Source organism: Amblyomma mixtum, chromosome 3 (assembly GCF_055824585.1).
Source record: "Amblyomma mixtum isolate Tamu chromosome 3, ASM5582458v1, whole genome shotgun sequence".
Lineage (NCBI taxonomy): Eukaryota > Metazoa > Arthropoda > Arachnida > Ixodida > Ixodidae > Amblyomma > Amblyomma mixtum.
The window spans coordinates 151,629,835-151,774,013 of NC_143014.1; the positions used below are offsets into that span (position 1 = coordinate 151,629,835).

The 144,179-nt window shown below is 46.4% G+C and overlaps 1 protein-coding gene and 1 pseudogene across 1 annotated transcript; both read right to left on the reverse strand.

Moving 5' to 3' along the window:
- Positions 1–13,626: 13,626 nt before the first annotated feature.
- Positions 13,627–93,607, reverse strand: LOC149352371 (uncharacterized). Its single transcript, XM_089577148.1, has 7 exons — positions 93,548–93,607; positions 92,619–92,727; positions 80,451–80,569; positions 73,950–74,133; positions 53,850–53,959; positions 32,433–32,656; positions 13,627–13,732 (listed from the first exon to the last, which is right to left on the reverse strand). Exons 1-7 carry the CDS (start codon positions 93,605–93,607, stop codon positions 13,627–13,629), a joined length of 912 nt encoding a protein of 303 aa, XP_089433274.1.
- LOC149352372 (uncharacterized) lies at positions 57,664–60,999 on the reverse strand (annotated as a pseudogene).
- Positions 93,608–144,179: the final 50,572 nt, after the last annotated feature.

Consider the following 144,179-nt stretch of genomic DNA (forward strand, 5'->3'; position numbering starts at 1 on the left):
CAGTAGGTGACGCACCCTTCATTGATAAGTTTTTTTTCTCCTTTTTCCTATCAGGTGTGGATTTTGACTGCTCACGGCTTACTCGCACATTCTTTGCCACCGCGATAATGGACACAATTGCGCCACTAACTTTCCTCTCTGCAATTAGCTTCCAGCCAAATATTCTTTTTGACCACGAAAATTGTTATAAAAAAGGTTCCCACACTACTCGCACTGCATGCATTGACGGTCGGCGGTTGAATTCCCCACTGGACCACACTGGAATGGCAGGCAGCGGACCCTATTCGTGGGAGACACTACGACAGTGTGGATTTGCGCGAGAGCTTGTCTGAAACTTGACTGACACCGCCTGTCCAAGCATTCGAAGGCATTAATATATATTGCCGCGTCTACAACAATAGCCGCTCGGCGGCTGTTCGGCACGCAGCTCGTGCGCCACGCGGTTCGCTGCTGAAGAAGACGAAGCTCGACGTTCCATCCTGGCCGTCTCGGTGTGCGCTGGCATCATCTCGGTGTTGGCGTTCCTCTGCCGTCTGGACGCGGCGCTACCTGTACCAACTGCTACGTGACACTGGTGGAGGTTGCGGGCTCGACGTCCCATGTCCAACACCTCTTCAGACAGCCGCTCATCGAGTCCTGACCAGCTACCCCTTGTCTGCACGCCCGTTCACCGCAGCAGCCGCCGCCTCCTGGGACTGGTCCCAGAGTTTGGTCTCCTCCCACAAGAGGCACGCACTCATCGACCTGGTGAGCATACCACCATGGCTCAGGCTAGCGCTTCACACTTGACGCTCCAGCAACCCCGCGTGCCAGCCAGCTTCCATGGCGTCACTTTCGAAGACGTTGAAGACTGGCTTGACCAGTTTGAGCGGGTTGCCGATTTCAACCAATGGAGCCCTGCGCAGAAGCTGCGGAACGTGTATTTCGCCCTCGAAGATGGAGCCAAGATTTGGTTCGAGAACAGGGAGGCCGATCTCCAAAGCTGGGATACCTTCCGCCAGCAGGTCCGGGACACCTTTGCTAGCACGGACCGCCGGGATCGTGCGCGGCGCCTCCTGGACGCTCGCGTCCAAAAGCCTAATGAGACAGTTGCCATGTTCGCCGAGGACGTGACCCGTCTTTGTCGGCGCGCTGACCCAGATATGGCGGAATCCGCGAAGCTCCGCCACCTGATGCAAGGTGTGAAGGACCAACTCTTCGCTGGTTTGGTCCGGAATCCCCCGCAGACGGTAGCCGACTTCATCAAAGAGGCGACCGCCATTGAGCGGGCCTTGCATCAACGCTACCGCCGAAATGACTCCTTGTGCGGTGAGCCAAGCGCCAGTGCGGCTTCTTTAAGCGTGTCCAGCGACAATGCGTCGCTGCGTGAGCTCATACGCGCCGTGGTCCGTGAAGAGCTGCAGAAACTGACCCTTGCCTCGTCTGACCCGACGGCTGCGGCTCTTACCGAGGTTGTGCGCGACGAGATTCGTCAAGCATTTTCACCGCCTCCTCCAGTCATGCCGGAGCCACGCCCCATGAGCTACGCCGCGGCTCTCCGTTCCGAGTTGCCACCTGTGCAACGCTTGCCGTACCACCCGCCGCCGCCAACCGCTCCGCCACCGTCATTCTACCAGCGGCCTCAGCGAGGACCTGCCATGCGCCCACCGGCCCGGAAGGCGGCTGTTTGGCGCACTTCTGATCAGCAGCCGCTCTGTTACCATTGCGGGGAGGCCGGCCACCTGTATCGCCGTTGCCCATACCGTGAAATCGGCCTCCGGGGTTTCCCACGTGACGCTCCTTGTCCCCGTTTCGGTGAGCGACCCCACGAAATAGAGGAGTACCTTACTGCCCATGACACCACCTCTAACCGCCGACCCCGATCTCCGTCTCCCGCACGCGTCACGTCGCCCAGCCGCCAGCCTTTCTCAGATGGACTGCGGGGCAGGTCTCCAAGCCCGCGCCGGGGAAACTGAAAGCGGCGACCTCAGGGGGGAAGGTTGCTGACAGCGGATATAACGAAGACCCCCGAACGCCGCCGGAGCGCGATGCCGAGATCCCGATGCCGCCGCAGCACGATTCTGTGAACCCGAGTTTCCCTGACACCGATGCAGTTAGCGCCGACCTCCGCATTCACGTTGACGGGCACCCAGTGACTGCTTTAGTCGATACAGGCGCGGACTTTTCGATCATAAGCAAGCACCTCGCGGATCGCCTCAGCAAGGTAAAGACAGCCTGGGATGGACCTCAAATTCGTACTGCTGGCGGTCACCTCATGACGCCTGTCGGAAGATGCACTGCTCGAGTCACCATTGCCAATTCTGCTTTTGTTGGCACTTTTGTTGTTCTGCCGCACTGCTGCAAAGACCTGATTCTCGGAATGGACTTCTTGCGTGAGCATGGTGCTATCATAAACCTTCCTGATCGTCTGGTAACATTTTCGACCCCTGGAACGATTCCAGCCGACACCGAACCACGCAGAGTGGCCCTGCGCATAATCGACGCCGATGTGACCGTCCCTCCGCGATCCTGTGCCCTCGTTACCGTCATTTGTGACGACCTGTGCAGTGCTGACGGCGTAGCAGAACAGAACACTGCGCTTGTGCTCTCCCATGGGGTCTGCATCGCCAGAGGTATCGTCACGCTACGGAACGGCCTAGCAGATGTCCTTCTAACGAATTTCGGGACCGAACGGCAACACATCGCCAAGGGCACTGCGGTCGCATACTTCGAGGGCATCGCCGAAATTAACGACTGCCTTGCCCTCCAGAGCGAAACGTCCAATTCTTGCACACCTCAGCTGATCCTCGATGTGAACTCAGGCTTAACCCCAGCCGATAGGGAGAGCCTAGTCGGCCTACTGCATCAGTTCCAAGACTGTTTCTCGTCTACGTCGGCAGTCAAACAGACGCCTCTCGCTAAGCACCGCATCATTACGGACTGCAGTACCCGACCAATTCGGCAAAACCCATACCGTGTCTCACTGCGGGAGCGTGAAGCCATAGCTGAACAAGTCAAAGAGATGCTGCAGGATGGTGTTATTCAGCCGTCGAGGAGCCCGTGGGCTTCGCCTGTGGTTTTGGTTAAGAAAAAGGATGGTAGTCTGCGATTTTGCGTTGACTACCGGAAGCTTAACCAGGTTACCAAGAAAGACGTCTACCCGTTACCACGCATTGACGACTCTCTTGACCGGTTGCGGCACGCGCGCTACTTTTCTTCGCTGGACTTAAAAAGTGGTTACTGGCAGATCGAAGTTGACGAGCGGGATCGCGAGAAGACAGCGTTCGTGACGCCGGATGGCCTTTATGAGTTCAAGGTCCTTCCTTTCGGTTTGTGTTCAGCTCCAGCAACATTTCAGAGAATGATGGACGCTGTTTTGTCGGGCCTGAAATGGCAGACGTGCTTGGTATACCTGGACGACGTTGTTGTATTTTCGCCAACGTTCGAAGAACACCTCCAGCGCCTCTTGACCGTGCTACAGGCTATACGATCTGCCGGCCTGACGTTGAAGCCCGAGAAATGCCACTTTGGTTATGAGGAGCTCCTTTTCCTGGGCCATGTCGTCAGCCATCGTGGAGTCCGGCCGGATCCTGCTAAAACAGCTGCCGTCGCCAACTTTCCCACTCCTTCGGACAAGAAAACGGTCCGGCGTTTTTTGGGCCTTTGCGCGTATTACCGGCGGTTCATTGCCAACTTTTCCCGACTTGCTGCACCGTTGACGCATCTTACAAGAGAGGACGTCCCATTCACGTGGACAGAACAGCAGCAGCAGGCATTTGATGAATTACGGCGACGCTTGCAAACCACGCCTGTCCTTGGTCATTTCGATTCTCGTGCGGAGACTCTCGTCCACACAGATGCCAGCAACGTGGGTATCGGTGCTGTACTCGTCCAGTGGCAGGACGGCGCTGAGCGCGTAATAGCATACGCCAGCCGCACTCTGTCTCGTGCCGAATCTAATTATTCCACGACCGAAAAAGAATGCCTTGCCGTGGTATGGGCTGTGACAAAATTTCGACCTTACCTGTACGGCCGGCATTTTCAAGTTGTAACCGACCACCACTCTCTTTGCTGGTTGACGAACTTACGGGATCCCTCTGGCCGCCTTGCGCGTTGGAGCTTACGCCTTCAGGAGTTTGACATGTCCATCGTTTATAAATCAGGGCGCCAGCACAACGATGCCGACTGCTTGTCCAGATATCCAGTCGAGGCTGCGCGCGACGACGACGAACCAGACTTTCCTCTCATCGCAGCCGTAGACGCAGCGACTATTTCCAGTCAGCAACGTGAGGACCCGGCGCTGAAACCTCTCATCGACTTCCTGGAAGCCCGTACCGAGGAGGTTCCCCAGCCCTTCGCAAGAACCCAGTCCTCCTTTTGTCTGCGCAACAACGTGCTGTACAAAGCCAACTTTTCTCCAACCGGAAGCGACTACCTCCTCGTCGTTCCAGCGAATCTCCGTGAAGAAATCTTGCAGGCGTGTCACGACGAGCCCACCGCAGGTCACCTCGGCTACGCCCGCACTCTGGCTCGGATCAAAAAGAGCTATTACTGGCCTAAGCTTGCGGCGACTGTACGACACTATGTGCGCACGTGCCGTAATTGTCAACGACGAAAAACACCCCCTGTCAAGCCAGCTGGACTTTTACATCCCGTTCAAGTGCCCAGACTCCCGTTTGAGCAAGTTGGCATGGACCTTCTCGGCCCTTTTCCAACTTCATCTTCGGGAAACCGGTGGATTATCGTCGCTACCGATTACCTTACGCGCTACGCTGAAACCAAGGCCCTCCAGCGCGGCACAGCAGCCGAGGCTGCGAAATTTTTCGTGGAACGCATCGTCCTCCGGCATGGCGCTCCAGCACTAATTATCACGGATAGAGGCACCGCTTTCACTGCCAAACTCTTGGAATCCCTCATGCGGCTGAGTGGCACTACTCACAGGAAAACAACCGCCTACCATCCCCAGACGAATGGCCTGACCGAGCGCCTCAACAAAACTCTCGTCGACATGCTGTCCATGTATGTTGACGTTGAGCATCGATCTTGGGACAATATCCTGCCATATATTACTTTCGCGTATAACACGGCTCAACAGGAAACCACGCGGAGGACGCCCTTCTGTCTGTTGTACGGCCGCGAAGTGTCGACAATGTTGGAAGCAATGCTGCCCCATGATGGCCGCGACCCCGACGTTGGCGCCGAGGAGTTCACGCTTCGCGCAGAAGAAGCTCGACAACTTGCAAGAGTGCGCATCCTGAACCAACAAGACCGTGACGCCCGACGTTACAACCGCCGCCACAGACTGATGACGTTCGCCCCGGACGACAAAGTGTGGGTATGGACCCCCATTCGACGCCGTGGCCTTTCCGAAAAACTGCTCACGCAGTATTTCGGCCCCTACCGAGTTCTCCGTCAGCTAAGCGACGTAACCTATGAAGTCCTCCCTGATGGGGCTTCCCGGACTACTCGCCGTCAGCAGAGACCAGAGATTGTTCATGTAGTGCGGATGAAGCCCTATTTTTCGCGAGACATTCAGTGACTAAGTGCTGTGCGTTACTCTGTTGTTTTTTTGCTTCTTTCTCCCTATTTTCTTGTTAACGCATCGGGCCGATGCTCTTTCCGAGAGGGAGGGTAATGCCGCGTCTACAACAATAGCCGCTCGGCGGCTGTTCGGCACGCAGCTCGTGCGCCACGCGGTTCGCTGCTGAAGAAGACGAAGCTCGACGTTCCATCCTGGCCGTCTCGGTGTGCGCTGGCATCATCTCGGTGTTGGCGTTCCTCTGCCGTCTGGACGCGGCGCTACCTGTACCAACTGCTACGTGACAATATGATTACAGAACTTCCTTAAAACGTAATGGCTGACTAGTTTGTCGAGTATATTTAAGGCTACAGCGCCTTACCAACACGGACAAGACAAAGAAAGCAGCGCCTATGTTTGCGTCCTTTTCTTGCCTTGTCCAAGAATCTGACTTGCAGCTTTTGTTGTAATCGTTAGTTTGTGTCTGTGTTGCGTCGGCACACTCAGAACGACAATTTTCTTTCCGCGTCCGTTCCCACGTCATATCTCTCTTCGATTTGTGAGTGGCTTCTGGTGCGTGTATCTTCTCATCATGCTGTTTTTCTTTTTCGTACCGTACGTAGGATGGGGCCTCCTCAGCGGCGAGACACCAAGTGTCGCGCATGGAGCTTCGAGGAGGCCTCACAGAGCATGCAGTTATATCTCCCTCGAAAACCTACTTCTGGTAAAAGCTTTAACAGGGCGGATAATTTTTTATTGTGGGGTGTTCTAATGATCGCTCTCCTAACAGTCAGAGTAACTCTACAGAAACCAAAAGAAGTGCAATGGAATCCAAAAGCTTGTACAATATAGTCCTCCCCACTGCCTAAATGTACAACGTACTCGGAGCACGTAGCCACAGCATGTTCGCAAAATGCTCGGCTTCTGCTAGAACCCACACCAGGCAACAGCTTAATTTTTTATCTGAATGAGGTCATGCTAATCGCCAAAACGAGGTTTGTCAAAAACTCGGGAACGTAGGATGTGTGTGTGTGTGTGTAAACAAGCCCGTAAGCCAATTTTTTTTTTATTGAAAACCTCTTGGGTATAGCACTTCAGCTAAAAAAAGATTAAAGCAACGAGGGGAATAGGCAGACGTTAAAGGGAAGCTGAAACGGTTTTTTGAGAATTCGAGGTTATTCAAGAATTCGAATCTATCGGGCTTCTAGATAAACCATGCAAAGTATTTTTGCACTAGCATTTAAACTGGTCACATAACCGTCAATTAAAACCCCCGACGATGTTTAGGCTTCTCCTCACTGCGTTGGAGGACTGCGAGGAAACTCGGCAGTGACGTCATTATCGCCGAAACTTCAGATGTCCGCTTCTTACGCCTGCATGTTACTGTGCGTCGTCAGATGGCGCCAAACCATGCATCGTGAGCTTCACCTTCGATGGCGTCGGCTTTCTTCCATGGAATAACCGTTTCCTCGTTGGAAACGTAGTGCCATCATACGTGACGTCATTATCGGGGCCTCTGCCTGTCGCTGTGCATTTCAGAAAAGCTGAACGCTGACGACGACTTTATTCGGCGATTACGCCACCATTTCGAATGCTAGAGCAAAACGATTTCGCAGGCTTTACCTGCACGTTTTGCACATTCGGCAACCTTAAATTCATCGAATTCTAAAACCGCTTCAGTTGCCCTTTAAATGGCCTCTCCCTGTATGACTGGACCAACAAGTACGCAAAACACAGGTAAACACCACTCGTATTCACACCACTTATATTGCAGCGGCGCACGGGGCGCTCAAAAGAGCGGCGGAAGCAATATGCGCGAAAGCCTTCGGTCCCGGGTCATACTTGGGCAAGGGACCCAAGCAATAGCTGGGAATTACTGCAGCATCTTTAAGTGAGTCTCGGGAAAAAAAGCGTTACACGTTTCAGACATTCTCGGCTAGTAGATAGACTGCAATTGCTCACGTTGAACAGGGAGCACGCTTTCAAAACCACCGAGGACGACATGACTGCATCAGTCGGTTTCGCGAAGCTTTCTTAGCAAAGCAGCGCTAGGCTAATAGATCGCGCTCTTACACAGCACGCACCAGTTTTTTCTTACCTTCTAATAGCTCAAAGATGTCTTGAAAGTCGTGAACTAAAAGTATGCTTGTTTAGCGAGCTGTCTTCCCGACCCCATATCGCAACGAAACTATATATTAGCGCCAGCCTGTGTAACTTTCCTGCTCGCAAACGCCTGTGTACAAGCTTATACCTCTGGCATTGACAGCGCAATGTCTGCAGAAGGCAAATGATGAAATCATTTGGCAGCTTTTGTGGTTGTGTCCTATATTTGCGAACTCATGCGTGATATATGTGCTACACCAGCAGCTCTAATCATAAATCGGCAGAAAAAGCCGCAATAAACATTGGAAGTACTGCACGGCAATTGTGTCCTTGACCCTATCAGGCGCCGCTCACCAGCCCACTTTAGAAAAGTTTGTTCTTCGCTTAAACAGTTTAAGCGAGCTTCAAGAAAGCCAAATAGTCAGGTTCTGAAAACTAAGAGCCATCGATTAATATTTTTACAGGCGTGGGCAGAATTTTGTACAAACCGTCACACTGGTAGACAGTTGTAAAATCGGAACGCAAGAATATGTCAAGAGGGTACTCGAGATATCAGGCGTCAGATTTTTTTTTTTCGAAGATCAAAAAATATCAGGTATTATAACCTTCTGCACCCGTCTGTCGAGGGGTGTTCTACCAAGCTCACAGTGTTAATTATTTAATTATTTATAATTTTATTTTTTCTATAATATTTTAAGATGCTGTTTATATTTACTGTAATTGATATTAATTCGTAACTATTTATTATTATTAACTATTATTAAGTAATATTTCAATTAATGATGCGAATGGCAACGAAAGGAATGAATTGCCTGTGCTTGGCGCTCTGTGCCTTGGGTTTTGCTGGTTGTTCTGGCGGGGGCTCTTCGGCTTGGGTGTGCTTTCAGGCTTTTGCGCCTGGACTTCACTCGATCCATAACGCGTAACAATATGTTATAACAATAGTTTGTTACTAACTACAGTTACTGCGCTTACAAGCGGACGTGAACAAGTGCCCCAGTTGCGACGTGAAGTCTGATAAATTTGTGTGAAGGCAAAAAAATCACTGCTAGCTGCACCATGCACACTCCCACAAAAAGCTGCCAATTCGCTTCAATACAGCGCTTGAAGGGGTTAAAAACCACCTTGACTCCACATGACAATGCCTATGTCGGTGTGAACACAAACTGACCCTTGCCACACACATATGGTTTTCTGTACATTAGAGGCGGATAATGGGACATGAAGCTAAATTTAGAGAAAACAGTATACATGACGATAACTAACAAAAAGGCTTCCTTCTCATTTCCTTACAATATTTCATCTCACCTTCTGACCGAAGTGAGCGAGTACAAGTATCTAGGAGTTACAATAACAAAAAACCTTAGCTGGAATAAACATGTATCAAACGTATGCTCCTCAGCATTTCGTAAACTCTGCTTTCTTAGACATAAACTAAAACTTGCCCCACCTGAACTTAAAAAATTAACCTACTTTTCGATAATAAGACCATCACTAGAATATGCGTGCACGGTCTGGGATCCCTACACTAAACGTAACATCGAGGCCCTTGAAATGATTCAACGCAAAGCCGTCCGTTTTATTTTTTCAAAGTATCGTGTAACTGACTCACCAACGACCCTCATGCGAACTCACGGTATTGAAACATTACAGCTGCGGCGGAAAATTCAAAGACTGAAACTACTTTTCTTACTAAAAAACCATAAACTGTCTATGAATGCAGACCCCTTCCTCAAACCTAACACTACGCGCCAAACACGAAATCATCATACACAATCATTAACCCCTTACAGTGCTAGGATTAACGCCTTTAAATACTCATTTTTTCCACGCACCATTGAGGAGTGGAACAGGTGTCCGCCAGATCTCTTAACCAGAGCTGATTCTTTTGACTCTATGTTTTCTTCACAGCATTTAATTTGAGAGCCATTTATTTCTACGTTTACTTTTTGTATTTTGCATCTCGAGCCTTGTATTTATTGCTGTATTTTGTGTTATAACTTGTATTTAACATTTTTCATTTTTGCTAAACCTGTTCTTTTTTGCATATATTATGTATTCGCCCCTCCTGCTTGGGCCTACTGTAGGCCTGCAGTATGTTATAAATAAATAAATAAAATAAATAATTACTCTCCGAATACATCTCTTAATGCGTTTTGTACCCAAATAAAGATTACAGTGAAAGTAGCGATGCATTCCCGTCGACGCTTTGTGCGTATAGAAGGAATGTTACATTAATTCAGTGCAATATTCACCATTGTGAAGATGATGAAAAAGTTAAACCTTGAAAAATTCGTATAGAACTGGTTCAATAATACAATCATATCGCCAAACAAAAACGCTGCTGTCAGAGTTGAAAGTCTCATGTAATTTAGCTTTCCGCTTTCTTAATCATTCCTACCCCTTCTGGGCATCAAATGGTGTTATTTGCTGGCCGCCAGTAGAGAACACCGCGTACCTTGTAATTTTAATAAAACTTTTGCGAGATTCTGCGCGAACGTGGCGATTATTATGACCCTCTCTTCCTTCTCCCGGCAAAATCTTACCTACAAAAGGGTTCGCCCTCGCGCCGACTAGTTCCGACGGACTTAAAAAAAAAAGTGGGATGCAACGAACATTCTATACGCCTCTATAATGCCTCTGGCCCTGAGGGTACACGAAATAAACAAAATTATTTTTGTTTGCCCAGATTTTCACGGCTTGTTTTTGTTGCGTCATGCTAGCCACTGAAAATTTCTATCGTGGTTCTTTTTAGATGCCCTTTATGCCCCAAGCCAGGAGAGCTTGTGAAGGTGACCGTCCACAGATAAAATATTCACATTTCTTACCGCGTTTTACGTGCAAACTATTGCGAAACCCACCACTTTAAATTCTAAGCTTACTTCAGTTATGAAAACCATTGCTTATCGACCACGGAACACAGCGTCTCCAAGCTACCGCCTCTGCGTTTTGCTTGGTTTAGTTCACTGGGCACTCCTCCGGTCATTAATCAGCTTTGCGTATTGCATTGCATGCTTGAGCTTTAGGGAAGCGGCACTATGATCAACATACATGTGACAATCAACATCATTGATTCAATTCATTTTTTTTATTCAGCACCATTACAAAGTTCTTGGTTCGGTTTGGTTTATTGGGGTTTAACGTCCCAAAGCGACTGAGGCTATGAGAGACGCCGTAGGAAAGGGCTCCGGAAATTTAGACCACCACCTGGGGTTCTTTAACGTGCACTGACATCGCACAGTACACGGGCCTCTAGAATTTCGCCTCCATCGAAATTCAGCCGCCGCGGCCGGGATCGAACCCGCGTTTTTCGGGCTAGCAGCCGAGCGCCGTAACCACTAAGCCACCGCGGCGGGGCCAAAGTTCTTGGAGCATGGCTGAAAAGCCAACAGAAGCATGGAAAGGTGGTTCGTAATTCAGTTTGTGAGAGGTTCAATGAGGTTCCTCGGAATTTCAAAATTTCAGTGGAGTTCGCTTAGGTTCGTTTTAACGAGACTTCAGAAAATGAGAGTCTCAACCGTCGGAGCAAGTTTTGAGTTCGTCACTACGTCAAGAGAAAAAAAAAAGGCCAGCCCCTTTCGAATGCGATGCGGGTGCTCTAACACAATGCCACAGCTTCGGTGCCTCAGTATGGCTGCCCCTACCAACGAGGCACTTTTCTAGGACGAACTTAGTCATTTTTCCAAAATTTAGGTTTCATAATGGCCAACCACCAGGGCGGGAGCGCACTTGTGCCTATTTTACCGCTCAGTGCCCGTTGACACCGAATTTCCTCCCAGGGTCGTTGCGGATGCTCAACGACCAGGCAATCTGAGGTTGGACTGGAGGGCTTGAAAACCCCCGCAGAAGGGCGCGTCATCAGCCCTCCTTACAAATGAGCCTCCAAAGTGGCCGAGCACCAGGCCGATGGACATGTGCACCCATTTATTCCGGTCGGTTCCCGCCGGTGGCACTTCGGGCCCTCCCAGAGACCGGGCCCGACGCTCAGAGAATTTATTTAGTTTTATTTATTTATTTATTTTACCCCCAGGGCAAAACACTACAGAGGAGAGTGGGTAATACATAATAACACTGAAAATACAAACAACAGCAGAGAACAATAAATTGCCGAAACATAGATAAGTTAGAATAAGTGATAAACATAATATATCATTCAATAGAAGCGGTAACAGCAGTCCGAAACTATACAGGGTCAGGAATTGTAGCAACTGAAGAAGCAAGGTGGTTCCAGTCATATGACGTGCGAGGAATAAAAGAATCCGAGAATGTTTTAGTTTTGCATGTAGAAATGCCTACCTTATGTGTGTGATCTGTGCGGCGTGAAATATATGAAGGGGAAGAAGTAATTCGTAGCGAATGGACTCATGATGAAATATTTTGTGTAAAAGGCACAGGCATGCAATTTTGCGTCGTGATGAAAGTGAAGTTAGGCCCAATGTAGCCTTCATAGCCGTTGCGCTTGACGTACGCCGGAAGTCAGAGGGAATAAAGCGCGCTGATTTGTGTTGCACCATCTCCAGTAGGTCGATCAAGCTCTTAACACCAGGGTCCCAGATTGATGACGCATATTCTAGTTGTGAACGTACGAGTGTGGTATAAAGTAGAAGTTTGATGTTAGTTGGGGCTGCGTGAAAGTTACGTCTCAGATATCCGAGCATGCGATTAGCTTTGTCAGTGATGTGCTCAATGTGCGCATGCCAGCTAAGGTAAGACGTAATATGAATTCCGAGGTACTTATATTTTGTAACTGAATCAAGTAACACACCATTAAGAGTATATACGGGAAGATCACAAATGACACGAGAAATGCGCATAAGTTTTCACTTTTCAGCATTCAAAGTGGTATTCCAAGTTTTGCACCATGTTGAGATAGCGTTAAGGCCAGATTGAATCATGTGCTGATCGTTATCATTTGTTATTTCCCGAAAAAGGACGCAGTCATCGGCAAAAAGATATACAGAAGAAGAAATATTGCTGGATAAGTCGTTGATAAATATAAGAAAAAGCAGGGGCCTCAAGACGGTACCTTTGGGAACACCGGAGAGAACAGGGTGAACGACGAAATTAACATTGTTGGCGGCAACAAATTGCTTTCCATGAGTAAGAAAAACTTTGAGCCATTTTAAAATGTTAGCATCTAATCCTACCATGTACAGTTTTAGTAACAAAAAATGATGGGAAACCTTATCAAATGCCTTCGCGAAATCTAGGATGATGCAGTCGGCGATCGAGCGACGGTCTAAAATTGCGTGAAGTTTGTGTGTGAATAAGAGTAGGTGTGTTTCGCAAGAATAGGACTTTCTAAAACCTTCCTGAGAAGGATGAAAAAACAAGTTTGATTCAAGGAAAGTGACAATATGACAATTGTGTCCCTCCCGTGGTGCGGTTTCTACTGCTATGACTAATCAACAAATATACGCGCTGGTAAAGACCTGTGTGCTCTAACCAAACCTAGTTTCAAAATAATGAAGCACAGTCTCATTCCAAAGCAGCCGCGTGTCGATGGCTTTACTATATCGCACTTCTCTTCTTTTAAGCACGCTTTGAATGACATATCCGCTGTGGTTGAGCCCTGTCCACTACGCTGCGCGATAACAGGTCTCTTCTGTGAAAATGCGAACCTCCCCCATGCTATTTTTCTATACCAATCCTTCTCTGTCATAGCTTACGAACAAGAGTACCAAATAAATATCCACCTGGTTTAATATCGCCTTCTCATGAGAATCTTTTATTAGCGTCAAGAGAACATAGCTGTATTATGATCTATATTACCAACTATGCAACAGAGAAAAATGAATGTAATCTGTAGATGAAGAAATAGTTTCTTTTATTTAAGATAAAAGCAAAATGCGTTGAATGAGGCACCAGAAATCAGCATGCGTGAAAACATGGCGTCGCATACAACTGTCGTCGAGAAGCACATATCATGAATCAAATTATAGAGTTAAGCGCATGTTATGCACTTGTGGAGCGATCTATGCTGGCATCGGCGGCAGGCATGGCCTCACCGTACAGCATGGGCCGCCTCAACGGGAGTTTGAGCCTTCTCCTCCTCTGGGCACAGCGCTTTCGTGATTGAATTTGTAGACAGCGTGCGCTTCCATCCAGGATTTCATACCGTCGTAGTAGATCCTGCAAAAAGTCGTCATGCTTCATGGTTCGCGGGCACTGCTAAAGCCTCCAAAAAAGAACGCAGATGGTAGTTTGCCAGTTTAAGCTCCTTAAAACTAGGTGATTAAAACCTTAGTATTGGGCATTTTCTGTAAATTCTAGGAATACTCGGCCGTGGGAGAATATACGTATATTGTGAAAGAAAGTAACCCCCGAGGTTCCCGAAGAGAAAGTACTGCACAGATTTTTACACACTTTTCATTATTCGGAATAATTGCGTCCCGAGCGTTAAGTCTGAACGGTACGTTTCACTACACTACACCGGTTAATCCTGATATTAATCTAGAAACACACTTAGCTCAAAAATCAGTTTTCTGGCCTTGTGTTGCATGGCGCCAGGAGACAAGACAAAGCTTCAGCTTATTATATCTATGACGCTTTAGGAAATTCTTTCTAATTATAAATAATGGTTCTCTTTAGGTTAAGTTTGTACTTGATTTCTTTTTTTTTGTCGCAAACTCTCAGTACAAGGCTCGCTAAAAGATGACATTGAGCCCACAGCTGCTGTGTGGCCGTGTTGTGGGTTCACAGGCGCCGCGGCAACACAGCGACTGCATAGAGGGGCAAATTAAGGAGTGGCTCTACACGGCGAAATTACAATCCGCATTTCATGCGCCTTCACTGCACATAGCCATGCAGTCTGCATTGTTTCTGTTCTGCTGTGAATCAGGGCCGAAGCCCAGGCGATCAGAAGAGGTGTCGGTAACTCCAGTGCAAAGGGCAACGCAATTAAATCAGGGAAGCGAGAAGAGCTGGCCTTTGCGCTCCTTCCAGCGCACAAGTCTACGGTGCGGATTTTTTTCTGCGTAGAGTCACGTTTGCCGAAGCTACCTGCAGAAGCTGCCGTATACACATCTTGGGCAAAGCGCATTTCAATAAGCCAACTGATATGTCACCTGAAAGGTATTAGAAAGCTGTAGCAAGGGCGAACTACAAATATTCTGTGAATAATAACAACATCCACCACCTAGATTCGAAAATTGAACGTTGAAAAATAAATTACGTATTATGGCACGAAACGAAACAAAAAACGCCTCCGTTCTCGCCGCACTACATGTGATGTGGTTTTCGTGTTTTTGAACATAGAGAACGGAGCCAGCGCCTGACTAAACTATTATAAAAACTTGCCGGATTTCTTAATCATATTCTTTGAGAAGAAATTGCCATATCATCAAGGTTGCCTGCTATGGTGTCTGCAATGAGTATCTAATGTTCTTCTTCCACTTTTCCCGCCAACGCTCTGGTTGGAACCGGTTCGACTCCCCTTACGTGGTATGCAGTAGTCATCATCTTCTAGATTGTTCGAGTACCTTCAACTGGATTATGTGAAATTATACTTATACAATCCACTAATCCACTCTAATCCATCTTAATCCATTTTCTGGCGTCGACCTAATTCTAAAATTTTTGGGGTCCTTAGGAACTTTGGGGGGTGGGCCAAATTAAAAATTTCGAAAGTCTTGAGATTTTCAAATTTCGTCCGGTGGTGGTCACGTGGTGTTGCCGTCACGACCCTCTCAGTGTCATTCAGTGGAGTCCTCCCACCACTACTGGCGCAGTGGTGCCGCAGTTAAGGAATGCGCCACTGCGTTGGCAGGTGGATGTTCCAAACACAGCCACCGATAGGCCTTGCAAGACAGATTGCTCCTCCCGAGCTCCCGTAAGGTTCTTGCGCACCGCCACGTTGGGCAGGTTGTGATGACGCCTGCCCAACGCCTGGTAGAAAATTAATTTACCTGTCACCTGCCACAGGGGGCAGGTTGTAATGGTGTCACAAGGTCACGGGACCTCTCGGGACAAATCATAAAATTTCTCGACAGAGAAACCGGAAACTTTTTTGAGCCGACAACCTAAGTCTAATCGCATTCACAAATGGTTTAGATCATAATCCCAAACGAAATAAATGAACATTGAAGACTTTACAGGCGCGCCGCTCGCTGTAATGTCATAATTGCACACCTTGTACGAAAGGCGACCAAAGCACACTCTTCCACCGTGCATAATCGATGTGCAGCAAATGCGATCAATAATTATGTGCCCGCTTTGATTTCTGCTACTACGATAAATCATAGCGTATGAGAAACATGTTCCGCGTTTCATAGCATGACAACTTGTTCCGAAGAATAGGATGTTAAAAGAAATCAAGAGGTTTTCTAAAGTCAAATAGTACTTGTCTAGAAAATATGTTTATTTTAATGTTATGTAGAATACCTTTTTCTAATGAAAAATAAAGCAGTTTCCAATGATAAAATTGTGAAGCAGTTTTCACTGAAAAACTTTGAAACGTAATCCTTTGAATTCGTACTCGACTAAGATAAAAGAAGTGTCAGACATAGGAAAAAGTCCTGAACAGAACACGTAGTTTTTGTTATTTGGTTTTTGAGGGAAAAGCTCCCTGCTAATAATCATAAAGTGAACAAGACAGGGAAGACCTCACGGTGTTTGCCAACATTTCGACAAGAGGAATTGTCTTCGTCGTCCCAGCGTATCGACAAGAAGAATTGTCTGTCGTCCCAGAAGAAGACAGGCCCTCTTGTCAAAACGTTGACAAGCACCCTGAGGCTTTGCCCTCCCTTGTTCACTTTGTGATTATCAAGAACCATCGGAGCAACCTCTCTCTACCATGGACTCACAGCTAATAAAAACCTTTTCATGGCAATAAATTTTTGTCACAGAATTTTCGTCACAATATTATCATTTATGAAACTTTACAACCCGTATTCTTACGTTATGTCGCAATGACGGCGATAAATTTCGGGAAATTCAGCTTGCTGCCTTATGCTACTGAATTTTTCAACATTGCTGCATACGAGCTAACAACCGCAGAAAACAGCAAGGGTTGTAAAAAACACCAAAAGGCACACTAGACCATACATAGAGTAGCCTATTCGAACATTTTCTGCAGTTGATTAATTATATTAAATAATTAAAAAATGTTCATGCTCTTTAAAAATACGAATTTCTTACGGCGTAGGGGTTGCACCTTGCTGTCAACACACTACGCAGCCGTCTGACCAAATACATATTATACGAATCGGTAAATTACTTATGACTCAAAGTCATTTAACCTTCTGAGATGCTTTTCTTCACTGTGACATTGTGGCGCGCCGGACAAAGTACTAAATGTACTTTTCCTGAAAGTAGTGCGTTTGCGAGCATGGTAGGCGAGCGCTTGAATACACCGTGAGCACTAAGTCCACGACAACTAAATGATAAGCCTAATTTTTATTCTGTGAAACATTAACTGTAGTATTAAAAGGCGAAAAATCAATTCAGGAAATACTTTCTTCTTTCCGCCTTTTTTTGACAAAGAGAAATAATTATTCCTTGCCGGCTTTGTACGGTAAGTACTTGTGAAACTTCTGTCTGAACAATACAGATTTTTCTCAGTCATAACCACGAAAATTATAAGTTTTTCTGAACCTTTTTTCTTCCCGCGATTAATGTTTTGTTTACTTTTGATTAATTACAATTACAGCATAGACCAGGAGTTATGCCAACAGCGCACTGAACGTCTTCTTTAGCCCCTTTACCATAATTTTAACGTGCTGAGACGCGCCCTAAATGGCTCTCAGATGACAACAAGCGGCTGGCGATAACGTATTTATTGGAGCCCTAGTTAAACTTTATCCTGGTGTTCGTAAAACACAGCGTCCACGATATACAAGGGCGAATTTCAGAAGCCTTGGAAGATTTAGATAAAACATGTTGTAAAAGCAGCAGTTGTGTTTCATACCCAGAAACTCACGCTAGTTTGTAGAGAAGAAAAAAGTCGGCAGGGGCACTTAAGAGGCTTACGTGTGAGAAAGCGTAAGCCCACCCGGTCACTTTGTCAACGCAGTCGCCGCGTGTTGCGGTGTGATGTAACCCGAGGCCACGCAGCTGGCACTTCTACCTCTGCATGGCTGAACGTAGCTGCCGCCGTAGCGTATGGCTTTTGAGGCATAGTCTGGCGGATACCGGAAAGCCAGTTAATTGTCTTTAGTAAGCTGGTTAACTAATTTCTGATAATTAACATTTCAACTATCGCAGCTAGGCAATTGATTGCAATTAGACATTATTAGCCGATCGTTATTAATAGCTATATAGCTATATCGGTTTTTAGAATTTAGAAAACGCGATTATGCTCAGCGCTGTGGATCGACAAAATTTGGCTACAGCGTGCCAAAACACATGAGTTTTTGAAAAGCATGCAGGTAAACCAACATTTCCAGTGCACGTAACTAGTCAAAAAAGCCTAATTTTGTCGAGCCACAGCGCCAAAGGTAATTGCGTTTTCTAAAACTGATAAGGCGATTACTAAGATCCGGCTACCAATCCCTAATTGCAACTAGGCGCCCAGCTCTTGGGCTCTAACAGTTAAAAAGTTAATTAAAATTTAGTTTGCAAGCTTGCTACGTGAAAAGATTCACCGGATTTCCGGTGTACGCCAAAACTAGTGATACTGGGCAGAAAAAGCCATATTTTTATTTGAAAAGACCTATTTTTGACAATAACCTAAGTCTTCCCTCAAACACCCTGTATATGCGGAGTTGGTCATTCTCGACTTCATATTCACAGATCCCTGGGAGTCCTCATACAACACCTGGTGCAGTGGTGCAGCGGTTAAGCGGTGCGACACTGCCCTGGGAGGGGATGTACTGCCACGGTGGGACTTGTGTGATCCAGGTTCTCCCGAGCAACCTCGCGCGAACAATTATTAATTCAGCCGCCATCTGCCGGGTTGCATGATGACGCCATCTTTTATGTGTACCATCGAGTTACCATGGGTACCGCACGTACACACACGCACGCACACGCACGCACACGCACGCACACGCACGCACACGCACGCACACGCACGCACGCACGCACGCACGCACACACACACACACACACACACACGCACGCACGCACACGCACGCACACACACACACACACACACACACACACACACACGTGTTTTCGCTCAATGGGGCAAGCAAGGCTTGCGTCCTAAGAAAGACGTGATCTCACCGTAAGCATAACCTATGAAGTGTGAAAACAAGCCCAAAAGCGGCTTTCCCTTCGGCGAAACATATCTTGGCAAACTCTGCAGCAGAGGCTTAAAATTCGCGTAATGAGTTTCCCTGGAAGAAATCAAAACGGTTCCGAGAGCTTGTGCAGCAACCCGAAAAGCATGCCGAGCGAGGACGCACTTTTAAATTCGCAGATGAAGCACAAGCAATCTCGAGGAGTGAAATTAAAATCAGAACACGCGCGTGCACCCGCACATAAGACGGGAAAGAACGAGTTTTCTAATCCCATGCCAGAGAGATGCTTCGTGTTGTATACGATAAAGAAATGGAGATAGGTGCGCATGCATCTCATCAACCTTCCTTCTGTCCTGATGAGAAAAAACGCGCGTTTTTTACTACGCGCATCCGCCAATGCAACGTCCTGCTCATTCGTCCAATGTGCGGAAAGTAAAGAGGCAAAAAGAAAGGAAGAAGACATCCCGTGTTAAGCCCAGTTTTTTTTGTTTTTTTTTATCTTTTACGGGTGAGGAAATTTCAATCGAATCCAATCAGGTGGGCTTGAGCCGACAGGGTCTGCCTCGCAGCACTTCCCACTACGAGGAACAGGCAGCAGCGCCGCAGCCTGCGCAAGGTGATCCGCAAAACGGCGCCCGGGAGCATACATGCTTTCCAAGGGAGGCATGCCAGTGAAATGGAGTCCAAGACTAGGAGGAGGTGACCATGCCCGCAATGTGTAACTGAGATGGAAGCGCGCGGCTCGCGTTGATCAAGGCTGATTAGTGAGGCGCCGTTCCTGCTCGGCCCATTTCCAATTGGGTAGGTCGATGATCCCGCCGGTGCCGTGTTTTATAAACAGCGGTGAGTAATTATTGCGGGCCCACCTTCGAGCCGCAAATTTCGCGTGCCGCAGCCGAGCCGTGGCGCCTAGATGTTCGCGGTAGGAGACATTCGCGGTTAGGCACGTGAAGCGCGCCCTGTTCCGCGGGTGTTAGACTTTTCACAGGTGCTTTTCTTGTTCGCGTAAGGAGACGCCGAAGGCGGCTTGCGCCCGTTCCCACAGCGTTCAAGCTTTACGTATACTATGTCGGACGCACAAGATGCCGATGCTTCCTGCCTTGGCATTAGCCCTTCCAGATATATAAACCTCCCTTTGCGCTCCCTCTAACACTGCATGATTTGAGAGGAGTAGAGCACGCGGTTGGAAAACTGGATATCAGCTGAAGTAGGGGCAGTTTCCTCGACACCTTGCAAGAAGAAGGTAGCCTGGGTAGACCTACCACTTGGCTACCTAGTACCAGGCGCTCACGTTATTAATGAAAGGATTCGATACCACAAAACATCTAATTAGATTGCATGGATACACCGAATAGATGTTAAACCGCTTTTCTGATCAGTGATAAAAATATGATACATATAATGACTTCGACCACGCAGGAAATAAAAAAAAATGGAGCACTTCTGCAGAACCCCAATACGTTTTCCGCCTTTACCAAAGCCAGAAACGCGCCCGAATGTTGGGCCAATGCAAAATACAGATTCAATCGCGCAATTCCACTTTCAGCTATGCTTCGCCTGATCACAGTAGTACGGTATAGCGCACGCTTTAGCGGCAGTCAGCTACTTGTGCGAGGACTAGTTTAATTAGAAAGTTTGGCATAGCCTATCACGCCACCGTTATCGTATTGCACCACCGCCAACCCGATGTGCATGCGCAGATGGTCCCTAGGCACGTCGGGACTATCTGCGCAACCGCTGTTGGCGGCCAGCGGTGGAGCTTTTTGTTAACCTTTCTGGCGTACAAAACGTTTTCATAGGCGGTCCCTGTAGCTACCGTATCGTTCGCCGATAAGCTCACGGGAATTCCCGCCCGCGATGCTGGGCGGTTTTGAGAATTGGCGGCTAGCGCTTGCGCTAAGCGATATTGGCAGGAGATAGGCTGAAACTGGTTTCAGCGTAGCGTTACTGCAAAGCGCATGAACGTGTGACTCCAACACGTCCCTTCCTCCAACTTCCCCGTCCCTGAAGCACTGTATTTATAGTAAAGGAAAAAAAAAGTAAGGCACATGTTCTCATAAGCCTGACATCATATGACAAAGTAAGTAAAATAGAAAAACTGATATGTCGTGTCCAATCACGACATTGGATGTCTTAGGTCGTGGCATTGTAATAGTGTTTCAGACCATTAGACCATTCGTGGATTGCAAAGTATTAAGATTTGGAAATCATGAAGGCTATTTCGCACCATAATCGGGCATAACGCTTCGAGCGAGCACTCTGGGGTAGCCAGGAAACTGCGACGGGGCAGCCTACGAGCTACTATTCCCTTTATGGTTTTTCTTCAAGATGGAAAAAAATGACGTAGAAAGTATATGAGCGAAAAAAAATTTTAGAATGTCAGTAAGAGCACATGTGCCTAATTTTCGCATTTGTCTGATTTTCGAAAGCCATAAATAAGACAGTCTCCCAATATAAAGCGTATGCATATTGTATATGCGAAGGAAGAAGATGAATACAGTCTCAGCGGAACTCCGAACATATTACAAGAATTATCTCCTTCGAGATCCACTAAATTGCCATCTTATGTGCCCCTTTTCCTGCACAGGATATCTAGCCACTGCCTGATGTTTACAAGACAAAGAAAAAGATACAGTAGGATAAAAACTCAGCTAGGATGATGAGCGTGGGATTCCGCGGCGATCAGCTCAGCCTCTTGTGACACCGTAGAAATTAGAGATGAAGGCAGTACGGCCAGTGTAAACAGGCGGCGTGAACCTCTTCAGCTGTTGTTTACTCCGACGTAATGACCTGCGGAGTCAGCTGTCATTCGCGTTAACTCTGCCTTCGGAAAAGAGTGAACCATTCTATGCACTGCCCTGGAGCACGAACGGAGGTACATGATTGGTCTACACGGTCAGGCCTGTGTGCGTTGCGCCTTTTCCTACAATTTTCCCCAACCGGCATCTCCCGCAAAACTCCGCGCCACTCACTGAATCCCCTGACTGTGGCGTTAGAGCCTTTCTGTCGAGCGGCAGGAAGAGTGCGCTGCATTCATTTCAGCGAAAGCTTGTATGATCGCCAACGAGCGAAACGTGATAATAGAGTGAAATACCACACGATCAGAATTCACGGGTCCTTAGAGAAATATTCGCTGCAGTGAAAGTCCGGCGAATTGAATTATGCATGCGACTCATTCTGATGAACCAATGCTTATAACAAGAATTCAAATGGTCCCTCAAAGAACTCATTTCAGATTCTTCAAAGTCCTCGCATTGTGTAAATACTTGCCACTTTTTATAAAGTGTAATACTTTAGGGCTCAACTTTTGTATTTATCACTGCAAACTTCGAAAACCCGGCTGGTTCGTTTGCGATTCCATGCTTCTTTTTGAGCACGAATTTGTGCTAGATGTCGAAGGTTCTCAGCTTCAATACACACATTAGTGCCCCTCGTGCGGAAAATCTCGTGGCGTATTTTCTGCGAAAACAGTCATTCCTTTACTTGCTCTCGAGAGTGAAAGAGGGGCAAATGCGCTCGCTAATATGTTCGGCCATTGCTCAACCTACAAACCAGGAGCACAGCCGCACAGATCTTACGAGATACAGAACCCCGAAGTTATGCTTGTGCAAGTACGGTTCTGCGAAGTTTCGCGGACGGAAATTGATGCACGTGTGTCGAAACAATGCATTCTGACTCTCAAGCAGCACCTTAGCGTTTTTTAAAATGTTCGCTGAAGTGAAAGTGGACGTGTGCTGGACTTAGTGCAACTACCTTCAGTGTATAGAAGAAAGTTCTGGGAACGGGATTTCGCAGAAATTAATCCAACTGGAAATTTCAATACAGGTTTGCTCAAGTAGTATTTCACTCTACTGCCGAGCGGTCTTGGGTGTCAGAATCGGAAGGTCGAGTCTGTTGGTCACAGTGTAAGGGTGTGTTTAGAGGCCTTTCGCTCAAAGATTGTTCCAAACGAATGGTGTGAGGGAGCCTGTGCTGTTCGCATATCACTGAGCATCTTCCCCGACATCACATCTCAGCGGGACGCAGAATATGCCGAGGAGCATGCGCCCAAATTAGCGCGTTTATTCGTTGGCGACTGTACTTGTGCCCGCAACCACGTTAGAAAAGCGGCTCAACTAGAGAGAAGAGGTCTATAAGCAGGTCACCTAGCTGAAGGGAAGCGCTGGCGCTAAAAAACAGCTAAAAGACAGTACACATTCCTGGATCCCTATAAGAAAAAGCTTTCATGCTATAGCCTCAATCTGGCGCTAATCAGGTGGATATGCGACCGCAAATGAAGCGGAACAAACACCTTGTTTTGTTTCGCAAAAACTGTTGACAGAACACCACAGCTCTTCTTGAAGAAGCGAACCAATGTCCACAAGTAATTTGATTTACAATTCCATTTTTTCTGCTGTGCGCATTTCATCAGGATTCCTTAATTCGCCAGGCTATATAAGTTCTCAAGTGTGCAGTGCGTGAAACACTGCACTGTTGAAAGCTGAATATCTCAAAATGCAGCGTAAACGTGATTAACTTTGCAGTGAGAGTGAAAATGTCGACATGATTACCCATCTTCTACGCCCCCAGGGAGGTTCGAGTCAACATGGAATATTACCGCGCTAAAATCACTTTCGTAGATTGGGCTGTTTTTATTTGTCGTGCGTCGCAAAATTTTTTTTTGTTTTCCTGTTATAATAAGACAGCACTTCCTTCGCCTATCGGGGAGTATTTTGATGCTGCAATTACTCCTTAACAGAAGGCGCTACTCTCTGGCTTAGCAGAAGTTTGGTAACTCTGCAATAAATGGTTTGAATGTGATACAAGTAGCTACTAGGTCTTACGGTACATACGTAGCTGGTTGTAATCAAATTTCTGGCAGCACGATGTGTTCAACAGAGCGAGTAGTGCGCGCATATTATAAATATCAGCCTAAATTCCTTGAGGTGAAGGCGCAAATTAACGTCATGCCAAAGATACGCGAGAAACGCTCTGGAAGTGTTTGGCTTCTTTATTTCGTAACAATTATGAATATTAAACTATAGGAACCAACGCAGCCTCTTCAAGGAAAGGTGAAATCCGAAATAACGTTATCATTTTAAAATTTTGCGACTGAGAGAAGATGAGTCGATACGCATTTAATTGTCGATATCGTGAACAAGAGGTCAGGACTACGAAGAATTGTTCGTGAGAGCGCTGCTCTCCATTCGAACAGTAAAGCTCCATTGCTTCCCCTATACAGACTCGGCGTAAGCATTTCCGTATTTCTCGTCGCGCTTTTCGGAACGAAAATGGCATCCACCGTAAGACAGATCCTAATTTCTTCTCCCGAAAACAGCGCAGTGGAATAAGTGCAACGAAGGTCGCCTTGTTTTATGTGCACGAGGAGCAGTTACCGTGTAGCAACCAGAGGAATGTCGACGCCGATATTCATAGCAATCTCAGATCGAACCCATTTTTATTGTCGCGAATTTTTTGCGCGCTCACAAACGGAATTAGCAGGGATCCCATGTGTGCGTATGCTGATTTGTCTGCAGTTTCATTGCGCCAACTGCGTAAGTGCAAAGCAACTTCTTCTGCCACTGCGCCAAAAAAAAAAAGTCGGCCGAACTCTAATTCAAGACAACGATTCAGCAATAAGAGTGGCGGAAATAGTCGAGCCGGTGACCTTAACCCTTCGGCTTTGCGGGACTGCTTTTTAAAGCCGTGCACACGAATGCACTTCTAAAACATTTATTCTTCTATAAACGCTGCATAGTAAGTTACTTGAACAGTAATGTAAATTAACGGCCACTTTTTTGCTTGTTAGACTCGGTAATTATAGTGCGAGGAAATCACTTTTAGTGCCAGTTCTTCGTAGTTCATTGTTTGCTTTTCAACAAGGCAGTTACTAGCGCAGTTATATCTCAAATATGCTTTAAAAATTGAGTGCTTGCTCGGTTTTGAAACATGATGGTTTATTTTCCGAAGAGAACATGTACAGAGGGCAAAACGCTTGTCTAGAACACGTTCTGGTCGTGTTTCGGGCTCAACACGCGATATACAGCGACAACATTTGATTATAAATGGTCTGGGTGTAAGCATGTGCTGTTAAACTCGTAGGACTTCATCGTCATTTTTTGCCTTCCTGGTCGTAGCGGCTTTGGGAGCTGCGGAACACACGGTTCGGTCATTCTAGACATGTGTTCTGCCCTCTACTTAGTAGCTATCTGGGCAATTGTTACAGAACAATTCTTTTCAAGCAATTTTGTTATATTTTAATCATCCACGAGGCGGTGCCAGTGGAGAAGGAGCGAAAGAGCGGCATTTGAATTAAGTGCAGCATTACCATGGCCCCGGTAGTGGCAGCTTCCTTAAACGGTACGAGCCGCACACGGAGAAGAGTTACGAGGAATCCGTTCTCGCAGAACCAAGGGAGCCTCAAAAACTCCTTCTGTTAATTAAGTTCTCATCATACCATCTTTTTGTTGCTGTAAAACTAAGTGCTCAAGTTCTGCTCAAACCCGGCGTCATAGTTTGCAGTGTACTTTCGTTTGATTACATGGGTTCCGAAACTTTTTTACATTCGTAAAACAGAAGGCCATCGCCATCAGCAGTAGAAGGAGAAAAACAGTACGATGAACTATCCATTTCTTGTGAGTGAGCTGAGTGCACTCTGTTCGCTTTTCAAGCTTGATACTAAAAGAATTTCCTTGGCCGGATGGCATCCCCAACGAATTTCTGAAAGGTTGCGCTCCTTGCGCATCCAAATATTTGCATATTTTATTCTCTAAATCTCTCTGCGCCAGCCAGAATCCGATCGACTGGGGGACAGCCGGACTCAGGTCTCTTCATAAGAATGACAACAGAGAGCATATTGTAAACTGTCGCTTTGTTTCATTATTTCCAACTTCTAGCAAGCAGCTTTAGCACACAATACGTAAACACATCTCTGAATTTCTTGATACGTTCATATATTTAATGTAGTGCCCAAAATGGATTTAGAAACGGCTTTTCTACATCTCCTCATTTAGTCTCTACTGTTCATGATTACACAGCCGCGTGAAAATCTGGTAAACAGGTCGATGCAATCTTTATGGACTCTGCAAAAGCCTTAGACAAAGTCTAGCACAAGAAGTCACTTTTTTAATTAAATGTCATTTTCAGCAACACGCAGCTCGTCAAGTGGATTTTAGCATAGTATGTTTCATTCCATAGCCCTGTTCCCGTAAAATTGCAGTGACCTTTGGCGATCCTCAGGGCTCTTTTGTTTTTATTTTTGGTATTGATATTTAATTAATGCTGATGTGAGATTAATTTTTATACCAGCGGTTGTATCATTTCCCTTAGCAAATACTAATACGTTTGGAATATACGGTGGACTATTTAAATTGTATTTTAAACATATTTTGTATTCATGAATGCACTAAAGATATGTAGGAAATACGTTCCTGAAATTTCATGCTGGATGTTCGAAATATATTCTTAAAATATGCCAAAAATACCTCACTTAAAGGATACTTCGAGCACTTTTCAAATACGTGAAAAAATATGTATGCAGTTTTAGCGTCTTGTCAATGTATTAAGAGTGTATTTTCGGAAATATGAAATTAATTCATCCGAAGTATACTTCAATCCTAAAGAACGGGCAGTCGTTGTAAACGTATTTGTGTGCGGTTTTAGCATCTTGTCAATGTATTAAAAGTGTACTTTCGTTAATATGAAATTAATTCATCCGAAGTATACTTCAATTCTAACAAACGGGAAGTCATTTTAAACGTATTTGCAGCACACTTCTAGCTGCCGTTGAACAGTCGAATGCTCGAAATCGCGCTTCGGGAAATGGCATTTGCGCGTTGTCAACGTATTTGAAGTGTACTTCCGTAAATACGCACTTAATTGGTCCAAAGAATACTTAAATTCTAGCAAATTGGCAGTCCGCCTTAGCATATTTGCAGCACACTTCGAGCTGCCTTTGAACAACCTAATGCTCGAAATCGAGTTTAGGGAAATCGCATTTTGGTGTTGGCAATGTTTTTAACGTGTACTTTCGTAAATACGCAATTAATGTGTCCAAGTATATTTCGATTCGAACAAATGGGTAGTCCGCGTATACATATTTCCATTACACTTCAAGCTACCGTGGAACAATCTAGAGCTCGAAATGACGTGTCAGGGAACAGTGAAAACTCTCCCTTTCCTGTCGTCCTTTCATTGCAACACAGTAATCATAGCGCGGGAATAACGCAGGACAAAGACGAGACGGGATGAGAACGCCTGCGTTGTTCCCGCGCTATTATTACTGTGTTGCAACGAATTACCAACCTGCCCAAGCCTTTTCTGTTCTGAAGTCCTTTCGTTTATGATAACTTCTAGCAGGAAGGTAATCACCACTTATTTATACTGCGTGCGGAGAACGTAATAGCATGATACCGGCAAAGGCGCCTTGGGTATTTCCGGGCCCGAATATGCCAGCGAAAAGGACCACGACCGGCAAGGTCGACCGGCTCCCTTAGACGCCCGTGTATCTGTTGGTTGACAGTTCGACTCCTGACCTATTTCTCGCGCAAGTTTCCACTAGCAATTCTGTTCTAGATCGCCTCCCGATTCGAACGCGACCAGTAGGGCACTTCTCAGATAATTTTTGGGACCACAGTCTTTGCGCAAAAAACGCCTCACCGGACAAGATAGTGCGTCGATCTCGGTGGGTATATATAAGGCAAGCCAAGTATGGCACTTGTCGGAGCATTTGTTGTTTGCTGCGGCACTTCCATCATGGTTTGCTGTGTAGGTATCTTTGCCGTTCCCATGCCGCCACGTGACCTTATAATCTCATGTAGTACATCGTGATTGATGATTCATGTAGTACATCGTGATTGATGACAATTTGTTCTGCAGTTGAAGCATTAACCCGTCGCATTCTGGGAAGCCGACCAGCAGACCTTTTTTAAGCCGAAGTGAATGTTTTTTAATGTATTAAATTTATATATTTAGTCTATTTCTAATTGAATCTAATGTATTTAATGTATATTTTTAGTATATTTTAAGGCATTATAAATATGCTAAGCGGGCAAAAATGTACTTTTCACATATTTTAAAGAACGCTCAAAATATTATTGGTAGTATACTTAGAAAGCATTCGTATTGCAGTTTAAGCATAGGGGCAAAAAATGTGAAATAAATATGAAATTAATACAGTATGTTTGAAATGCATTTTAAGCACATCCACTTTTTCGCTGAGGGTTTCTCTGAAGAAACAACACTAGTGGTCAATTACAGTTAAATTAGGCTTTTAAAATGTTGCCTCTTGGTATGAAATATTGAAAATGGCAGTGAATTTTGAAAAAGTTGTAATTATGAAAATTACTTCAAATAGGAATCCTTTTCATCTTATACATTCAGCTTGTAATATTATGGTATCGGAACTCGAGCACTGTAAGAATCTGGCGCTATGGATTGCACATCTATAGTGCACTAAATACATGTATCTTGTAACAAGCTTTCTTAATTAAAACTCTTTTCCGAGACGAGCTTTAAATTTCCCACATCTGCTGTTCGGCTAATCGCTAAGAAAACTATTATTCTAACCACATTTGGTTTTCGGCTTTTATATGGTACCGCTATCTTCATAAACACTAACCAGATTGAGAACATACAAAAAAGGCCGTTTTATTTATAACCTCTTTGGACGCACTTACATAATATCTCTTTTTGCAAAGACTAAACTGTCAGCGTAAACCGGCAAAAAATAGAACTTTACGCCTGAAGTTTGTTTCAGTTGATTAGCAGAGATTACAAAGTACATATTTCCCACATAATTCCTTTTTCTACAGGATATGCAACACGACAGAGGCGCCCCTTACCATAACTTCTTATTCCACTAGCCATAGCTACTTTAAGCCTTCTTCCTTCCCTAGGACTGTTGGTGAATAAAATAATGTGGACAGTTATACAGTTTTACTGACTGCTCTCAATGTTTTTTCCTCGAGCCTTAATCTGTGATCTTTAGCGTGACCTCATCACGTTCTAATCACAGTACCATATTTTTGTTTCACCTGGCGCTTTTTGTTGAGTTTTGTTTGCATGTTACTTTTTGGTATCTTTTTGTTGCCTATTAAATATCTGTAGCCATGTATTCCACACTGCCGAAATTCAGGTTTGCATTGGTGTATTTATAAATGAATAAAATGGCTTTTCTTAGATTTCAAGCTCAATGCTGCCAAAAATGATAGTAGTACCTTCTTATAGCCTTAGCTCTTCTAAAGCCGGACATCACTCACCCACCCAGCCGACTAATTCGACATACATGTTTATTTATGTGAAATGCACGAAGACCACATTTCTCAGAGCACACACTGGCAGCACTCATAGGGAACGTTTAATTTTTTAGCACAAAATTTTTTCGCCTCAACGGAAAGCTTGCTGTCTAAGGAGCCCAATTCTGCAATAGGTTTGTTAGAAATGGTGAAGAGTTTTACAAAGAATTGTTCCATCAGTGCGTGCTCTTGTTTTTGTGTATCTCGATGCTGGGGATCGACCATAGTCAACGATCGCGATGGTGATTGCACGTCGGAAAAAATGATGCACCAAAAACTAATACAACTCTCACCTGCCAAACAGCAATTATATTGTTTTGAGTAGGGCCAATTTCAGTCTCCACGCTCAAAGCTGTTACGGTACAGTAACATGCGACTCGTCGACGAAAGTTTCAGAGCACCGTAGTTACCGCTTTATCCAAGCAATGAAAAACACTGCGGCCCCGTCTAGTGACGAAATCTGAAAGCACACCATCGGCGTTGCGAAGGTAGCATTGATTTTGCCGAAAGGCGCACTGGAAAGAGCGTAAACTATAATGAAACAACACGAATACTCCTGAAAGAAAAATAAAGCAATGCACTAAAAACAAAATCAGTGATATTTTACCGAGATACGGTCACGCGGTGAGATACATCGATAATGTCAAGGTTTTACCGTAAGATGGCACTTCAATTTGTTTTATGCCATTTCAACGCCAGATCAAAATTATAAATCCTGGCTTTTTGGATACAGGAGTGCTAAAACCTTACACTATGAGGCAAGATCTTTTCATTTCCACCGTCACATCATGACACGTTTTTCTCAGTGATCGGAGCCTTTAAGAGCGGTAAGCGTGGCAACTGTAACAGGAAGTCGTTTCTGAAGTGCCTTAAAATACTTCCTCTTTCGAGCATGGCAAACGCTTTCCACCCAACTTCTTCAATTCGTCAGAGGGGCACTAGGAAACCAGTACAATTTGTTCTTGATGAAAACAGTTTCTCTGGCTCTTTGGGGCTGTGCTGATGGTGGTTGTTCGGCAGCAAATGACGCGCTTGTTATTGAGAAAATTATAATTTAAATTCTCTTCCCAGAACTCTATTCAAACTGCTGCCGACAGTAACAAAAAGGATTCCTGATTATCGCCTGGAAGTGAAATGGCTGCGCAGCCTAGCCTGAGAGACCCTCAACCAAGAAAAAAAAGGAAACGATGTCATCGCAGTTTGCCTGTGAAAACGACCACTGGCAGCGTTACTTGCAGCGATACTTGCGATACTAGCATTTTTTTTCTTTTCCAGCTAATAAAAGCTTCGTTTTCAGGGAGAGCAGCCTCTTTCTCACTAAAACGCGGTAATCTCTCAGTACAAGCCATCTTGCGTTTGTCGTCGGTGTTTCTTAGACGCACGCTTCATACTCTGTCCCAGATGCGAACGCATCTATGGCAGCGCTCATTTACTACTTTCATCTGCGTTAGGGAAAACTAGTACTGGTTATAATCTTTTAGACGCCAGAAGATTTAAATTGAGATGATGGAAACGGAAATCGCTCAGGACTGAGAACCAAGACAATGCTCTTACTACAGCTGCGAGGTCTTGGACAGTCATCGCTCGGGAACGAGTTACTTGCATAAACAGTTAGAGTTCTTGGTTCTAGCCGCCGCGGTGGCTCAGTGGTTATGGTGCTCGGCTGCTGACCCGAAAGACGCGGGTTCGATCCCGACCGCGGCGGTTGAATTTCTTTGGAGGAGAAATTCTAGAGGCCCGTGTACTGTGCGATGTCAGTGCACGTTAAAGAACCCCAGGTGGTCGAAATTTCCGGAGCCCTCCACTACGGCGTCTCTCATAGCCTTAGTCGCTTTGGGACGTTAAACCCCATAAACCATAAACCAACCAGTTCTTGGTTCTCTTAATGTTGGCACCACTGAGGTTAAATCACAGGCACGTAGTTACAAAACAGAAAGGATATTAACTTTAAATTACTTATAAAAAAATTATGCATACCGTGCTTGAATATACGCTACTTCTATCTAGAATCCTAGCTATACGCAATGTTACTACTATCGCTGGTTTGGTCCAGGATAAAACCATTTCTCTTAATATATATTTATGAGCATACGACCAGTGCAGTGTTAATGAAGGCAGGTTGATCTTCGTCTTGTTCGTCTCTGTGGATAAACATGATTCGCATTTGTTTGTTTCATAAAGCACATATAGTCTATGTCTACGCAACGACATCAGTGCAGAGTCTGCGTATCCTTCGTCGTGTTTCGATCATCACAATAAGGCAGGGTATAGTTTCCGGCGCACAAACAATTTGTGTATTCCTTTATTCCACGCAGAGGGGGCTAGTGGAATCAAATTCCCGCTCATATCGAATCTATATCTCATTGGCCGGTTTCCGCGGAAACACTATCGCTTTTTGTTGTTGTTCTTGTTGTGAGTCTGCGTACAAGAATATATCTGGGTCTCTTCTCTTTTGATGCGACTGCGTGCCCACGCGCGCTCTGGTATGTGTATGCGTGAGCGCACTGCCATGGTCAAGCTTTTTCACACCGCCATGGTTAAGCTTTTTCCCTCAACTTGGATTACAGAGCGTACCACTTTAGCATATTCGACCCGCCGCGGTGGCTTAGCGGCTATGGCGTTCGGTTGCTGTGGGCAAAGACGAAGGATTGAATCCCAGCCACGGTGGATTTCGATGGCTACGAAACGCACAAATTGCAGCGGGCGGCGCGATGTGTGTGCGCTTTATAGAATGCCAGGTGGTCGAAATGAATCCGGAACACTCCTCTACGGCGTCCCTCATGGCCTCATATTCGTCTTTGGGATGTTAAACCTCTCACACCACAGCATACCATCTCTCTAGTATCCTTGCTTTGCTTGATGCTTCTTACTACGAGTCCTTCCTGCAATACCTTGGTGAATGAGGCTGTATCGTACAGATGAGTTATGTAGCCAATCAGCTCCAGAGGAGCAAGTAATAGGCACTTACCCAGTAACGATGGCTGTCAAAAATTATGACTATAGACAGAGTAGCGAAGCGAACGGCTGCTTTATTTTGAGGATGCGAATGACTGGAACCCCTTCTGTCTTATCTGCGATTTAGATAAACTTGCGACCAGGGCAATTAGGTGCTCAGGTAATACAATCGTTTGTAGATCCATGAACCTTTTTCGTGCGCATACCGAGAATTCTCCGTTAGTCTGTTAACCTCGTGTTACATTTCATTAGCCACTTAAATTAAGAGCACAGCATTCCATTGCACGCCTGGTCTTTACTGACTCCGTAACTGTATGACCATGGCCCCCCCCCCCCCCCCAAAAAAAAAAAAAAGTAATGCCAATTGGCGCGGTGCAGTAACGCAAGCCGCACATGGCGAAATAAGCACTCAGCTCCTACCAGAAGCTGTACGCGGCGAATCCGAGCCAGGTGGAGGTCTGGAAGATCAGGTAGGGGGTGAGCACAAGCGCGATCAGCCAGTTGACCTGTGGAGCCACGGTGAAGAAGGCGTACGCCCAAGCCATGTACAGCACTGGCATCATCGTCAGCGACAGCATCACGGCCAGCACTAGCTCGAGCTGGTGCCTCCGCGTGCTTGGGTGCCGGAACCACGACCAAACAGACTGCACACCGAGTGCAGGCTGGTTGAGAAAAGTACAGCCCCATCTCATTCCCAACAGATGCAAACCGCAAAATGCCCCAGCGCAGAAGTGGCCGTAGTGTGTTAATATCTGCTTCAACAAAAGATGATGCAAAAGGTATTTGACTGAGAAGTCTGTGTAGCCTGTTGCCTGGCTTCGTCTAGATTCTCTCCGTGGAACTGAGTTGACACGTTCGAGCCTGTGAACGAATCGCACGTCTCTCAGCTGCACAAGCAGTTCACAATTATGCAGCCTAGTAGAGCTGGTGCGACTCTAAGCGCTTCAGCTTTGGGTGGGATGTAAATCTTGTTGTTCGCAACTATATTTAGAGGTCACACTTGATGTTGAACGAGGTGAACTGAGAGCTTTACCATTTCGAGCAGTCTTTTAAGCTATATGAAGAGGAATGTCAGATGAATTAAATATCTTGAAGTAGGAATTGCGGGTCACATTTACGACCCAAAGGAGACAGCCCTGTTCTGATCCTTCAAATAGGCGCATGATTTTACTCCTCTTATTGAGCGTTGGGGAAGTTTCTATTGCCGCACTAATTCTGCCTTCCCGCGTTTTGTTTGGGTGTGCGTGTGCATGCGCGCGCGCGTGTGTGTGCGTGTGCGCGTGTGCGCGTGTGCGCGTGTGCGCGTGTGCGCGTGTGCGCGTGTGTGCGTACATGTGCGTGCGTGCGTGCGTGTGCGCGTGTGCGTGCGTGTGTGCGCGCAGTGGAAAAAGACCCCGGTCAGTGAATTTTTCTTGAGGCGGAACTACTCTGCGGGGGCACGACTCCAGAATGGTGCGGTCAGCAGCCACCAGGAAAATACACTGACTGGGGTCTTGCTGCGTTGCATGCGCACGAACTTTCACACACCTTTGCGGACGCCAAACGTCGTGCAATAGGCCATTGGCCCTTGTACAGCTAGCGCCGTAATGCATGAGCTTCGATGACAGCTCACCACGCCAGTACAGGACTCAGCTCACCTGGACACCAGTGGAGCACTCGTGTATTTGCAAGCATAAATAATAGCATCCCTAATCCAGGAGTAGCGCGAATTAGCAAGCCTTTTCAGAGCTCTCGCCCGTTTGTTTCCCTGTCTATGAAAATGTGCCCAACACAGTTCCACTATAAAAGATGGAGTGGGTGCACCTTTCAAGAGAAACGCTGTAGTTGCTGCTGTAGTTAGTGTCGTAAAGAAGTGGTGGCAGACATTTTGGTGTCAGCCGCACTAAGCTAATCATTCGGTTTTGTAGAAACTTTGATCGATAAAAAATGGAGCCGCCTCCAGCGGCATGCTACTGGCAAAGTTCTTCCAGGTTCCTCTGTGGACATGGTTCACATTCTTCCTCACGTCAGTTGTCAATCCGAACACTCGGCAATATGTGGATACATAACTAAACCTTGCTTCAAAAATAATCAGCTGAATATGGTGAGCATGCTCACGACAGTAAATTAATCGCTGCGTAATTTTAACGCGATAGCGTTAAGGCTGCCGTTCAGCAGGAAATCTGGAGGCGTCGTCGGTGTGGCGATAAACTTTAATAAATATTGAGCCATATTTTAGACTATTCTTAAGTTGGCTCTTGGTCTCGTGAAGTCGTTGGCGTTGTGAGTGAAAAATCCCAGGAGAAAAAAACTTAGGTGGCCCACCTAGGTAGGTCACGTGACCTTGTGGCGTCATCACAACCTGCTCACTTCATTGTGAGCGAACTGACCACAGTGGCAGGCGGCAGTTAATGATTGGTCACGAGAGGTTGCCCGGGAAAAGCAACCTTGGTCGTGCAAGTGCCGCCGGTGGCAGCACCTGTTAACCCAGGGCAGTGACGCATTGCTTAAGCGCTGTGCCACTCCGTGAGAACTGGTATTAGGTCTCCCAGGGGTCTATGGATGTTAAGCAGAAAATGACGAATTCCGCATACATGGGCATTAGCCCATTAGCGCTGTCGTGTCATACTCTTAAGGCGAAGCTTAATTGTGTCCTTCAATTTTCAATATTGCAGTAACTACGGGGCGTTAAACTCAGTACATGTCTAGTATTTATCACGGTGTTTCCACATGTGTTCTGGTATAAATGCGGAGACGTTGGCGTGCTTTCAAAATATATCCACTTACATGATAAGTCTCACAATGAGCCTCGTGTTGAAGCGACTGTCTCCATGGTTACCAACAGGAGTGCTAAGCACTGGTAGTCCCAGTGTTCCGTTTTTTTTTTTTACTAAATATAAATGGGCTGTTTTCCCCTTTCTACGAGCATAGCCCGTGCTAAAGAGTTTTCGAGTGGCCAATGAAGGCCAATTGAAAGTATTCACATGGAAAGCGCGAATGTGCTCAGGTCCAGGATTCCTGGACATCGATTTTAATCGTGAGACACCTGTGAAACATTGTAAGGCACTGTTACGGAAATGTCGAAGGTAATGGTTCATTCTTCCGATGCGTAGCAAAATATTTCTTTAAGTTTGTCCACTGCTCGCGCCGACTAGCTCAGAATACCTTAGAAAACCAATGGGGAACGTTTTTGAGGATAGCAAAAAGGTTAATAGCAAAAAAAGTCAAGTCTGACGGGGGAAGATCTGTGGGTATGATGAGTGATACAGTGTAATGTTACGATATATGAACAAATAGCGTTAATAAACCACTTCTCGCTGAAAACTGCTTTTGTCCAGAATTTCTGGTGTTTTACTTAATGCGTCCCCAAGTATTCGCGTGAGGGAAGATTAGTGCACTCATTCTTTAAAGCAAGAAAAAAAAACAAAGAGTCATCTACCACAAATTCAGAGCTTGGTTCACTTGAAATCGGCATCGTCAGCTGCTCTGATCAACAGCGCAGTCGCAGCGTGGATGATGCAGCTGGTAATAAAATTTTGGCCAACTAATTTTTGATCACTCGAGACGTCATGAAAACCACCCCGACGTATTCTGGCTGTTGAGTTTTAAGAAACGCATAAAGAAAGCAGATTGAGCGTTGCAGTGAGCTCCACTGTACACTCGCTCTTTTCTTTAATTTTACGATGAAGGAAAAAAAACCTGTTTCTTTGCTTAATATAAGTCGTATTCCAGAGTGGGAAAAAATGCATTCTTCTAGACATACAGAGCCCACCATTTCTGTCTGGCAGCTGTCATTCCTGGTCTGAAACCAGAAATGGTTTTAAAGGAGGGGGACGGAGCAGGCCCTCCCTCCCCCAAGCGAGAAATTTTACATTAAAGCTATGCTGAAGCTCATTTTTTGCGACCAAAGGTGCAAGAAATACATTGTTCAAGTGGGATCGCCCCCCCCCCCCCCCCCCCTCCGCATATCGGCTCCTCCAAGAGTCACCCATAAAAAATAGGCTCCTATCTACACCATCTGTGTGTGCGCGCATGTGTATGCGCGTGTGCTCGCGCGATAGAGTGGACGCCACGTCGCATAAAGAGGAACTTCTACTCACTGGGCCTAATTTTCATTTCAGCAGTGCCCACGCAAATCAGCGTTTAAGAGAGCATGGCAAATCAGTTACATAGAAAGGTCGTTGCAGCTATGATAAAAACGTACTGCTTACGGTAACTTCAACCCACATCTTTGAATTCTGATGACACTAAATCAGTTTTAGAAGTTAAGAAGCAGTAGATTTCTGTGCACACAAACCTTTACTCTTCAGATAGAGTCGCCAAAGGACTACTAAGAGTATTTTTTATTAAAGTTTTAGCTTAGGTGCTATATCACGAAAGTAGTCCGAGAAATGCATACGCATCCTAAGCTGTTGTCACGCGTATATGCCGCCGGTATTTAGAGGTAAGGCCTGCAGACAAAAGACTGAGAATCCAGTAAAACTGACCGTTTTAAATTTCTCCTTGCACAAAAATCTGCACGCTGGAATGAGTGGTTGTGCGGTATGTTTCCTGCGTTTTTGCGTGTGTAGGTGTGTATGAGAGAGAAAGAAACAACATGAATACCGATAATAGTAGCAAGCTTGAACGAAGGCCAAGAGGTACAGGCGAAATGTCTCAGTTAATATGTAGATTTTCAAAGTTTTTAACAATTCAGCTTCGTAATACATTCAGACCAACAGAATTAGCGAAGTTACTATGCCTTCGGCATGTCTGGCTATATGCATCCGGGAGACTAGGCCAGCAGCTTTGAGCTGGCTGGCCAGACCGCGCAGCACCGGCCAACGGGACGCTAATCACAATTTCATGTTCTGCCATGGACTGGCTTTGAGGGCCTCCGAACTAAGTTCACTGTTTATGTGTGCGTTTAGAGGAATAATATTTCAGAGGAACGCGTCGTCATCCAGTGAGACCATTTATAAATCAGGCACTCAACGTGATGAGCCCATTGTCTGCACAGTCATTATGTCGAAATTCACTGGGCAGTTGCCGGTCCGTGCCGAGCGCAGCGAAAAGATGTGCACATTCCTGCTTTTTCATAGAACATATCTAACGGCAGGTAGGTAGCATATATGTTGCAAGACGACTACAATAAATGGCATGAGATAGTTCGTTACGGACCGTGGTGATAGCTGATAGAGTCGCCAGGTGTGTTTTCCGGTTTGTACATTCGACATAATTTAAAAGCTTTGGAGGTTAGTTGCTCTTCGAAACTGAGTGTAGTCTATAACATGCATGCAGTATAAAATTCACTCTAGTGCCCTTTTAAAGCCCATCGTTCGCGTCACATAGACGCCTGACACAGAAAATGAAAAGGTAAATTGATGCGAAGATTATTTTTAAGCACTTCTGGCCCTATACTAGATGCGAAATGGGCTCATTAGCCTGTTCAGAAGAGCCGAGGTAGCACGTACGGTCTTTGCCAAAAGTAAACAGAGTGCTTTGTTCGCTTCTCATTCATATAACGGAGCCCTCACGGCTCCCCTCAAGATCAAAAGGTCTTGAAAGAAGAGTACAAGGATTCTCCTTGCCTTGCAGAGGTTCAGAGATTGAGAGGTGGCATAAGCGCCTCACTTTACGACTGAGAAGCGAATTTTGCAGCCTCGGTACTACTGGCGATAGGCGTCACGTACGTACTCGACGACATGCATGACATACCGAGAACAATCATATCACGAGCGGAGACAATGCGTTGTTCGTGACCAGAATGGCCCACGCGATCATGACGTTATGACACAGAGCAAGGGTTCTGTCCTAAAAAAGCCGAAGCCGGAAAAATGGAACTAGAATAGGTATAACAAGTTGCCCTTTTTACGTGTAAACTTATGCTAGTGGCTGCGCTGCGATTGTTAGCTTGTCTTTGTCCAAAATAAAAGCACAACGAGCAGGTTTCAAATACCAAACTAATTCCCCGTGCGGCTCCGAGCAAGGCAGTCTCCTATGGCCACCAAAGAAAAGAAGAAATGAAGATATGGAGCATATGGCATCTATGGCCATTACCTACAGAATGTGCCACAAATGCGAATGTAATATCTTGCGGGAGACGCTTTGGCCCAGCACGCAGACGATATGCTCAGTCCTGGGTGCTTCCTGAGACGTAGGTTAGCGAGGGGATCGGGAAGGGTTGTGGGGAGGGGAGTTATTTTACCTTAGTTGTTGGTCTAACAGGGGGATATTCGATGCATCAGCCCCGCTGCAGCATTTAGGGGCAGTAAACGCACCCCAGAGCTCCCGATGCACTAGGTCGCCAGTTCTTAGTGTGCTCGTATACTTAGCAGCGATACTTTAACGACAACGGAATATCAGCGGTCACCGTTTTAAAGACCTCCCAAAACACCTATCGTATTTTATTTTATTTATTTATTCATACTGTTAACCCTCTGCATGAGGGTCATTACAGGGAGGGAAACATATACAGACACAAGTGCAATTCTCTTCGCTAAAAAAAAAAGAAACACTCAAATGCACAGAATTACAGATTTGCACAGCAATCTTCCAGGAACGCGTTCACACCTATCACAAATTTGTCTACATCTGTTTGGTCCACAACGTCACTTGGTAGTTGACTCCAAATTTCTACACAATCGGGAAAAAAGGAGTAGCGATAGACATCAGTACGTGTAATAATAGGCTGTAATACCTTACTGTGATTTTTCCGAGGGCAACGCTTCAGGGGAGGTGTAACATAGTGATGTTTATTAACTTTAACTTTATCATTCATTATCAGAAAAAAAAGTTTCAATTTCTGCTTTGTTCTTCTTACTTCTAGTGATTCTAACTGACACTCTTTTAGCATTTGCTGTTACTTGGTCGTCGCAGTTTGCATCCAGCGCTAAACTCTCTTTTTTTGTGCAGAAACTGTGATTCTTCTTCAGCTGCGTGATGCACACGTCTTCCGCGAAAGAATCTTTGTATCTACTAACCGCTTTTTAACAGTAGTAGCCATAGCGATTTAAAGCTATCTCGGACAGAAATGACGACCTAAACGCAAACTTGGCGTCAGTGGCCATGCGCCAAACAGACTGTACAATGGAGACGTAGTATTGACTTTTCGTTCATGATGTGTCCGTCTACTGACGGTTTTCGCGAGTGAAGACCCTCAGACATATCTGGCAGACAGCGACGAAATGCGACGAGAGCTGAAGATTTGAACATCCGGCTGGTTCTAATTTACGCTGTATTTATCTCCCACGTGACGCACCCACCCAAGGGAGTCGATAGGATGCAGTCCCAGGTCCCTTCTTTGCTCCTTTTTTGTTATTGAGACTGCGGTGTCATCCCTTTCCCACCACCGCCTCATAAATTGATCGTCGCTCTGGCGGTAATGATCTTTCTGCATGAGAAAACCCATTCTCGTTGCCGCGCTCGACGTGCGGCTGATATGCGTTCCAGCGGGAGCAGATGTAAAGCCTGCCACCTCACCTTCCTTCCGTTACAATAAGAAATTAATGTTCCTTACATTTTGTGTTTCCGAGAACCTTAAATTTGCACAGTAGAAGTTCTTCTGTCGGAGGTGTAGGTCCTTGAATGTCAGTTATTTTAGATTGGATCCACTACCGAAGCCTCCATATTGAAAAGATGCCTGGCTGTACGAGCTAGATCCAAAGGTCGGCACCATGTGTACTGAAAAATAATTTAGCCAATGCAATGACGCGTTGCCGTAACACCATTCTTGGGGGCAATTGTTAGAAACCAAGCATGCTGCCACCATAGATCACACGTTCTGTCTAGAGAGAGAGCAGCATGGTCAAATATTAATTAGTGCGCGAATAATGTGTACGGGAGCACGACGCCGTCATATGCAACCATCTAGCGGGCTTGCTTACAAGATCCCCGAAGGGTCAGTCGCACAGATAAAGACAGTACTAAGCAAGTGGCCCGAAAAGAAGAAACATTTATGTATGAATGATATGCCGGCGATTGTGGCTCAAGTTGTCGAGAAGCTGGACATTATTGGTGGAACCACTGAAAATGCAAAATTGCTTCGCAGTGAAGGTAAACAATGATGAGAGATTAAATGAGAGAAATCGAAGGGAGCGTTGTCACAAATGTTAGCCAGGATGAAGCGCTGATGATTCGTGCTCTCACGGTCAATTGATGATAAAAAGATACTGGTATTTTTCATTGGGAGCCAGACCGCAAGCACTCGAGTACTTCCCGAAAGGATAATTCTTAGTCACCCGTGAAGTTTACAACGGCCTCTGCAAAGACGGCTGCAGAAATTTTGGATGAAGGCCAGTTATAATACGGGTCTGTTATGTCTTAATGTTTCGTCCAGTTACGTGAGCACATCAATGGAAAATGTGGGATAAAACTGAGGTAAGACGGGCTTTCGGCTTCACAACACTGTCCACGCTCGCAACTCCTTCGTTACGCAAGAAACTGAAGGTTAACGCGCGTTCAACAGAAAATACCTCTCCTGTTCCCCTCTATTTAGCCTCGGTGAGTCAAGTTTCAACGCTAGAAGAAATAAGTCTGAGGAGCCCGATTTCTCAAAGCTGACGAGCTCAAAGAGACAGGGGAGCGCGACTTTCTGGGTTGCGGCGCAAGCCGCTTCTCTTTATGAATCAGAGGGCATGGGAAGTGGTGTGTGAAGTGCAATTCCGTAGAGGAGGAGCCACACTAGCTATTAGTTGATTTTTAGGGGGAAACCTAACGCTTAGGGCTGCAAGGCATGGTGTAGACGAGAGCTCCGGGCTAATGTCGTCCGCCTATAGTGCCCTTGCTCCACACCAAAATGTCAATATGCGGGCGCTTTACTTTTATTTTCTCTCTCATTCTCTCTCATTCTGGGTCTGTGTAAATGCGGTGGCTGCGGCCGATAATCAAACCCGTGAACTCGTTCTCAACGGCAAGAGGCCATCGCCACTGAGCCAAAGCGGCAGTTAGTATACCAGCCATGCGGCGGCCTTACGTAAAACAGCTTTTGTGAGACTGACCCTAGATGTGTCAGAATATTAGCAGCCTTCCCATTTCGGTGTAGGCACACTGAGAGCCAATGCTGCAAACACTGAGCCAATGCTGCTTCATAATTCCCCGCTACTTTGTCCACGTACTACAGATAGCTGGGCCTGTTAATAAGGAGCGTTAATGCGTTTGCGCATCAATGATTATGCAGCTTCGGTGCGCTGCTGTCTTTCTGAATTTCTTTTTTCCAGCCTCCAGCGATAGATCACAAGTATGGTGCACGAATATTCTGAGTTTTCGATTAGCAAATTCAATATTTTCCTATTCAGTGCGCTCGAATAGCGCAATTCCAAAATTTTTCGAAACGCATCGAATATGTTAAGTTTTCGAATGATTTTGGACTACCTGGCACAAAGTTTCAATAAAGCACGCTGTAGTTTTTTTAGTCGACCGTTTCAAAAACAAAGCCCACGCCACAGCATAGGTTTGGTTTTAGTTTTATGGGGTTTAACGTCCCAAAGCGACTCAGGCTATGAGAGATGCCCTAGTGAAGGGCTCCGGAAATTTCGACCACCTGGGGTTCTTTAACGTGCACTGACATCGTGCAGTACATGGGCCTCTAGCATTTCTCCTTCATAGAAATTCAACCGCCGCGGCCGGGATCGAACCCGCGTCTTTAGGGTCAGCAGCCGAGCACCATAACCAGTGCATAGTATGTTGCCGCTAGGGTATAATTGGGATGGAGGGTTCAGCGTTGCAACGAGTCAATTCGTGTGGCGATGTTCATAATGTTCATATATAGCCTCTATATGTATATATATATGTTCACATATAAGCCGAAATTGGGTGGTGCGGCAGTGCTCACACAGATTTAGGAAACCATACCTTGAAACTCAACCCACAGCTCATGAATCATGCGTAGCTATCGCCCCTCCCAGCTACGTGGCGCTAGCTTATTTGCTGTAGTATCGAGTAGAAAAGGGTAATTTTCTTACACGTATCATGTGCCGATTAGAGAGTTTATATACTGAGATCATGTCGCGCATCCCCTAGTGGAGACTACTGTTGCGTCTTTTGAGAGCTGTAGCTATATGTCCTTAAACTATAGCGCCGTACCTCTGCGCCGCCGCTAGCGTTTATCGGCGTAGCACGATCGCTTGGATTGTGCGAATAGTCGCATAAGTAGCTAATGCTCCTAAAAAATGATCGATTCGTGCTCGATTCCGTGCTATAATTGTTCGAGTCGAATGTGATCGGTGCGCACCTGATTCGTACCTGATTCTGCAGTAAAAATGCACTATTCGTATTAGATTCAATTTTGAAGAAGCACTGTTTCACGCGCCCCTAATTGCTAGCTGCGCTGTTTGGCTACTTATAAGGGTATTCAAGGGTTCTTTTCCCGGCCACAGAGGCTGCATTCCGGTACAGAAGAAACTAACTACTCCCTTGTACTACAGATTTTGGTGCGCGTGAAAAGCCGCAGGTGGTAGAAACAATATTGAGCCCTCCACTAAGGTGTGCTTCATAAACGAGAGCTTTACTTAAACACCTAGCTAAAGCCAGTTAGCTGCAAATACTGCTCCGCTGATCACCCAGCTCCACTTTTCAAGTCGCTATACTAAAATATAATGGAGTAAGAACGCTATATAAGCGGTCTCGTAACACTCGAAAATACTGGCCACTCTCTCATGCAATCTGTCAACCTTGTGAGTAATCCGGGTTGTAAGATGACGCAAAGGTATATATTCAACCAGTGCATTAGTGGCACCGCTAACAATACGTATGAAACCCGATAAGCTCAGAGCAAAAGAAACAAATATTTTTTACGCGCCTCTTTACTATTGTCTTCGCGCAGGGCAGTCATGGTTTTAGGCTACTAAAGCAGGAAATCGGAGAAAGTCTTTTCGTAGCAACTACCGGGATAAGTACATCCCGCGTATTTAATGCCAAACATTTTAACAAGGCTGTAAGTTGAGTAGCCTGTGCTACTTTGTGCTACACAGCGTGCACAATTCAGCAACCACGTTCATTCTCTGTTCTGCGTAAAATTTCCTTTTTGTTGCAATATGGTCTTTCTTCAAGCAGGGGCGGCAGTGGTATATAAAATAAAACGAAACAATAAAGCAGACGGAACCTTTGCTATTCACTAACGTCCATAAATTTTGTAGGGCACAAATACAGGGAACGTACAAGCACTTTCACTGTGCTATTGCTCGAAGAGCTCTCATCCCTTGGCGCAAACGACTTGCGCTTGCTTTCCTGACCGGGCACTGACCCATCCCGCTTCCTTCACCGCGACGAGGACGAGACGCTTCGTCCCAGAACGGTCGAAGAGGGCGGGAAGAGAAGGAAGCAGTTTTGTGTGAAAAGCCCCATTCCTGTCCTCGATTCACGCCCATCTTTCAGGCTTGACCCGGCCTCGCGAGAGCCAGAAGGTCGTGGCACACCGCCGAAATCATGCGCGGAATACTCCAGCTGCTTTTAGCTCTTCTTCCAAGGCCCTTAAACCCACTGGAAGTGGGGTGTGCACGCTGAGGTTCTCACACATTCAGCGAGCAAAGTTCACCTTCTCTGCCCACTGGGCATAAGCCTTAGCCCTTGCCAGTGCATTTACTTAAACATTTAATTTGCCCTTTTCCGAGCTCGGCTTTCATTGGTTACTGTGTCATGCGTTTCACTCGTTGCTGGGTGCAGACCTTGAGGCTTCTTAGTTGTTACTGACAAGTGGTATAGATTTCAATTTTAATGAATTGTTATGCCTTACACACGGTAGCAAACACCAGCGCGCTCTAAGATTAGGAGTTAATTAGGACACACTTCAGACCTTAGTCGATGTAATCGAATGGGAAGATAGCATAGTGTGACAAGGACTGCAATTTCCTTTGAGTGAGCCTCAAAATTATTTGTGCTCAAATGGGATTGCAGGTAAGCTCACCACGCAATAGCCATCGTTCACAAGTCCGCAGAGAGCAGCTTGATGAGCATTCCGTTTTAACTGTTGCCTTCCTTCTGATAAAACGAAGAGCGTATGCCTCTACGGTCACCTACTAATTGACTTTTGTGGTAATTAGTGCCCGTGACATGAAGTTTTCTCAATTCTGACATTGTAGGAGTGCGTACACTGCTTGGGAGTTCAAGTTAAGGCAATTTAAAAAGAGTAAGGGTGAACAAATTGAGACTGTGCAGAACTCCAGAGAGGATTCCTCGGATCTCCTACCAGAGGGGCGAATCCTTAGCATTGAGGAAAACAGGTTTGAAGATTTCAGAACATCTAAGTTCTGACCGCAAATTCTTTGTAGTGTGAAGGAATAAACATTAGAGGCTTAACTGGCTACTTCTCTCCTTTCATGCGCTTTTTATTCTTCTTAGCTAACTCCTTCAATCTAGCTGACTATTCGCATGTAATCGGGAAGATAGACCGGCACCTATAGCTGAGCTGACCTGTCTGATGAATCCAACTGCAAAATCGAATGCGCTAGTCTTCTGCTCAATATACATTAGTTTCGGATAATCAGTGACTAACTGTACATAGCTTTCCAGGCTTGACTAAGGACACAAGGTTGGATTGCGTTTGTTTCTGCGGTGTCAGCAGTAGCCCGCCTGCTTGTTAAGTTTATAAGCTAAGATGAACACAGATCTGAAAGCTTACCCGTCTATTTTACGAACATAGATTTTGATGTTATTCGGAAGCTATTTCATATTCTCGCTTTTGTGCGGCACACGAAACCATTTAGAGATCGTTTAGTGTGAAATACCTGCTGGTGGTGGCATTCTGTCTGCTCGCCCCTTTCAGGGAATAGTGTGGAAAAACGCAACACAAATTTTGCAAATAATCGCCCCATTTCTATTATTTTTTATGCTGGCGAACAATTTGCTGCCATCGACAGACTATTCTATATCAGGCGTGGTTGACAGTCATGGCTGCCCAAGAACGCCTCGGCCTATGGTGTGGAACCCGCATGCTTCGACTGCGACATCTGGAGCCACCCTTAACCGACAAGCTCTGCTCCGTGATGCCACCATCAGTGAATATAAGGCTCTACCAACGACGCCTTCCTTCTGTGGGCGAGGTTACAGCAGCGCTTGCAACATGTTCATCAACTGTCTGCTTCTTGCGTAGGCGCGTTACCTTAGGATGCGCACTGTATTTGTTCAGATGATCGTTTCTAACTGCTGCTTCCTCGCCCCCACTGTAATCTGAATTGGTGCACTGCCTTAGTAGCCTCCTTTTGAGTGGGGACGTCAAAACTAATCCTGGACCACAAAGATGCAAGAATGTAGCCCGAAGTAAAAAAAAAGCAACCAGTGCACAGTCCAGTGACCTTCCGATCCTTACTCACTCGGTGACAAATCATACTGTGGTTGTTCCCTCTGTCACTAATATGTTTGCCGAGTTGCTGGCTGGTCAGAAAAAGATAGCGGACGACATTTCTGGCATTAAAACATCCCATTAGTCTGTCAGCCAGTGTTTTGAAGCTTTCGAATTACATATTACTGCACTCTAATCAACTCCCCGTCCACCCAGAATTTCTAGGTCATCCAATTTCGAACTAAGTTATCAGCTCCAGTCACTCACTGACGTCGTAAAGAAGCTTGTCTTCAAGAATGAGAACCTAGAAAACCGTCCCCACAGAAATAACCTTATCTTGCATGAACTGCCGAAGTCAGCCGGTGAAAATATTTAAACCCAGATGTGAACCACTACAAAGCTGTTAGAAGAAAATCTGCAGATAAGCTGTCCTATGACTGAAAGGCGCCACAGGCTAGGTGAAAATAAGCAGGGCTCTTCACATCCTGTCATCGTTAAGTTAACAAAACTTCCATGACAACATACAAATCTTAAAAAAATGCTTCGAAATTAGGACTGAATGTCCGCTTCACCGACTACCTCTCGGATAAAGTACCTTTTATTTCTAAAACGCTATGGGATGCTTCCACTTCTTTCAGGGAAAAAGGCAGGAAAATTCGCATCAGTTGTGATCATATTTTTATCGCTAAATGCGTTACAACTGGTCTGACGCAACTAATGCAATAGTCAAATGTTCCGATAACAGGCCCTAGTCTTAAACTGACAGATCATACACGTGTGTTCTTGTTGACTCCCTCCTGCTCCACCTCCTAATCTTAATAATTTTATGGTGTTGAACATTAGTGCTACAAGTCTTATAAGCAAGTTCCCAAGCTTGTTTTTGCTAATTTCGTCGCATTCCCCGCATATCCTTCGTGTCCCTGAAACGTAGTTACATGATGGTATACTACGTCGAAATAACCCCTCCAGGCTTCAACGTTTGCTTAATAAAGCACGTTAAGGGGCTAGTTGGTGTTGCATTGTTTCTAGACGAGTAATTGGGCACTACTTATTGGAGACGAGCACACAGACAGACATGACAGGATGGGTGAGCGCCCGTCCTGCGCCCGTTCGTGGGTAGGGCCGCGTCGCCGTCGCCGTCGGTGTAACCGAGCGCAAGGGGAGCGAGGGAAACGCGAGCGCGCTACGGTTGTGCAGGTTGTGCCGACTGGTTGGCGCCAGAGTGGTGCGCGCCGCGCGAACCGTCGCTGCCGTCGTCCGTCTCCACTGCATGTGCGGAAGTAGGGTGGCAAAGGGAGCGGAGGTTGTTCTGCGGCGGCACGCGCATTCACGCGCTGCCCCGTCTCAGTCGCGCCACGCTTCGCTCCATTGAAGGACGGTGCTGTGAAATGTGTTTGCACGCCATAGATTGTCCGCGTAGGCCACTCTACTCGCAGCTTTCTCTTCTTAGTATAAACCGTCCGCTTATGAACCAGGCATTGCTGCAGCAGGTTGAACATATCCCCATTCATTTCTCCGACCACAAAGCCACCTCATGACAATCAAAGACTGGGAGAGGAGTGTTACTTGAAAAAAGAGTGTTTTGTAACTGTGCATGCATACAGGTATCTCTCGAATTTTTTACCTCAATATATCGGAAGATCAAAACACTTAAAGAGCTGCGCTCAAATTCCTCATTAGGGAGTATTATAATCGTCCTTACAATTCTAACCGTTCATGAAGGAGGCGCCACTAAATATTTTTTCTATTTAGGAATGCACTTTTTTCCAGGAGTCGTCGAAAGCTACAGCTCCTTGCCTGGCGAAATCCGTTCACTTCCGTTTCAACAATTTCTGGATGTCATCGAAGATCGGTGATGCTTCTGCATGGGCGCCTTGTATCATAATTTCTAGATACTTTCGCATATATGTAACGTATATGTGTATGAATGAATGCATGTATGAACACCTTTTATATGTGTCTAATATCCCTACTCCTGCAATAGGGGAGGCAGTATGTACAAAAAAATTAATTACTATTTTTTTTCGATTCGCAGTATCTGAACAGCCGCGTTAGGACGTCATCTGAGGTCAGAGCGATAAGAGCTTGCTCCTCTGTCAATGTGTGGTAAGTTAGCTGTCTTTGATTTCGGGAAAGAGCGCAGCGCTTAGATTGTACAGAAAGTTTATCTATTTTCTTCCCCTCATGCTTCGTCGCATTCTTTACTGTTCTGTGAAGGGCGTCTCAGAGGAGACCAAAACGCTTGGTGTCAACGGCAATATTGCTTGATGCTGTCCGGAGCTTTCTTCATGATTCCTTCTTGCCACTGGGCTACCGATGTTTATCTTTTGAACGTTGAGGCCGTCCACAATAGCGATAAAACAAGGGCAAAGTTTTGGACCAAGCTATAAAACCAATAACGCTACCTTAGTCTCTGCTGTACAACACCAATGTCGAAGTTTGCTCCACGTGTAACTTTCTGCTAAAATAATTCCCTCGCAAGAACGTGAGGCGGAAACATTCTTAAATTTTGCATGAGGAAAGGCCATTAAACAACGGTAATAAATAAATAATTACGTTAATCTAGGGTGCTCGGTCGGCAACTGCGCTGCGCACGTTTGAAAAATGGGGCCTGCAGAATTTCGGACATTTCCGGCAGCTATCACGTTCACCAAGGCTGACTTCACCTTTCTTTTTTCCTCTGCTCAGAAGAGGCCAATCTGGTCAGCCTCAAGTTGGTTTGCAGCGAAGAGGTGGCGGATGATGCCAGCTAAATATCCGTTTATTGTTTCTGCGTTTCAACATTTAGGACGTTAAGTAGCAAAATGTCACGTTTTTTACCATGTCGCGCTTTGCCGCACTTACCTCTACTTACGAAATCAATAGAGATTCACACAAGAGGCGAAAATTCCTGCTCAGTGCCTTTCAACACTTCAAGCGGCATTATTCTCATGGACGCCCCGTTATATTACTCTACCTCCTTGCGTCATCCTTTGCGGGGAAATCTCTTCGCTGTAGCATAATACGCTTTCGCAAGTGCGCTTCCTGATATTTTCGCGACGTTTTCCATTTTCTCTATAAGCCTATAAAATAAATCAATAAATAAATATCTCTGACCTAGCAAAAAAAAGCCTGCAAGCTCCCTCCGACCCAACCTCCAAAATACGGACACTTTCTCCATATCTTCGGGAATGCACGCCCAGCCTTGTAAAACCGCCCCGAAGCTTCCACCCGTCGCGTTGGGCACTGAGGGTACGCGCGGCTGTTCCAGGCGTGCGCCTGCTTGGTCGGAAGGCTCGCAGCCAGCGGCCGCCGGCTGAAGGATTGGCGGCCCTATTTCGCGCTCGCGCGTCCGGCCGTTCGAAGCGGCGCCGCGCAGTCGTTCGGACGCAGTTGCAGCGCGGCGTCGTCACTGCCGCCGGCGCTACAAAATAGAATGCCGATGCCGTATTACGTATTAGCATTTCATATTTTTGAACGCTGCTTACCATAAATTCCGCGAAATGACCGTAAAACGCTCTCTTATGTACGCTATTGAGTCAAATTGCATTCGGAATGAAAAATTGGCCGCGCCGTTGTCGCCGACTCAGTGCGCTGCCGAAGGGTTTGGGCGAGGAAGAGGAGGAAGAGGGTGCCCAGGCCTTGCTCCTTGGTGCGGCTCCGGGTGGCGACGAGAGGGCGTCGATGGGGGCCTACTGCGTGGACCATAGGCCCGCGACGCGATGCGTGCCCGGCATGCTGGTCGCCAGAATGGCCAGCGTGAAGACTCGATCCAGGAAGACGCGCTTGTGCGGCCGTGCATTCAGTCGCGCGCCTCCAACTTCGCTAGTTTAAGCTGCCCTGCTGCGATGTGTATTTGATTTCAGGCCAATGCACGATGCTACTAGGATGAGCCATCCGCCTCAAGAGGACGCTCTCATCGGAGGGTCAGCCCAAAATTGACAGCGTGCTTCTCTTCAGCAAGGAGACAGAGAGAAACCCTTTGTTTAAAAGCAGAGATTTTCAAAATGAAAAAAAAATTCACTGACGTGCTACTCGGGGTGGGGAAGGAAATTGGGGATAGAAAAGCTGAAGGACAGAGGCGGGCAAAATATTTAAGAAGTAAAAATAAAAAAGTTCAATGAAAAAAATAAAAACAAATGGGCATTGAACTTGGGCTGAGTTGCATCAACGAGTAATGCTATGGGATCTTTAGCGGTGAAATGCAATGTCCTACAAAGGGGGTGACGATGTTCACTACATGAAGAATGAAGCGCGCGTAATGGTGCGACTGATGAGAAATTAGCGTTTGTGGAGTAGGTCAACGTCCTCTAAATAGGCAAACAAAAAGTTGATTGCACGTCTCTCGTTAAGAAAGCAGGCTAAGGGACCGAATACACAGTCCACTGCTAAAGGCACTTGGGTGAGTACGCACGTCCGTGGGCATACACTTAGCATTCGAACAGAATATGTTGTACTGTTTCTATTGAGGTGCAATTGACCCCATCCGGACTGTTCATTTGTCCTAAAAGGCACCGCAAGCTGTTTCTAAATACGGCGTTCAGAAGGAGATGACACAGTTTCCAGATGGCATAAACACTGGGTGGTAGTCTACATTTAAGATATGGGCCGAATGAGAAGAGAAATGGGTTGTGGTGTGACGGTGACTTCCGGAGCCGATTCTTTCCTTCATAAGCATATCATAGGGCATGTCTTTTGGCCAGTTGGGACGCATCCGATTTTGAGAAGAAAATCCTCCTGTGCTTTTGATGCTGTAGAAGATTGCGGGCCGCTTCACCTGCTTTATCGTTGGCTAGAAGGCCACAGTGAGCAGGCATACATTGTAATGTTGTATAGTGGCCTACGGCAGTAGCTAAATGATGTAGGTATGCAATGTCGTGAGAAAATAGCTAGTGATTGGTTCCTCAACAGGTTGGACAAGGTTTGTAGCACTGCTTTGGAGTCCGTGTAACTCACCCTTCGGCCAGAGGTATGGCGCAGTATAAAGAGACAGCTTCTTTAACTCCGTGAAGCTATGCTGTCGTCGAAGACGTGTTCCACTGCAGCCGATAGAAAGCATTTGACTTGTTGAGGGCACATAAAGGCCACAGGAGGAGGTCTGCTGAGAAACTGAGCTGCCGGTGAAGATGTGAGTGTCCCGTGAATATTCTGCTAAGTAGGCCAAAGTAGCTTGAAGTAGCGCCACCGTTGGCATGCGTCTCTTCGCATCCACACCTGGTAAAAACTGATCTTTAGAGGCGAGAGTGCCGGTATGCTTTCCTTGCGGGCGGTCATGCGTCCAGGAGAGAAGGTGAATTCGGGAATCGCTGACAGGTGCGGGAGGAGCACGGCAGTAGAAATCCGATGATGCTGCGCAGGGCGTCGTAGCGGTTCGCTGTACGGCAGCAGATCAGGAGATTGAATTGGCTGCATCGCTCGATGTAATTCGTCACGAACAGCATCCGAGATGGCTCCGACACTCGGGTGTTGCTGGACAGAGTGAAGCATCTGCAGCTACTCGCGCACGATGCTCTTTACAGCTTCATGGTGGGTCTCACTCTCGGTGCCGGGCAGCGACATGTGGACGTTCACAGCAGTTATATTCGCCGGACGGCCGTAATACACGAACATTTGGTGCAGGTCACGCTACATGCTTGTCGCTTCTTGAGAAAAAAAGACCAAAGTGCTTGGAGGGTCGCGCACAAGTCCGACGAACAGCTGCTCTTCGACCCCGCGCATAAGATGGCGCACCTTCTTCGCTTTCAACATTGGAGAACCTGCGCGGTTGTAGAGCCGCGTCATGTATTCCACGAGCATGGACACACTGTCATTCGGCCACTGCGCACTGGACTGCAGGCAAATTAAGCCTTCTCCTATCATTCGCTGCTGCCGATTGCTTTGAGAAACTTCCTCCAGAAATCTCGCCTGGTGGTGATTGTGCACTCGTGGTTTTCAAACTACATCTTGGCGGCGTCTTCCAGGACGAAATGGACATTCCGCGGATTGCGGTCTGTCTTCGTCCGGCATGTTCAACCTAGCGACCCGGTCGTAGCTGTCCAACCATTCCTCAACGTCTTCCAATTTGCCGCCTTGAAATGACCCAGGCATGCGAGGCGTATGAAGGAGCAGTAGTGGGGAACTCATAGGGTGCTGGATAGTCTGGTGAGAGGTCTGAACTCGGGATCCAAGCGTCGCAATTAGCGGCTTGTCTTGTAAACAAGTGTCGTGTCCACGGGGTATAGATGTGCGTTGGAAGCTCCGGGAGCTCGTTGTACATGAGGAAGTACCCAGCTGCTCCACTAAAATATCACCGAGAGCCGGCCGACCGTTAGAAGAACACGCAATCAGATCAGTAGCATGGCAGGCACAGCTCAGCCAACCAACGTACACTGTTAGCAAAAAAAAAACACCCAAAAGGGAGTAAATGGCTTGTCCTCTAACGCACACCCAAAAGGAGGTTTTTTTTACTCCATCATATGTATGGTGTTTTTTGTTTACTCCCTTATATAAGGGAGTTATTTTGGAGTATAAAGGGAGTTATTTTGGAGTGAAAAGGGAGTAAATTTTTTACTACCCAAAGAGATGGAGCCCAAAAATGGCGTCATGTTTATTTATCCTCATTCAGGCTCATTCTTACAGCCGTGACAGCGGCGGAAACGGGCAGCAGCTCTGCAAGCCGCCGGCAACCCAAATTGGGAAACTGCGCTGCCCTAATGTGACCCCGCGTCACGCATTCTTTCCGCCGTCTGCTAGCCCAGCGGCGGCGTACGCGGCAGGAGTCGTCTGCTTGTCGTCTCCTTTTGCTGTACGAGCTCGTTTCGTTGACCATGTTCGTAGATAAAGGGATGTAACATTATAATCAGTAGTTCAAAACTGAAAAGGAGACGCTGGGTAGTTTTCACAATCATGCACCACGCTATATTTGACCCAAAACCAGAGCAGAAAAGATGAAAATACACCTGATGGTAGTTTGGAATGGCAGTGTTTGCTTTCGTATTCACTTCACTAAGGCTTGGATTTTAAACATGGCTGAGGAAAAATGTGGAAAAAAAGGGGAAAAAGCAATGACCCTACAAAACCACAAAAAAATAACAAAGCGTGTGTAAACACGCAATAACACTTGATTTTTACACTCGTTATGAATTTAGATAACCCTTGTTTAGACATTTTTGTTTTATTTTTGTGATTCGGTTGGTTCTTTGCCGTTTCTTTGCAATTTCTCTCTTAGCTTCTGAGCTCGACACGTGCCTTTTACCGGGTCATGCCATGTTCTGGGCATTTTATTTGTCATCGTTTTTGTTTTCATGGTGTGTCAAGTCTGTGTGTTATGTTCTGCCCTTCTTCAAATAAAAGCCGCTAATTGATAACCAGCGTTCGTGGTATTCTGCTTCTTTGTGCGCCGTCCTCCGCCAACAAGATCATTTCACTACACCTGTGCATTCTAGAGCGAGCAGCGATTCAATTCACAGATAGAGTCGCCTTTTTTTGAACTTTTGTGGTCACCTTCAAACGTTGTTTCATAACTGAGCGAAAACGCTCTACAGCGGTAAAAAAAAAAAAAACTGGTGCATCACGAAACACTGCATGGCGAATATTCTCACGTCTCTACCAAACACTCAAAGTGTGCATAATTTCATGCACAACTAAAGCATTTGCTGATTCATTTATTCCTTGTGCATCTCTAAACTGGGGCCATCTTCGATCTTCGGTGGCAACAATTAGCCCACAATTATTTATAATTGGTTTCAAATAGTGCTCATTGATCTCTTCTACAAGAGTACTTTACGCTGTGTTGTATTGATTCTGTATTGTTCGATGCTTTCCAAACAGATAAGTATTATTAATACCATATTCTTCATGTTCTGTTTCTTATTACACTACATGCGGTGTACTATACGTGTTTTAAGTACTAACCCCCACTCCCCCTGTAATGTTTTAACCTGACGGCGCGAACAAATGAATAATAATATTTAGGGCAAGGTATGGCTATAATCTCTTCTAGCATGGCATGAAGTTCTTTTCAGCTTTATTAAATATATACTTTTCAGTCCCGGTTGTTTCGTGAAGGTACACTAAAAGTTTGTATCCGCAAGAACAACAGTTTCACCATGCCCGGTGCTACGGGTCTGTGTGCCTTCAGAAAGACGCAGCAAAGCCTTAGAACGCATACATAGTAAATACATGGGTGGTAGTTAGCTTGAAAGAAAATTGCAAGTAATAGATTAGTGAAGCGCGCGAAACTTGGGACCCACTTCGCCGTTGGCAAGAGAAAGCTTATTTAGACAATGCAACCATCTTTGAAGATTGTTAAGAGCACCCCTGTTGCTATACAATTATTTAAAGGGTGACTTCGAAGAAGTACACTGAGTACTCTCTGGCGTCCAGTGGAATTTATGATGCAAAATTATAGCACTTTATGAGAGCACTTTATATGAGCTTGCAAAGGAGCTAAAATGTCAAGTTGATTTATGTAGCGAGCAACTTATGCGCCGCGTTTCGTTTCTCAAGTGAAAAAGCAGTACGGCAGAAATCATATCGGAACTAAGATCACAGCGGTTTCGAACTACATGACACATTTAATGCGTTAGGTGATATCTGAAGAAACACCCACGTATAGGTTCAGGTCCGGAATTCGAACACCTCACCTTCTGTCGGACAATGGCCGCCATGCGTTTCCTGCACAGGTTGCACCGGTTGCTGTGCACGCGATTCATGTACTTCTCGAGGCAGCGTACGTGCGTCCAACGCACTGTGCCTGCAACACGGTGACATGCTGTTTAGAATCTGCCGCATAGCTATTAGCGACACAGTGCATATTGCGCAGCTTAAAAGTACTTAACACAGTGTGAATGAGATTGAGAGTATTTCCTTGCATTTGAATTTTGCTTGGTAATTTTATACTGTGAGGCTCTACAGCCCCTTAAACTGCGCGCACTCTCTTCCGGCCGGTTATATAGCTGCGTGCGGGTGCAGCGCAACTGCGCATGACCGAACCGTGCTCGCGAGATGTGGCATGTGATCCCTAAGGTATTGACTTGGTAAGGGAGCGAAGGCAGCGAGCCGGGGGGGATTCCGGCGGGAGCGCTGCTGGAGGGCGGTTATGCTTTCGGCTGCGAGCACGAGCCGTCGGGATGTGAAGTTGCCCAAATCTTTCGCTAGCATGCGTGACGGCCCCGTTTTCTGCGCCCCTGCACCTTAGGGCGGACAGAACTTGCGGAAAGGTGAAGATTAGGCTAGGGCTTGGTGACCCTCTGCTTAGACTTGGTGTTATCGCAGGTTAGCTCCTTTGAACGTGTAGGAGCACAGAAAAGGTGGCCGTCACGCACGCTAGTTAAATATTTGAGCTGCTGTCTTTGCCAAAGGTAACCACGCTGCCGCGAAGGCTGCAGAAGCAGGCGCTTGCCGGCGCTCGTCAGTGCCGAGGGGACAGCAGCTAACTTGGCACCCTCATTCTTGTTCTTTGGATGACAAAAATTAGGTGCGTATGATGCACGGGCTGCGCTTTCGCGTATTTTTCGGAGCACGGCTGTGCATAGGGAGGGCGATCAGTAAGCAACTGCCCTGAAGCGGATATAAGTCATGTTTTTCGCTGTATAATTATGCGTACTTACGACCGCTGCTCAAACGGATCAGCAAAATAACGCTTTTCGGAACGTTTGATGCATCCGTAAATTAAAGCAGGGTAACGGACCTCGAAATTTAAATATTCTTTTTGCGGGGCGCCTTGCGTACTGCCACTTTATGCGGCTCGAGTACAGAAATATCGGGAAGCTTGTCAGCCTTTTCAAGCCCATTTATCTCTATTTTATATTTGCAAACCGTCCCTTTTAGCCCCTTAGTTACGCTGTGTATAAACTGCGTATAAATCTGTGCAATGCTTGATTGTAATAATGTGTGGCATTTGGTTGTGGGAAAGTTTGTTCAAGAAAAAGATTGTGCTGAAGCCTTGCTTACGCTCAATCATTAGGCACACGTGATTGATTTTCTCAATACGCACAACCCTTTCTTTCTGGCCAACACTGTCGCACAAACCTAGCACATTCGTCCTAGAAACGAATAACCTGAGCTCACGGTGTCAACTGGTGCATCTTCAAGCAGTAGCACAAATGACAAGATAGCACTTTGTACGCCGATGTTAATCAGAGTAGGTGGCATGCAGCTGCTTTATGTAGCCGCAATAGCCTGACAAGTGACGTCATACAAAGCATGCTTTGATAGCAATGACAACATTCCTTACCCTATACAGTGTTTAGTTTGTTACTAGGGTCGGTAGAGGTATGGGGGCCTCGTTTAACGAGTGCTGCGTCGGAGCGGCGGTTGAGGTTCGGGTTGCCGTGTGGGTTCTGGTAGTGGTTGAGGATCTGGTAGCGGCTGAGGTATAGACACAGAGCCTGACTGGGCAAGGCCCGGGAGAGGACTCTGTTTTCGTGCCGCAGTGCTGCCATCGATTGCTGAGCCAAATACCTTCGGGTGGAGTTAAAGCAAGCTTGTTGCTCGGATCACACCGGTCAGGAATGGCAGGGTGGTCAGACGTCGTCGCCCTCTCCTGAAATGTACCCAATCGAAGGTCATCCGCATGAAGTTATCGTTCTTCCGTTCCCCGTACGAACCAAGTACGTGCCGGTGCTCAGCCGCGTGCAGATTGTCCCTACTATCCATTTTTCATCGGAAGGCCAGAGACCCTTCACCAGGACGCGGGCACCCTCTTCTAATTCTCGCCAGGATCCGCGGGTTTGGTTTTCTGACAGTTTTATACGATCCAGTTTGCTTCTCATTATTTCCTCTAAGACAGGGTGGAGCAGGCTCAGTCGCGTAAGAGGCGTCCGGGACAGGAACCTCTGTGCTGGTGTGTCCCCCGTTGGAGTGTTCCTGTACCTAAACAAAAACTGATCAATACGATTCTGCATGGTCATTGTCTACCCTTTCCGCTGCTCGTCCAGAATCTGCTTGAACAGGTCTTTTTTCACCGTTTGCACACAACGCTCCGCACTGCCATTCCAAGCAGGATGGTAAGGAGGCGATTTACTGTGGCGAACATTCCTACTCAGAAAACTCTCAAACTCTAGAGAAGAGAACTGCGGGCCATTGTCGCTGACTACCTCTTCCGGTAATCCGTGCGCGGCAAACACACCACGCAGTTTTTCCACAGTGTTGTCGTCGAGTTCATCGCTAGCACTTCCACCCACTTAGAATGTGCGTCCTCCAGCACAGGAAACAATTGTTGATCCCGGTACGCATAATGAAGATTCACTCTTTCCCACCTATGCGTGGCTCATCCCCAGGATAACAACGGAAGACTATGCTGCGTTTTACGACAACTGGCACGTGGCACACTCTTTCACCGCTTGTTCTATGTCCTGAGTTAATCTCATCCACCACACGTGGCTTCTCGATGACATCTTCATTCGGGTATTCCCGGGTGGACTTCGTGCAACATTGACAAAACTTTTGCACGCAGAGACATTGGCACCGCCACACGGTTTCCCCAGGTTACACAATCTTGCTCAACAGAAAGTTCGTGGTGGGGAACAAAATACGGTGCGAGCAGATCATCTGTGATGCTCGAAGGCCAACCGGTCTGTGTATATAAAAGCACCTTTGATAGAACCTTGTCCTCGCGCGTTTCCCGTTTGATTTCTTTAGCCGAGAGCGGTACTTCATCAAGCACGGAAAAAAAATGCACGCCATCAGATTCTTCACTTTGGGTTGTCAATGGCAGCTGTGACAGCGTGTCAACGTTTGCAATCTCGTTCCGATAAACCCATCGGTAGTTGTAGGCTGCCAGCAACAACATCCACCGTTGCACCCGAGCTGATGACATGACGGGTACAGGTTTTTCATGCCCTAAGAGACCTACTAAGGGCTGATGATCACTGTAGATGTAAAACTGCCGCCCGAACAAATACTTGTGGCATTTCTTTAGTCCGAAGACCACGGCAAGTGCTTCTTTTTCGATATGGACATAGCCTTGATCTGCTTTGCTGAGAGTTTTCGACGCGAAAGCGACCGGTCTTTTAACAGAACCTATTTTGTGGAACAGAATGGCCCCTACGCCGATGCGTCACAGACTAGCCCCAACTCCTTCCCTGGGTCGTAGTATGTTAGTACGGAGTACAGCGTCAGTCACCCTTTTGTTTTCTGGAAAATCCTTTCTGTTCAAGATGCCCATTTCCATCTCGTGTTATTACCATGTAGCTCATACAGGGGTTTCAGTTCTGCGACAGGTTTGGAAGAAACTTCCCACAGAAATTTATTAGCCCGAGGTATGACCGCAGTTCCAGTTTGTCACGAGGGCTTGGGGCTTCTTTGATTGCTTGTACTTTCTCTTCCGAAGGGCGCATTCCGTTGCCATCAATCACATGACCCAGGTAAGCAACTGACGTCTGAAAAAATTTTTTTTTCAGTTTAATTCCTCCTTTTTTATCTTTTTAACCCTTTAATTCGACTATTTCGCAGCTATCAGAACATCATCAGGTAGCAGGACACTTCTTCCAAGTCGCTCAGAACCTTATCCATTACTGCCGGAAAAATGGACGGAGCACTTGTCCCGTACGGAAGACGCGTGTATTTAAAGAAGCCGACATGCGTGTTTACCGTGACAAGTGCCTGGGAATCTGGGTGCAAGTTTAGCTGCTGGTAGGCTGCGGAAAGATACAGCACCGCGAAGTACTTGCACCCATGTAAAGTTGCAAATATGCCCCCCATTAACGGCAACGGATAATGGAAAGACTACTAACGGAGTCGCCCACTCACTCTGTTGGACTCGGAACTAGCAGTGCTGATTGTACCAAGCACTGCAACTCGTTTGCTACTGCCTCGCGTAACGCAAAGGGGACAGGTCGGTGTTTACAGAAGACAGGTGTACTTGAATCCTTCAACAGTAGCTTCACTGGAACGCTGTTTATTGATCCTAGGGCAGGCTCAAATACTTCTGCATATTTTTCCACTAAGGCAGCTACTTTGTCCACACTAATGCCGCACACGCTCATCCAGTCTAATTTCAAAGCTTCCTGCCAATCGCGACCCAACAACAAAGTCTCGCACCTTTGTGGAGTACGCACGATAATAAATACATTTGGTCATTATGCTCGACAGGGACATCTAACTTCCCGACAATGTTTAACGGAACGGCCCCGTAAGTTTTCAATTTGAGTCTGCCACTGCTTACAGGCAAGGCTGACCAGTACTTCTTATAATCGTTCTCTAGAAAAATGGAAACAGATGCACCTATATCAATTTGCGTTATAACGTTTCTACAGGCCACATAAACATTCACAGCGTAGCTACGGCGATTATTGTCACAAGAAAATACACTATGTAGTACAGGGTAGTCCTCACCCTCCATCACTGTTTCTCGGTCTGCACTCGCGTCCACGGCTCGCACGGAACGGAACGGTCCAGGGCAGGCCCTTGCCAAGTGCCCCACCCGCTTGCAGGCGCGGCAGCGGCATTTCCGGAACGGGCAGGCTGGTTCAGCGTGGGTGGATTCGCAACGGGGACAAGGGCGTCCGCAGAAATTTTTGCAGGGGGGAGCCCCATTGGTTGTTGGCGCCGGAGGGGGAGGGGGGGGGGGGGTATGTTCGTAGCAAAAAGGCACTATTTGCGGAGTAAATTTATTTATTTATATATAAATAAAAAATAAGTGAAATACACACATGAAAGAAAAATTACAAACAGCAAATTAAAGCGTGGCTAGGAGAGATACATTGGAGTTTATCAACGAAGAAACAATTAAAATTAATAAAAATGCAATAAGATACTGTCACTTCGTGAAGAAGAGTGCTCAGTCTTGCTGCATACGGGTTCTTGACTCACCCGGATTGATGACCAGCACAGAGCACAATATGTTCACAAACACGCAACTACAGTCACTCAGTCAGTCTTCCATGAACAGCAACTGTAGGCGCCTCGGATTTTTCTGGGCGAATTGCGTGATTACACAGGTGATAAATTCATTTCTGTGCTTCATTACACGTTCTCGGTGCACACTCATCATACACATTGATTGGAAATACGGTTGAACGCGTACGTTGAAAACAAAAGATGACAACGAAAACTGGTTTACAAGATAAATGCACGCTCGCAGCTTCATACACCTCGCTCCATCTTTCTCGCGCATCCGCACAGTCGAGCAACCGCACACACACTGCTCGCCGCTCGTCGTTTTCTCGTCCGCTGGTTGTTCTCAGCTTCGTTTACAACCGGCCACTAAAAACACCGAAGCACAAACACAGAGGCGCGCACTTTGGGGGTGAAAGGAACGCCGCGCGACTTCCGAGGGGAAGGGACACTCGCCACTCCGGTCGGAAAATTTGTTTTTGGGTTTCATGGGGTTCAGAGCCCCAAAACGACTCAGGCTATGAGGGTCGGAGTAGTACAGAGTTCCGGATAATGTCGACCACCTGGGTCTCTTTACCATGCACTGACATCGCACAGTACATGGGCGCTGTTGTGATTTGAGGCCCAGCCAGAGGTGACAGGCGAGCCAGGCAGGCGCCATCGGGCTGCGTTGACCAAAGGCGCTGGTTTTCGGAGAAGACGCAAGGAACGCTGGTGTGGGGGCGCCTCTGGAGACTGCGTCGCCGTGAACAAAAGCAACTGCTAATCCCCTTTGCCGAACATTCTGAAAGCGGTGCCTCTACCGAACTGCGCTCTCCCGTGGATCGCAGGAGACAGTGAGCGGCGGCGGCGCCAACTCATCGCCCACTTGACCCTGAACAGCCCGACAAAGCAGGGGTGGACACGGCTGATTTGTCCTTCCCTCCTGAAGAATTCATCGGTGGCCGGCGTACGAAAACAAGATGCCCTGTGCACTGTCTGCCTCCGTGTCGCTATCTCTCTAGAGATCAAAGAAACAGACACCCATCTCAAGACGGCTCGAAACACATGCTCGCCGGTGCCGCTCTATGTCTGCAACAGGTCGCCCTTCAGCAGAGCTAACGATGGCGTGGTTTGAAAACGGCGGAACGGCGCGCGCCCGGACGCGGCATTTCGCAGATGTGACCCAAAGCGTGGAAGCGGGGCTGCTTTTACCCTTTTGGCTGAGCGCACCCCCGCCCCTGGCGTGCGGCCATCAATCACGGTTCGAGTGAGTGATTTTCCAGGGGGGTGCAGCCGCCCCCCCTTGCCCCCCCCTCCGGACGCCCATGAACGGGGACAACCGCGAACTTCGCTTCGATACTGCGCTGGTTCCGCTAGTGCTGCCGTTTTGCCTCGTGCTCCCAATCCGGGCTTCCAACTCGCTGTGCCCCTTCTTAAAGCGTTCACGTCCTCCTGTTCGTTAGAACCTGTTTGAAATTTTTTCGTTTCTGCGCGGGCCAGTTCGACGCTTTTGGTAAAATCGCAGGCAGCTGCAAAAGTGCTTTTCTTGAAGAGCTCTGCTCTCGTAGTCGGGTCTGACAGGCCAGCTACAAAACGATCCCACAGTGCTTCGCCCAAATTCGCAGGTCGCGGCCAGCCTCTTCAGTTCAACAGTGAATGCTGCCACTGTCTCGTTCCCTTGTTGAGTTCGGGAATTAAAACGGAACCGCTCTGCTATTACCATCCGTTTTGGAGAGTAGTGCTCCTTGAGCACCTTCACCAGGTGATCGTTGTCTTTCTCTTCTGGCTTCACAGGAGCAAGCAAGTTTTTCAAGGTCCGATGAGTCTTCTTGCCATGGCAGTCACAAAAGTCGCTACTTTCAAGTCGTCGCTCACCTTGTTAGCTTGCAGGTAATGATGAAAATGCTCGACGTAGATCTCGAAGTCTTCGTCCTCGTCCTCGGTGAACTGGTCGAAGTGACCAAACGTAGCCATGCAGCTATCCGGCGCTCAGCTGCTCGCGCTGTCGTATCTTCAAGCAGTAGCACACATGAGGAGATAGCGCTTTGTACGGCGATGTTCATTCAGCCACTGGCTACTACGCAATGAACAGGGAAGGTGGCATGCAGCTGCTTTATGTAGCCGCAATAGCCTGACAAGTGACGTCATACAAAACATGCTTCAATAGCAATGAAACAACAAGAACTACCATCTGCTTTTGTGTTTTCCGCTTTTATCTGCCCACCCCCTTGATCGCTTGCTAGCCCATTGACGCACCGGGGCGTCAGCAACGCTTTAGAGGGCAATCGTTTCGTGCAACCCAAAGGCGTGGTAACAACCGAGCCTTTTTCTGCAATTTTGAATGATCCGGTTTTAGGATGTTCTGAAGGCTCAAACCGACTACTCACATGATTTCTCGAGTGACCCCCTCTAATATATATATTCCTTAGAAGCAGAGTACAAAACCAACTGGTAAGCTTTACTATCTGGCGTAACGCTCCCGGTAGCATTCGCACTGCTTTGCCGGTTCTCAGTAGTTCGCTTTGCTCTGCTGTCATGCATTCGCTGCGACGTAAGCCAGGAATAATGTTGTTTTAGAAGAATAAACCGGAGGAACTAACCGGAGGCGCTAGCAGGGACAGTTTGCAAATATGAAAGAGAGATAAGTTGGCTTGAAAGGTCTAATAAGATTACCCATATTTCTCTACGCGAGCCTCATAAAGTGGCAGTACGTAAGACGCCTCGACAAAAGCATATTTAAATTTCGAGGTCTGTTACCATGCTTTATTTTGACAGAAATTGAACGCGCAGAAAAGCGCTATTTTGCTGATCCGTTTCGGCAGCGATGCTCAGAACATAAGTTCGCATAATTATATAGCGAAAAACACGACTTATATCCGCTTCAGGGCAGTTCCCGAAAAGAGCGAACAGCAGCGCTGCTATCCTGAGCGCCCTCTCTCGGCACAACCGTGCTCCGAACACTTGAAAGCCTGTAGTCGGATACAACTTAAGTCTGCAGTGAAGCTCTGCCCACATTCCGCCTCTGCGCACAGAATTCCTCCGAGACGAAAAAGTAGTCCGCCGCTTAAACGTTTCTTGTTACCTAAACAAGAAGCTTATCACAACAAAAAAAATTATGAGCTCCAGAATTTTGATACGTGGATTGTTTGATGTAGTGAAACATTAAAAGGCTGATTTCGTTTACTGTTGCGATTGGCCAGCGGAGTAATAGAGGACGCCGCAGACCACGGCCCAGTGTTAGCAACTGCTGTTTTTTTTTTAAGTTCTATCCTACTATAGCCTGCACATCGTACGTGCCTAGTTTTTATCATCTAAAGAAGGAGAGTGAGGGTGCGAAGTTACATCAGCTGCTGTACCCTCGGAGCTGACGAGCACGGTCAAGCGGATGGACGCATGGATGGACGGACGGATGGATAGGAGCGCCCGCTTTGAAACAGGGTGGTGGCAATATAAAGCTGATGATGTCGCAATATTAGATAGCCTGGAACTAGGGTATGATGACTTCACTCGTTATATATCTCTAGAACTTACGTCTGTAAACGATGCGTGGGAGAGGTTTAAAACAGTGGTGTTTGACTCGATAAAGCGATTTGTTCCCATGCGCACTAAAAAAGTCAACAAAAGGAACCCATGGATTACACGAACGATTATTCATAAAAAGCGCCTCTTGAAACGTCTCAAGGCTAAAAAATCCACCTCTAAAACAACTCGCGAGTGTATTAATGTACTCTCTCAGGAGTTGAAAATGGAAATTATCCAAGCAAAGCACCTTTAATGAGTCAAACTCTAACTAGTTTTATCAAAACGGCTCCTGGAAAATTTTGGAGATTTGTTTCCAAGCCAAAATCTGGCATTGAATTTTTGACAAGCAAAGATAGAACTATCACTGATAGGACTGAAATGGCATGCCTCGTAAATGAATACTTTGAATCAGTTTTTACTTTGGATGACGGTACTACGCCCCAAACGGAATCTCTTGATATACAACCTTTACCTGAGCTTAAATTAAGTCATACCGGCATTTTCAATCTACTTCTCAAACTGGACGAAAAAAAATCCCCAGGTCCTGATGAAATTCCTAATGCTTATTTAAAGCGGTATGCAGAGTGGTGTTCCTTTTACCTCGCAGATGTTTTCCAGAAATCCCTTGAATCTGGTCAAGTACCTAATGACTGGAAACTGGCTAAGGTAATACCAATTCATAAACAAGGTCCCAAAGATGATGTCATGAATTACCGACCAATTTCCCTGACCAGTACATGTTGCAAAACGCTGGAGCATATTTTGACCAACCACTTGATGAAATTTGTGGAGGAAAACGGCATTCTGGGGATCAATCAGCACGGTTTTCGACGAGGGTACTCAACATCCACAATTCTGACTGAGCTTGTACATGAGATTGGTGAATTTATTGATGGAAAGGGGCAAATCGATATAGTTTTTATTGACTTCCGGAAAGCTTTCGATAGAATATCGCATAGAAAGCTGCTTATAAAACTGTCCTTTACCCTCGGCAACAATCAGCTAGTGAAATGGATAGAGGCATACCTATCACAAAGGGAGCAATTTGTTTCATTAAACTCTACTCATAGTTCTAAAAAATCAGTTCCATCAGGTGTGCCGCAAGGATCGGTAATAGGGCCTTTACTGTTTTCAATATATATCAGTGACATGAGCACAGGTTTTTCCCCACAAGTTGTGATGAAACATTATGCAGATGATACCATTGTGTATTCAAAAATATATTCCTCTTCTGACCAGCAAGAACTTAGCAACCATTTGGAGAAAATTAGTTCCTGGTGTGACGAGTGGCAAATGGAACTGAATGCAACGAAAACATCTTTTATGTGCATGACACGCAAAAGAGACCCTTTAACCTTCACTTACAGTATCAATGGTACAGCATTAACTCAAGTAACCGATGTCAAATACTTAGGAGTTCACCTTAAACATGACCTAAACTGGACAACGCACATTGACAATGTTTGCAATAAGGCCACGCGGAAGCTCTGGTTATTGCGAAGAAAACTTCATGATGCCACTGTAGAGGTAAAACTACTTGCTTACAAGATGGCTGTGCTTCCAGTGCTGACTTACGCTAGTCATGTTTGGGAGCCGTATACTAAACAAAACATATTGAAATGTGAACGGGTACAAAACAAAGCTCTAAGATTTATTTTTAACTCGTACTCTAGAACCCAATCAGTGTCTGAACTTAGAAACAGGGCCGGGCTGACAACTGTGAAGCATAAAATGCAGCTTAACAGACTGATATTCTTTTTTCATGTGCTGACAGGTAGCTGTAAGGTCAATCTAGACCGATACATCAAACCACTGAATGCTTCTGGCAGCAGAACAAAACACTCCAAACATATCACACCTCTGGATTTTAGAACAGATTCCTTCAAATACTCTTTTCTGGTTCGCACTATTGACGAATGGAACAAATTACCAAAAGAAGTGATTCAATGTTCGGATTTAAAGGCTTTTGAAAACGCCCTCATGAAGTATTTGTGACTGGTTTGACTGGTATGTCTTTGACCCATATCACATGTCATTTTGTCTTTCCTATAAATTTGTATTGTTGTATTGTTTTGTATTTCTCCTAAGGCGGTGATCTGCTGATGTACTGCATCTAGTTCTTGTTTATTTCAAGGATCTCAACTCCTGTCTTGGCAGCAGCTGACAGTATGAATAAATAAAAAAAATAAATAAAAAAATTGCTACCATGCTCAGCTTTTCTTTCTTTACTGTTTTTTTGTTTACTGTGTTGGCAATTTCCATTAAGATTCGCCATCATCTTTACCTACGGTTTCCTACAATTCTAACCTTATGCCACATCTCTGCTTTTCAGCCACCAATCCTCCAATCGCTTTTTGTTAACTTCCACTGCAGATCTATTTACATGACCACTGTTATCTTTAAACCCTAGGGCCTCAGGAAGAGTGACTGTGCCTGCATCGACATCCGGATAGATACCATCACATTTGATTATGAGGTGTTCAATTGTTTCCACAGATCTACCCCACACTGCACATGTGTCATCTTCTTCGTTAGATTTCTTTTTGTAGCTGCGCGTTCTAAGACACCCTGACCTAGCTTCAAAAAGTAGGGCACTGCCTCTTGAGTTATCATAGAAAAATTCTTTCCTGATCTGCCTTTTCCAGTATCGATATAGTTCTACACTATGTTTCTTTTCCATTGAATTCATCCAATTTTTAACTTCCGCGTTTTTAACCTGTCGTTTAATGTTCTTTCTTTCTCCGACCTCATGACGGACATACTTACTGGTTAGTTTTCTAGTTCTTTTCCGCCACTGTGAGTCAACGCTCTTTCTGTATAAATATTTAAATATCTTAGCTGCCCACCTGTTATCGTCCAATTTCCTCAGGCGTTCTTCATATAGTATCTTACTCTTAGCTTCCCGTGCTTCGAACGATGCGCAGCCCATATCCCCTTGTACTGCCTCGTAGGCGCCCTCGTACTGCCTCGTAAGCGCCCGGCGAACGCCGCGCCACCGCACGGCCGCGCGCCTGCTCCCACAGCCTTCGCGGCAGCCTGGTTACTTTTGGCAAAGACTGTATACGTGCATGGACGGTGGGGCGGCGCCTTACCAGGGTGAGGACAGAAGATGGAAGTGGCATCTCCGAAGAAGGAATAGCTGTTTGGCGTGACGGGGTGCTACGCGAGTAGCAAGGTTTCATGTACCGCTTCGAGCCCTTACGTATGCCGCTATTCACGGCTCAGTGTGTTTTTGTTCTGCCGCGCTCAGGTGTTAGCGCCCGCTTTGCTGTAGCCATAGCATTGCGCTCTCGAGAGCTTTGACCACATGTTCTTCACCTACGGTACGTTCACTGTTGTGCGCCGTTGAAAGAGTTGGTTTGGTCCATAATAAACCAGTATCTTTTAGGCTGACTGTGGGTGTGTCACTACTCGGGCGACACCATGGCTCACGGACCTCGTTCTCTGGAAGGCGAGGCCTTCAATGCAAAGAGTCTTGACGCGCAGGAGGACGTAAATATTTGGTTGCTCCTCTATGCGGTTATTTTCACTGTATGTTTCAAAGCGCAGGTTTAGACTAACAAATATGCGCCTTCATTTCAAGGTAAATATGGACTGAAACTGCTCTTCCAGATAAGTTTACAAGAAATGCTAAATGCACGTCGTTTGTGCGCTGTAAAAGGTGACTGCTTAAACAACGCGAAAGGCGCTTCTATGACTGAGAGACGCAATCATGTACACTGCATCACACGGCAACCTATTAGACATATCTGCACTGTTTGCAATTGCCAGTAAAGCTACGAAAATCATCACAAAATTTGCAAGCCAGTCATTTTAAGTCGCCTCACTCATGCAGCTCAGCTGAATTTTTTTTTTGAATTCATTCACTTTCCAGTGCTCAAAAGTTTTGGCTAAGTTTGCACACGCCAGCTCTGCTCTGAAGCTGCTGCTAAATCGTACAGCTATACTAACCTTTCTTACGAATTTTTTCGATCAACGTTCTGGAGGTTACTTGGCCTTTCCACGAGAAGGTACACAATTCTACATGGTAACCAACTGCAAAAAGTGGTCGCAACAAGCCGTTAGAAAGGTATAGAAGCCTTTTATACTTAGGTCGAAGGGTTGCCATAAAAACAAATACGTTCTATTCCTCCAGTGTTTTCAGGCTTTTGAATGATAAGCTAATTCATAATGTTCCATCAATCGAGTTGGAAGTGCACATATGTGGAGTAAAGATCCGCTAACCCCCCCACCCACCCACAATTTCGTCACGCCGTAAAAAGGTCATCACTTCTATCGTTTTTCTCTGTATTTTTGGGGACCGACGATCATGCACCTCACCATCAGGAAAAGCCAACCACTCTGCACGCGGAGGAAATCCGCGAACACCACTACCGCAGTCTTTCGCCTGACACGGCCGGCTGTCGCGCAAAATTCAGTATAGTACTGGAAGACCGTTCACTAGCCTCCTATTCAGCCTTTTGGCGCCGAACAGACATTCAAAGGCAACCTGACCTCCCAACCCCATTTGAGGCCACAAGTGGGACACGACATCTCTGAAAAGACTAGCCGGGGCTTTGCTGCGAATATTTTCAAAGAATATTGCAGCCTCTTTGCTACGACTGCTACGGCTAACATATAAGCTGCAGCCAGGCCTCAGTTAGTATGACATCGGCGGCAACACTGAAACACGAATGGTGCCGCCAGCGCTTGCTTTCCTCTCTTCTGTTTGAATACCACATGAAGCAATGTACTTTTGGCGTGTATTTTATGCCTTGGAGGGGATTAATTATGCTGTTTTTTTCACAGTTGTCCTCTTCAGTTATTGTTCAGACATTGCCTACAGTGAGTTGAAGCATTTACCGGCAGTTATTTTGGGTTTCATCCGACTAACGACACGATTGCGGTCACTGCGTCCGAAATGAACTGACGAGAGCGTCGGGCACCATGAACTCTGGCGATTTTCAGCGAGTCACATCCGGCTGGATCGATAAACCAGCGGGCCCGGCCGCGGCCCGTTGATCTGCTTTAGAAGCTTGGACGGCAAGGATATTCTTCTTCATACACCCACTACTCTATCCGCAGCGCGTCGTTGCTATGCAGTGAACGCTTCGGTGTTAAAGCTCGAGAATAGGAGCTTCGTCCACAAGCTGATATTTGGCTATGTGTGTCAGTGCTGCGCTGAGAAACTTTATTTATTCATACTATGCTGTGGTAGTTTTTTTTAGCGTTGTGGTACTACTCATTCATTCCTCTTACTGATTTTGACGCCTGTTTGCAGTTGTCGCCGGCTGACTCACACTATGGGCCGATTTTTTAGTGCGAAAGCATTGTAGGCCATGTCGGCGGGGTCGTGTCACCAAAACGTGTCTGAAGCAGTTGTGCAGTTTTCAGAAGAGCTAGCATCAAACGAATGGTTGTGATCGATAGAGGACGGTGTGAGGATACTGCGAAAGAAAATTACGTCGATAGGATGATTAGTTAAATAATTAGAGCAAAAAATGTAAAAAATAAACGCCGAAATAGCGCGGACGTTGATATAGTAAGTGAACGGGAAAACAGCCATGGATGGCCAAATAGTGGAAAAATAGGCAAAGTAGTGAAAATAACGCTTGAAATGAATTGAAATGTATTTTATGAGTGATAATTAATGGAACAAAAAGCTTTCACTGACATATAAAACACCACGGCGCCAAATTTGAAAAACAAAAATGGTTGGTTGAAATAAAAGAAGGCATCAGAGTAAATAAATCGATCTTTAATTAAAGAGTAACATAATTACGCTAATTTACTACTTAAATTAATTAACAAACAAAAAGAAAATGATAAAGAGAGGCAAAGAGAGGTGACGAGTGCCGAGGAGGCGTAAATGCGTTCGCATTCTCCCAGTGCAGATCGCCGCAGTGATCGCTAATTTTTCGTAAATTTAATAAAGCAGTTAAGCTCTAAATTAGGTAAGAACCTATGTCGTGGTCCCTACCCAACTACTGTTTTCCATCTAGCTAATAGTAACCCTACGAGCTTGCTTAGTTCTTGTTCCGCGTGAACAAGAACTTCGTGAACTTCGTCTTGTTCGTGAACAGCTTTCAAGCTAAAATCACGCCTTTGTGATCTCATTCGTCGTTATTTGTGGGTTTTGTGGCATGTGTCCATAGTTCGTTTCGGCTGATCTTCCCTAAATCACAACCAATGGGCGATATTTCTCTTTCTGCAGAATCTTTTAGTAATGCATCCATTCCTAAGCCTAGCGAGGCGTGCATTTTTGCTAAAATAGTAATGGCAGGGACAAAGCCATTGCGATGTGTTGGTTCGAACGTTTGGACGCATTTAGTGGCGACTCCAACAAAAGGGTTTAAAGCGTTGCATGCATCAAGTGTGCAACGAAAAATTCGTGAAGTGCAAGAACGATTAATGCCTTAAACTGCTCATATTTCCTGCTCTCTGCGACGATTACCCTTTTTATCCTTTTCATTCTTTCAAAATGTGTGCATTATATCATGCACTCTAAGACAAATGCCTCTCCGAGTCATCTACAGCTAGCCCTACACTGCGTCCACGGCCACCCCTTATGCATCCCCCAACCTTATCAGTCTCGCCTGCCCGCGTGAGTCTCCGCCGTCTTCTGCTATGCTTTCCTTGCTCGACCTTTCCTTGCTCTACCAAAGCGCCTTCGCTTAGCCATTGCAATTAAATTCAGTTCAAACTTAGGGGTGAGGAATACAAATCCACTATAGGAAATTCCCCTAACTTGATGTGAACTTGCTCATGACACAGTTATGGTAGTCATTTTCTAACATCTCAGACAAGCATGTTCAACAAGGAGAAACTCTGTACTTTGAGTATGCAGCAGTTTCGTACAGCTAGGACACCTTTCAGGCACAGCTTTGCACACTACTGCGTTGGAGTTCATGCTGATTTGCAGTACACTTAGCCACTGGTACTGCTCAACCACTCGCACTGACGATTTAAGTCAGCGAGCTCACGGCCAATTGCTGTGCTTTTTCTTCGTATCTTCAAGGCTTGTTCGTAGGTAGGCTGGTGAACGAAACCTAAAACAATAGTGGATAAAAGGACAATTCCAGTTTTCTAAACCAATGCCCGTGCTTGAGAATGCACTGCTGCCAGAGTTGTTTTTTACTTCGTTGTTCGAAGTTGTTAGTCGAGCGGGCCATATTCAAAGCGTCGAGTACTAGCTAGATTGAACTGTTTGTATCTCGCCATTATTTCCAAACTTCTTACAGAGGCCCGTGTACTGTGCGACGTCAGTGCACGTTAAAGAACCCCAGGTGGTCGAAATTTCCGCAGCCCTTCACTACGGCGTCCCTCATAGTCTTAGTCGCTTTGGGACGTTAAGCCCAAATAAACCAAACCAAACCTTTTTGATGTGCGGTAACTGTGCAAAGTACTAAGGCTGTACGCACGCGTAGAAGCCTTTCCCTGCGGATGGGCATGAACATATGAATTGACCACTGAGTTTTGTTCTGTTTTTGTATTTTTCACTTGGACTGCAAACATAGAGAAACAGCTGTCCTTCATGCAAGCCTGAGCTTCCTCAACTCTTCGAATGCAATACTTTAAGCAAAGACATAGGTTCCGTCATTCACTAAGAATATTCATACTGCTCATATTAAAACGAGAAAACTGCCTGTAGACCAGCAACGATCGTTACGTAAGCAAGATGCGGTGGCGCTTCTGTCGCCGGCTGGCCCGACTGGGGTAAAACTTGAAGGTGAAAAGTACGCTTAACGCCCATAGGAATGCATAGATCAAAAAAATACCCCCGAAATCAGAATATTGGACAGCTGTCGATGTAGCTGAGTTGGTAGAGTACAGGAGGCAAAATTCGAAGGTCGTGGGTTCGGATCCCACCGGCGGCATGTGGTTGTTTCTTTCTTCTGCTTTTTTTGACCTCTCAATAATTAAAACCACCGATTAAAAAAGAAATACATCCCCTATGTTCCTTGGTTTCGGTGACTTTTGGCTTACGCCATGTGTGTCGTAACGAGTAGCTCTTTCCATTCCCTTGTCTGCTCAAAAGTTTTCAAAGCAGTTTTCTAATTTCACAGTGCACCTGTGTTTGCCATCCCTTCGCAAAGAATAACCAAGTTCATCCTAGAACAGATTCTGGAAGTATGAAGCGTCATTTTGAAGCCGATGTATTTGTAAAACATCGCATTACGTGGGCGGGTGTGTATGTGTGTGTGTGTGTGGGGGGGGGGGGATTCCCGGCTGCGGGGACGGGGCAGAAGCACTGCCCATAGGAACACATGTATGTAAAACTTTTAGAAAGGAGTACCTATGTAGGCGGCTGTTTGTTAACAGTTGGCGAGTGCTTTGTAGAAAGAGTGTTTCCCCGAATCGCGCAAGCTTCTCGTGTAGTTTGAGAGTTCCGCCACCCACGCTTCGCAAACACTCCCGTTCAAACTAGACAGCCTAGGCAGCATTGCCTGGAAAATCAGCTCTCAACAGCCATGGCAGGCGCACGAAAGATCTAGCAGACGGTGTCGCAGATGGCACCCCGGGCCGCATCCGGCGTCCGCCATCGCCACCTATGTGTGTAATCACGGAGCGAGTCGTCTACTACAGTGCGCGGCTCGTTTATCGTGCTCTTTGAGGACTATCTTCAAAGTAAACCTTGCTATCGTTTGAACTGCAGTATTTGCTAGGGAATGTAGTGCGCCCGGTGGAACTGTCAGACTACACGAGAAGCTTCTGCGATTCAGGGAAACGCCCAACGGATAGAACGCCTTTTAGGGTATTTCCGGCTTCACAGCATACACTTATCGTGCCATTTTAAAAAAGGTAGCTTCTAGATGACGTAGCATACCTTCTCACATTCTTATTCCTTAAAGCACTCGCCAACTGTTAGCAAACAGCCGCCTCCATGGGTACTCTGTTCTAAAAGTTTTACTTACATGTATTCCTATGGGCCGAGCCACCCTGTACTCCCAGCCAGGAAACACCCCCACGCGCACGTACGCGGGGTTTTAAATATACATCATAGATCACCTTTGAAATGACGTTTCACACTTTTACAAACTGTTCTAGGATGAACTTGGTCACCCTTTACGAAGGGACGACATCGCAGGTTAACTGTGAAATAAAAAATGGCTGAGGCTTAACTTGGTTAACCCTGGTCAGATGCGAAGCATATTGATGGCTAGGCTTGGTAATACATGGCTTTCCTTGGTTGAATACTTGGTCATTTTAATACAACCACTAGAAGCCTTCGTCGTGGGGGAAGACAACAGCATGGCTACAGCGGAACGCCGACTAACCCCGAGACGCGCGTTGGGTGGGCGCCTGGACTGCCACGGAAGCCGCGTCCGCCTGCCCGGTGGAGCGAGCGTTTCACCTACACCGAGTGTGAACGCGCGTTCGAAATGCGCGGGAATGCCGCTCGAGGACACTCCGGTGCCTGTGCGATGGCATCGTTCTCCCTCTCCCAGCGCGTGACGGCGATCTGTCGTGACGTCATGTGTCACGTGGTATGTCACGTGGTGTGTCGTCACTGTACCACGTGGTCTGGACGGCGTGCAACCACAGCGACGGCGCGAGGTGGACCCTCATCTTCCTCTGTCGTGACGTCATCTGTCACGTGGTATGTCACATGGTGTGACGTCACTGTACCACGTGGTGTGCACGGCGTGTAACAACAGCGAAGGGCTGTAGTGTACTTCCGTCTTCCTCTGTCGTGACGTCATGTGTCACGTGGTATGTCACGTGGTGTGACGTCACTGTACCACGTGGTCTGCACGGCGTGCAACCACGGCGAAGGGCTGTAGTGTACCTCCGTCTTCCTCTTTCGTGACGTCATGTGTCACGTGGTATGTCACGTGGTGTGTCGTCACTGTACTACGTGGTGTGCACGGCGCGTAACCACGGCGAAGGGCTGTAGTGTACCTCTAGTAATATGCTTCGCATAAAAACTGGTTTCAAAACTTTTGCTTCCATGTATTCTTGTGGGCTCTAAGCCTACGTTTCACGCGCAGTCGAACCCGAGTGCCACGACCCCCGCACCCCCTATTTGTTTACAAAAACGGAGCCCTTTTCGCACTGCTACTCCTAGTGACTTGATAACTGTGAACTATCTGAACAGGGCGGACACCACAGTTTGACGGAGACCTTATAGGTTGTGGGGACGCCTTCGTCCCCTGCGTTCACTTTCCCGCATTGCACACCCCACTGTTGTTAGCTCCTCCGAAACGCGCTCTTCTGTTTTGGTTACTTTAACTAACAGGGGAGGGCGCTCGCGTCGTAGCGACACCAGCGCCACGGATGGCGTTTTGCTGCGCGCGCGCGGGGGATAGCTGGCTCTCTTCTGCTCGGCATCGGGAAGCGAGCAGACGTTTCGCTCGCAGCTTCGCTCTTCGTCGACGGGCGCCTCTTGGCCGGAACTTACTCCCGCCGAGCCCGACCCGCTCGATCTCGGAGTTTATCCCTTTGCCCTACCGTGGGCGGACGTTCGCTCGTAGCCGTGTTGGTGAGTCGGACATCCTAGATTCCTCAGTGTATTTTGTTGCTAGCTGGCGTTATTGTTGCTATAGCAATAAATGCCTTGTTTGTGTCAGCCAGTGTGTCGTTCCTTTGTTCCCGTAGGGCACGGCCCGCCGTGGTCGGCGTGCGCTCAGTAGCGTACGCGATCACGGGGTGGGGTCATCGCGGTTTTGAACTGTGTCAGCCGCGCTTAAACGGGGAGAACGTGTTTATTCCCCCATTTCAACCCCACAAGGTGTGTACTCGTAAGCTGCTTTTCTAGAGCGCGGAGCGGCTGGCTGCGTAGCAAAAATTTAGGGGCGCTCAGCTGCATGGACGTGAAGGAATTTCGAAAGCATTCGCCTTGTGATTTTGCTGAGTCATTCTTAGTCAGCCTTAATTTTGCCGAGTGATTTTAGTCATTTTTATTTGATGAGTTATGGTTAGTCATAGCGCCATGAGTCATTTTGGCTTTAGTGATTATCGGTAAAGTATCTAAGTCACCTTCATTTGTTAACACATTCTCAGTCATCTCTTTGTTGAGTCATGATTAGTCACAACGTCAATAATGATTGTTGGCTTAGTGCTCTTATCTACTACTTGTCACCTGTTGTCACTCATATCAGGACTTCTATCTTCTTTGTTCACCTTACACGACGTACTTAGAGGTTTCAGACGGACAACGGACAGTTTTCGCCAACATGGCACTCTTATGCTTTCGTATATATTAAATGAAATTATAACTATCCGGCTATGTTCGAGTCACACTGCGTTTGCTTCTGCCGCTTGTATGGGGCTGCGCTAGAAGGGCAAGCGTTGCGTGGGAAAAGCAGCACCTGGTCTAAATTCTTCGCTTCCTTTTACTCTGCAGAGCCTCGCTTGATCAATCTTTAGGTGAGCGCGCTCTCGGCTACACTATGACAGCCAGCAGAAGGGCATATACTTACTTCGCTTTATGCATCGGCACGGCGCCACCATGTCTTCTGGGTGATCGTCCCTGAAACAGTAGCGGCAGACTAGATGGTCGGTCAGCGAGCTGCAGCTCCTTTGGCTCTGCACGGAACGCTGAGACGAAGACTTGTGGACGTGACTCGGCGACGAACTTGGCTGGCCGACCACGACGATTGACACCTGTTCGTGGCAACAATTTTGCCGGTAGCAGTTCACTAGAAAAACCTGATTATGAAACTTCGGTGCCGTTCTTATGTCTATATGCTAAATAATAAGCTAATCTCTGAGCAATTGACACATTGCAGCCCTGTGCTACAGGTTTTCAAACGGCTGCTCTTTCTGCGCCCTCCTTTCAATGGGATGCGGGGCTGCTAAGGTGGATATGCACAGTGAGACCGCTTCATGGATTAATTTGTGACGTCATGGGATTTCAGCGGACCGCCCGCCTGTTGAAAACCTTCACTAGAAAGAAAGGGAAGCATAGGACAGGTTGGATGGCCCGTGTCAACTCTATGCAGACAAGGCTGGAAGAAAACAGATACATCCTAAGGCGAGAACGTCACTCGTTCATACAAGCATTGCCTCTGATACCCAAACGGACAGTTTCGATCCTCACTTAGTCGATTGAGATGCTACTCAGTTCAGAATCGGCGTTGCTACACGGCCAGCTTCAGCCCCGATCATGCTTAATACAGCTTGGTGCTAAGCCGGTTCCCAATGTCTCATCGAGATTTTCAACCCTGATCTAGAAGAGGCAGGTGCTCGGGGAACACTCGCTCGGGTAACATTCAATTGCTGGAAAAAAAAACAGCGCCGGTCCTGTTGTCTTCTTCTTTCTTTGCCCCTCGTATCGGCGCTGTTTTTTTTTTGTTTTGGCGTACCGCCGCACAACACCTGAACCACAACCGGACACAGCGCACGACTCGCATACCACGAGGCTAACCGTGCCTTGAAAGCACAAAGAGCGATTAGTGAAGCCAATGCAGCCTGGTTGTCAAGTGGAGTGGGATTAACTCATGGAACAGGGCTCATGTACAAGAAATAAACTTCAATAAAACGGAGAGTTGAGCTAGTTGGTTGAGCTTCTTTTTTCTTTGTCTCTCGTCTCAGCGCTCTTTTTTTCCAGCAGTATGCACCAACTAGCTTAACTCTCCGTTTTATTGAACATTAAATTGTGAGCTAATAAGTCACCAAGCTGCTTCCTTGAGGATAACGTAAAAGTTACAACGCAGCATTTCTCTCGAAAGTGAATTTCTACTCCGCCTTGCTTACGAACTGGTTTTGTTTGCTACAGGATATAGAGCTGCGGATATATGCAGCGCCACTTCGCAAGTAGCAGGCCAACTTATTGATCAGGATCTAGTAGCATCGTGTGAGAAAGTAGCATGTTCAGCGCGTAACAAACTTCAGTCCTGATCGGAACTCACTCAGGACCGATAGTGCCCTTTGTAACAGTGGACTGACACCTTTTTCGTGGTTGGGGGTTGGTTATGCTTGCACTTTAGTGCGTCGCTTCTCTTTTCCTCAGTCTTTGCGGGTAAGCCGAATAACAATTATATATATATATATATATATATATATATATATATATATATATATATATATATATATATATATGTCCCTCATAGCCTGAGTCGCTTTGGGAAGTTAAAACCCCAATAAACCAATATATATATATATCAAAAGTGCTTTCTTGGCAGCTTATTGATCACTATAAAATAACGTAACCAGAAATTGAACAACATAACAGGATTTAATTCACGACATTTCGGCTGGAGGACGAGCGTTTTTGGAGTGGGCTGTTCCTCGAAAAACGCAAGTCCTCCAGTCGAAATGTTGTGAATTATATCTTATGTTTTTCAATTTCTGGTGACTTCTATGTACTTATCAAGTAGACTGCCATGCGCTTGAAAATATAAAAAGTATTTACTGACTCGTTCCCAGCCGAAAAGTCAGAAAACCGTCGTGTTTTCTAGCGTGTTGTAATTACATTGTGTCAGTGTGCGTGTGCATCTGCGTGCGTGCATGCATGTGCGTGTGCCTCTGTGTGCGTGCGTGTGCATGTACGTGCACGTATGTGCGCGTGCGTGTGGGTGTGTGTTATGCTTTTGCATGAACCGCAACGTTTTAAAGGCCTGCCTGCAGTCCGAGCGGCCATGCCTCGGGTTTCGCATGTGACTTAAGGTTCATCTCGGCCCATGGCTGCTGCCGCGAACACTTAGGTGGATGGGACGGCTTCTGCTTCGCTTGTGCATCTTCCCTCTTGCGAGCCCTGTAGCCGCTTGATTTGGTGCCGCGTCCTTCGCCCTAGCTTCTGCGCGACGCTGTTCCTCCATGCGACTGACGCGAGGTTCACGCGCACATGGCAACTCCGGGAGTGGCTGCAACACGTAAGGGCTTAGGATACCTCGACGGGCCAGTGCAGCTTTCCAGGGTGGAGACACGACTCTTGTGTACACCATTTTGGTTTAATCTGTCGTTCGGCTGCACTGAGGGCAGTGCGGCAACATGCCTTTTGGAAGATAAGTTTGCCGTTTCTTCCGGAAATTCTGCGCATTTGGGACTTCTAGACGGAGTTACATAAGAGAATAGCGAAATAGTGAAGTTTAGTCTCGTTTGGTTTATGGGGTTTAACGTCCCAAAGCGACTCAGGCTTTTATAGACGCCGTAGTGAAGGGCTGCGGAAATTTCGACCACCTGGTGTTCTTTAACGTGCACTGACATCGCACAGTACACGGGCCTCTAGAATTTCGCCTCCATCGAAATTCGACCAAAGCGTCCGGGATCGAACCCGCGTCTTTCGGGTCAGCAGCCGAGCACCATAACCACTGAGCCACCACGGCAGCGGTGAAGTTTAGTCATTTACACAAAAGTACGCAATATTTCACAGCTCATGCTCCGAAAAACTCTGCATAACAGAAATAAACTTCGTTTATCCGTCGTTTCCTCGTTTCCTTTTCGTCGTTTTCTTTTGTACAACGAAAGCAGGATTTCTATAAAATTTATTGACCCGCATGTACTAAATTACGAGCACTTTTCAATCAATCGTGATGCTCTATTTCGAGCTGCAGCAAAGCCGCGTCCGCCCACTCCCTCCGGTGCGAAAGAAACGTAGGAAAGTGGAATGAAGTGGCTCCTTTCGTTTGCGTGACGCAAACAGAGCATAGCTGAAATCCATCGGGCATGTATTGGGCCGGCATGTTTCACACTCTATCTTTTTTTGCCTTTCGCTCACAGCAGCGGGTATGACCAATTTTATTGCCGCAACCGACGGCTAGCGATGCTGAGGCGGCAAGCCGGCGTCTCTGGACAACCGCAGCAGATAGTCTCGCGAAAAGAAGGCGACCTTCGTTTTTCCTACTCCCCTTTGAGAGTTTAGCCCAGAGTGTTTAGCATATCTGCAGTGATGTAGTGACAAGTCAACCGGGGTTGCCAGGTTCTTGGACTGAATTTCACTGCCACGCTGCTAGCGAGAGGGGGTACACGGTTCATACCCACATTGCATTCGCGCATTCCCACACTTGCTGTCAGGACGAGAGGCTGTTTATTGATATTTCCTTGGGTTATACAGAGCGCTGTTTACTATTTACACTAATATATTTGTTAGCAGAGGAGTGTGGTTGTTGATGCATTAAAAAATGGCAATAAATACTTCCCTACGAGAGGTTCTTGGAATGGCTGGTGAAGGCATCTTAGGTTCGATAATCAGTTTGCCTCGCGAATGGCTTGTCTTTTGAGTCAGTAAGCATAATCGACACATACGCCGCGTTTGGAAATATTTTATCCACGTCGAATCTGAGCGATTTTGAACAAAGACTGACAAAAAGATATATAACAGGTATTTTAAAACGAATGAGAAGAAATAAGAGTACCTTACTAGTTTGAAAGAAGTTTGGTGCAAAAGCAGTATTCCAGACGTACCAACCACGAGAGAGAATCTTGCCTTGTGCACTGTCTTGTCCAACCCCAAACAAAACTTTTGTCTTTTGCTCCAAACTAACCCGAGCTTACCCGAGTAATTCGGGCAAGTTCGGAGGAGCATCGCGCCAGCTGTTGCCAAAGAGAGGAGGGCGTCGCGCCACCTCGGTCACATAGCCTTAGGGCGACATCGCAATCTGCCCTGGAAGGTGGTAGTTAAATTATTGACTGGTCGCGAGAGGTTGCTAGGGAAGAGCAACATGGGTCGCACAATGCCTACCTGCGGCTGTGATAGAAACAGCCAACCGCCCGTGCAGTGGCGCATCGCTTGACCGCTGCACCACTGCGCTGGTGGTGGTATATGAGGACTCGCCGGCATTTTTGAATGTTAAGTAGAGAATGACCAATTCCGCATATATGAGCATTAACCCGCTAAAGCCCTGAAGGTGGAGCTTAACTGTCCCCTGCTTTCTCACATGCGTTCAGTTTAGCTAAGTTAAACCCCTACGACATTTTTTTTTCATAATCATTGATCAGCTGAGTTCTAAACCGCGTCAGACTGAACTAGTTGTTTGCCAATCCCGAAGGCACGAAAGCTGGGGTTCAAAGATGTAGTTATCATTTTGTCACGTTTCTTTGCGAATCAGTGATATTTTGTAATTTTTTCCTGGCATGTTTTTTTTGTTTTTAAAAATAAACCGCTAACCTTCTAATGAGATTTGTCCTTGATTAACATGACTTAGCAGCTAGGAAGACGTCATCACTCGTATCCTCAGGTAGGCCTTATCTGCATCACCCAGATGGCAACGCAACTGTCTGTATGATTTTGTTGCTAAACATGGCTCTAAATGGAAGCAATCGGGAAGATGTGACCATTTGGTCTCGACAGATGTTTGAAAAAGATATTTAGCCTTTAATTATGCACATTTGGTGCTGTAATAAGCTAGAAAAAATCTCAGAAAAGCTGAAAGCTGAAAAGCTGACATTAACTGGGCCTAAACAGTTCTTATTTCACAAATCATCTGCCGTGCTTCCCGAGAAACTCGGGGCCTAGTGAGCAGCAGTTACGTTCGAGCAATGAATGCAACATAATCCTTCGCAATTCTGTGACTCAAATGCCTTAAATTACATCGAAGAAGAAAAACGTAGTAACCACTGTCCTTTTCCAGGGCAGCAAGTGCACTGAACAACACAACAGCTTGTCATAACTAGTCAATCGCCGTGCTGTCGCAGCGTCTGCACCGCGCAGTTACCGGGTAACAATCCCTTCTTGATACAAAAAGTGATGTGCCTGGCGCGGTAGCGCGTTGTCCTGTCCGCCTTTCTTGTGAGTGTCTTGTGTTTTGCGCTAACTTTTGTACGAAGAATAATGCACCGACTAGCCCAGCAACAAGTGCTACTTGAGTACCTTTCCAATACTGTGGGCCCTTTACTAAGTGTTTCATCACCTTCTTCACAAGTGTCAACCATCGTCACCGACATATCATGGGCAGCCTGCTGCGCCAGGCACATCACTTTTTGTATCAAGAAGGGATTGGTACCCGGTAGCGCGTTGTCCTGTCCGCCTTTCTTGTGGGTGTCTTGTGTTTTGCGCTAACTTTTGTACGAAGAATAATGCACCGACTAGCCCAGCAACAAGTGTTACTTGTGTAGAGATGGTCTTTGAGGTTCGAGTGAAATTTGAAAGCTCTGCGTGAACCTCATGCTTTAAAAACATTTTTTTAAATATCTGCTCTCAGTAGCTCGCATCCAATTAGGGCGACACCTCATCATGCGTCCAATACTCCAATGACGTCAGTGGGCAGTCTGGACGAGCCCATTGACGTCATCGGGCGCGCCCAGGAAGCATGGGCAGGATGGAACGCGGAGAGCACGGAGGTTCCAGTCCTGACCTGTTAATTTTTTTTCTGGAGCATCGGCGTGTATAAGGAGAGGAGAGTGAGGATTAGCATCATTTTTTAATAGGCGATATCTTTCTTCCTTGTTGCCCAAGCTCGCTTAAAAATGCTTGCGCTACGATGACGAGTAATGAAATACCGATCATTCATGCGCTTTTCCTAACCTCGGTATGTAGTACAATTTCATGGTCCCTTGCAGTGCTAGCGTCTGGCTTTATCTGTGCTGCAAGCCGCGGGCACGCAGCGGTTCTCACAAATCATCGCCGTGTCACACGACCCAGGTGCATCAGTTTCCAAAGGGCGATTTAGCTCGTCGTCTAATCCCGCCTTTAGCGACGCTGTCTATGTAGTTGTGTCGCGCCGCCTGAGAGGTTCTGATTCAAGTGCCGAAAAAGTCCCAATTACTGTTGACGTATCTGGTGTGCGGACGTATTACATTCATGGCGTTTCATGGCCTGGCGAGCACGCGGCAGCCACCCGAGCAGGAAACAAGCTCGGAAATGTCTCTATAGTGTTGCTGTCCACGTAGAACGTTAAAAGCATGTTTTGACTACTGCGAGGAAGCTTCCGCAGTAATGAACTGTTAGCGGTAAGCAAAGTTTAAATCATTACGTAAAGCCGAGAATAAGAAGCTAAAAAGAATGTCATGCCACTAGTGAACATAAAAGGTTCACTTGCCACCTTTGAAGGCGTGTGGGGCGTAACAGCACCAGACGGGGATGTTGAAGCTGGATCGTCGGCCCCGGGAAATGGTTCTGAAGTTCTGTGGACCAGAATAGATTGTAGTTCGGTGGATGCACCTGATATCAGGATAAACAACACAAAAGCAATGGAACATTTACTTAAAACCTTGGAGTCGGCTTATCTGGCGTGATAAAGTTCAAACGTGCAAAATGCACACAGCTCCCGAAATCTCGCCAGGCCTTTCCGGAGAGCTCTTATATATGTGACATCCACACTTCAATAGCATCCATCGAGGTGGTTCAGTGGCTTTAACGTTCAGCTGCCGGTCCCGACGTCGCCGAATTAAATTCTAACTATGCGGCCGCATTTAGATATATGGGCCGACGCCAAACACTTCATTGTGAACACTAAAACGGTTGCAGTCACTGACGTCGGTCTGTGCACTTGCCCTTGGGTTACCCACTGCTCCTCCATATTTGAATACATGCACATAGGAGTTCGGCAATTCTTCAAGCATAAGTTTTCCGTAACTTTATGCCGACCACCCTATGAAACAGAAAGGGGCGCCTGCGCACTGCACAGAAAAAAAAAAAAAGTTGTGACAAGTTAAGCTATGGGTACGCATAGTATTTATTTGCCACGCCGCGGCGGTCCTCTCTGTATTGATCGGCGCTTTCAAAACCGCCCAAGTTCTACAAGCCTGATCAATATTCACTACTTTTCACTTCATGAAGTCTTGATTTTTCGAGCTAGCCTGCGAAAATATTTAGCGTTATATGACCTGTTTCAAATCAAAATGCCTGCTTTTTCATTCAGCCTGACATATCTTTCACCGGGCGAATAAATGACGCAGACCTATACAACGCCCGCTGTCAGAAGGAGTGAAAAAGGGGAGGATCTGGGGAGGCTACTGATGACAAAGACTTTTCTTATTAAGCGCTGAGGCGTATGTAAAGTCAAAATTTGAGCAGGGCGCTGAGATTATCAATCATAATTTATGCCCAGCGCTATGCCCGCTTCGACCAGTGCATCGACCACCAAAACCAGTTAAACACCGTAGTTTGTTTAGTCGCAAGTTGTGTATTCGTTCCCGGGCGCCATACGGCATTGGGATATGTTTTTGCCAGAAAACAAAATACACAGCATAATTTCCGCTGAATTTTTGCTACACTGACTATGACGACAGTAACTCTTTTCTTACTGAGCATGCGTGGCTGGAATGCCTCACCACACACATCATAATACTTGGCAAATAACGCAAGTATTCAACGACAGCGTATGCAGCTCGTTCGGTCGAAAAGCCGTCTGCGTCGTAGTAGTAGTAGTCGGCACCGCGCGTCGGGAAAAAATTGTATCATGCATGCCAACCGTTTGCCGCGGAATGCTCCGGATAGTGTCATACGATTCAGCGTTTCCTGCAGCATAAACTCACTAGTTAAGTTAGAGCCTAGCTTGCGGCAGGAGTTCGAACCGGCGACCTATAATCAGTGGCTGCGGGTGTCCACCGAGATATGTGAGGCAGTTACTGCGTCATTTCCTTTCCTCAAATCCAATTTTTATTTCCTTTATTCGGCATCTCTTTCTGTCTTTCTTCTTTCACTCCCACCTTCCTGCCTTCCCTTACGGTGCGGTTCGGGTGTCCACCGAGATGTAAGGCAATCACTGTGTTATTTCCTTTCCTCAAAAATGCGTTACGTTCAAAGCCGTTTCCAACGGGCAAGGCGTCGCGCCGAACGGGCGGTGGCGTTCCGTGGACACCCGGCAGCGCTCCAACATGCTTTTACGTTGCACTCCTAAAGGCGAAGCTTAAGCGTCCTCCAATTTTTTATTATTATCAAATGCAGTCAATAAGCCACGTTACTGCAGGCTAGGATAGAGACAGCGCCAGGTGCCACCAAGCGGCGCGCACGCCTGAAGCGTATAGGGACTAATCATCGCGTGCACACTGGTGGCGCTCGGGGGCGGATCACGCAAGCAGGTCATGGATCGCGCTATGCTAAGACCTTCTGATTAGAGCGAAGAGTAGTAATAGTGGTATAAATTCAAATATAATTAATCATAATTTAAATAGCATGCCGTCACAAATTACTGGACACCAGTTCAACATGTCTTAGTAGTGAGAAAATAATAGAAAACCAAAAGTAGTACAAAATGCGGGATGTTTTTCTCACAAAGAACAGGAATCAAAGAAAACGTTCTACAACATAGCATGATATCACTGTCCGTCTTTATTCTGGCAGGCATACCAAAGTAAGACGGCATTCCGCGGTGCTCCCAAAGCTGGAACTACCTTCGATATGAATTACACACAAACTGAACAAGGAAGAGGACAGCCACAGGCTGCTTTTTTATATTTCGACAAGAGGACCGAGTCTTCCCTAAGCCACATTCGAACTATAGCTCAGTGTCATATTTCTTGTTTCTTAATTCATCCTTTAATGACATTCTAGTCGTACAACTAAAAGAAAAGGAGGCTGTTTACAGACAAAAGGAGTGCACTGAATTTGGTGGTACATCCTGAGAAAATACGCCGCATTTAAAATAGCAAGGTTTAGCTAGTATACGACCGGGGTAATGAAGAAGTTACATTCCAACAGTATAGAGAACTTGACAAGTTGGTGATCGTTCGTATTATGCCAGCGCGAAGTTACACAACGGACTAACAGAGAAAGACGCATGTGGCTGACTACCAACTGGCAATCTTATTGAAAAACGCAGAAAACACAGCACCCAAAAAATGCGCACGCAACCAAGCTACAGCAAAAGCATTAAACGGGGGTATGGAGCGGCGAGCGCTTATCCAGATAGGCCATCTCTCTTTTCTGCAACGAAACCGAACGTCTCGCGACACATGTGTCCTGTGACGTCACGACGAGGTATGCCTCGACGAGTACTCTGCAAAGTTGACCGCGCCGTTGAACTTAATCGTAGCACTTCTCCAACCCGGCGAGCAATTTCGTTTCCTGCGTTTTGTGAATTCTTGGCACTGCAGCGCAAGATTACATAACGGCGATCTTTGCGAAGACTTTTTCATGTTCTTTTGGCCGCATGTTGATGTCGCTGTTTATTTTTCCATAATATTTTTTTGCGCAAGACAAATGTATATTGTAAACAATACCTGTTTCTGCACGAAGTCATTCTAGCGTCATGAGAGACTGTGCATCCTTTCCTTCCAATGCCGATGCCCTTTTTAAGCTTCTCTCATACTCCCCCACGCACATTGCTGAGCTTGGCCTCAGCTGCGTACCACCTCCCCATTGCGGCACTTCACTGCTACCTTCCTGAGCCCACGCGAGATGCCATGAAAGTACGAATGCATGGGAACTTCTTACGTCGATCGTAAGCGTACGCCTGAACCCCAAGTCCTGCCTACCACACTCCTTTTTCACCATTTATGTTTCACACAAACGTGAGATTCGTTTCCGGAAACCCTTCCTAGTTTTGCTTCACTGTTGTTATATCTTCGACCTCTCCACGCGCTCGTCACTGCCATTACCGGTGCCGAACAGCACGCGCGGCAGATTATGATGAAGAGAGTGAAATAAAATTGAAAAGAAATGAAAGTTAGTGTTTTAATCGACTAGGCTGTTTAAACACTCTCTCGACCCAGGTAGATAGGGCACGAAAAGCTCTGCACGCGAAGCCGATATAACATGCCCGGGTCATTTTGTCACGATCACTCTGATTACTATGGTGAAAGCTACAGCAACGCTTCCCCGCTTTAAAACTGAAATAAACAGCTCAAGAGCGCTTATAGCGTGCTGTAAGCCTCCATTTTAATCTCTGTGAAACTGTTTTTATGTGTACAAAACGCGACGCTGTATTGTGTTTAGTCGGGGATTTTTGCCTCATTTGACGATCAACGCAGTAATTAAGCAGTCCCGGGGCGCAGCTGTCGCGCCCAGAAGATACGACTATCGCCGACGCTCAGTGGGACACGAACGTCGTTATCTGGCCGTCATCATCCTGGTGGGGCGGCTCATCGGTCAAATCCTGCTCGCACATCGCTGAACGGCCCGCCATCTCAAGCCTCCGCGACATTCAGAGCGCTGCTGATGCCCTGGGAGTGCTTCTCGGCGGGAGCCCGCGAGCCTTTCAAACGGTAGTTAACGACGTAGGCGCGACCTTCCAAGTAGACCCGCCGGCAAAGGACGTCTTGCCTGGGCGGGGTAACAGTGCCCTTATTTTTTTTTGTATCGCATTCGCTTTCGCGCGTCGAATGAAAGAGATCTCCAATACTTACTGTAGCTCCACCCTGTTCCGCAATTTGGTGGCACTGAAGCGGAATCTATACAGCATGGCGCGAGCAAATCAAGGACCCGAATTCTCAAAGCTTTTCGCTCGTGAGAATGGTGAGTGAGTGGTTCGCGTCCAAGATCTCGGCAATCATGATCGCCCAGCGTGTGATATAGCTGAGAAGCGGATGAATCCCGGACCCTTTCAGCTAAGGCGTGAACAGCTTTCAGGAATCGGCGCACTGACTCGCTGCGCTATAGCTGCAGCTTCTATTTCGTTGCTAATTTTACGACAGACTGTAGTAGTCTTGCTGCCTCGCAAATCTAAAACGGCTACAGATTTAATGCAGAAAGCAGGGCAAGCTTCACATCCCTATGTAGTGTTTAGGGCAACGAAATGAGAAGTTTGCGTATGTGAGTTAACTAACGGCGTATCCCAATCGGTGATGCGGAGCAGCTCTCCGAATCCGCGAAGGAGCAAGATACATCCGTCGTGGTAAAATCAGAACTCAGTATATGAATCCTAATCTCTCACTCCAACATCCTTTTCGGTTTCTCAGAGCAAGAAAACGTGCACCGGATCGCCGACTGGAATACCCCATAAGTCAATTCAGGTCGGACGAAGATTGCGAAAAACGTAGAATGTAGACCAAGCATGCAGGACGCAAGCTGCTCAAATTTTGAATCCATCGCAGCTCTGCCGCAAATAAGAAATCGTAAAGAAATGGGACTGTCTAAGAGCCAGACCTGGGATGCTGCCTCATCCCAGCGTACAGAGCCGAGTGCCAGTGAAGCTAGCCGAGTCAAGGTGCAAAACTGAATGTGCTCAATAGGGAACTGCGAAAGACACACCACCTCACCAGAACTGGAAATGGCCACCTTAATGTAGTATACTGGACCACCATTTCTACATAAATCTGTCAGTCAGACTAAATGTGACCGAACAATTATTGCGGTAAAACATTTTCCTACCGTTCACCACCTCGGCTACAAGGTCACGAGTGAGGCTTCTTATACCGGATACGCGGAAACATATTCTTATAACCTCCTTGCAAAGCGGCGGCCTAAATCTTCATAAGTCCTGAATTTACTGCAGGGCTTCTCGTGATGTGTTCCCTTTCTCCTTCTCTCTTTCCTTCCTTCCTTTCTTTCAAGCCGCCGAGTTGGCTCAGTGGTTACGGCTCTCGGCTGCTGCCCCGAAAGACGCGGGTTCGATCCTAGCCGCGGCGGTCAAATTTCGATGAAGGCGAAATTCTAGAGGCCCGATTACTGTAAGATGTCAGTGCACGTGAAAGAACCCCTGGTGGTCGAAATTTCCGTGCCCTCCACTACGGCGTCCCTCATAGCCTGAGTAGCTTTGGGACGTTAAACACCCATAAACCATAAACCTAATCTTTCTTTCTCTCTTTTTTCCTTTTTTTCTTTTTCTCTTTCTTTTTTATTTCCATCTTTCTTCCCTCTTTTCTTATTCCTAACTTTCATCCTTCCTTCCTTAATGCTTCCACTGCTATCTTTATTTTCGTTCCCATTTTTGTCATAAACAATACACATATGAATTCATCGCGTTGTGAGAAAAGCCAAGCTGTTCCCTTCTTATCTTACTTCACCTCATCTTTGGCTCGGGCAAGGCTAAGCTATCGCCGGGATCAGTTACTCCATGAAGCGAGCAATAAAAATGCAATAAATCTGGAAGAAAAATTATCTATTATACCGGGAAGTAGAATGCGTTCACGTACAGTTTTTCACTTAGCTCTTACTTGTAATCGGGCTGCCATTCCTTGACTGAGCCTAGGTTTGAACCCATTGTTAACTCTGGCTCCGACATTGCGCGAATACAGCTGACAGTGGTTAGGTCATTTTATTACCCACTGAATCAATACATGCACAGCTTGGGCTAAACTCTTGAGGTCTTAAAAGGTCACTCAGCCCAACCAGAACCAATTCTTGTTTTCTTGTAAAAAAAAATATAAATTGTTTAGCTCTTTATGGGCAAGTTGACGTTTGTCTGGTCACAAAACACGCACTTGCTACCGATAGCATTGCATTCAAAACTTTCCCGGCTACTCCATTCGAACTTATGATGGCTGTACCGAAAAGGACTCCATTATCCCTGTTTTTAGGTGAATGGAGTTATAGTCTAAGTCTAGCCTCTGGGATTCGCAAAAGACATGTGTCAACGCACCGCAATGTATATGTGTCGGCGCACCACAATCAGATGCACGTTTAGGGCAGCCAAGGTTCTTCCGCCACCGGAGGCGGACCATATGCAAGCCCAGTCCAGCTCAGACAGCGATACGTAATCGGACTTCTCCGGTCGGACAAGTGTTTCTATAACCGTTCCAGCTAAAGCCGAAGAGCACTGAAAACAGTAATCATCATCATCATCATCATCAGCCTGACTACACCCACTGCAGGGCAAAGGCCTCTCCCATGTCTCTCCAATTAACCCTGTCCTTTGTCAGTTGCCGCCACTGTATCCCCGCAAACTTCTTAATCTCATCCGCCCACCTAACTTTCTGCCGTCACAGAACACAGTGCGTCAGATATAACGGGTGTTTCACCTAGGACTTTCTGCAATTTTTAAAAGTAAGCTATTTGAATTAGATTCGCGCTTTTTCTGGTATAGCATTGTCAGTGGTGTAGTACATCATAATGCAGCTAAGACGTGCTAACTAGCAGGCTTGTTAACCAATATTTAATAGTTAACTTTTAAACTATTACCGTTGGGCTCCTTAATTATTGAGAGGCATGCAGCCCACCGTAAGTAATGTCCATATCCGTTTTTAAAATTTCGATAACGCGATTATCCTCGGCGCTGTGGCCCAACAAATTTTGGCTATTTCGACGAGTTACGTGCACTGGAGAGGTTGCTTTGCCTGCAAGCTTCTCAAACCGCATGTATTTTGGCGCGATGTAGGCGAAATTTAATATTTCGATGTAGGCGAAATTTAAAAAATAACTAGCCTGCTAGTTAGCACGTCTTAGCTGCATTATGATGTACTACACTACTGACAATGCTATGCCAGAAAAAGCGCGCATCTAATTCAAATAGCTTATTTTTAAAAATTGCAGAAAGTCTTAGGTGAAACACCCTGTATTCGATGGGCAAGTTAGGACCACCCAGGAGCAACTAACTACTACCGCAATAGGAGAATATTGCGGTCCAGGCAGCAATTAAGGGTGGGTAGCAAAATCACAAGCAAACCATGATGGCCAATCTCCTTGAAACCACTCAAGATTTGCTAGCCCCATAGCTGAAAGAACTCAAGGCAAGTATACTCTCCCCGCAGCTACGCCGTCGTAAAGTAGTCCTGGGTACAACCCTCAACCAGGATGTCGGGGTCCCTTCAGAGCCTCCCTCCCCTGGCACGATTAGCGCAGAGGTGCTTCCCCCTCAACAATTTTAGAAGGGCTGGACAACTTAAGCAGCAAAAAGAAACATTCAACATAACCCAGTTTCCATCTTTACCTGCAGACCATGGACCCTACACCTGATGTGGCGGCCCTTCAGGAAACCGGACAACAGGCGAAATTGCCCGGCTATAAATCTATTAAGGGGGACCCTCCACTTCGGGTTTCGTCCATAAGGAGTGTGCTGCTCTCTCAGTAGACCTGGACCATCCACAGGAACACTAGTGCACTATGGTGCGCATCCTTCCCCGTCGCCGCCAAGACCGTAGTGTCCACATACTTAACATATCAGCCCACCTAAATCGACTAGCATTCTCTTTAACGAGATCTTATTAAAAGCAGTTCAAAAGGCGGGACCTGACCTTCTCGTGGTGGTGGTGGACTTGAGCGCCCCTAGCCATCATGGGGCTATGTCCGGGAGATCCCAAACGGTCTCCCGGAGTTAGTAGAGCTGGCAGACCTCCACTCCACATTGCGATTCTCCCTTCTGAACTGGCCCAACTAATCCTGTGTGGATTGGCAGTACGGTATACTGCCATACGTGCCCGGACCTCCCTCTCGCCAAAAAATTAGGCTGGTTTAGACATGGCTTGAACCTAGTGTGACGAGTGTAAGGTCGGTTATGCTTGGTTTAGCTTGGTTTTCCTTTACTTGATGCATTCAGCAGGCGAACGGTATAGTTGGTCAGGCGCTCGTTGCTCACGTCCATCGCAGATTCACTCACTCCACCCTTGTCGACTACAGCCTCTGCTGTCGCTGCAAGCTTGGCACGCCTCCGCGCTTAGTTGATAAGCGTCTCGATAGCGAGCCAGTCTGGCTTCTCGTTGTCCGGGAGCCTCGGCAGCCTGTATGGCATAGTTTTGTTCTCTCGGGTTAGCGAGTTTGGCTTTCCGCCAAGCTACATCCGCCGGATCATCAGATTCGGCCTGACGCTTGCAATGAAGCGAAGGCACAGACGGCCCAGTTGCCGCCGCACCGTCTATGGCCATACTGAGGATCGAGCGCCGCGAAGCAGCTCTTTATCCTCTCTACAGCATGTCACGTGTCAGAGCGTGACGTCATTCAGCAGTTAGGTCCGCGAAGCAGCCATGGGGAGACGGAAGAGCGAGGGCCGCGGTGTAGCTGTGGAGTCACGTGGTGTGGCGTGATATCACTACCATCTGCCAGACCCGCGCGAAGCCGGCTCAAGGCCAAAGTTGAACTGCTGAATGACCTTGGGAAACTTGGCGTAGTAGAACTTACGCTCTAAAATGCACGACACTAGCAGTGGGATAAACTGAACAAGACCTTTTTTAGTGACCACTGTCTCAAAACAACAATACGCTCTAAGGCCGTCTGACGAACTTGAGTCAGGTCAAGCTCAGAAACTGAACGGCCTTTCGGGCTCAATCCCTACACCTCGGGTTGCTCACGGAAGGGTTCCCTGTTTGGACTCGTCACGTCACGACAACTCAGGCTCGGTACCTTACCCTACTCAATACATCGGATGGCACCCCTGCAGTGGACCAACCATTTACTCCACCTCTGGAAGGTTCGCCGCAGTCTTACTAAGCGTTGGCTAAAAAAGAAATTCAATCGCAAGCTTAAACTTCGTATAGCCGAGCTGAGTGAGCAGGCTGCTTCGTATGCCGTTCATCTCAGTGTCTCAAATTGGTTCTATCGGTGCAATGCAGTTCCCCGCTAAATGCGTACCCCGGTAGCGTGGCATATCTTTCGTAACCTCATCGACCCCTCGAATACCAGGGAGGGAAAGCAGAAGCAGCTGCGCAAGGCGCTTCACCACTTCTAGGACACTAACACGCAGCTCGCGGATACTCTGTGCGACTGATACCCGCGTCGAACAGTGGAACCGGACCGCGGCGTACGTACACATACACGGGTCGGGACAATCCTCAGCTGGACTATCCCTTTGCCCTGCACAGCCTCAAGGCTGCGTTGGCTAAGACACGCAGAGGTAGGCTCCGGGGCTCGATCGTATCAGCGTCACTCTGTTAGTAAACCTTTCGGATGAAACATATCTATATCCTGGATTACGTCAACGGGATATGAGACTAAGCCTCTCTCCCCACAGAGTGGAAAACAGCTCAAATCACCTTCATTCCCAAAGCCTGCAAGACCATCAACACAGACAACCTACCTTGCTCCCATCGTCTGGGGGAAAAATCATGGAGGTCATGGTCCGTGAGCGCCACGCTCCCTACCTGGAGGGCAATTGTTACTTTGCGGATACGATGTTTGGCTTCCGCCAGCATCTGTCTGCACAGGACGAGTTACTGCAGCTAAATCAAGAGGTAACACACCGGACCACCCTACAACACAATGACAGAGTTATCCTCGACCTTGACCTCAAAGGGGCATTCGGTAACGTCAAGCAAAGGGGTATTATTGTTAACTTCAGATTGACACATTACGGTCGCAAAATATTTTTTCGCATTCGAGATTATCTCTCGGATCGGCAAGCGCTCCTCCGCATCGACTATGAAGAACATGGCCCATACGTAATGGGTACTCGCGGCATTCCTCAGTGGACTGCTTTCCCCATTATTCTTTAACATCATCATGGTGGTACTTCCCCAGGCCTTGAAAAAAGTGGAAGGCTTATACCAAGCTTTATACGCTGACGGTATTACCCTATGGATCAACCAAGGCAGTTTGGGAGCCATGAAAGATCGCCTCCAACGGGCCGCTTCCATAGTAGAACACTACGCCTCAGAGCACAGCTTAGAGTGTGCATCGACCATACCCCAGTTCTTTCACATTCGCCCCGACCTGAAGGACACCACCTCTTTCATTCTGATCTTCTCTGGTGGCCCGATCCGAGTGGTCTCGGAGCTTCGGGTGCTCAGCCTCTTTATACACAACCTGGCCAACAACACGAGCACAGTGCATAAATTGAGAACTATGGGAGAGCAGGTCGGATATATGATCCGCTGAGTCTCAAACAAACGCGGCAGACTGCGCGGCAAGGATCCGCTTCGTCTTGCCCAAGCCTTCGTGGTCAGTCGTGTCTTGTATGTTGTTCCGTACCTTCACATCACCGAACACGAGGCGACCCTTATAGACGTGGTCATAAGAAAAGATACCAAACGCGCACTTGACTTTCCCATCAGCACCTCCAACAAGAGGGTGTCTGCTCTGGGTACACTCAGCTCGCTTGCAGAACTTATGGAGGCCCCCCTCTCGAACTAATACGCATGTATTATGCAGACCGACCCCACACGTGGACTGTTAGCTAGAGTTTGCATCCATCACCATTGTAGTTGGGACACAGGGTGCGCCTCAGGGAGCTCTGGAGCACAAAGGTCTGGTTACAACGCCTTACTCCGAAGCATGACTAACGATCTACCCGAAAGCAGACGCGCAGCGCGTGTTCGGGCGCTGGAACATAACTTTCTAACCGGTCCAGGAGTCTTTTATGCGGACTGTAATTGCTGGTTCATCACCAAGGGGATACTACACGGCGGCGGTCATGCAAGGCGAAACCCAAGTGGACGGTCTCTCGTTCCGAGCTCCGAATTCAGTAGACGCAGAGGAGGTTTCAATTGCACCGGCTGCCTCCTTTTCTGAATCCAAAAGCATTCTGATGGCATCTCGCAGAGCTTCTGAGAATCATCTAGTGGGCCATGTTTCCCCCTTGCTTGCAAAATTCTGTACTCATGCATTCGGGGCGCTGACCCCTTCCCAAAACGAATCATATGGGCCCCAGGCTATCAGGGCTTGAGGGGGAACGGGGCTGCTGACGCGGCCGCCCGAGTGCTCATTTCCCGGCGCGGCGCCCTGTCTCTTCTGAGCAGGCTGTGGCACCTACCCCTTTACTACGCTTCAGCTAGATACAAACCTATTTCTGCGATCTCCGTTATTAGTATACTCCTCCGGCGCGCAGATTATCTAGAGCGGAAGAACGCACTTTGTGCCGCCTTCAAACCAACATGCTGCTTTGCCCAACGGTAGCAAAACATTTTCACCATAAATTGAGTGAACAATGCAAACAATGTGATGAGGTGGCAGACTTTGGTCACATGGTGTGGGGATGCCAACAGAATTCAGCGTTAGAACTCGTTCCTAACCCCTCTCGGGAGGACTGGGAGGCAACCCTGCTTAGCAGCTCTGGACTGGTGCAACAGAGAGCTCTAGTCCAGCTGGTCTGGGCGGCGTCCTCGACCACGGACGTCCCGAACAAAGGATGCCACTCCACTGAGTACACTGCGACACTTCGGGGCCTTGCCCTCCTTGTTTGTCAATAAAGCTTTTATACCACCACCACCACCACCACCGCAATGTACTTGCGAAATCGGCCAGTGGTGGCGGCACGTGTACGTAATTGTTTTAACATTTCTAGCTTAAAAAGCACTTTTTCCCGATAAGTAGCGTCTTTGTCTTTATAATGTGGTAATCTATCGATGCAGGCCAAATTTAGTTTCTCCTCAGCGTTCCTTCAAAGCGCAAGGCTATACGACACCGTCACTGCCTGGATGTAGTTGACAGTTTTGGAAGCGCTGGATTACATGAAACCGCTCACGACTGTGCTGTTGAGCCGGGGCACTTGCGCGGCACTGTGAATCGTTGCTTGGGGCCTGAGACGTGCGCTGCGGTCGTACGCTTTCTGGACTGGCCGTCTGAGGACTCTCCTGTAAGGAAAGATAGAAAGCCTCCTTTAAAGAAACTGTAAAGTTTCCAGCTACTGACGTGGAAAAACAGCAAAACATCTACGCCTAATTTACGGGAGCATGAGACCATCTGTTTGCGATGTAGGTTCGTTTCAATTTCCTTTTTGTGCGTCGTATAGATATAGACAGCTCATTTTTCCATCTATATGTTTAGGAAGTCTACTTCCCCTATGATGTGGTTATAGGCATTCTTACTCCGCATTTGGTTATTGACAAGTGACCTCTTGCATCCCACTCGCAACACCAGTTGATCGGATTTCCCTGTGAAGTTTTCATCGTGTGCATGCGGGTATTTGTGCTCGTTGATAAAAATAGGTTGACGGGCTGATTTGACCAAAAAGTTCTCTTTCTGTAGCAAGTTCATATATTTCAAGAGCGTCCGGGCGAAGACAAACTGCTTTCAGTTTTTAGTGGAATCGCCCTGGTGCTATACGTCGAGTACTAACTAGCCTTCGACGTGTGTTCAGTTCGGAACGACTTTGTTACGCTTCTATTATTTCCTGCGCGCAGTGGTAACAAAGACACCATCATTTGACATGCCTTAAGAGATTACGCAATAAAAGTAGAGCTGCACTTTATTCCTAGAATTTAAGCGAGACCTTTTGATGAAAACTACTCTGTGTTCGTCTGTTCAGAAAATCCTGTTGGCCGTTTTGGTGGTTTTTTTTGGCAGTTTCTGACAGCTACAATAAACTGATTAATTTCGTCGCTTCATAATAGGCGGTCGTAACACTGCTGAATCAGCTTACCCTTAACAGTACTAGAGTGCTGAGCGTCTCACCTCTATCGGGAGACCTTCCACCATCCGCTGAACTGAAGATCCCTGCGGTCTGCGCGCCATCCGCGCATTGTGCTGTTCCGCGGGCACCGCTCCGGAACGCAGCCCTGGCGAGCCGGTGCGCGAGCCGCCGTGGGAGGAAGACCGCGTCGCCAGCCGCGGCTGGGATGGCCTCGGGCTCTGGGCGCCCTGCGGGACAGCAGAACCCCCAGCGGGGGCAACCGCGTTTGCCTTGCCTGAGGCCAGCCGTAGGACCTACACGTGGAACAGGCCTGTTCCACGGACCGAAGCTTGCACGAGGAAGGGGAGAGGTTCGCGACGGCTGCGCAAGACGTGTGACCTTCAAGCCGCCAGTCGCCACTTTCATGGACGTACGGCGAGGGAAGAAAATGCCTGCAGGATGGCACTCTTTCGCTTCTTCCCCTTCATCTTCCATGCATCATAGGCTAGGAGAATAGGGACGGTGTCAGAATAAAAGTAGCGCAGCCAATGACTGGCACTGTGGTAGTGGTGGTCGTTCATATGTGAAAAATGGAAAAAGAACGGCGGCGAGCACCGTAGCTGCCTCACCGAACGATTGGAACCTCGCTTTTCCGTGGCTGAAAACAAGAAATGCACAGTGGCACCTAACAGCATTGAGCTGGGAATGCGATGGATTTATTAGCTGTTGATGTTTCTTCTAGAAGTGATGTCACTTCCGGTCTTTGTGACATCACTTCTTTCCAGCCAATGTGCAAGTTCTATGACCGACGACCCATTTCTATTCCGATGGGGCTTCAACTGCTATCTCATAAAAGTAGATCGGAAAAACACGAAGTGGAAGAGTTCCAAGGCACCCTGCGAAGGGCATCCCTTGGCTTTAAGTATGGCGCATCCCTGCTAGTACGGTAGGCAGGGACAGTGCACCGCCTTTATGACAACCTCTACACGCTAATGGTTGAACGCTGAAGATCGAAGTAGAAAAGTTGTGGTTGTCGTGTGTGTTTCTATGTCATCGATTTGGTAGCTTAATGCTACATCCAGCTATGTATCCCCAACTTGCCCATCCTTCAACGCTCTGGCAAAAGGGAGAGGCGTAATATACAGTCGGGAACAAAATAATATAGACCACGCTTCCGCGTTAAAACTCTTCTGCCGCGTTGCGTAATGGAAATAGAAATGTTTGCTGCCTCGACGTGCAAGAGCAAAAGTAAATGTAATTTGCATACGCATCAAACATCCTTTGCTTTTCACTAGTTGATGCTTCAGAAGACATTTACAGGCGTGGTGCATATTCTTTCGTCCACGACTGTACGTATGAACAACTCGCTCATGCATACCGCCCGCCGCACACTTCCTAATGCGTTCTGCGGCCGCTGGTGGTGGACTGACCACCGCAGGTCGCGGGTTCGGAGGACAGGTGGCATGTGGTTGTTTTTACTTCTGTTTTCTTATCAATTATTTTTAAGCCATCTGATAGTTACACTGTAAATTTCGAATTAATCAACACCTCAAATTGGAAAAAAACACCCCCTATGCTCCTTGGTTTAAGTCACTGTTCGCTCCTGTCATGTATGTCATAACGAGCACCTCTTTTCCCTTCCCTTCCCTAGTCTGCTCAATCTTTATATATATATATATATATATATATATATATATAGTACATACTGCAGACCCTTTTCAGGGTCCAAGCAGGACAGGCATATATTGTTAAAACTCAAAAGATACAGAACACAATGAAAAGAAATATACATAAAAATGAGCAGACTAATTTTGCGAAACTATTACGATGCCATAACATGGTTCCAATCGGATATTGCCCGCGGAAAAAACGAATATTTAAAACAGTCAGTTTTCGCAAAATACGGTGTCAGTGAGTGAATGTGATGATGTCGAGTATAACGTGTTAGAGGGGATATCTACTGTGAAGGATCCAAAGTAAACTTATGGTTAAGTGAAGAATAAAGAAACTGAAGGCGATATTTTCCTCTTTGCGTTTCAAGTGTTTCAAAATTGTTAGCCGCCATGAGGTCAGTGGGGGAGTCGGTGGTTTAAATTTGGAATAGATAAACCGAACAGCTTTTCTTTGAACCCATTCTAATTTATATTTGTTAAGTTTAGTAAATGGGTCCCAAACAACCGAAGCATACTCAAGCTTTGGCCTGATGTAAGCGTTATACGTCAGCAGTTTTACGTGAGGAGGTGAATTTTTTAGTTTATGCATCAGAAAACATAGCTTATATATATATATATATATATATATATATATATATATATATATATACACACACACACACACATATATATATATATGTGTGTGTGTGTGTGTGTGTGTGTGTGTGTGTGTGTGTGTGTGTGTGTGTGTGTGTGTGTGTGTGTGTGTGTGTGTGTGTGTGTGTGTGTGCGTGCGTGTGTGTGCGCGCGCGCGCGCGTGCGCAGGTATGTATGTGTGAGAGAAGAATACAGCCACAGAAACCAAGGACATAGGGGATTTTAATTAATTAATTTTGTGGTGTTGATAAATTTTGAATATTACTGAATGTTATCGCTTAAAGCTAATTGATTAGAAAAGCAGAACGAAAAACAACCACATGCCACCGGTGGGAATCGAACCCACGACCTCAAACTGCGCGTCCGGTGCTCTACAAACTGAGCTACGGCGGCGTCTGTCAAATCGTCTGCTTTCGGGGGTATTTATGTTTACAAGTCAGCTAACCTTGAGAGTATTCATCAGCGCCACCCACGTTCATAAGCGGCGGACGTAGTACGTCCTGAGTTACCGCTGGTGTGACGTGGAACGTCATCGAACGACGAGGGTGGAATCTGTGTGAGAACCCTCTCATGCTTCCTATGGCGTCAAGGCTGCCAGAACCGATCGAGGCCCTCGCTAAACAATTAGGCAAATAAGGGAAGGGGAATGAGGGGCTCGTTATAAGTATTAGAGAAGCGAACAGCCACAGAAACCAAGGGACACACGGGATTTTAATTAATTTATTTATTTTGTGGTGTTGATCAATTTGAATGTTACTGAATATGTTACCGCTTAAAGCTAATCGATTAGAAAAACAGAAGAAAAAACAACCACATGCCGCCGGTGGGAACCGAACCCACGACCTCCGAATTACGCGTCCGGTGCTCTAACAACTGAGCTACGGCGGCAGCTGTCAAATCTGCTTTTGGGGTTATTTATGTTTACAAGTTGAGAGTGGTCATCAGACGCTGATGAACACTCTCAAGGTTAGGCAGACATCACACACCGGATACTGGTGAGTCCTTGCATGTGTTCTTGTATCAAGGCCGCATCGTCGCCGTTTCGCTGCATAATGATTTCGATGGCGTCGGTATAGCCTCAGCGGTAGCTTGAATCCCGGCGATGGCGGCTTCAGCTTCTCCAGAAAGCAGTGACTTTAGGTAGTTAAAGCGGTCAGTAGGAGAGAGGTCCGGATTCCTATGAATGGCTGGCTCAAACTGTTGCCAGAACGGCTACCAATTTTTTCTTCTTCCGTCGAATTTTGAAAGTTCCAATTTCGGAAGTTTTATCTTGTGATGTGCGGAAGCCGTAGAGATGGTCGCTGATTCCTTCCGGCTTTCAGGATTTGTGTTGAGTTTTAATCTGCAGATGCTAGTAGCAATCTCGTCCACTTACTCAAGGACTTGTTGAAACTCAGCGACTGCCTCCTCATCTTTGAGATGTGGCTCGATCGCGGAGTCCACATCGTTTAGCTGCCGTTCCACCAATTGTAAGCGCTCTAGAAGAACACTTACCTTTTCGATATCGGGTGCTGCCTCGGCTGCCAAGATGTCGTCGGCTTCTCTAGGCAGACGCGTCGCTGATGCTCTGGCAGCCTTTCTCTTCTTCTTCAGCACCTCCATGTAGTTGTCGTAGTCGTTGGGATACGGTCGATCTTAGAAATCCATTCCCGGGTTTCGGCACCATCAGTTTTGTTGTAACTGTGCGTCGCTGCCGCTATTCGATGGCCTAATCATGAATGATCAGACTTGATCCAGTAGATGAAAACTTAAAGTAGAAAGGATCAATAGCCAACTACTGCACATCTCTCGGAACGCTTGAGCAGTCAGCGAAGCTAGCTGCTCGTCGTTCGGCGTCCGGAGTACAACCAATTCTCCCCACGCAGTCCAAATCCCCTTCCAAGCGCTGCACCTTTGGGGGGCATCGGCGCCCGCGCTCATACAAGGAACTTCCGCTTTGGGTGAACGGGCAAAGCTTTCTTCGGAAGACCAGAGCGCGATCCTCCAACGCTCCCCCCCCCCCCCCCCGCGCTCCGTGCACGGCCAGAAAGTCATCTAGCGGAAAGCGACAAATGGGAGACATATTGACAAATGGCAAAAAAAAACACTAATGGGTGGTAGTGTGAGCCCATCCTTGACCGTCGCGTCGCAAGGTCGCAACATACTTTTCTGATGCAGCAGTGGCAGATTGTCGCGATAAAGTGCTCTATTTATGAAGCGCGTGTTGTCTATTGGAAACATACAGGTAAACTAATGAAACCTCCACTTCAAGGAAATTTAGTTCTGAAACGTCTATATCTGATTTCAGGTATTCATTTATCAACCGAGCCAGGTTTTTTCTATTTTGACTTTCCAACGCCAGTTTTTCTAGTATTATAGGTCTTGTTGCCTAATGATTCTAAGTGCAATATGTCAAGTAATAACCTGTTTTCATTCCTAATGCAGGGCAAGTCTCGCTGGAGTTTATATGGGTACACATTGGTTACAGGTATGATCTGGAGATTTCTGAAGATTTCTGCACTGGAACGAAAAGGGGGCACATTAGTTGTGACTCGTCAAATCTTCTGGATTCTTAAGAGAATAGTAAGATTTTTTTTTTCTGCCGTTACATATGCCCCACACTAAGTGAGAATAACGTATGCATGATTAAAATAAGGCGTAGTAAACAGCCGGCTTTGCGGACATTGGAAGAGTGTGTACCGGTTACCGGACATAATTTCTGCAAAACATGATTTACGTAGTCATCCCACTGCAACGAGCGTCTTAGAGAAAGACACACTAAATACTTTGATGCTTTGAACCGCCTCAATCTTTGTGGATTTGAAGAAAAGGTCATGTCCGCTAGTTAGCTGCTTACCAAGGCCATATCTGTTCACCAAATCCCTGAAAACTACCGGGCAGGAACATCCAAGATCCATTTCTCCCCCTTCCTATCTGGTGAAGCGCTGTGTACGAGTAGCCCAAACAAGGCTGCAAAATTACCTAGAGTGGAGCGATCTTTCAGCCAACACGAAGTTTAGGTTCCAACCTCACATCTTTACTCAGGGTGGGCTGCAACAGCTCAAGGAAGAGGTGCTGCCCCCCCCCCCCCACCACCCCCCCCACGTGTACGTGTGATGAGATCATCATCCTGGGGTCGACATCAAGGGAGCCTTCGACAACATCAGCCACGAAGCTATACTAACCGGCTTGAATACCTCAAACAGTGGAAGACGGATTTATGACCACGTAAGTGCCTTCCTCTCGGACATATAGATAATGTCACGCAGTGGTGACTGCAGTCCGGCGAACAGAAAAACAGCGAGAATGGCTTCCAAACAAAACTCTTTATTGGGGCTGACTTGCTCCCGCAAAGAACTGAATCACTCGGCGGCGGCGCAGCAACGAGCGTGCTCGGCGGTCGTCGAACAAAATGCCGGCCGCTCACTGCCATGCTATTTTTAAGCCTTATAGCGAACTTTCGAGATAAAGCTTGGAAAGTTACTAGAACAGTCTGGCACAACGTAGAATCGGCTCCGCCTTAATGCGATCAATCGAGATAAATCTAGCCACGTCTTGCATCACAAACAAAGCGATAAAGCGATGTGCCGGCAGCCTTGAAGAATGACCAAACGAACACTACAAACATTCGCGGCAATATTACTTTGGGGCAACCTAAAGTGATTGAAAAATAATAAGCCCCCGCCTGGAAGAACACGATCGGAGTCGGAGGTCTCCGAACATACTGATCCTCGATGCCAAATAAAGGCATTCTGCAGGGCTAAATGATGTCGCCCCTCCTGTTCAACGTCGCCGTGGCTGGTTTACCACCCTGGCTCAACGTAATACCGGCGTTAAGTCACGCGCTCTACGCGTACATTACCCGGTGGATCAACCAAGGGTTCCTGGCCGACAAGACTGACATAGTGTAGGAGGCAGCCAGCTGCATTGAGCAGTACATCAGGCTTAACCTTCTCCCTCTAGAAATATGAGGTCATCCAGATACATCGTCCCAAGCACAAGTGAATCCAGTTCTAAACATGACCAGACAGGAGCAAGACATAGCGGAATTCTCGACCGTATGAATCTTAGGCATGTGGATTCAGTCAGACGGCAAATCACTAGGATTGTCACCAAAGTAACAAATAGGAGGCCTGGACACAGAAAAAGACAACCTCCACCTGGTCAGAGCTGTGGTGGCCAGTAGAATCATATATAGTCTACCCTGCCATTAACTCCCCCGGTGAGGCGTCAAACAAAGGGGTGCCCTGTTAAGGAAGCCCTATAAGACGACTCTGGGCCTCCCGGCGCGCACCTCCACTGAAATTAAGCATCCACAACACCTCCGCAATATCTCCACAATAAAGAAGCAGCGCCTGCGCCTCTCCGCAACGTAGAGGGTCCGGTCGGCCAGGCAGAGCTATGCTGACAGTATCGGAGAAATTCAGAAAATCTGGAATGATCCCAATAAGCAGCGTAGGACATTTGCGGTACAGCCGGCCCCTGGCAACAATTATTCCGAACTGCACACGGGGCGCAGAGAGACAGGAGCCAGCACCCGGTAGAAATGCCTAGTCGAAGGTCAAACATGGTCAACGCACACGGCTCCAGGTACCCAGGAGTCAGAGCGGCAATAGCTTCAGTAGTCGACCACTGATTAGGAGATTGCCAGCGCCGCCGCCAACTACAACATAGCGGAAGCAGAGTACTTCGCTATTTCCATCGCGATATAGTCGAAGGCTCCAGGAGGATAATTCGCTACACAAAAGTTACGAATTCGCAGGCGGACTGCGGGAACTATCTTAGGGACAGGATAAGCAAGCTAGTCCTACAAATCCTACGGCAAGACTCCACGACCAACATTCGCGAGCACCAAGTTGTATGGACACCAGGGGCTGTATTCCATAAGCTTTCTATTTTGAAGAGGCCATTTCACGTCCGTCTAGTCCTCTGTCGTTGGTCACTCAGATATACCCGCAGCGTTCAAGCGTCTGTCGAAGGCGACCGGCCTTTGGTGGCTTGCGTTCGGACTTCATCACTGGCTGGCATTGACTGCGACATGCAGCCACTGGTAAGGTGCACCGCAGCGCTCTGTCAAGAGCAGGCGACCAGACCTGACCACTGGCTGCCATTGGCTGCGATAGGCAGCCAACGGTGAAGTCCGGTCGCCTTCCAACCAATCATTTGTAGGAAGGGGGTCGTGTACCGACTGCCGTTGTCCTGCGTTAAAGTGTATGTCGGTCAAACAGGGCGATTTGTGAATTTGAGGCTTTTCGAGCACCTTGATTCACTCGGCAGTGACTCGCGAGATAACTTACCTCCACGTTGCCCGGTTTGTAAATGCACTCTCTATTTTTCGAGATGTATTGTTATTTTCCACCATCAAGACCAGATGACCCGCGAGGTCACTGAAACCTTTAAAAAAATGCTATCCTGTACGTCAGCGAACCTTCCATGGCCGTTTCAGATAGGGAATTTTGATATTTGGACAATCGGCTGCACTCTGCTCGTGTTTAGTTATCTTTTCTTTTCTCTGTGCGTTAACTTATTCTCACGTGGTTTTGACGTGTGCAGTTTCGGGTCGTTAGTGTATATATATATATATATATATATATATATATACATATATATAACTTTTTTGTATGAAACTTCAGTTGCGAGTCAGCGCTGGTGGTGTCTTCCTTCTTGTTTTTTGTGTTATGTCAAAGTGTGCGCTTTTTTTTTCTTGATAAATCAACACCCACTTGCCCAAACATCTGCTCTACTATTCTAAGTAATACAATTCAGGTAAGCCGCTTGATGTCGACTTAATTTACCTCCTTAACGTAAGCCCATGGTTCGAGAGGTCTCTTCGCGTGCCCTGATTTTAATTTAGGGTTTAATCCTTGTGCACGTTAAATGCCGCGACTACACTTAACTACGACTGTACTAGTTGCTAATGCAAATTACTGTTTTCGCGCTGTATGAAGTCATTTCGGACTATTATCGAGCCTTCCCTGCTTGCAGCGGCAGGCGTGCATTATGTAGCCGACAACAGGTGAACGCTTGGGAGCTTAAGGCTTGTTCTGCCGAAGAACGTAGGCCACTATAGCCGCCAAGTAGACGCTAGATTACCCTGGACTTTGCGCCGAATGCGTTTCGGATGAGTTCAAGACTTATCGCTGCAGCGAAACCGAGCGATGAAAGCGCACTTCACGGCCGTTTCTCGAGTGCGCAGACTAAAATCGCGGCTTTCAGCAACCCGGCAAATTGTGAAAGCCCCAATTTCGGAGTTGCGCGTGGGAAGAACGTCAGTTAATGAGGGATGCATATAATATTGCAGCGGCGATTGGAGCAGTGACGGCTGTACTAATGGTCGAATTGCTACAATGTCAGCTTAACGGCGCAAAGCTTGGACGGCCAGTTAAAGTGGAGAAACTGGGGCAAATACTTTCAGGTCAATGTTACTTACTTATTGCCATTATTTTATTTTGTACGGTCAGGAAGAAAAGTTAATCAACACATTCTTGGATGCCTTAAACGTAAGCTGAAATAAAGCGTAAATACAATAAAAACTGTCTAATTTGAATATTACAAACCTCCAATTTCGAACCCTCGAAGCAAGAAGCTCCCATCCTTCTTTATCAGAGTTTCAGGAAACAACATCAGGTGAACGCAGCAAAGGAAAGGAAAAACAGCTTGCAGGTAAAACAGATAAAACTTGTGAAACGCACTGATTGCGTTCAATTCCTTCTTTTGTGTGCCTATTCACCTTCTAAGCCTGAAAAGGCGCAAGAAGGGGAACCGACACGTCACCTAGGGGCGAATAAAACAAAAAACACGGGCGCACCTTCCAACTGTTCATTGCAAACTTTTGCAAGGGACACCCCTCTCTAGGTAAAACAACTGTCATTACCCATTTGGCAACGCTAAAATAAGCAAAGCAGGGCAAAGTACGCTATTCACAGATAGAAATTCCTTGAACACTGAGCGGTGCTACTTCCTAACTCACAAGTTTTGCTTTCTTTGACTTGCGAATTACTCCATGTCTCAAAGCTGTTACTGATACGTCACGGTGCAGTGGCGAATCCGGGTGTCTAAAAAAGATCATATTAAATAGTATGCGGAAATGATCTCACCAATAGAATATCAGCATTTAAAAAGTACGTAGCATTTAAAAAGGACGTCGCTGAACAAAATAAGCAATCTCGGGTGCCTCTTGGCCATGAAATCCCCGATATGCGTAGTGTTCTCTGGTAGAAACTGCTTTACGCATTTTCGAGGAGCATCTGGGCTGAAATTTTACCCTCCAAACAACCTTATTAGCGGACCGTCTCTACGATTTTAAAGACCAGTACTCCAGGAGATGAAACTTGAGCATTCGTGGCATCTGTGGTAGTTCCGGTGGAATAGGGCATAGTCCGAATAAAATGTTCGCGCTATTTTTAAACACCGTGAAGAGCTTAAAGTTCAGCTAGAGTGGTCATCGTGTAAGTCTTACCCCTAGGTTGGGAAAGTTCGTTTCCGGCCACTCCGGGTCAATAATTGTAACATATTTATCACCGAAGCTCTGGAATAACATGCCTGCAGCGGCATCCTTCAATATTATGCAGTGTCAGCTAACGAGGCCTGACAAAACAAAAGGTGTCTGCGAAAAAAAGTTGCCCGATTTTGGAGGAAAAATTTATTTTCCATAAAAAAATGAGCTCTTCACAAACAATAAATGTTCCCTCCCCCCATCGGCAACTGATAGCGTTTGCAAACTACCCCCAAGCAGATCCTCGGCCCAGTGCATTTGAGCTAAATTCTATGCCAACGCCTAGAGCCAACGTCTTTATTCCAACAGTGCTCTTCGAACACTGTTTTACTCAACCTTTCTTCAGGTTTGGAGCTGTTAAGGGAATGTTGAAAAAAAAAACGGGATATTTTCGCTGCGGATTTTTACGGGTGCTTGGCCGTCGTTGTCTTTTTGACCAAACTTAGCTGCCTGACGAAGCAGAGGATACGAAACTTTCGGTTGTAGAAAAAGAGTACTGCATCCACCGCCATGACCGTCCACGGCGAGTGGGGAATGAGGTGGAATGGCGTGCTTATCGCTGTAAGTTCCAACCTTATGTTAATGACGAAAAAAAAGTGCGAAGGGAAGACGAAAGATGGACAGGACGACGCAGACATGCGTTATCGCAACTGTCGTTTACTGTGGAATGCACGCATCTTACCCTTTCCAATAAAGAAGGGTGTTAGGCAGGGAGACATGATCGCACCAATGCTATTCACCGCCTGTTTACAGAAAGTATGCCGAGGCCTAGACTGCGAACAGTTGGAGATAAAAGTTAATGGAAAATACTTTAGTAATCTGCGATTCACTCATGACATTGCCTTGGTAAGTCACTCAGTAGGTGAACTGCAAAGCATGATCAATGAGTTAGACAGGCAGAGCAAAGCGGTGGGGCTAAAAATTAACATGCAGAAAACCAAATTAATGTTCAATAGTCTGGGAAGAGAACAGCAGTTCGCCATTGGTAGCGAGGTGCTGGAAGTGTTGAGGGAATACATCTACTTAGGGCATGCAGTGACCGCTGATCCGTGTCATGAGAGGGGAATAACTAGAAGAATAAGAATGGAGTGGAGCGCATATGGCAGGCTTTTTAAGGTCATGAATGGCAGTTTACCAATATCCCTCAAGAGAAAAGTATACAGCTGCTGTATCTTACCGGTACCCGCCTACGGGGTAGAAACGTGGACGCTAACGAACAGGGTTCAGCCCGAGTTAAGGAACTATGGGAAGAAAAATGATAGGTGTAACGTCAAAACACCAGAAGCAGTCACCGTGTGTAAGGGAACAAACGCGGGTTAATGACATTCTAGTCGAAATCAAGAGAAGGCATTAGGCTTGGGCAGGGTATGTAATGCGAAGGCAAGATAGCCGCTGGTCCTTAAAGGGCAACTGACCAGGGGTCTGAACAATTAAGAAAAACAAGTCCACTGCGTAGATGTGGCATCGAAAATTGCAAAATACTATCGCCATGCGCGCCCCAAAAAGCTGTAAAAATTCAAATCAAAGCCCGTTCCTTCTTTCCTTCCAGAAACAAACGTCCTCATCCTCTGCTCTGGCTGCCAAGCCTTCGGGTTGACGTCATACTGAAAACTTTCGCTACAGGCGTTCCATTGGTGCGTCGTTCTGAGTTACGGGTGAAGCGCGGGCATAGCCGGTTCGTCGCGTCTTCTGCTCGTTGCGCGCACGCTTTCCGCGGCGCCTTCCGTTTTCGCGCATGCGTACAAGCCCGCATGGAGGAAAAAAAAAATTGAGGCGGGAGCGTCCGGCGGCAGCCTTGAAGCGTGAGGTGATATCAAGCCCTCTGCGTGCGCAATCCCTCCTCAGTTTTTTTTTCCTCCATGCAAGCTCGGAAAACAAGGTTTTAATTACTCTTGCCAATTCATGTATACTTCAGCGTGTTCTGTGCGCATGTCGTGTCGTGCGTCCCCAGTGAAATTGGCCGACGGCCGACCATGGGTAAGCAATTGGACAGTGCTCGGCAGCCGGTATCCACGGCCAACCAATGGCGGCCCCTAGTCGGGCCGTGGTTGGCTGCCAATTGGGCTGGTTAATAGTTGGCCAAAAATGTTCAGCCAACTACCGGCAAATGATAGGAAATTAGTCGGCACCCAACGCTCGGGCAACCACACGGGGACCATTGTAGGGCCATGGTTGGCTACCCACTGGCTTGGCCGGTGACGTATATGCCAGACGCACGTGCAGTAGGCGCGTGGAAATTGCGGACGAAACGCTCGATCGACGTACGTTTCATATTAGCCCATTATTTTTTTAGACGAATACACTGCGCGCATGACTGCATGCATGTTGAGCCTAACATGCATGCAGTCATTATCAATCAATTATCAATCATTATTATCAATTTATCAATCGGTGAAATGTAATGTGTAAGCAATATGCAGGTGCAATGCTGCGGCATCAATTACGTTTTAATGCTGAGCATTTAAATAATTGTCGGACGAGTGCAGTTTCATCGAGAGATAAAAGGAAAGTCCCGTAATTCTGACACCAAACGAAACCGAAACTCAAAAGTTTCGGTTTCGAGGTTTTATTGCAATTGGCAAGCAATTGTTCATTTATCAAGATGTAGTGAAGCAATGTACATTTTAACTTGCATAGTTTGAGAAAAATGAATAAAACAACACATTTGTTTTATTTTTTGTTCTTTGCGAACATATTTTTGATAGCTTATCTACGAAAGCGCGGTGTCAGTCACAACGACTGAATCTGCGACGCGATGCTCTTCCCGCGCTTTTCACACTCATGCTCTCGTAGCGGCGTAGCTGGCAAAGTGCTTCGTTTGGATTTAAAGCATTCGTTGTTCCTGCACTGCCGTGTCTTGGCCTTTCACCATGACAACACCACCTCACCTAAACGTTGGAAGGTAAGACCTCATCATGGAGCGGTTCTTGAGGGCGAAACGTCGCCGAGAGCTTTATCTGGCGAAGGCGGGGAGCGTTCGGTGTTTGCAGCAAGGCACAAAAGACGTAGAGGCGGCAGCATGCTCTGAGACATTCCCCTATTTGCAATCCGACAATCCATCACGTTTAGCAATTGTTGGAAACGATAGATTTGAACCGTTCGGGGACAGCTTAGGGCAAGCATATGCAGCAGTGAATACTTTTGAATCCTCTGTCGTGGCAGCTGAGGCACAGTGTTCAAGTGCAGATCAAGCTGAGTCAGTCGGAAGTGACTTGCACAGTCAAAACACTGGTCCCGTGGAGCCTTATGAACATGACTTAGTTGATGTTCCCGACAATGCCGAGTGTCCAGAGGGGATAAGGAGCCAGTTGAGGGCTTGGGCTGTGTAGTATCATATCAGGAGAGCGGCAGTTAATTCACTGCTTGACATTCTTAGGCCGCACTTCACTGATCTTCCTAAGACACAGTATGCTCTAGTGTCCACTCGACAAAGCGTGCCACTTGAACAACTCGGCAGTGGTGAGTACGTTCATTTTGGCCTTCAGAGAGGCTTATTGCGTGCATTGGACATGTGGCATTCGGCTCCAAGTAATGGAGCCGGAAATTCTTCAGCACACTGGTGAAGAATTGTCATGATGTCTAAACATGCTGGTCATTTAATCAGCCATATATTCTTCAGTACAATACCTTTGTCCCACGTGGTGGAAATTCCTGGAGCCCTCCACTAAGGTGTCCCCATAGTCCATCTGTTGCTTCTGGAACATTAAACCCCGCAGTGTTTTCCCAGGAAAAAAAATGTTGAGTACTTCGAGATTCTATTCTATTTAGTCTACTTTGTCATGAAAAAATATCGTATTCATTCTTAATTTTGCACTGCTATGACGTGGACGTAATTAAATGCAGGTTTTAAATGATTTGCCTGTATTTAAGGGTAAATATGCATGTTGGCGGTAGTGTAGCTGTTTTATTGTTGGCTTAGATTGCCTCATTAAAGCAACTTGTTAAAACAATTGCTACTGTATACTACATCAGGTTTCATGCAATTGTAAAAATATTGAATTTCTAATACTGCTTGCAATTGTTTAGTGCTATTTATAATGGTACACACAATGCCAAAATTTTCAGTATATAATGCCCTGATTTTAGCTAAAACATTTATAATACTGTTGTGAAGACATTGAAGACTGCCCACAAATATATCATAATGGATGCTATGTACAAAGGACAGATATTCTAGTTTATTGCATTTTGCCCTCATTTTGCATGTTATTTTAGGTTCAAAGTGAATATTGCAATGGTTATAGAATATAGTGCTGACTACTGTTATATCCGAGTCTGGACTACAAAGCACTGGATTATTTGGTTGTAATATCACTGCTGAGCTGGTTTCAGCCTTTTTGAAGTGGTGGCATTTGTTTTTGCTCTCTTCTTTTATTGTAGCCTGCCTGAGAGCACACTACCCTGAACAAGCAACCCTGAAGAATAGCAGCGCTATTATAAAGCGCTGGCTGATTGGCGCGCAGGATCGGGAGGGTGGCCGCAGCCAGAGGCGCCAGCCGACTCGAGCAAGGGAGGCAGTGGGCACAGAAGAATACTTTCTTCACTTTAAAGACCCCCTTCAGGGAGTATTACATAAGGGGTGGCTTAATGTATTCAACAATCATAAATATGCGGCAATCATAAACAATCATATTCAGCAATCTTTGAAGTATGATACAAATGGTTACAGCGGATAAGAATGAAGGTGGACACGTGATGGCGGCAACATCGGCGGGGAGGGCATTCTAGTCAATAATGACGCGAGGAAAAAAGAACTGAAAAAGTATCAGTACGCGATAGAGGCCGGCGATCTGAAATGGGTGTGCGGTGCGGTGAGATATGCGGGCCGGATGAGAAATGTAAAGTGCTTGATTCTGATTGCTATGGAAAATCTTGTGGAGCAAACACATGCAGGCGCCGCGACGGCGAGCTTCAAGGCTTTCGAGACCGGAAGTATTCTTTAGAGATGAAACGCTGATTGTATATGAATAAGCAGAATGAACGAAGCGAATGGCGCGGTTTTGAACTGATTCGAGTGCATTTGTTTGGTATATTTGGTGTGGATTCCAGATGGGACAGGCGTACTCGAGTTTAGGTCTAATAAGGGTTTTGTAAGCTAGAAGTTTCACTTGCTGCGGTGCATGACGAAGATAATGGTTTAGGAATCCTAGATATCTATTGGCAGATGATATGATTGTGGTAATGTGTATTCGCCAAGAAAGATCGGTACAGAGTGTTACACCGAGGTACTTGGAGAATGATTGGACACTTTCTATAGATGAGTTGGCAATTGTATAGGAAAAAACAAGGGGGTTGCGTTGACACTGAAATGAGACGAGTTTGCATTTTTTAGCGTTTAGTGTCATTAGCCAGAGGTCACACCATTCATTGATGCGGTTGAGCTCATTTTGAAGAGCCACTTGTTCAGAAATGTTTGTAACGGTACAATAAATTACACAGCCATCGGCGAATATGCAAATTTTACACGATACTTGTGGCGCCAGGTCGTTAATATATATTGGGAATAAAAGCGGGCTGAGCACAGATCCCTGCGGAACACCGGATGTTATGGGGAGAGTCACTGAGTTTTGATTGTTAATAGAAACAAACTGAGAACGGTTAGCTAGGAATTCTTTAATTCAGTCTAGAATATTAGGGTGCAAATTTAAAAAGGCTAGTTTCAGTGATAGGCTTTGGTGTGGTACCTTGTCAAAAGCCTTCGCGAAATCTAAAAATAATGCATCGGTCTGTATGTTACGGTCGAGGTTAGCAAGCAGGTCGAAAGTGAAGATTGCCAATTGGGTATCGCCGGAAAGTCCCCTACGAAACCCGTGCTGAGCCGGATGAAGAAAATTGTTAGAATCTAGGAGGTTTACGACATGGGAATAGATATATTACATGTTCCATGGTTTTGCAAGGCACACTGGTTAAGGAGATGGGGTGATAATTCAATGGCGTGTCCTTTACACCTGATTTGTGGACCGATATGACCCTCCCCACCTTCCAGTCATCCGGTAGCATTCCTGTTGAAAGTGATTGTGAATAGAATATTGATAAAAGATATATGGCTGAAATGTGTTTGGTGTTTTTCAATATTTTGTAAGATTGCACAGTACGCGTGGGTTTACAGCAAGTGGAACTGCTTGTATACTGATGTCTGCATAAAGGAACCCATTAATAATAACTGCAAGTTCGTCTTCATTGTTTGTGTCTCCTCAAGATGCCTGTGCATACAGGTCGGATTTCTCATGGTCAAAATTTAGTTTTCAAACGTCATATATAGGTACGGTAACCACGATTTGTCATTGGTTCGCAATCTAGCAGGGCTCTGGCTGGCGACGGCAAGGTCGGCATACGGCCTCGGCCCTATGTTGGCAGCCAAAGGTCGGCCGGTGTGAGGCCAATCACCAATCCCGACCTCGGCCCAACCTAGTTTGCCAAGCTAGGGCCAAGGTCGCCCAGGCCGGCTACCGACTTTGGCCCAACATAGGGCCGAGGTCGTTTTTTCAGTTGGGGTAGTAGAGCCTTTCCCTCGCTTGCCAACTCGACCACTCCGCACACACACTGCATATCGTTCGTGCATCTTGTCTACACCTTGGCTCCGTTGAATGACAGGAGCTTAGGAGCAGAGAAAAGACACAAACACACAGAGCACAAACACACACGGAGAAAACCAAACGAATGGTTGCCGCGTCCGCGCTTCGCCGTGTGTTTCGAAAAAAAACCGACTACCGCCCTCTCGTCGTAAAACGATGGGGAGGCCTCACAAAAAAAAGTAATGAAAAGGAGGCTCGCTAACTGCGGATGACAAGCAGATGTATGAAAGGATGCGCTCGCTAACAAGTTTAGGCGGTCGAGCCGATCGCGTCTCTCCATCGTTCTGCATGCGGAGAAAAAGCAACGACGCTCTTTCGTCCTTGGATGCGCAAGCAGCGACTTGAGTCGAACCACGATCCGGCACAGATTGCCAGGAGATTATGAGTTGATTCGTGTCTGGCTCCATCGCATGGAAGGGAGTGGTGAAGGTTAAAAATAAAGCTTCAAAGAAGCAACAAAAATTGGCAGTTGCTTAGCTCTGGTTAAGCCTGGATATACAAGCGAGAAGCTGCGGTTATGCTGTGTTTGACGTCATGGCTATCGCAGTTCGCGCACAATGCACTGGGAGCACCACGATAACGGTGTAGGCAAGCGCGTTATTAGCCCTCCTTCCGCATGCGTAGCAACTGTGGTAAACACGCGGCTGCAACGAAAGGGCAAACGGTGGCGAGGAGGCGAGCGCTTCCTCGCTACCACTTCTGGGTCTTCTTTTCATCCTTCCATGGCGAATGACTGCGCCTCTTCTACGGCCGCCGCCGCCGCTCACGCGTTCTCGCAACGCCTTGCGAAAGAACCTTCTCCTTTTGGGACGGCGGCGCCGACCGCGCGGCAGCGGCGAGGGGTAAACCGGTGGCGAGGAGGAGAAGTGGCGACGTAGCGCGCGCCGCGGCGGCGCCAAGGAGTGGCTCACGCGAAGCGCGGTGTTGACGAGCCTAGTGAAGCTTTTCGCTTCAAAACAGCAACTGAGGAGAGGAAGGACAAAGAAAAAAAACGGGAACGAAACACCGCGAGGAGACCCTAAGAGCACAATAGAGAGGGTGTTGGGAGACCCGCCACTCGCCCCCCTCCCCCCAATCAAATAGATTGGGTAGCAAAAACCATGAAAAAAAATATTTTCAAGGCGGGGCCATGACGTAGCCATATGACGCACGCCACCAGACAACAAGCCTCCCGTTAACGCCGGAGAAAGAAGGGTGCTTTTTTCCTTGCGGAGCCTGCTCGACGAGGCACGAGAGAGAGAAAAATCTCGAGGAGGGAATGGAAGGAGAGGAGCATGGCGAAGTAGCTTGATTGCGATGCCTGTGACTACGCTATTAATGAGTCTTTTCAAAAAATATTCGCGGCCGCGCCTTCCAGGGACGATGCCTGGCTACCAGAGAGGTATAAAATATTTTCGACCAGAGGGTGGTCCACTGCTCTTTAAGGGTAATGGAGTGGATTCCAAGAGAAGGCGAGCGTAGCAGGGGTGGGCGGATGAGTTAGGTGGGCGGATGAGATTAAGAAGTTTGCGGAGATACGGTGGCCGCAGCTAGCAAAGGACAGGGTTAATGGAGAGACATGGGAGAGGCCTTTGCCCTGCAGTGCGTGTAATCAGGCTTATAGTTATGATCTTGACCTTGAAAAAACACAAAAGAGGCAGGCTTTCCTCGGAAGCCGTAGTAGAATAGTCAAAGCGTGAGAAACAACTCAATGCAGCTCGTGCAACTCATTGCGTTAGAGAGCTCTAATTAACATAATAAAGAAAATTTCGAAAGGATGCCGTAAGGTAAGAAATCAAACTCACAATCTGCCGTGGTGACTGAGGGCTGGTTTATAGATGGATTTTGGCAGTTCCGTATTAGATACGCCTACATGATTTCTCGGACTAGCTGCTTGCGATATCTAAAAAGGACGGTCGGTCTATGTGGGCACGGCGGTCGCGGATTGGCAATGACGCTAACCAGGACCTTGTTCTGCGTTCTGCAGGGCATTTTCCAGATCGGTGCACCTACAGCAACGAGCGGCTACACGTGCGGGTACAGAAGCGATATCGTCGGCGTCGATCAACTTCATCCGGATTGCAATGTTGGACAGATGACAGCATATTTATTTCCTGGCGACCTGGCTCTGCTAGCGACACCACCTGGTCGTCGCAGTGTGACGTCACCTTGGAACACCACTATAAAAGCAGCACCTAACCATTTCGTCTTCTGTGGGCACGGCGGACGCGGATTGGCAATGACGCTAACCAGGACCCTGTTCTGCGTTCTGCAGGTTAGTCCCCACAGTAGTTCTTTACGGACTGATTGTCGTGGCATTATTGTCCTGCCGTGCCCACGGAAGTGTCTTGACATTGCCTATGAATGTCTTCTTGTGTGCAAGTTGCTTCTCAGCGGGGACATTGAAACGAACCCAGGTCCCACGCAGAAGGAAATGTTTGAAGAGTTGCTTGAGGGTCAAGCTGTTATCCGTAACGATTTTTGAGATATGAAAGTCCAAATATCTAACATCGAAACATTGATAAACAGCCTTCAACAGACGTACACTCAACTTGACAAAAGGTTATCTGAATCTGCTGCGACGGAAGGGGATCAGGTTCAAACTACTCTAAAGTCTATAGAGAACGTTATTGGCTTCCAGTCAAAGAAACTAACTGATCTTGAGGACAGAAATAGGCGGTCAAACGTAATTATTCATGGCATTTCTGAATGCGACGATGAAACGGAAGCGGCCCTCAAGGAAAAAGTTCTCACCGAGGTAATGAGGGATAAACTGCAGGTACAGTGCGAATTAATCGGCCGCATTCATAGGCTCGGCCGACAAGGAAGCAAACGACCGGTAATCATCTATCTGCAAGATTTTAACGAAAAGAAACTTATATTTCAAAGCTGCAGCAAGCTTAAAGATTCAGGCATGTCTGTACAAAACGATTACTCGCAAGCAACGCTAAAGAAACGGAAGCTCCTGTGGGAAAGTGCGAAAGATGAGAAACTGCAGGGTAAAAAAGTACACCTACTTCATGATAAACTTAAGGTCGATAAAGATTTGTTCTTTTGGGATGAGACAATAAACATGCGCGTCAAGATTAACAATCAACGCTCTGAGCAGCCCGAGCCTTGACGCCTTTCCAAAGAATATGACAAGCACTTGCGTATAATCAACTTAAATGCTCGTAGCATAGTAAACAAAACAGAACCTCTCGAGGTTTCTTTACTAGAACATGACCCACACATTGCCGTCATAACCTAGACGTGGCTGCGGACTGAAATAGCCGACGAGGATGTCTTCCCTAATTGTGACCAAGTTTTTCGTAGGGATCGGCCTTTCAGGGGAGGTGGCGTTGCAGTCCTAATTAAAGGCCACATACAGGCTGTCCTCTTGGAGGAAATTCCCGGCCTTGAATGTTTGTGCTTAAATATCTCATGCTGGGGCCATAACTTCATTCTGATTGCCATTTATAGACCTCCTGATGCCTCAGCTGATTATCTGTTCAAACTGGAAGAGCACATGTCTTGGTTCCAAAGAAGCAAATTGCTACTTATTGGTGACCTAAACCTAGCAGGCGTTAATTGGGAGCGTTTTGAATCCCTTCCTCAAAACAGTAATAATTTAAACAATGTACTTAACATGATGTTAACGCATGACCTAATTCAAATAGTCCAGGAACCGACACGTGTACAAGGAACTAGCAAATCTGTATTGGATTTGGTATTTTTGCCTAGAGGATTACGTGAATACACTGTTGAAGTTGTGGAAGGCATCTCTGACCACCTGCTTGTCAGTGTTCGCTTGCTCATTGTCGCTTGTACTCAATCTAATAACCCTGTGCAACGTTCTTTCAAAGACTACTCACGTGCAGATGATGCATCCATTATAGAACATTTGGAAACATGCCTGATCGATTTTAATGATACTGATTTGAACGCACTTTGGCGCCGCTTTAAAGATATGTGCCACTACTGTATAGATAAGTTTGTGCCGAGCAAACGTAAACTTTTTCATAGAAAAACGCCGTGGATGACGCGTGAAATAATCCACTTAAAGCGAAAGATAAAAAGGTTAAAGAAACGGCGCTTGCATTTAGATCATTTAAAGGATTTAAAGGAAGGGCTTGCACGCGCAGTACACTCTTCGAAAGAACACTATTTTAATACAGTGCTTCCAAATTTCATTGTAGAGGAACCAAGAGAGTTTTGGAATTATATAAGCGAAAAAAAGAAACCAGTGTCGCAAATTTTGGTTGATGGTTCTGTAGTTACCGATCACGGGGATATTGCGCACCACTTCAATGACTACTTTCACAGTGTGTTTTCAAATTCCGCTGCTTGTACATCCAGTGACGCAGTGTTTGACCTCTGTGATGTAAATTTTGTTTCATACCCTGGCGTAGTTTCAATGCTACTGAATTTAAAAACTAAATCATCATGTGGTCCCGACAACTTTCCTAACGTGTTCCTGAAGCGATATGCCGAATCTGTTGCAAAGTTTCTAGTTATTATATTTCGTATTTCATTACTTCATGGACGCCTACCGAGCGACTGGAAGGTAGCCAGGGTTGTGCCAATACACAAGAAAGGTGACCGCGCATTATTACAAAATTACCGTCCAGTATCGCTTACATCATCATGTTGTAAAATAATCGAACATATTATTGCCAACCAGATTAATGAATTTTTAGATGCGCACGCAGTCCTCTCTAATTTCCAGCACGGGTTTAGAAAAGGATACTCAACAATTACACAACTAGCAACAGTTATACATTCACTCGCTTCATGTCTTGATAAGAACGACCAGATTGATGCAATATTTCTTGACTTCAGCAAAGCTTTCGATAGAGTTCCCCATGACAAACTGATATTAAAACTCAGACGCATTGGCCTCCCGGAAATTTTGATCATACGGATATCAAATTATTTAACCAATCGCTACCAATTTGTCGCAGTTAATGAGCAACAATCAGGTTGCCTTCCAGTCGGCTCTGGCGTGCTTCAAGGAAGTGTGCTGGGGCCATTATTATTTTTATTGTATATTAATGACATTACTACTGGACTTGATCCGAATGAGCAAATCAAGTTGTTTACGGATGATTGTGTGCTCTTTCATGAAATAACTTCAATTGACGACCAAATCCATCTTAACTCCTCTCTTGCTAAGATTTTTGAATGGTGTGAAACGTGGGACATGCAACTTAACACTGATAAGACCGTCTTTCTTCGCTTCTCTCGCAAAAAAAAGCTCCTCTTTCTTTTAACTACAGGCTGGGTTCGTCGCCTTCGCTGGAAGAGACTAAATATAAGTATTTGGGTGTCACACTTACTAACGCTTTATCATGGAATTTACATATAGATAACATCTGCTCTTCCGCACTCCGTAAACTATACTTCTTAAGACATAAGCTTAAAACTTCTCCCCCAAGCGTAAAATTACTTGCTTACAATTCACTGATTAGACCGAAACTCGAATACGCATGCGTTGTCTGGGACCCGTTTACTAAACACAATATCACCCGCCTAGAAAAGGTACAGAGAAAAGCTGTAAGGTTTATTTACTCTAAATTTTCCCCGTATGACTCACCCTCTGAAATAATGCAGGTTAATGGTATTCAATGTCTTGCACAACGAAGAAAAAGTTTAGTTTGGAATTTCTTTACTTGCTTTGGAAACAAGAATTAGCTATTAACCCTGCCCCATATCTGTCGCTTTCAACGTCGAGGTATACACGCCACCATCATCCTAATTCTCTGACGCCGTATTTTGCACGAACAAATTTATTCAAGTTTTCATTTTTTCCTGGCACAGTAACGGACTGGAATGATTCTTTATTGCCTTTCGCCACACTTTGATGTTTACTAACTGTGTTATTATTGTTTTGTTTGTCATTTTACCCACCCTGCTTGGACCTGTATAAGGTTTGCAGTATTCAGTAAAGAAAGAAAGAAAGAAAGAAAGAAAGAAAGGAAGAAAGAAAGAAAGAAAGAAAGGAAGAAATAAATAAAGGAAGAAAGAAAGAAAGGAAGAAAGAAAGGAAGTAAGAAGGGAAGAAAGAAAGAAAGAAGGAGAGAAAGAAAGAGAGAAAGAAAGAAAGAGAGAAAGAAAGAAGGAAAGAAAGAAAGAAAGAAAGAGAGAAAGAAAGAAAGAAAGAAAGAGAGAAAGAAAGGAAGAAGGAAAGGAAGAAAGAAAGAAAACACAGCTGTACACTTTTTCTTTTTGTTGACTTGTTCCTTTTTTCTTTGCAAGAGTGGTAGGGCTTGGATAGCACTTGTCTGGGTCGTCGTCTTCCATCTTCTCTTCGCACTATTTTTCTTATGAACTTGAACCACAGTATTGCTTATCTTGTTTTACTTACCTTTACTCAGGTCGCGTTGGGAAGTTTGTTTTTATTTGTGCTAGTTCAATTTTATTTAAATCGCCAGTAGTGCACTGTGCTGCTTGGCCTATTGGGCGCCAGGCCTAACTTCAGAATTTAAGAAATATATAATATCTTAAAACACGCATTCCTGTTTTTAAAGATACGTTCCGCATTCTATACTTGGGCATTTTTTTACCCCAAAATATTTTGAAACAGACATTTGGCTTATGTGTGCGAACATCTGAACAAAATTGCTTGTCTGCTATACTCTACGGTTTATACTACACATCACTCCCGATTTAGAACAGCAAAATGACTGCGCATGCATTTACGTAGAGCGTGCGGTACTATGAATCTTATTCTTTCTATTTCTGTCCGGTGTCCTGGCGTATAAGGTTGATTGCTTATTGAAGTCTGTGTTTGTGTTATGTTGGGTTTACTGGCGCATATGCATCTCAGCCTATCATGCGCCAAACTCAAGGTATAGAAAAAATGTTTTGCGCAGAAGTTTTAACCAAAGTGTATAACAATGGTGGTGTAAAGGGCCTAAAAATTACTGTCTAGTTGATAAAGGATACAGGATAAACATTTTGGAAATGTCTGATAGGAGAAGCTTTACAGGTTGGGTAACCTCCACCGGATATCCTTGGCTCAGAAGGATCTCGTAGCTCCCAACAACTAAGATAAAGACCTCAGCCTCCTTCTCAGGATTGAGAGAGTAGCTGAGGTGTATCAATGTAAGTCGAGAAGCACAGGGTGAAAAAATTAGAGTTTTTGAAGAATACCGGCTTCCCTTAAAAAGCTAAAAAACATACGGTATATCGACAAGTGCACCTTCACCTAAAATAAATGCTGGATGAAAAGGAATGTGTTCTCTGTATAATGTAGTAAAATATATTTTTCTTAGTGATTCAAGTTTCGTATATGAGAGGAATATGTGGCCTACTGTAAGTTCATCTCCGCACTTTTCACAAACAGGTTTGCTTCTTTTGTAAGTAGAAAGTTGTGCGTAAGGTGTGTGTGTCCAATACGGAGACGGTATAAAATAACTTCAATGAAACGTTTTTGGTGTAAGCATGATTTGCATCCTTCTAGGATGGGTTTTACTAAATGTAGCTTATTATTTCTTTCAATATTCCATTGCGACTACCATTTATCTCTTAGCTTGCACTGTACTAACTTCATACCACCTTTGTAGGGAATGTTTACTTTCTTTATTTTTTTTGTTCCGAGCTTTTCCAGCACATGCATCCGCTTTCCCATTGCCTTTGATTCCGATGTGCCTTGGAACTCAGCGAAATTTTATGTCTTGTTCCTGTGTTGTGGCCCTTGTTATGTTATGTATGATGTCACCAATTAGTGGTGTAACTGCATTTCTATGGTGGAGTGACGTAGCACGCTCAGAGAATCAGTGTAAATTACACTATTTCGAATGCTCTCTTTTATTATTTATTATACAGCCACAGAGTCTGCATAACACCCAGCAGTGAAAATGTATGCGCACTCTGGTAGCCGTACTGTTTTTTCCTAGTTATTTTGAACCACAGCACTTCCGACACAGTGTGCCGATTTTGATCCATTGTTATGAAATACTGTGTATTCTCCGTATTTTTTGTTCAGTGCTAAATGTTCTTGTAATATATGTGCATTCGGTGTGTTTTTTTCTGAAATGGTGTTAATGTGAAGTCGCACACAGAGGGCGGGCAGTACCAAGGTGGGAGTGGATCAGGTTTTTGGGCAATATGAGGCAATGTCTCCATTACAAATAGTTCTCGGCATTTTTCTTCAAAGTGGAGAAGAAGTGGTCTGATTGCGAGAGGTCTGTGGGTAAACAGTGTTCGAGATGGGCACTTTGTAACCACTGCGTAAGAGATGTGTTTAGGCTGGGAACGAATCTTTAAAATATATGAGCATGTGAGCATAGTTATTTTGTCGTCGAGTAGCTCATTGGTTTCAACATACAGACTCTCTATGGCAGCACCAGTTGAAAGACGCAAACCTAAATATGTACTAGGTCTAGCCGTTTCAAGTAGGACGGCCTTGCTGATCCATACACTTTGCAACCACAGTCTAAAACGGAGCGTACTACAGAGCGATAAATCTGTAGAAGGGATGCCCGGTCAAAACCCCAGTGTTTGCCTGAAAGGATTTTCAGTATGTTCAAAGGCTGAAACGCTTTCTTTTTCAGCGCTTTTATGTGAGGTAGGAAACTAAGTTTTTTTCGAAAGTTATACCTAGATATTTTTGTTCATTTTTTACAGGTAAATCGGTTTCGTTTAGGCTTAGTGTGGAATTTGTATGTAAGCCTCGCCTGAGTGTAAAAAGCAAGGCCACTGTTTTATGGGGAGATAATTGGAACCCATTCCTCTCTGCCCATGTTGCCAATTTATTTATTGTGAGCTGTATTTGTCTTTCGCGTGTAGATATGTTGGAGGATGTGCAAGCTATCTGAAGATCGTACACATAGACAGAATACATAATGGACCTTGGGATTATTTTCCTAATAGAATTTATTTTTACATCGAAGAGAGTTGTGCTTAAAATGCTTCCTTGAGGCACTTCACTTTCCTGAATAAAATTCCTCGAAAGGGTTGAGCCTAGGCGGACATTAAATGAACGGTAGAGAAAAAGTCTTTAATGGAGTTCGCATTCTGCCACGGATGCCGAGCTCAGCTAAGTCCTGAAAAATCCCGAACCTCCTGGTTGTATCATATGCTTTTTTCTAAACCGAAAAAGACTGCAAGACAGTGTCGTTTGTGTATAAAAGCTTCTCTGACAGTATTTTCGAGACGGACTAGGTGACCTGTAGTGGAGCATCTCTTTTTAAAGCCACACTGATGAGTATCGAGAAGTTCACAGGATTGAAGAACAAAAGTTATTCTTATATTGAGGACACTTTCAAAGGATTTGACGAAGCAACTGGTAAGGGCTATGGGTCTATAACTGCTAGGAGAGGTTGGGTGTTTCCTAGGTTTAAGAAACGGTACAATAATAGCTTTTTCCAGGCTTCAGGTATTTTCCCTGACATCCAAACTGTGTTAGAAGATCTTAAAAGGGCTTCTACGACAGGCTCGGAAAGATGGGCGAGCATTTCATAGTGTATGTGGTCGGGTCCTGGAGCAGTTTTTTTTTTCAGCAGACAGTACTCTACTTCTTCAGGAGTAATTAAATTGTTGTATTGTTCTTTTTAAACCTCCACTTATTAGAAGTCTCAGTTTTTCGGTTATATTTTTGTGTTTTATATATGACTACGTACAGTGCGACGAACTGGAAACTGCAGTGAAGTGTTCACCCAAAATGTATGCCGGTTCCCTTATGCTTGCTTGTGTGCCAGGTGTTGTCAGAAGAGCAATTGTGAACCGAGAGAAGTTGCCATTTAATTTTCGAACCTGCTCCCACATTGTTTTAGATATGATTTGACTGTTTATAGATGAAACACAACTCTGCCATGATGCTTTCTTGGCACTACGACGGACGTACCGAGCTTACCTCTTGCCTTTTTAAAATTTACGAGATTCTCATGTGTCGGTTACCAGCGAAATTTACTCCTAGATCTATTTTGTTGTTTTTTTTGCTTCCTTGCAGTCTTTTGTCCACCACAATTTGTGGTTTTGTGACACCACTCTAGAAGACTGAGGAATAGCTAACTGTGCGGCAGTTACGATACAATTCGTGAACTTTTCGTTTATCTGATCGATGCTCAGATTTTCTAAAACTATATTTTCTAAAAAGTTATCAGTCTGCTAAATGCAGCTTCCAGTGTCGCGATTTTGTTGGGATTATTTTCGATGGGGATATTAAAGAGATTAGAATGAGGGGGGTGATCGCTGCCAAATGGGTTGTCAAAGACATCCCATTTAAAATCGTTAAAAACAGAAGGTGAACTAAACGACAAATCTAAACAGGTCATTTTCCCCTAGGTAGGGGAGCAGTATGGATCCTTTTTCTGTATTTAAAAGACATACATTATTCGTGAGCATAAAATCTTCGATTATTTGACCCCTAGAGTCACAGCGCTCGCTTCCCCAAAAATGGGAGTGGGCGCTAAAATCCCCGACTACCAGTTCTGGTTCTGGAAGTTCATCGATAAGTTCTTGTAGATCGTGGACTGTTAATCTAAAATGTGGAAGAATATATACAGAACAGATAGAAGTTCTTTTATAGCGGAAAACACTGACTGCAGTGGCTTCAAGTTTTGTTTTGAGTTTGATTTCTCGAGCAGGGACGACGCCCTGAACGACAATCCCGACGCCTCCTGAGAGTCTATTTGCCTGCTTGCGATCGCGTCTAAAAGTTTTATAATTTTTCAGAATATTCATACGTTGTGGACCTAGATTGGTTTCCTGAAAACAAGGCTACGGGCAAGGTTGACCGCAAAATATCTGTTATGTCAGCTGTAATTCCTTAACAGTCCTCTACACTTCCATTGAACCAAAAAAGGCATGTTTATGTTTTTGGTTGGGAATGAAGAAAGGGGCTCCACTTATGTTCTGGGGCCGTTATGACGGCCTTGTCTTTTTTTCGCTCAAGAGGGCTGTTCCGCTGCTGTAAAGCAGGTGGGCTGGGAGTTACCACCTCGCCAGAGGTGCTGAAAGACCGCAGGGAAGCCGCGGGTGTGTGGGTGTCACGCCTCCCCCGACGAGGGGAAGTCCTGCTGGATGACGACCCATGGGCCGGCACTCTCTGCCTTGGAGTTGGCAGAGCAGCCTTCGCTGTCCCTGCCTGGGGCGTGGATGGCCCTGCCATAGGCTCGGTGGAAGTGGCCTCGGCAGGTGTGGAGTGCTGTATGGTGCTACGCTCCTGCGCACCACATCAGCGAAGTTTAGTTTTGCTGTGAAGGAGAATGTGTTGTGAGCTCAAAACGCCTCCTCGCTTCTTTAAATGAAATGTTTTCTTTGGTATTTACGGTGATGAGTTCTTTATCTTTTTTTTTGCAGGACGGACACGCCCTGGAGTACGCAGCGTAGTCTCCTTCGCAGTTTGCACAGCGTAGTGCTGCGTCACATTGCTCAGAATAGTGGCCATCGAAGCGCACTTCGTGCAGGTTTTGCGGCCTCGGCAACTCTGTGAGCCGTGGCCAAACTTCTGACAATGGAAACATCGGCGGAGATTGGGGGTGTAGTGTCTGACGTTGACTTTCAAGTCTCCAACTTCGATCGTTTCGGGCAAGCTGCTGGTGTTAAATGTGAGGACGATGTGTTTAGTATCTATTTCCTTGTTATCCTTGAACGTCAATTGCATTTTGGGCAGATATTCCTTGAAACATTTCGGTGTCTGTTAGATGGATAAAATCAGATTCTGAGATAACGCCTCTGAATGTGTTAAAAGATCGGCGGGGAGTCACCGAGACAGAGATGTCCCCTATAGGAGCAATGTTGGAGAGTTTCGAGCACAGGATGCTCTCGCGCAGTTCAAGGAGTACTGTAGCCGCTGGCCATTTTTGATACATTGTAGTCTAGGCCTAAGATATCTGTTAAGCATTTGGAAACAAGAAATGGTGATATTATTCGGGCTTGCTTTTCTTCACAGATACTGTGTATTACATGAAACTTTGTGAATGTCAGTTTCTTTTTGCAAAAAAGTCTCCTGCCTCGTTCCATCTGGTTTGAAAAGGGGGTAGCCTTAAAAATTTAGTTTTACGGCCATGGTGCCAGCCACCCACTATGAAGTCTAACAAGGGGACGGGACAGGAACTTGAAAGCAAGTCCTGCCCACGTCAGCTGTACACCTTAACTATAACCAAATATTAAGCAACTCAGGGTAGTTGGTCACACAAATTTAACCCTCGCCACCAGGAAAAAAGGTTTGGTTTGGTTTACTGGGGTTTAACGTCCCAAAACTACTCAGGCGATGAGGGACGCCGTAGTGAAGGGCTTCAGAAATTTCGATTACTTGCGGTTCTTTAACGTGCACTGACATCGCACAGTACACGGGCCTCTAGAATTTCGCCTCCATCGAAATTCTGCCGCCGCGGCCGGGATCGAACCCCCGTCGTTCGGGCCAGTAGCCGAGTGCCGTAAGCACTGAGCCACCGCGGCGGGAGAGAGGAAAAAAGGGAAATCTAAGATGTGAATAGGAGACAGGAGAGTTTTGAGAAAGAAGATAGGAAAGTGAAAGATGAAGGGGAGGATAGGAAAAAGCGACTGCCGATTTCCCCCGGTCGGGTCAGGCCGCAGGTGCCATCTACAGGAAGCTGGGGCCAAAGTGGTGAGTTGCCTCCGCCGAGGAGCCTCAAAAGTCCTAACGCTCGGCATTAGCTCAACCGCCAGGATCCCCTTTTCCCCGTACACAGCGATGCCACGCGCGGCCAGGCGTGAATGGTCGGGTCCGTGGTGACGCACGGCTCACCATCATCCCCTTGCGGGGATGTCCCTGCGGATGCTAAGGAACCCGTGGTGTCACAGCTCACCAACGTCTGCATATAGCGGACGGCCCTGCGGTGCCCTATTGAAGACTGTAATACGGGGTGTGATGCATGGTTCGCCAACTCCTGATAATTCTAGTCTGTTTTTGTGCTCACATATCCCTTCCTTCATACTGTTACGTACTTGATAACCAAAGGGTCATTGTAAAGTACCTGTAAACTAATAAAATGTACTTACTATATTTCAAACTATGTGCCCGGCTGAATGCTTTATTTTACCTCCAATGAAGACAAGATATCGCAAACGCATTCGTGATTTCTTTGTGTCAAAGTAGCGACTTGCACAAGCGTTCCTTTTCATCGTAAGGTGGAAAGACCTGAAGTCTGTAACCCTCAACTTATATGCTTGATTCTTTTTGTTTCTCTTCTTTACGATTTGAATCTTTTCCTCTTGCTATCTTTAATTTAATTCTTGTTTTGGTTTATGATGCAAACATATTTCAGTAGTTTCGTCTGATCTGCGTGTACCATGCTGCCGGGCGTTGCCCCTAACCCCTGTGTTGCCTTGGGCAGGTCCATAAGTATTTTGTGATTACATAAATAAATAACACTATAATATCTTGTTATCGTTTACTCTTACGCGGCGTTCTTAATTTTCCGACAATTAACTGTTCGCAGCCAAACCCAGTTGTCAATGAACGTTCCTTGGGATGCACCCTTTGTAAATCTGGGCATAGATTTCAGTCGTACTCAATTTGTGTCGCAGCCTACCAGAGTAGAACTTGCTTAGTTAACCCGCTTTACCCAATATCGACATCACCTGATCCCATGCTGAGGATGACGCACATTACAGTTTCGAGTGACCACTGCTTTTTGTTTGCGTTATGATCACTGGCTGCGCACCATCTCTAACTCGTTCATTTATAACAATCAGAAATCGCAGCAAACAAGACCACTTAAGAGACAGTAAGGTGAAATTTTCATTGACACTACTATGCCGGACTTCTTTGGCAGCGCATTTAAGAAAACTGAGGTTTATTCCGGCATAGAGTTTTAACAGCAATTTACAGATTTATGCAACAATGTACTTTAAGGTAAAAAAAAAAGGCACTCTTCCTAGCTCACAGTATACGTACAAAGACACATTGCCTTCTCAGAAAAAGGGGCTTTCCCACAAAGCAGTACTAACATAAAGGTTTTAAAGCAATACATTGCTGTTAAACACAGCGCGGAATCTTATCACACTGAAGAACTTCGTTCACTTCTAGCTAAAAGCCTTCTAAGCTCTCGTCCGTTATCAAGATTTCTCAGGCATTGATCACAACGGGCACATTTCCTCCGAAGATGAATGCTCCATGCGTTGTTGTGGCTCGAGGTAGCGTGGCCAGTTGTTGTTGCACCAAGGGGGCTCGTACAGGATGAGGAACAGTCTGAAGCTTCGAAGTTGGAGATTAAAAAAACAAGCAGATTTAAAGGCAAGAAACTAAGACACTTATTTACATAAATTTACAAAAAGAAGAACAAGGAATCAAAATTTAAGAGTTCATGACGTCGAACGACTGGATGAGCCTTTTACCCAGGGCCCAGAGCCAATGGATGAACCTATTACCCAAGGTTCAGAGCCACACTGGATGAACCTATTACCCAAGGTTCAGAGCGTTCGTGCTCACTTTGGGCGCAGGTTAAATAGCCCAAGGTTCCGCCCTTTCACCAGGCGGCAATTCATCGTGACACAAAAGATCGGCACCACACGTCACAGCCAACGAAGACCTGTTGAGCCCTTTCACCAGGCGGAAATTCATCGTGACACAAAAGTTCGGCATCACACGTCACAACCAACTAAGACACCTGTTGAGAGCCCGCACGTGGGAACTGGCGAGGAGGAAGCGTAAAGTCCGCATCACTGTAGCACTGAGTTGGCAGCTCGCGTCCATCGAACACAGGTGTGGCATGTTGACGTCGTAGACGCAGCTGCGCCGGCTTCCTCTGATTCGTTCCGGGCCTCTTTCAGTCGAGGGGCAACCTATTTTACCCGGTCGTCGGTCCTTCTAGAAGGTCGTTGGCACCGAGCCGTGGGGCCATCTTGGGGGTCAAACGACCCGTCGAAATATCCACTGTTGAATCCACCACCGTTTCATCGCGGGTCTCAAGATGGGTCGTAACAGCTACCTCCCTCGCCAGACGAGTCTCGGTGGGTAGCAGTCACCGCTGCTGCACGAAGAGACGACTTGGGCTAATTGCTCGCAGAAGTATGCCAGAAGCCCTCTGCCGCTCGCAACGTGGTGTTCTATAACGTCGGCCAAATTCTTTGAGGCGTCTCTGAAACTTCAACCACATGCGCAAGCAAGCACTCAACCTCCCTCCGAGCAAACCAGTTCCAAAAGAAGGTGCTATAATCCTGTTAGTATAGCTGTTGTGAATAGCTCACACTGAAACCTCCCAGGACCCACGCAAGCTAGAAAAACCGAACCTGCTACTGTACACTTTCACTTTCAAAACCGCACGAAAAAACTATTAGTAGCAATTTTGGTTCATGGAGAGCATTCCGGACCGCTTAGAAAGAACAGCTAAGCGCGTCCGCATTTTCATGGAATGTACCCTTCTTGCACGTACTTTATAAAATCAAACATCTCTAAAAGCAGCAAACTGATCGAAAATCATCAAGTTTACAAAAACCACTCACCACTACCACTAAAAACTGAAAACTCGTTTGCCTTCATCCCTGTCTCGTTTTTTTACAGTGAGTCAATGCACCAAAAAAAAAGGCAAACACTTATTCCCCGAATTGGACATTCTTCAGCCTCGCCCTGCGCGGTCGGGGTCGTACGGCCGGTCCACAAGCAGGTGCTTCAAGAAAACTGCGGGGTTGACTGGTTCCGCCTCCGCGCGACCTACTGCGGAAAAGGCGCCTCCTCCATTTTTATGCGAAGCATACTAAAATAGCCCAACCCAGCTCCTCGAGCGCGGCGGTGTCGTTACCACTGACCTTTCGTGACCTCCATGTCATACCACGTGATGCGTGACGTCATAGCAGATGAAAAACGGGGGCCCAACTCGCGCCGTCGCGCGCGGCGTCGTGACCAAGGATGACCACGTGGTGCGTGACGTCACAGCAGATGAGAAACGGGGGCCCAGCTCGCGCCGTCGCGACCAAGGAGGACCACGTGATGCGTGACGTAACGACATAGGTGAAACGGGGCCCCAGCTCGCGCCGCCGCGCGAGGCGTCGCGACCAATGTGTTTCCTGCTTCTGCCGCTAGGTGCGCTGTAGTGAACACGTGATGCTGGAGCGGCGGTATACAAGGGGGTGCGCCTGCCTCTGCTAGGCGTACACGGGATAGAGATGCCTCCTGGAGACAGGGCTGCTCGTTGGAATGAGAAGCAAACGTTGTGGCGTGCTACAGAGACTGATGAAGAGCGTGAAGAACGTCTAGCCAAGCGGCGTGCTCGATATGCAACTCGGCGACAATATGCTTCGCATCTGACTAGGCTTAACCTAAGCTAAGCCTCAGCCATTTTTTTGTCCCGGCTTGTCGCGTCCCCTTCCGACTCACGCGCTCTCTGCGGCGCCCTTTTGTGTGGCTGTCGAGCCCTATTCTTTGTAACGCTAGTAACGCGTAGCATGTGTCACGTGTCCAACGACTACGCCGTCTGTCCCTCTTTCGGCCCGCAAGGGCAGTCACCTTGGCTTTCATCGGGCCCAGCCGCCTTCGGTAAAATGACACTGTGGGTTTTCCCTTTGCCTCAACAGTTCTCGCGGTGCTGTCCCGAGTTAATTTGCCGGCCCTCGCATCAGCATTAACACCTGCCCTAGCATTATTCAAATGCTTGTCGCGTTCGCGTTTTTTCTTGCGTATCGACGCTACTTGCGCTTTATTCTGAGTGCTACGCGACGGACTAACTGACGAATCGTCCACTCGTGTGGTTTCGTCTGAGCCGTAAAGTTCATTTTCCTGCTGTTTTACTTTCGGAGCAGCATCCTCCTCATTCCGGGCAACAGAAACAATCTCGTCTGTACGGCACTTTTCAGCGAATGTTGCGCTCTTCCCTGGCGCTTCACGGCTGCCGTCGGGCGATTCCCGTTCACTCTTTGTGCCGCTTAGTACCACCTCAACTTCCTGACTGCTAGTGCTCGCCAGCTGCACCAGCGGTGTCCCTTCTCTGGTTCTGTCATCGCGTGCATACCGAACCTCACTGCATTCTTTCTGGCGCGGGACCTCTGCCTTATCTGCCAACGCGCCATCTGTCTCAGGGCTAACAGTAAGCGTTTCTTTTTCTTCGCAAAGGTTTCGCTTTTCCTGTTCTTTCTCCACGCGGAGGCTTTTCTGCGGAATAGTTTCACACTTCTCGCCTGCCTCCTTGTTGAGAAGAGGTACTACTTGCTGTGGACAACTGCCCGACCTCTCGCTCAACTCTTCTAACTTATGGAGTTCAATCTCCCGCTGCAGAATCGTTTCTTTATTTCAAAAACTTTATTTCAAAAATGTGCACATTCTTTAGAATGAGCCACAGGCCAAAAGCTAAAGAAAATAGCTTGAAAATGCCTGTGGCTCATCTAAGAGCCATTACAACATAATAAATAAGATAAACACATTCATACAACGGTATTTCATACAACGGTACAACGGTACACATTCGTACAACGGTACACCCATCTCATCTGCCTCCTTGTTGAGAAGAGGTACCACTTGGTGGGGACAACCTCCCGACCTCTTGCTCAACTCCATTTCTAATTTACTGAGCTCAGCCTATAGCTTCAGTAATTTTCCTTCACTCTCACTTTCGCGCTGACGCCACTTTTCCTCTCTTTCTCGCTCTTCCTGCTGTCTGAGCTGCTCTTTTTCCTGCTCTTTCTCTTTTTGTTCGATGAGGCTCCACGCTGCACAGAGCTCCTCATCATCTGCCCCCAAATCAGTAATAGCCTGAATGATCACGGCTTCTCGTGCCAAACCCTTTGTCTCAATCCCCAATTCCTCACACAACAGCAACAGGTCCGGCTTCTGCAGTCTCTGTAGGTCCATGATAGTTCTGAGTCTGAGCTAGTTCCAAAACAACTATGCGAAAATACCAAACCTCTAGGATTTAAGCACAGGTGTCTACCAGTTCTAATATTTTTACCCTCTTTTAGAACCTGGTCCACATCAAAGGAAAAGCCAAGCACTCACCCACACACGTGATCATGTCCCAAGACAGCTGCACTCTCGCTGGCCGACCGTTGTTGTCGCTTGTAGCTTCAGATCACCAGTCTCTTCGGGACCCAGGCTTCGGATCCCAAGGCTTCAGATCCCTAGGCTTCGAATCCCACCGCGTCGGATCCCACCGCTGTTCACCAGTTGTCGTAACTCAAGGTAGCAGCCTCCCACCGCTGCCACCAGTTGTTGTGGCTCGAGGTAGCGTGGCCAGTTGTTGTTGCACCAAGGGGGCTCGCACAGGATGAGGAACAATCTGAAGCTTCGAAGTTGGAGATTACAAAAACAAGCAGATTTAATGGCAAGAAACTAAGACACTTATTTACATAAATTTACAAAAAAGAAGAACAAGGAATCAAAATTTAAGAGTTCATGACGTCGAACGACTGGATGAGCCTTTTACCCAGGGCCCAGAGCCAATGGATGAACCTATTATCCAAGGTTCAGAGCCACACTGGATGAACCTATTACCCAAGGTTCAGAGCGTTCGTGCTCACTTTGGGCGCAGGTTAAATAGCCCAAGGCTCCGCCTTTTCACCAGGCGGCAATTCATCGTGACACAAAAGATCGGCACCACACGTCACAGCCAACGAAGACCTGTTGAGCCCTTTCACCAGGCGGCAATTCATCGTGACACAAAAGATCGGCATCACACGTCACAACCAACTAAGACACCTGTTGAGAGCCCGCACGTGGGAACTGGCGAGGAGGAAGCGTAAAGTCCGCATCATTGTAGCACTGAGTTGGCAGCTCGCGTCCATCGAACACAGGTGTGGCATGTTGACGTCGTAGACGCAGCTGCGCCTGCTTCCTCTGATTCGTTCCGGGCCTCTTTCAGTCGAGGGGCAACCTATCTTACCCGGTCGTCGGTCCTTCTAGAAGGTCGTTGGCACCGAGCTGTGGGTCCATCTTGGGGGTCAAACGACCCGCCGAAATATCCGCTGTTGAATCCACCACCGTTTCATCGCGGGTCTCAAGATGGGTCGTAACAGCGTTCATAATCTTACTGGGATGTAACTGCTGGTGTAATTCCGAAACTATCCGTTCACGTTTTCGTTCTGATCGATCCTGCCGTCACAGATTAGGTTGGAGCGATCAGGTTAATTCCGCCTTTGAAGCCTTCCTCCGGTTCCGTTGCCGTTCTTAACTGAAGGTTTCTGAGAAACTCTGAAGCATACTTATTACTCTTTTGCCCATTCATTTCGCGCAATCTACTCTTCATTATTTTGTTACTTGCCTCTGTATTACCTGTTTGTTTATTCAGCCCCTTCTGCTAGAGACGCGATAGGTGCTGCAGTATATGTAATTAAGTAAATAACAAAACTAAATGATAAATATGCAGTGTAGTACGGAAGGATTACAAGATAGGTCAAGTGGTTTCGCTTCGAAAACTCGGTAATTCTCATTCTCTTTTCAATTATCGGCCTATCACAGTACAGAGCATTGCCTATTAACTGTTACAAAACAATATATTCCGATCTCACATTTCTCCTCGAACCTTGATCTTTGTTTCCCCATGTCTAGCATGTGGTCTTCGTGAACACCATTCTTTCAAAACGCAATTATCGTCTTTAAATAAAAGCATTGTTTACTACTTCACCCATGAATCGATAATAAAAAAATATTTCTTGGGCTTTATAACGCCGTTCTACAATCCTCCCCATACCTTTGTGCGCCAAAGAATTATCCTGTTAAGGTGGGGTGAGACTTTGAAAATAGTTTTCGAAAGTTGGCTGTACCGCAGCTGTAATAAAAGCTATTGCTATGAAATTTGCAAGCAGTCTTCTAAATAGACAGAGCTCACATTAGCGCTTATCTCTGAATTGAAATTTTTTTCTTATTTGTTTTTCTAAATTAACGTGCTTTTTTTCGTGTCTATCAAATGCAGAGCGTTGTAGTACTGCACAAAAGTAGAATCCGTTATTCTACACAACTAATGCAAGAAGTATGCCCATTAAACAAAAAACAGATGTTACTTTTTTTTTGGTGCATCAACATTGTCATGGATGAATTTTTTTCGCAAAAATAGAAATTAACTGGTGCTTTTGGTTCTCGCACCAGTCATGTAAAAGGTATTGATTTAAATATGAGAAAAAGTTTGCTTCCTTATGCCCAATACTTCCTCAGAAAAAGGATATAAACTTCCAAAACTGCTGTTTTTAAAAAAGTGCTGATAGAGCATCTGAAAACTCTCCCCTTTTAGCTCGACGTGACCACTAAAATGAATTAAGCAAGCATCTCTGAAATCCCGAACGCATGAGTGTTATATATTTTCTGAAACCTGCAATTATGTTTCATCAGCAGGTTACAAAATTTAGAATTGATTATTTGGACAAAATATTCTCACTCCTACTTAATGATTGCCCATGCATCGCTTAAGTGGGTTGTATCTCGACTGACCAACGTGTCTCTTTTTTTGTTTGTGATACGCTTTTTTGGTGGCGAGGTGACCCCAACCGCAGCCCACAACTAAAGTGACCTTCCCCCCACTGCAACAGAAGGCCAACCAGTTGCAAAGTGGTGTGTCAACGTGCGCGATGTTTCAGGAGTGAGGTAACTGGTGAACAGAGGACTGTCCACGAGAGTCTCCGTCGTCCGCCACAAAGCCTATGAAAAAAGGCCCGTCCGTTACCCGCTCCAGTACGCTCTTCTGGGGTGAGAACCGCCGCCGAGCACTCCTGGGACTCCAAGACGCCGACGACACCTCCTCTCTCTCGACAACCCGCTTGCTGTTCCGGAAGGACCATCGCCTCCGGGAACAGCTCCGTGTCGTATTGAATGGACGGTCGCTGCACACCCCGGTCACTGTATGATCGTTTTATACTTCTCTTCAATTTCAACATTTCCCTTCATATCATTATTCATCTGTCTTTGTTAACTGGAACTGCTTTTACGTAATTTGCGTGTACTCCAGAAGCAAAGTGTAAATACGCGTATACAGTACTCTGTTAGCAGTTATCACTTCGTATTCCTTGATTAATGTAATGCCGCGCTTTATTTACCTGTTTGTGTTTTCTTGAGAATATATTTGTTGTTGTTGTTACATGAATTCGTGGCTCCGTCTAATTCACAACGCTGAACATAAACCGGCTACCGCTGGGCGTCAAACACAACCCTCTTTTGCCTCGGTTCGGGAAGATGCTCGCATTTCTCCGGAGCCGTGACAAATGGATGTGTCCGTTCCTTAAATTGTTTTGCTTGTTTTCGCCGTAATGCACGAAGTTAACTTGTCGCTGCCCTTTGCATTTCTAATAGTAATAGTATTTTAAAAACTGCCGCCGTAGACCCATGCAGGACAAAATGGTTTATATGCAGTTATATTCAGCTTAGCATAATGCCCACGGTGAAAATGAGAAAACGAGAACCCAATATGATATTTTAGGGTTGTTCAATGAACAGAAGAAAAACACCTAACCTAATTTAGTGCTTGCTTTTTATATTATCTAGCAAAAAGTTGTGTACGCTTCGCGACGGGGCATATGTACTAGGAATCGCATTACCAATTCCACTAATATAAACTTCCAAACTCTTATTTACTCTTACGGGCACACGTTGCTAGCTAAAAGGACTTCATTGGGGCATGCACAGCGCCACTTCTAGCGTGCTGCTTTGCAGAAGGAACACAAATTACGGCATGGCTTTCGAAAAACAGGAGTGAGAAGAGCCATTGCCGTCGTTTTTAATATGCGAGATTGATATATTGTCAGCTTTTTTTTTCGTTTGCTACCTGTTACGAATCAGGTTACGTTTGAGCACCGCTGCACTAAAGCGCATCTTCAGCCCCAAGGTACCCTGTGAAACGAGAGAGAACCTTTAATAATACACTCTCCCATACTGCGGAAATGAAACGGGGGTATCATTGACCGCTGTGGTCTGAAAGAAACAACGGTGTTTTATTATTTCTTTCAAGTGTTCACACTACACTAATCGATTACTTAAATTTCAATGTTACCTGTTTAGGACGCTGAAGGAACGCAATATCAGTGTGTTAAAGCGCTGTAAACAGCCGAAAGAAACCTAAAATTGGAAGATTTGAGAACGGTTATCTTCTGGATATTTCGATTAAAATTAGGATGACGCTTAGCTTCTCCCTAAGGGAAGACGCGGTAACGCCTTTTCCTTCTTTTTATTTTTAATTACAATAACATTAGTACACAGCCCTAGCACACTTTACTGCCACGCACAACGCGTTCACTTGGTGCCCCAACACGTTTGAGCCAACAACCCTGTGTTTAATAGCTACAATATATTAATTCGATAGCGTCTCTGGCGCTCAGATCAATCGCTCTAAAAGTTCCGACCTCTGGTTTGGTTCTTAGGGCTCAACGCCACTCCGTTATGCCAGAATATAACAGTCGTGTGTGCCCTATAAATATCTTGGCGTTCTACTCCATGCATTTAAGGCAAGTGCACATTACTGGAAGGAGCGAGTTCCACCCGTTGAGAGTTACGCTCAGAGCTCTGTCCCTCAACGCCTTTCGATTTTTGGTCCTGCTCAGGACTGCAACAAAAATATATTAAGTACTCCAAGTCTTGCCCTGCGCTAGACATCATATCCGGCGTTTTCATCGAATGTTTGCGAATTTTAATTGGACATCGAAGTTCGAGCCGATACGACATGATAATCTCTTCGGGCCTGTTTGCGCAGGAGGACTGGGCTTAGTTCACCTATATGTCAGGCTATTAGTTGCCGTTTCTTCTCTTTTCGCGATTATTCGAACATTCTTGCAGTTGACTTTCATGACCCTGTTTCCAAACTTAACGCTCCCATCAAATTTTACTGACCTTCTCTCTTTACTAGACTTTATGCAGGAAGTTCAAGCATCTGTGAGGTTTTTGTCAGTTTGGTTTTCTAACGAGTACTTATAGTCTGTTTCGCGTAATAGACTATAAAGAAATTTGATAGCGATTCGCTTTCCGCCGCCATTGTATCGTTCTGTGCACTTTGGCCCCATGGGTCATGATGTGTTAAAGCGCATGTGCAAGATGCCGCTTCCTCCTTGCACCAAACCGTTTTTTTTTATAAATTACACGACGAAGCTCTACCTGTTAAAATATGGCTCCACAGGAAGAACATATTTGTACCTTCTGTTAACTGCCCTCTGTGCTATATGCCTTAAACAATTGAACACTGTTTTACCAACTGCACGGATGCGATTTCATTTTGGGGTGTGCTGAAAAGGGCACTAAAAAAGGACTGCGTTTTTAATTCCTACAGTGTACGTTACCTTGTGGCCACTCAACCTGGTTACGAACCCTACGGCACGTTTTTTTTTTTTTTTTTCTCATTGGGCTTCATAGCCTGTGGCAAACACGCATGTTAGACCGCGTTTCACCCTGTTGAACCTCCTGTTTCACCCAAAAGCCATTTTAGCCGAACGATGCTCCAGCTGAAGAGCATTTGTGAAGAAAAAGACTTTCTACCCGACTGCACGGTATCCTCGTCAAGTCGCCTCGTCAAGCTGCCACTTGGAGCAGCTTTTTGCGACTGCCCCTTCCTTATTCCAAGGAAAATAAAGATTTGATTTGATTTGATTTGATTTGGCATGGTGTCTATTTTTACCGCCCTTTTAGTACCATTGTCTTATGTCAAACGGGTGGGGTGCAGCCACTAGCTGAGGTGTTTGTAAATAATCTGTATTGCCCCTTTTGTACATACATAACCTCGTATAGTAAATACCATGCTGAAGAACAATGCTTTTGCGGCATATGCGCTGCGTGCTCGCCTGGCACGCAGAGGGCCTGGGCTCAAACTCCAATGACGACGAATTTATTTTTTCATTTGAAACTTCTGGTAGTATTTCTGTCGCGTTTCTGAGGCCTTCTTCTCAGTCCTAGGTCTTACGGCGACGGCTTTTCAATCGAACGAGCTGTATACGCCATCGCGTAATGTTCTACTGATAAAGAAGATTCTGCTATACGCTATGGGACAGTTTCGCGCTCCGATTAGACTGACCCCACCACGGAAACACATCTACGAGCAAGGGGCACAGCCTTCTTTAGAGATTTCTGCATCATTCATATGCACATGAGATCACCACTGGTCGTGGGTCAGCGATCGTGGACTGCTTCAGTGTCTTGTACAATGCCTGCGAAAGCCTTACATGAACATAGTATTGTCTAAATTGTCATATTCTTGCCGCGAAACAAGTTAATTTGCTGCATTTTACACTTGCATTCGACTTTTTGCTTCAAGTTAGTCATCTTGCATGTGCAGCCTAATTGTTATTTTCCGAATTGCATTGTGCACCAACCAACATTGACCATTATGCTTTAGATTTAATGAAATTAAATATTTTTATAAAGTCGCCTTCCATTTAATCTTTACGGCGAGTGTACAGTGAATATTCATGAATGGAAAGAGTGGGTTTCAGCGCAAAAAATTAATCTTAAGCGGAGTTCAGTGTTCCGAGGAGAATAAAATCAAACCAGAGCTATTATAAAGTATGGTAACAGATTACTTTGCAATCGCTGCTGTTATATTTGCAAGAAACACGGCCGGAAGCGGCCTTCTTTTCAACTGGCACGGGCAAGTTTCAACTTGCTCGGCTTACTGTAGTTACTGGCACAATTGCGTAGATAATCTGATTGTGACTCAGCACCAGTGATGTTCCTCGCGACGACCAAAAAATCTCTTATGATGGTCACCATCGCCACCTAAAACTGTGCGTTAAAAGAAAAAGTTAAGAAACCCATTTCTTGACAGAAACAAAAGGAACAAGCATGCTAATGGCTAGCGCGAACTCGCATCTCGCGTAGTGGCCAGTGAAAAGATCAGCAGAAGCGACCATTTACGGAGCGAAGTGATCGGAATCGCGTCACTGCGGTTCACCAAAATGCCTATAACTAGAGTGCCGGGCCTTGCGTTCTCTTCAGTCCTGCGGGAGGCTAAGCAGAAATTCAAACTTTTTTAAAGTAAAGAGTTCTTTTTTTTTCTTTTGCACTGCTCCGGCATCGGTAATCTTGTGCTAATGTGCTAATCTATTTTGCCCGTCACTGTAGATAACTTTTACTAATTAGGCTCAGCATGACTATGCTATTTACTCCCATTTTGGTCAATACGTCGCACTGGTCGGCGCATCCTAACTTCAGAAAACTGGAATAAAAATGAAGGTCAGGTTGGAATGTACGGCGGCAAATATCGTATTTGCTCCCACATTGTTGGATCCGTCGTTCTGGTCGGCAGCGTAATTTAGGTATATGGAAAAAAAAAGTTCAGACTGGAATGTCAGACTGTCAGTTCAGACTGTCAGTCAGACTATATTAGCCGCGTACGGGTACTACATGAAACAATTTTACACGATTGTTGGGGGCGCTCTGTTGTGAGTGTCTTAACAATTTTGGCGTAAAACAAAGGGAATGGCTACGAATTGCGCCCTCTCTTTGTTGTCTGACGGCCGCTTTGTTAGTTCTTCCAAACAATGAACAATAAATGCCCGCTCCTCTGGTGCACATTATCATGCACATGCACATTATCTCTGTCCATAGGAGCAAGCCGCAAAACAATACATGAGCAAAGTCGCTTTGCTTCTTTGTTTCGGTTACATGACTACCTCATTTTCCTCTCTTTGTGATTGAGAACTAGAACAGCCAATTCTTCACTTCCATATCAGTGTATGCAGAGAAGAAAACTAGTGTTGCATGCAACTGAGGTACAAGAGACGGTCTGCCTCCACAATGCAACTGAAGAGGTGGTGACAAATAAAAGGATATAAACCGTGTGGGTAACTAAAGTGACCAGTATTCATGCCCTGGTAGTTGTATACGGTGGCCTGCTTCCTTGCGTTCCTTGGCCTGCTTGCCTTTACGACGCTGTATAGAAGTATAGATGTAGAACAACGAGCATTGATGGCTGCGGGAAAGACGCGGACAAGACAGGCAGCTGGAGAAGCAAAGAGGTGTGGTCCCGTTTACATCAGTACTGCTGCGCATGGCCATTCATGTCACGGTTGACTAAGAGAAGCATTTCTAAAAAAAAAATTGGGGCCAAATGGGAGACGAGCTTGCCATGGCATTTTTCTTTTCGTAACGAAACAGGAGATAACTAAATGAATGAGCCTTCGGCTATCTTGTATAGCAACGAAATCAGGCTTCCGAGCATTGAATTAATCATGAGCTGTTAGAGCATATCTGAAGATATGACTGGGTTTGTCATGTTCCCTGCCTCGCCTTTGAACAAGCTACATTTTTGTTTTGAATAAGGCCATCAGATAAAGCCATGGGGCCATGGCCTTCCTTACTACTCATAGGTAAAACAAATTCTTTTCAGAGTGGTGGACAAGCGAGATAAAGGAGGAAGAAAGGGGCGACCACAAAGGACACCCCTTTGTTTTTCAAGGGCAGAATTCCAAAGGTTCAATGACTTGGCGTACTCAGCATAACGCCATCTTTTCAGGCGATCATCAAAGACAACCCAATTCTACTGACCTCTTCTGTTCAAAGCTGAAAGATGCACAGAATAACAGTAGTAAAAACGACGAGAGTTCATTTTTCATGAGAAGTGAGGCGCTCAAATATTTAAGGCTGTGTTTGCCTTGCCCACTATGGCACACCATTTTACCTTCCAGGCGTTTCACGTCACTTTCTTTCAATGAAAAGGTGCACCATATATTTTCGGTTTTGCCATTACGTTCTTTTTGCAGATAAAGAAAGCATTCAATTATTTTTAAGATTAATTGTACAGCTCGATCGGAAAGATCCGGAATTATCGACAGACATGCAACCGCTGCCTGCACGTTCAATATCCTGACCTTCCAGCGCGCTGTTTGCGTTAGCACTTCATACTGAGGTGTACTAATGAGAAATACACACAACTGTGCCCCTTCCACGCCCTCATAGGCATGCATTTATTCATTTAGTTTCTTAGTCTTTGAACAACTTGAAAGCCTTAAGCTTTACCCGCATTATGGAGGGTGTCTTCACCAAGGAAGCGATAAAAAAAAATAGGTAATTTAAATCGTCACGCCAATTCCTAGGACCTTAAATTTAATTAGCGAGCCATCTGTCGATATTCGTGAATATTTTCCTTACAAAACAGTGAGAACTTTCATTTCATTACTTGCAAGCACACTCGGGCATCGAGTAGGTAAACACTGGCGCCACAGCGTAAGAAATAGACGACAAAAACACGGAAGTACTTTCTGACCACTCCATAAAACATATAAGTCGACGGGATACTTAAATGCACCAGCAGAGAACGGTGCTCTGAGAGTTGCCTAAGGAACAATGATGCAAGCGTTTGAGGCAGCGGTGCCACATACTACGTACACAGAGCGCCTAACCACGCAGCATCCTGCGGTCGTGGCCCATGTGCTCGAGACGCATAGACTTTTTCCGAGCCACTCTCGCAATTAGCTGCACGTCGCAAGTTTCCAAGAGGCGCAAGCGCTGCATTGGGATTCACAGGGTTCCATTCTGAAGCTCCGCCGGAAAGGGCTTTATTTCGAAATACTTTACAAAGAGCTGCAGCTGGCGTGGGCAAGACGCTAGGCGTTAGTGTGCGGAGTCTTCTTCACTGGGTGCCGTTCATGTATGGTTCAGCAAAGCTGTCTGCGAAAGAGGTTCTTTGGAATGACGACGCAGATGTTTTAGTTGCTGAGTTTTCGAGCGAGTATAGGAGCGTTAAAAAAATGCACCTGCTGCTGGCCGATTAGTAATGTGCCACCACGTTGCTGTTTCGCCTAGTTTCAGATGCAGCCGGTAAGAGCCTAGAAAAGTGTCTAGTGCTGACGCCCACTTTTACTCCTCTTCCGATTCGGAGTGCTCCGAAGAGAGTACTGAACTGCGCGCTCCCTGCCCTCTTCCCCAATCTTCGACCTTTTATAAAATGCAAGTGGCCAGAACACCCATGCGACGACTCACGGTACGTGCAGAATTCCTGCACGAGAGATCGATTCTCAGGCCCCGTTTACTAACCTCGACGCGGGGGCACCTCACTGCGCAGGAGGGGAAGTTGTCCCTCCAGATGCCACGGCCCTCGCATCACCTTAGCAGTGCTAGCAGTGCCTTTTGACCACGTGTGGAAAACACAAGTTCACATTCCTTCTTTCCCGCTTTGCCGAGTGTACGCCAACCGTTCCACAATCTTTCGTTCTGCCTCGATGCGGTGCGCCCCTACCGCTTCCGCGTAGCCGCCGCCGGCAAGTTCTGCTCCCTGATTCACTTTTTGGTGGCGCATTGGACGAGAGACGCGGTCCTGCCCGGAATTATTTCATTTGCATGCAAATCGGGTGCGGCACAAAGTGTTCACGACGCGCGTCGGTCGCTTACATGTAAACACGGATCTCCATGCTGAAATTAGGTGAAACTCCGATGATGAATACAGCACAGCCATCGCACCTTCTATTCAGTAATTACTGAATTACATTCAGTTAAGTAATTACATTTTCACAGAATAAGTTGTTTTCAGGGTCAGTACTGTGTCAACTATTGTGTTCCCGCATTTTTTTGGTCCGCTACCATTGGTAGCCGTCAGTTGTGATGTCAGGAGCGATAGAAAACAAGTGCGGTTCGCTGGCTGCGACATCGAAGGCACGGCTGGTCAGTAGCAGAGAAGCAAAGGAATAAACTTTAAAAACAAGTGTAATGAAAATAATTGGGCGGACACTAAAGCTCGGCGTTTAAGGGTGTGATGCGATAGCATTAATGGCTCCCTTCAGCTGTTTCTTTTCACAAACAGTCACTATTGGTTTGGTTTGGTTAATGGGGTTTAACGTCCCAAAGCGACTAAGGCTATGAGAGACGCCGTAGTGGAGGGCTCCGGAAATTTCGACCACCTGGGGTTCTTTAACGTGCACTGACATCGCACAGTACACGGGCCTCTAGAATTTCTCCTCCAAAGAAATTCTAGCCGCCGCGGCCGGGATCGAACCCGCGTCTTTCGGGTCAGCAGCCGAGCACCATAACCGCTGAGCCACCGCGGCGGCTAAACAGTCACTATTGTTTGTTAGCTTTCACACATTTATTACAATTATCACAACACTGTTACCACGTTCTTGTCTTTGAACTCTTCCAGACTGCAGTTTACGCACATGATGTTGCTTCTATAGACACACATATTGCTTAGCACTCACTGCACTACACACACAATCGCATGGCCACAAAGGAGCGTTCCACACGCGCGCAGGCTACCCACATTGAGAAAACTTTATAGTGATCGCGTGCCATCTGTTGGGGCCGCGGCATGCATCAGATCGCCAGGGTTTTCCGGTTGCCACCGCATGCCGGCGCCATTATGCCACGTCGACCAAAAGAGGATATGACGTGGGTTTCTCGACACAACGCCGGCACGACGTGTGTTTATCGATCTAATGCTGACGCCAAATTTTCCGCTGAATAGAATTTAATACGGCCCTATAGTTAGATATAGAAAGGCGATTTTAAAGCGTGCTCCTGTTTCGTCCACATGGCGTCTGCAGTCTTTATAAGCGACTAGCGTCAACGCTGAATTAGCAGTGCAACAACGCATACGAAATAAAAAAGTATTCCATGTGTCGAATCAATACCTTTAAATGTAACAGCAACTATGGCACGTGTCACGGCATTCAGAAAGTCGGAGCTTTTTTTACCCCACGAACGGAGTTGATACGTTCTTCCACTAAAATCACAAATATTTCGCCGTGACAAGATAAATAAATAACGGCATTGAAAAAGACGAGAGCAGACGGAAAAGCAACGCGACATTCGCGCTGCTGTTCCTGCAGCCCTTCGTCCCTTTCAGCGCTATGGCCGCTATCACATTCTCCTCACCGTGAACTATGAACTATCTCAGCTTTGCGTTTTCGTTCCAAAACACCGTGCGCGTTAGAGGCACGTGGCAGAATTAGGCTTCACTTTGTCATAACTGCTGCAAAGTATTTGGCGCCAATAAACTTTCCAGTTCTTTCGAGAATACTTCTCGGCTCTAAGCGCTTCTCATGTACTGCAGTTCCTGGGGAGCACATGCGACCTATTCGTCTGCGTACTTCTTTTTAAGTTCAACAAAGGAATGGATCTTCTTAACTCACGAACAAAGTGAAAGATCGCAAGGCTTGAGTGTTGAAGACAGCGACGGGATCACTCACTCGATGTGGCATTACTAAGAGCACGGGCCTCTACTACATGGAGAGGGAAGGAGCATTCAGCGCAGTGCGCAAGCAACACGCGACCAAGAAAATTTTTCCTTTGTACAGCGACTTCATCATCAAGATAGAAGAGTCTTTCAAAGATAGAAAGCTTTCAAACGGTGCCGGTAGGTGCAGGCAGCGGTAGCATTGCGCTTCGAAATACAGTTCCAAGAAAAAAGGCATTGACGGATACGTGGCCGGCGACGAAAGTGCGAAGTGTAATATGGTGTTGAAGTTTAATGAAAACGTCTACAGCTGCAATTCATCGCCAACTATTGAAATTTTAGGAAGAGAGTGTAATGTCACGAAAACAGGTGCGGTTTTCATGCCAGGAATTTGATAAACGCAGAGCAGATGCGCGAGACGAGCAAAGGTCAGGGCGCGTCAAGCACGTCCACCTCAAATGACACCGTGTGCTGTTTCAAGGGTTGATTCGATCCAATCACCGCGTTCATGTGGGGTAGACTGCAAGCGAACTCATCTCCATTGACATTGTAGTAGATATTGTGCACAATACATTCGGCTAACGGAAGACCTGTAAGAATCTTGCTGGGTACCGCGGCAACTCGCAGACGAGGATAAAGCCAAGCGAGACAGGTTGTCTCTCCAGCACTTAATATGGTATCAGGTGGAGGGTGTTCCTTCCGGCATTGTACTGTTACAGGGGACGAAACGTGGGTGGGTCATGTGACACCTGCGACGAAGAAAACATCAGTGTCATGGAGACGCCACTCTCTCCCTCTATAAGTTCAAAACAACCTGAACCGCGAAGAAAGTTATGGCCACAGTGTTTTGGGACACGCAGGGTGTGCTACTGGTTGATTTTCTCACCCATGGGGAGACCGTGAATGCTGCCAGTTATTGTGCCACGCTAGAACGGTTTCAGAAGGCGATTCAGAGGAAACGATCGGGATTGCTTCCGAAAGGTGTCGTGTTGTTGCAAGACAACCCCCGACCGCATACAGCTTCTGCTCATTCTGATTTCGTGCGGCGTTTGAGAGGGGCTGAATGGGTGCAGCAAGGACCTCCCGGACCGTTAAAGAAGCACCTGGCTGGCCGCCACTTCAGAGCCGATGCCCAAACTCAGGAGCCTGTTGCTAAGTGGATCCTAGGCCTGTACCCTGATTACTTTTATGCCAGTTTCGACAGATTGTTTACCGATGGAACAAATGCTTCAACAACCATGGTGACTATGTGGAAAAGCAATGTGTGCCAGCGTCTTAGTAACTTTGCGTGTCTATTTGATTTCCTGAATAAACCTTTTCTCGCAGAGAACTTGTTACCTTGCTTTTTTAAGCAACTACGAGAAAGTTTTCCGAAATCTGTCGCCATCTATGGCGCCTTGGATATCGTGACATATGTAGTGCGCGAATACAGGTTAATCACGAACCAATCAATCGTGCGAGCAGGTTTCTAAACATAAAGTGTTCTTCTGTTGTTTTTTTTCTTGTGTATGTAGAAATGCTGCACGCGGGATTCCTTCACTGAAGAGCATAGCAGCCAGTGTGTTCCATTTAACTGTATAGCTTACTGCTGGAAAAGGCAAATCAATAGCACTCGTTCTTCGCGTGTTCTGCTTTGAATTCATCCAGATAAAGAATACATATTCACGAAGAGATGCCGCATTTTCTCACAAACAGAGCGGCAACGCATTTAGAGCTCGCAATTCTGATTTTTCAGCGCTGGCGTGCAATCATTTGCGAAGTTGCGCTACCGGTAGGCATGACGGAACAACAAATGACAAAACACAATGATCGAGAACAGCGTCAGAAATCAGCACACCGACGAAATAACATGGCGTAAAAAAATGTAAAAGAAAAAGAAAGGCCGTGACAAAACACCAGCGCTGCAAAACGCGCCCTGGCAGCACAGCAGTGCGACAGAAAAAAACTTCCAGCGCAGTACAACACTCTTAAAAAAATATCACACCGTTAGCGGACGAGGGTACGACGGAGCAACTAACCGATATCCTAATGATGAGGGATAATGACCTTCTAATGAGAGGCGATGACTATGACGAAGGTTTTGAGTAAACGATTTTCTTGCGGAAATAAAGGGGAAAAAATGGACAGGTGTGGCACATGTAACGCATAAAACAAAGCTCGTTGTCCGTTAAGGTAACAGTTTGAGTTCCAAGGGACAAAAACTGCCCAGAGAGGGCAAAAATGATGCGGGGAGACGACACTCCAAAATGTTCTTGAAATATAGACGGCGCGTCTTGGGCAAAACCATAATGATTTGCGATCAGTGGTAGAAGGCTATATCCAGCAATAGACGTTTGCCGCCGCCGCGGTGGCTCAGTGGTTATGGTGCTCGGCTGCTGATCCGAAAGACGCGGGTTCGATCCCGGCCGCGGCGGCTAGAATTTCTTTGGAGGAGAAATTCTAGAGGCCCGTGTTCTGTGCGATGTCAGCGCACGTTAAAGAACCCCAGGTGCCCGAAATTTCCGGAGCCCTCCACTACGGCGTCTCTCATAGCCTTAGTCGCTTTGGGACGTTAAACCCCATAAACCTAAACCTAATAGACGTTTGCCAGCTTGATGGCACTCATGGTGATGATTTCGTTTGTCACTTCGGTTAACAAGGGTACAGTGAGCAATGAGATGATTTCGTTGGCTTTTAGAGCAAAATACACACAAAAATTCCCGCGTTGACTGCATGCTAGCAGCTCTAGATAGCTTTGTTTGTTTCGCTTGTCAACGTATCCTGCTTGTCAATTCTGGCCAAATCGTCTTGTTGCCCTTTCTCACTAGAGCTGTCTGTTATCTTCCTCGCGCCGCCAGTTTAACGCACGCTCTTTTGCCTGCGTCCCGTAACGCAGTGCTGTTCTGTGCGTTGCTTTTATGCCGTTGTGCTGTGCAGTCGTCATGCTCTTTTCTTCATGTGCTGCTCCGCCATCCTGCATTTTTACCGGCCTACTCTCCTGACTCATGCTTCTTTTTCATGTGTCGTTTTGAGGATGCGCAGCTTTATCACTGTGCCGCTTTTCCTGTCTGTGTGTGTGTGTGTGTGTTCTATTCAGACGTGTGCTGTCTTGTCGCGATACAGGTTTACTGGGAGGAAAGGTTTGGTTTGGTTTCTGGGTTTAACATCCCGAGTGGACTCAGGCTATGAGGGACGCCCCAGTGGAGGGCTGCGGATAATTTAGACCACCTGGATTTCTGTAACGAGCACTGAAATCGCACAGCACACGGGCGCCTCTCGCGTTTCGCCTCCATCGACATCGTGTCAGCAGTCAAGCACCATAACTGCTGGACCATCACGGCGGATTACTGTGAGGAAAGATTCGTGATTGCGACCATTATTCTTTTGGTATGAACCTATGCCCCGATTTCGTGTTACCCGGAACCTTATTCTCCACTAATGTACGATGAAATCATCGAATATCACAACTTAGTCGCAGGAAGTACGCAGCAAAGACCTCACCCGTCCGGAAGCCAATATTTGGTGAAACATGCAAGCCCGCACACTACCGAACGCAGCTCAATAGAATAAGATCTGGCGCGTGAAATATCCCTCTTTTGCACGACCGGCCTGCGGAGAGATTTCCGACATCCTCCACATGGTTTGGAACTGCCCCGAGCAACGTAAAGCGTACCGTTTACAGGAACTCAGCCATGAGCAGTGGGAGGTGAATCTGGCTCACACAGAGCTCCCCCTTCAGCAATGGTTTTCCGGACCTGGGCGCACCACTCGCATAATCCCTCAAAGCTTATGAAAGTTTAGGGTCTCTCTCTCCCATCCACAACGGGCTAAATACAGCCCTTACAGTCATCACGAATTGCTAGCAGACACGCTCTCTCGCGCCCTATGCCGCTTTCTATGTTCTTTTTAACCTTGTCTACAAAGGCAGCGTAGCAAAATAAAATGGCTATTATAAATGAAGCTCTGTTGCTCTTACGGCTTCCGTCCTGAAATCATTCCTCGGTTTCAGGCTCTTCAGACGTTTTCTTAATGACGACAACAAGGAATAAATCTGACCAGGAAATAAAATCAAAATATCTTTTACAAAATTCGAAAAAGAAACGTTCTGCTTCTTCGTGCGCAAGATAATTGGGGCAAGATATTAAAGCCTGGTAGCACTGCTTTTTAAGATCGCTGCGTATGTACTGTCAAAGATTGCGAAGCGTAATTTGAGCCAGCAATGTCTCCCTAATGAGATCCTTTTATTGCTCTTCTTCCTGACTCGACAAGTTTATTGATTATCTCTTAAAAGTAGTGTTGATTTGAAAATTCAGCATTTGGCTTGTACAATATAGAACAAAGTTTACGTAACTAATACCACAGTCTATAGCATTGGCCGCTTTCACGTCTCGCGTTTCTCTCTCAGTCGACTCATTTTGAAAGTTTTC

Excerpts from the sequence above, each read along its gene's own strand:
- LOC149352371 (XM_089577148.1), bottom strand. The coding sequence starts at position 93,607 with ATGGCGCGCAGACCGCAGGGATCTTCAGTTCAGCGGATGGTGGAAGGT. Across the intron at positions 92,728-93,547 it reads TGGAAGGTCTCCCGATAGAG|GAGAGTCCTCAGACGGCCAG; the intron begins GTGAGACGCTCA and ends CTTTCCTTACAG. Across the intron at positions 80,570-92,618 it reads CCCGGCTCAACAGCACAGTC|GTGCATCCACCGAACTACAA; the intron begins GTGAGCGGTTTC and ends TCCTGATATCAG.